Source organism: Callithrix jacchus, chromosome 15 (genome assembly GCF_049354715.1).
Source record: "Callithrix jacchus isolate 240 chromosome 15, calJac240_pri, whole genome shotgun sequence".
In the NCBI taxonomy this organism is placed as follows: domain Eukaryota; kingdom Metazoa; phylum Chordata; class Mammalia; order Primates; family Cebidae; genus Callithrix; species Callithrix jacchus.
The window spans coordinates 4571070-4715248 of record NC_133516.1 but is presented as its reverse complement, the minus strand read 5'-3'; the positions used below and the strand labels follow the sequence as shown (position 1 = coordinate 4715248).

Genomic DNA, 144179 nt, shown 5'->3' with positions numbered 1-144179 from the left:
CTTCCTGGGTCCACAAGGGGCATGGTTTCAAAGCCAAGAACTTCCCAGAACCATGCCTCTATCACCCCTGCACCCTATCCAGGAGCTAGAGTTATTTGTCTAACTTTCCCACCCACAGGAAGGTAGACCACCCAGGTAAACTTCCTTTGTTTAGAAAGCCCAGGAAAAGCTCTGGGAGAACTGTGGGCTGGGCAGCTAATCGAATATCAAAGTCAAGGATCAATCACTCCAGCAGAAGTCTGAAGGAACTCCTCTCATGGGACAAGAACCCGAATAGGGAGGGAGTAATTCCCAGATTAAAAGTTCCCCTGACCCTTACCTGTGCAGACTCCATCTCTGGATCCCCTCCCATGACAGCATGGGAGCTCGCACTCTCTTTTTCTCTTTTTCTTTCTCTCTCTCTCTGCCTAATAAATTGCTTTTCTGCAAAGCTCTTAGTTTTTGATATTTACTTGAATAATATCACTGTGCACCTGGGTCTCCTCCCCATTCTTGGATGAGTGAGAGCTCAAGAACCTGGAAAAACACATCTGATCAGGGAACACTGGGCATCATTGGAATGCCCCTGCGGCCCATCTCCTGTCCCCCGGTTACAATCCCTCTCAGGTGAGGATCCCACAGCCTCAGACAGGCTCCATTGTGTGCCTGGAGGGCCCACACCCCACCCTGCAGGGGCTGCCCCTGGACTTCCGTAGCTGGGTCTCAGGAGTGTGGAGTCACCTGCTTGCAGCCATCTGGCAAGAGTTCATATTGACGGTGGCAGGGGAAAAAGCCATCCACTTCAGCTATGGAAACTGAGGCACAAGAGACTAGCATTGTCAGGCTTCAGTGAGCATCTGTTGTACTTTGCAATAGCAGACCAGTGGGGTATCCATTGAGAAGAATTTTGGAACAGCCAGTGGCTTACTTTGTTAAGGGTATGGGTGAGCTGGATTGGGGACTGCTGCTTTATGTGACCTCAGCAACAGCTTAGCAGAACCTGGCTGGGCCACTTTACTCCAAGAAGCTGCTGCCACAGCACAGCCTGTGCCTTAGAGGGGGCATAGTGTAGCTTTAGCTCCCATTCAAGAAGGGAACCCTGCTCTGGGCCTGAGGAGCCTAGAGAACAAACCTACAGAATGTGCTCCAATTCCTGGGGTATGCCCTGCTTAGGGCCCCCCCACCCCTGGACTGGAGGCCTGGCTTGGCTTCTCCATCTTGGATGCAGTGTCTCTACACTCACCTTGCTGATGACAGAGTGAACATCCTAAAGCCCGGCACTACCCTTGCCACTGTGCCCAGGACCCTCTGTGTCCTCCACTGTCCAAGGGCACTCAGGCCTTCCCAGTCTGTTCTAACCTCATTCCTTCTTTCCCCACACCACAGCCAGAGCCCAAACCATATCTTCCCAATACCTGATGGGCATGCACACCCACTGCCAGGTTGAAGAGGGGCCATGTACTTTGGTCTACTATGTGTTGTCCCCACAATTTTATTTTGTATTTTCTCATCATCACTGCCAGACCCCCAAACTCTCCATTTCATATTCCTAGGTAACCATAAAGTGCAATCTTTCCTAGATGATTCTCCAATAATTATTCATAGCATCCCTGTCATTCACAAAAATGTCCAACTTAGATGACAAGATTCTATGGGTATTCTGCAGACATGCCCTGACTCATGGCCCCTCCAAGCCTGAGCAAAGGGAAGCCCTGCTCTTTGTCCCACCCTATTCCCAAGGCCCAGCCAGGTGCTTTTTCTGGCACCCCTCTCTGCTGCCCATAGCCATGATCTCACCATTGCTGACCCCAGGGCACTGTGCCACAGGGTGACAGGGGTGAGAGCACATGGTTGATCTTTCTTCTGAAGTGCATGTAAAAGGCTGTGTATGAGTATGGAGCATCTTTCTGGGTGTTCACCCAATTTTTCAAGAATTGATCACCAAAAAGTGTTCTCTGGCTACTCAGCCAGGCCAGGAGGCCAGGTTCTAACCAAGGCCTTGAGCTGAGGACAGGGATAGCTTCACTCATCAGGCCCTTCCTAGGCTGCAAGACTGGACAACGTTGCAGAGCCAGGGCAACGTCCACCCCAGCTCCTCATGGGCCACCAGGGCAAAGGTCTCCAAGCCTCCAAACCTTTCTGTCTGCTGTCCTGAAGGCAGGGAGGGCCAGGGCAGCCTTGCTAATGCACAGGGGGACAGCTGAGGCAGGAATTCGGGCTTGGTTAAGCCCCAGATCTTCTGAGTACCACCCAGTGCTCTATGATTCTCTAGGAGGATCCTGGAAGTGCCAAAAATGGTGTCAGAACTGCTGGAGTCCTTCAGCCCAAAATAAACTTTGGGAAGGCTTATAGGCTGCTTATTGTGCTGGTTTCAGATGAGGTGCTAGCATCTAAGGATGGGAAAAAAGAAGGAAAAGAAGATATTTTTCAGGACTGGTTCACCTGCCTTCTAAGGTCCCCTAGGACCCAGATTCACCTCCACAAATGTCACTCACTGCATTTCTGTCCAAGAGGCCTTCATCACAGGCTTTAGATTTTACTGAGAGCTTAGTCCCAAGAGAAGCATCTCAAGTGCCTGGGGAGGCAGCTGTGGGAGAGAAGCTCTTGAACTGCCCTTGAGCCTGAGAATAAAAACACAGGGCTGCTGCAAAAATCAGCCTTACCCCTTGCAGATGCCAGTGGCTCCTCTGTGCCCAGGAGGTTTGGGCAATAGGACAGGGGTCTCCCACCAGCTTCCAGCCCAGGCTTATGTCCCAGACAAGACAGGGGGTGATGAAGCTGCCTGGCTGTGCCTTATTCCAGCTTTTTCCTCAGGAAGAAGAATGTAGTGGGCTTGGATCTGGCAGAAAATGACTTCCCAGGCTCCTTGTACACCTTTCTCTACACACACAAAGTTCAAGAGGAGCCAGGAACAGAGGCAGAGACAGGGGTCTGGTGGGCCATGTTGGGACACATGGCCTTTATCCCCAGGGCTGCAGTGTGGAGCTCTAGGGCCTGGAGCAGGGAGGAGGTTGTGGCTCTGAGTACCCTTATAGAGGATCTGGTGCTCAGCTGAGATCCAGAAAATGCTTGCCTGTCTTTTAACCCAAACCCATCTGGTGTCCAGGGTCCCTTGCCATGTCTTTCCCTTGTGGAAGTGTCCAAAGCAGGCCAGGTAAATCTAAGGAAAGAAGAGTACCTAAGCCAGCATTTCCCCTTACCAGGTGTGTTGCCAAGCCCTGCTCTGCTTGCTTTTCTCATCAGCTGCTTCTGGTCCTGGCAGCTTGCACTGCAGGATCCAGATCTCCTGGACCGAAAGGGACTTAAGTATCATGATGAGGAAAGTTAGTTCGCTGCTGTGAGATTGGAAAAAAAAGAGAACCGAGCAGAAAGGGCGCTTGAATTAAGCATTTCATGAAAATGAGGTACTGCTTGTGGATCATTCAACCCGTGTCCTCATGGCCTATCTGAAAGCCCCAGAAGCTCACCTCATCTTAGCCAAGCCTGACCCAGGGCCTGTGGCTCTTCATGTCCCTGAGTCCAGCTCTGCAGAGACAGGGGCCCTCCAGGATGCTGCTGTGCACCAGAAGATCTCAAGACCACCAATCACTCTTTCTCCCATGACCCTGAGCACATCCACCAGACCCCCAGATCCCCAGCAAGGCCCCACTGTCCCAACCCCACAGTGACCCTGCAGCCTTACCAGTCTACTTACCAGTCCAGCTAACCTTAGCAGGGTATCTGAGTGGCAGGAGTGCAGGGTTTCCACAGAAAGAACAGGATGGCAGATTTGATTTTTTTTTGAGACAGTTTCGCTCTTGTTACCCAGGCTGGAGTGCAATGGCACGATCTCGGCTCACCACAGCCTCCACCTTCTGGGTTCAGGCAATTCTCCTGCCTCAGCCTCCTCAGTAGCTGGGATTACAGGCATGCGCCACCATGCCCAGCTAATTTTTTGTATTTTTAGTAGAGACGGGGTTTCACCATGTTGACCAGGATGGTCTCGATCTCTTGACCTCATGATCCACCCGCCTCGGCCTCCCAAAGTGCTGGGATTACAGGCTTGAGCCACTGTGCCCAGCCGAAGGATTTGATTTTTGAGTGTATGTCTCATGCAATGATTGAAACAATGTATACAAAAACTAATTCATTATCTAAAATTCAAATTGAATTTGGGGTCCTCTGTTTGTATTTGAGAAATCTGGCCGTGCTGCAGGTGCGGGAACTCCCTCCTGAGCTTGCACTGTGGCTCATTTGCCTCTGCCAGAAGTCTTTTACTATGTAACAGCCCTGAATTTCTCCCTCAACCCCATGCTCACCCCAGCCCTGGATGGCAGCAAGTAGAGAACAAGTGGCTTGCTTTGCAAGGGAGCACCTTCCTCTACTGGCATCTGAAATGGCTCTGCTGCTGCTGGGCCACGGAGAGGGTCAGTTGCCCTCAATCTCTTAAGTGGGACTAAACCAGACTGGCAGAGTCACCTGTGATTATGGACACAGAACAATCAGTGTTTTTCTGAAAAGAACCGGATTAAAAAACATTCTCAGTAGAATACACTGTTTTTATTACATGGGGTGTTTGAATAAATTTTGAAGACACCACAATAGCATTTAGTAGGTGGGTTAGCAGAAGCCTGGGTCACCTGGCTCCTGTGCTAAGCAGTCCACACTGAGTCCACACTGCCCCCTGAGTCTCCCTACTGGGCCTGTGCAGGTGGAAGGTGACCATCGCAGCCAGCAGAACTCTGCTGCAGAGCTCTATGGATGCTTCTAGATCCTAGGTCATCAGACTCTTCTCTCCCGAGATCCCTCAGGAAACTCGCCTGTCTTCTTTCCTCTGCCACCACTGCCAGTGGCTTCTGACTTAGTCTACCAAAATGTAATGACTCTGGCTTACAATCTCCCTCCTTGCTTCGATGAATGTTCATCTTCTCTGAGTCTGTTGTTTCCTGTTCAATATGCTCAGCAATGAGAAAAATCAGAGCATTCAAAGCAAGGAAAGCCACAAAGGCTCACAGCAAGCACTCTCTCTGTTGTTCACAGACCTGGAAGGGAGAGTCCACTCCCTGGTCTTTTCTGCCTCTGGGCATCATTTTTATTTTTCTGGAGAGCTGCCATTATCCCTCCCTCAGTACAGAATCCTCTCTTAATTCCCACACCTGGGCCAAGAAGACCTTCCCACTCCCAGGAGCTCAGTCCTTACCTGACCCTGTTACTTATGAGGAGTGGACATCCAGGTGGGCAGTGGTCCCCAGGTAGGTGCAGGGGCTGCAGCAGGGTCAGGAGGGGAGGACAAAGAATGTCTGGCTCCTTAGAAAGGGGAAGATGGGCTTGTAATAAGCAAGGGCCACTGGTTGCAGGAAGTTACATATGCAGGTTGTCGTTCAGGGTCCAGACTGTTAGTGCTACACACAGAATCCCAGGGAATGAACCTGAGAAGGATTCTGTCTGTAACAGAAAGGACCTGGCACTTTCCCAATGGCAGCAGCTGACTTTAAATCTTGTTCTCCCTGCCATTTAATTAGCATGCCTTTTTGAGTACAAAACAGAAGTCTAACAACTTGGGATTAAGAGAAATGTGGGTATAATATAAAATTAGAAAGTGGAAAAGACTTAGACATGAACTGGGCTTCCCATGACTTTTGTTCAAAATTAATCACAAACACTCATTGAAGGGAGTTAGGGCTGCAACCTTCAAAGGTAAACTCACTTTTTGGGATTTTCACATGCAAACCTGCAAATGAAGAAATAGCCTGAGCTGTGTAAAGGTCCCCTTTTGCTCTGTTCACTAGAAACACTCCTGTGCTGATGGAGCTCACCATCAGTCTGGACAGCAGAAGCCCACACTTGAAAGGGCTGATTACTCTGCCAGGAGTTCACATTCTCAGGGCTACTGTTTTGGCCAGAGGGCACTGTACCTGACTCACCACCTCCAAAGCTCTGGAGCCTGGTGGTATTTGGGAAAGCCTGAAGCATCTCTTTTCCAATTCCACTTAATCTCATCCTTTGAACTAATGGCTTTACAGTCCCATCAGTGCTCTGAAAAGTGGGGTCACAGATGAACTATTATCAAGAAGTAAGAAGCAGATGATTGATACTGTTCCTGGTCGACAATTGCAGACTGACTTAACTGGGCTTTTTTTTCTTTTTCTTAAAAAAGCTGCAGGTCCATTTGGACAAGATAAAAAAATCGATGCTTTCCCTGCACTCTGAATGGAGGCAGCTTTGTTCTCTCCCTTGGGCTAGCTCTGAGCACCTTCTGTTCACAGACGTCTCAAAAAGCACAAGCTAACGAGGCCCTAGGCACCTTGTTTCAATGAAGGGGCACCTGCCTTGCCTCTTTCTTTACAGGTTGATGGAGATGGGAAGATAGCATACTTACCCTTTTTCTCCACCCAGGCACAGGGGAGCTCTGTTCTGTTGTGGGTACCTATTTAAGTCTATCCATAAAAAGGTGACATGGTGACCAGCCTGGTGGCTTTGACCAACATTGACCCTCACCGACCCTCACCTTAGCTTCACTTTGATCTTCCAGGCCAGCCTCCAGCTGTGTCAGCTCCCCAAGTTCCAGGTCTCAGAGACAGTTGGTTTGCAACAGAGAGACGCTGACATCTGGTCTCTGCCTTCTGGTTCGAAAGGAGGGAGGGGAAGAAGATGGCAGGTAAAGTACAGCACAGCACAGCACAGAGATTGACATACTGGGTTTAAGAGTCAGTAAGGCCCTGGTTAGATTTACCAGCTGTGTGACACAGGGTAAATAACTCAACCTCTCTGAGTCTCCATTCCTTCCTCTATAAAGAACAGTGAATTGTTTCCACTTAGAGCATTGATTAGTGAGATACTCTATGCAAAGCCTGGATTGCAGTTTGTGGCATAGTGAGTGTTCACAGCATTGCTGTGATTTTTGTGCTGCTATCATTCTCCCAGAGTAGAGCCAGACACACCTGGAAACAAGCACAGATGGGGGCAGGGCCATGGCACAGAAGAGGTGAGTGATGTCTGGACTGTGGAAGGTGACCAAGGGACATGACAGCTTCTAGAGCTGTAGGGGTAGGGGGATGGGGACAATCTGCATTTCTGCCCCAGGAAGAGAGAACAAAATTCATCTCTGAGTACCGTGTCCTGTGTTGCTTCCTGAGGAGGTGACGATAAGCAGGCTTTGGGTTTGGACCTGGGAAGGTTACTGTAAAAAATTTTTTTTGAGCAACCATCTTTCTTTTTCTAACTCCTTATCTTCTCATGGTAAAATCTTTAGCCTTAATCTCCACTAAAAAGTATAAAACCTATGAGCATCTCGTGGGTTTCTAAACTATTCAGAGGTATCAGCCTGGAGGACAGAAAAAAGTGCAGTCCTTTTAATAATGGGCTGTGTGGCCTGATATGGAGCTGAGCCTTCAGGAACTGTGGGAAAGGAGCCTGCATCTCACCCTCATGGAGCCCCATCCAACAAATGCTTCCCCAGTGCCTGGAGGCTCCCCAGGAAGAAATGCCACTCAACTCAAGAAGACAGCCCCATGTGGAAGTTCTCTGAAGAGCTTTATTAGAAAGTCTTGTGATTACTAAGCCAGAAAACTCTTCAACACACACACACACCTCTAATCATGCTGCAATGAAACGCCAGAGGAGAAGATTTCAAAGGTTTGGATCTGAGAAGCCTGTAACTGTCTCCAGGTGAAAGGGCTTGCAAGATCAGATATATTTATCCTCCGCCCCTGCCCAGCTCCATCTGCAGAGAAGTCTCAAAGATGACTTTTTAAATTTCTGGCTCCCTCATTTTGAAATTCTTTCTACCACAGGGAGGCCATAACACAGAAGCAACTGATGTGCAAGATTAAATTACATGCCTGGCCACACATAAACAGTAGCAACATGGCACAGACCCAGTGAGAGACATGTACATGGGGTCAAGGCCACACAGAGCTGACCACAGGAACTCCCAGCATGGTGGCTCCTATTATCCCATGGGCCTGCACAGAAGCAGGTGAAACCCACAAAGGCCCTCCACCTAAGCCCACTGAGGCATAACCTGTGAACCAAGTCCCACATGGGGGCATGGGGCTCCCAGAGTACACTCAAAGCCACCCAAGAGCATCAATAAACACACACACTTGGGTGACCGGATCTAGGTTGAAGACCAAATCCAGCAGGGAGGCTGGATTTTCACCCAATCTTGAGGCTGCAAAGCCAACAGGTGTTCCACAGTGGCAACCTGCCTTCTTCTTTGGCCTGAAGCTACTCTCCATCTGGAAGCTGATGGACAGTGACAGTTAGCCTCATCCATGATGGGCAAAATGAGCCTAGAGTCCATCTATGGGTGTGTGTGGGGCTCAGGGAGGCCCTAGGGGAGGTGGATGAAGTCCAGATCTGGAATTTTGTACTCTAGCCTCCTGACCTGCCAAGACTCTCTGAACTGCTTACTTGCCCTCAGCAGGAGTTGAAGAAGCAGAACCACCCACTGTTTTGCCTGAGGTCACCCTTTGTTCTTTATGACCCTGGTTGTCTGAGTCCCAGGTACTGGACACATTATATTTATTTACTTATTTATGAGACAAACTCTTGCTCTGTTGCCCAGGCTGGAATACAGTGGCGGAATCTGAGCTCATTGCAACCTCTGCCACTAGGGTTCAAGCAATTCTCCTGCCTCAGCCTCCTGAGTAGCTGGAATTATAGGTGGCCACCACCATGCCCAGCTGATTTTTGTATTTTTAGTAGAGACAGGTTTTTGCCATGTTGGCCAGGCTGGTCTCAAACCCCTGACCTTAGGTGATTTGCCTGCCTCAGCCTCCCAGTGCTGGGATTACAGGGGTGAGCCATTGGGCCAGCTGCCTTTCTTCCATTCAGTCTGCCCCTCTTGTTTTATTGCTTGCCTGTTTAACTTGCATCTGCCTGGAAAGGTGTCAGAACCCTGGTATTGGGAAGTGGTCAACTCGTGTGTTGGTAAAGAGCATTTACTGACAACAGTACAGGTTTAAAAGAGGAAAGTTTATTACAAAGAAGTCAGGTTGCAAAAGGGTGCAGTGGGGTGCCTCATTGTGAGAGGACCGAGCGTGCCTCAGTGAATTTTTCTTAGGAGCATTTATGGACCTTAAAAGGGGAGCTTGAGGGTAATCTGGGTCACGTTAGCCACGTAGGTCATAATAAGTGATTACATTTCTAGACATTTTTGTGCCTTGATATGAGCAAGCATTGCAAAATGAGTTTCCACCTGGCAGTGCAGAGATGTATAGACATGTAAGTTACTTATAAAAGTTGAAAGAGGCCTGAAACCAGATGCCAACTTTAGATACTAGACAAGTTTAATTACTTCTATATTCCCAGATAAGGAGTTTTGCCTCCAGATGGCCTGTTTGATGGTCTCCAGGGGTGTTTGCTCCCATTTAAATTTCTCTAATAAGGAGTCTTTTACTCCATTCTCTGTTCAATGGACACCAGGGCACTTTACTCTCCTTAGTGTCTGCCACCTTTTCTAGTCTGTAAATATTCCTGAAAGCAGGGATCACATTTGTATGAGTTCATTCTCATGCTGCTGTAAAGAACTTCCCAAGACTGGGTAATTTATTGAGGAAAGAGGTTTAATTGACTCACAGTTTCACATGTGAGTCACTGGAAGGCCCTCTGGAAACTCACAGCCATGGTGGAAGTGGAAGTAAACATGTCCTTTTTCTCATGGCTGCAGGAGAAAGAAGAGCCAGCAGGGGAAATGCCAGACCTAACACCATCAGATCTCATGAGAACTCAATCACTGTCATGAGAACAGCACGGAGGAAACCATCCCCATGATTCAATTATCTCTGCCTGGTCCCACACTTGACATGTGGGGATTATTGCAATTCAAGGTGAGATTTGGGTGGGGACACAGAGCCAAACCATATCAATATCTGAGCCAACCTCTGTGTCATTTTCAGTGTCGAGCCCTGTGAGTTACACATAGAAAGTGGTCATTACAACTTAAACATGTTAAACATGTGATACAGCAATACTTACATTCCTTTGACTCTCAGATCAAACTGGGCACAAAAGTGGCCAGTGTTTTTGCCTTTTGTGGAAAGGAAGTGTGGAAAGTGGGCAAGGCACTGAGGTGTGAGATCCAGGCCCTGGAGTTGACATCTGCATTGGAATGCCCTTCCCAGAGTGGACTGAAAGCACCCCAGCTGTCAGACAGTCTCCAGGGCCTGAAGTGGATATTTTTTCCTGCATGAAGTCTCCTGCAGGAAAGTGTTTGAATCCTAGCACCTGGGGGAATGACAATATTTGAGGTGATAACATCAAGGCCCAGAAGGCTGACTCAGAAATGACATCTGGGAGGAAATCACTTAAACCCTCACCCCTTTGCTGCCTTGAACCTTCTGCAGCCTGGGCAGTGGGGTGGCACCCAGAGCACTGGCTTAGCCATGAAGACTTGAGTGTGCACTCCAGCCCTGCCTTCTCCTAATAACTGGGTTATCTTGGAGAGTTACTTTGGTTCTCTAAGCCTTCACACGCTCCTCTATAAAAACATGAAATTTGAGGTATTAAAATAAATACTTATTTAAAGTACCAGACACACTGAAGTGATCAACGGCATGAATTTTCTTCCCCTTTTTCTTTTCCCCTTAAAACTCAAAACTCCCCCCTCATAATTATGGATTCTCCATATCTTGAGTGCAGAGATTGAAACAGTGGTGGTCAAGGTGATAGGGAAGTTCAATCTAGGTTTTCTGTAGCTATAAAAGATGGGCACCATGGTCATGTTCCCCCCAAATTCATGTTGAAACCTAATCCCCCCCAAAGTGATGAGTTTAAGAGTTGCAGCTTTTTGGAATCAATTAGGTCATGGAGTGGGAAATTTCATGGATAAGATGAGTGTCTTCTTCAAAGAGGCTCAAGAGAAACACTTCATCCTTTCTAGTATGTGAGGACAGAATAAGAAGGCATCATCTGTGAACTAGGAAGTGAGTCCTCCCCAGACACCAAACTTGCTGGTGACTTGGTCATAGATTTGCAGCCTCTGTAACTGTGAGCAATAAATTTCTGTTGTTTATAAACCACTCAGCCTATGGCATTTTGTTATAGCATCCATAGCAGACTAAGACAATGGGTGACTCTTGTTTCAGAAGTATAAAGATCTTGTCAGTGCAGTGGAGGTGGAGGGTCTCTCCCAGCCATGGCCTTCATTGATTACTGGAGCAGGGACCCTTGTGCCCTCAACATCATTACAAGATGGCTTCAAGGCTGCACCTACCAGGACACATGGCCCCTGCTGGGAATGTAGAGAAAGCTGACATGTCCAAACATCAGTCAATCATCTTCATCCTTGTTCTCTCTTTTCTCATTGTATTGATCAATTCATGTTCTGGATCCTACCAGGGCCAAAATCATCTTTTCTGTTCTCCCTTCCCCATTTTAACTTCTTTTAAAAGAGACAGCTCCTCCCCACCATCAGACAATAATTGCTTAACCCGGAATTGAGGAGAAAGGCAGTATGAGCTTGCCTTGGAAGTGAAAGTAATGGAGCAACCTAAGCCCCGCTGGCTAGTCTTGCTGCTTGCAGCAGTGCACACTGGCCTTGAGGTGCCTCATACACAGGCCCAGAGTTTTCTCTTCTGGGATGTTATGGAGAAATGACCATCCTGGAGGAAGAAGAAGGTGTCTCCTAGGGACTTCCAGGCCGTAGCGGTCCAGGGAGGCTCATTTAGCCATCCTCCCTGGCTTAGTTAAGACATCCCATCCTCGAAGCCCTGGGGAGAGAGGCAGCTATCTCTCCCTAGAGTTGTGTCCCCAGGCCTCTGAATTCCGGGCAGAAGCAGGAAGAGTCCCAGCATTTTATAAGAAGAGAAGGGCAGGTTCATGGTTCAGCCACTGGATTTTAGACACTGTCCTGGACTTCTGACCCTGATGATACCTGAACTTACAGCTGAGCATCTTCTCCTGAAGTTCTCAGTAGCTTCTTGCTTTCTGGAGCTCCTTCCTGCCTGTGCCATCCACTCCATTTCCATTTCAAGGAGCCCCTTGTGGTTGACATTTGAATACTAACTCACAAGAGTCAGCCTTATTTCATACCTCAGCACTGTTCATCTCTTTCCTGCTTTAAATGGCTTCCTCTCCAGGATTCCAGAATCCCAGAATCCCAGAATCCCACACTCTCCACCTGTAGTTCTTTCAGTTTCTTGCAAACTTCCCCTTTTCTGCCCCTTCTCTCTGGGAAGTGTTCCTTTTGCACAATAATGGCCACATCTGTAGCTTCAGCCCTGACTTCACTCCTGTATTCTAGGTTTATTTATCTATCTGCCTCTACCACCTCTGCAAGCATCTCAAATTGAGAAGATCTAAAAAAAGGGTTGAATTTACACATCCAAAACTGTTTCACCCATCTTCCTTATTTTTGTAAATGGCATCATTACATGCTCATTCCTGAGACTAAAACACCCTAGGACTCATCCATGGTTCTTCTCTTTCCCTGGAAACACTGGTCTGGCCCATAGGAGATTCTCCTGAATTCTACCTTCTAAGTCTTTTTCTAATCCAGCCATCTTCCCTGTCTATCTCCATTGCAACCAGTGCCATTCAGCACACCATCATCTCTTGCCTGGACAAGGCAACAACCTCTTGTCTATCTTCCTTTCTTCCCTCTGAAATAAAAATTTATTATTCTCTCAGAAGGGAGAGCAGCTTTCCAAAGTGTGCATCAGATTGCACGACTCCTGTGCACACTGAACATGATTCTACAGGGCCCAAGAGAGCCAGTCTCCCGAATCATCTGGCTCTCCTGCACACCTCACCATGCCCCAGAACACACATCCTTTACCTCTTTCAACATCTCAGGGATGTTTCTCTGCCTGGAGTCACCACCCCAGGGCTGCACACATAGCCACTGCTTCCTATGACTCAGGCTGGAAAATCACCCACTCAGAAAGGCCTCCAACAACACTAGTCAGAACCTGAGGTTTCTTCCCACCCCAGTCTCTCTCTCTTTATGCTCTATTTAGATTTATATTATCTTTCTCTTTTCTTCTTTTTTTTTAAGTTGTGGTCTTGCTATAGGCTAGAGTGCATTGGCTATTCACAGGTGTGAATAGCTCACAAAAGCCTCGAAATTCTGTGCTCAAGGGATCCTCCCACTTTAACCCCCCAAGTAGGTGAACCTACGAACACATGCCATGGTGCCTTGCTCCTATTTAGATATTTTCACAGCACATATTACTATCTGAATGTGGCTCAACATTTTCATTATTTACCTATCTATTGTCTTTCTTGCTGGAAGTAAACCAGAAGAACATGTTCTCTGAAGTATGCCCACTAAAACGTTGTATGTATGCCTGCAATTGCAGCTACTCAGAATCCTAAGTTGGGAGAGTGACTTGAGCCCAGGAGTTTGAGATCAGCTTGACTAATACAGCAAGGCGCCATCTCAAAATATAGGTATTGGAAAATTATTATAACATTATCATTTTATTGCATACATTGCATGTATGTATTTTGTGTATATGTAACATATGCATAGCATAACATTTATTATTTTAACCATTTTTAAGTGCAATATTAAGTGACATTAAGTACATCCACACTGTTGTCCAAATATCACCATCTTCCATCCCCAAAACTTTTCCATTAACTGAAACCTTGCCCTCATTAAACACTCTTTATTCCCTTAATCCAGATCCTGGAAACTACCATTCTACTTTTGGTCTCTATAAACATGACCACTCTTGGTACCTCATATAGGTAAACTTATATGTTATTTGACTTTTTGTGATTGGTTTATCACAACATATATATGGAATTACAAACCAAAGTATGGTATATGCACATGTGTGTATATTTGCTCATGAATGCTATTGATCAGAAACCATTATTTTTATATGCCAGGGCTTCCAGTTACTCTTTGGAGCCCTTTTGTTTACATTTGAAGGACTCCCTTTAACATTCTCTGTAGGGTAGGTCTTGTGGTAATACACTTTCCAGAATTAGTGTTTTTGGAAATGTCTTTATTGTGCCTTCATTTTTGAAGGAGGTTATTTTTTTCAGATATACAATTCTTAGTTGAGAGTTTCCTTATTTGTTTTCTCAGCATTCTAAATATGGCCTTGAATGTCTTCTGGCCTGTAAATTTCCCACTGAGAAATTCACTGATCATCTTCTAGGGAGTCCCTTTTACAAGGCCAGTCACTTTCTTCTTGCTCCTCTAAAGACTGTCTATTTTACTTGATTTTAGGCAATTTAACTATAATATGACTCAGTGTGGGTCTCTTATGGTGATTCTATTTGAACTCATTGAGATTCATGAATTTGTAGATCCAAGTATTTCTTGGAAAATTTTTAAGCATTATTATTTTAAAAAATCTCTGTGTTTCTCAATATCTCTTCTGAGACTTCTGTAATGCATATATTTGTTCAGTTGTCAGTGCCTTTTAAGTCCCTGAGCTCCTTTTGCTTTATTTATCATTTCTGTTGTTCCTCAGACTCATAACTTAAATTACCTACCTTCAAGTTCACTGATTTCTTTTTTTGACTTTTTGAATCTGCTGTTGAACAGCTCTAGTATATTTTCCAATTTGATTACTGTATTTTTCAGCTCTAGAATTTGTTTGCTTTTTTAAAAATAGTTTTGGTTATTTTCTTACTATTTTATGTATTTTTTATATATTGCTTTTCTAATTTTCCTCAATTCTTCATTTGTGTTTTCCTTTAACTCTTTTAAGCCTATTTAAGTGTTATTTAAAATTTTTTTATCTAGTAAGTCTGATGTGTGTGATTCTTCCAAGAGAGTTTCTGAAAACTTATTTTGTTTTTGCAAATAGATGATGTTTTCCTGTTTCTTTGTATGCCCTGTAATCTTTTGTTAAAAACTGGACATTTAAAGAAACAGATGGCTCTCTCAGTCTTTAAAGACTGGTGTGGCAGACTTTTCCTAATTACCTAAACATGTCATAAGTCTGGATCAGCCTGGGAGAAAGCCTTAAGTTCTTTTCTGGGCATGTGTCCTACCTAGGCCTGTATGTGTGTGTATGCTTTTTCTCTTTTTCTTTCCTCAATTGCTCCCATATAAACAGCTGCTTTTACATGTCTTAATGACCCTCACTCAGCTTCTCTCAGGCTGAGGCCTGAGATGTTCTATTGTATTTTTCTGCTTATAAAGGGGAGTCTGCAACCTCACCTTTAGCTCTCCCATGCCTTGGTGTCTGCCGTTGCTTTACAAGGCTTCCAGCAGCCTGAGATCCAAGCCATGGCACCATTCTCCACCTGAGATCCCAGCCAGGCAAAACAGAAATGAGTCCTTTGGGCAGTCACATACAGAGTAGAATATTATAGATTAGTGGTACTCTCTTTCTTCCAGCCTGTGGGAGGAAACTGGGAATTGTGCTGCAAGATGCCAACAAGGGGTAGAGCGAGGGTGAATATAAATTTCACAGCATTACCTGCTGGCTTAAATGTAACTTTTTCTTGATTTTATGTTTTCTTAGTTGCTGTCAATGCTGGATTTGTTTCAGAGCTCCTATAAAATTTTTATCATCTCTAGTTGCTTTTCTAATTTTTCCACGGGGAACAAAGGTTTGAAGTTTCCAGTCCACTGTCTCACTGTCATCACTTCTGAAAAGCCCATTTTTAACATTATGGAACTAAGACTCAGAAAAGCTGGCAAGTGACAGCACTTTGACTAAAATCTGTGAATGCAAATTTTTTGACTAGTGTTTTCTCTTTTACACAGTTAACCTCAGCTCAGCTTCTAATAATCAGAGTAATAATAATGTGCATACAAATGGCACACTACAGTTTAAAAACTAGTTTTGTTTTCTTACAAGACATCTAGAGATGCTGTGTAGGGTAGTTGGGAGAGGGGGAAATGTCTCATTTGCTAGATAAAGAAACTGGGCTATTTGTCCCAAGTCACATACAAATTTAGTAGAAAACTTGTATTAGTCTTTTCGACTCCATATGGTCATTTTGGCATCTGCCCTACACATTCAGAGGCTTGGAAGGTGCAGGTGGGAGGATGAGGAAAAGTATATCTTCAGGCAGGCACCTCACCTTCCCCTACACCAGAAGGTGCCTGCCATGCAAAATCTGTAGTCCATGGCCTGTGAGAAGCCCCTGGAATGGAGCAATGGAGGGAAGAGTCACGGGGAGGGTCAGAGCATCAGCCTCGCTGGACCTTGGTTGTGCAGGGTCTGCACTGAGGCTTCCTCCTGTTCCCTTGTTCAGGTCTGCTGGCCTGCTCCTCTCCCTCCTTTTCACATCCCATACTCTGCAGGGACAGCCTGAAGGCTGCTCTGCACCTGAATCCAGTCCCATGGCCAGGAGGACTTCCCTGTGCCCACCTCTTTTGTGACAAAACCTGCCATGGCTGCTGTCCTGGGTGGGGACAGAGGGAGAAGAAGAGGCTGCCCAGGGCTGCAGTTTTTATTCTCTGAAGCTAGAGACACTGCCTAGGAGATTTCATCAGGACTTCTGCTCCCAGACCCCTTTTTCTCCAGACACTCTGATACCCAAGACCTAAAACCACCTCCTTGGAAGTCTCTTCTCAGTCAATGCCCTGTCTCCTGAGTAAGCTCTGGTCCTCCCTGCTTCCTGACAACCCCTGGGAGGTCCCAGACCCCCTGTACATGTCCCTAGCTGTGAGAGTTGTGCAGGAACCGCCCCAGGGACATGGCCTCATTGTGGTGTGCAGAAAGGGCCTGCAGTGAAAACCTGCTTGTACACTTCTACACCAGGACACTGGAGCCTGCTGTCCACCTTGGGCTGGGGATGGGAAAGCAGCACCTAAGGGCTTCATCGCAGGTGAAGTTAACTACAGGAGTAGTTAACAGTACAGTCTCTAAAGTTAAGTTATTGTTGGGTGTGGAAAACAGAGAATAGAAGCGTACAGTTGATGCTCTGCAGTGACCACTAATTTTCAAAAAATAATTGGACAGTTTTTCTCCAGTTACTAATTGTTTCAGACACTTAGGTCATGATAACAAACAAAATCTGAACTACAGTACAATGGTTTCTAACACTCTTGAACTTGGATCTGGTTTGCAGAGTAAGGGAACAAGGGAAAATAATGGAAAGTGCAACTTAACCTGGAAGGTTATTTGGGGAGTAACAACCTCTCAGGAGCATACATAGAGCTCAAGGGTCGAGGGATGTGAAGTGCTATTGATATGAAATTCTTTTCTAAGCAATTTTCCTCAGTGCCCTCAGAAGAGACCTTTAACTATATTCCTTTAGCGTGTCAGGGAAGACACATCTAGCTGCTTCCTCAGTGCCTCCAATTACCACTCCTCTCTATTTTATTTGACTTTTATTTGCATAAAGTGAAACTATCTTCCAACTCCATGAGGTTTCAGGCAGAAAGGCATTGAATTGTCAACATTCACATTTCACTCCACCTCTGCTTCGACAAAGACAGATGCAACAAATCCCAGAACAGTTCTTCAATCAATAGAGTTTCCTTTCTTAAAATTAAGAGTGTTTGGAGAGGAAAAATACATTGGTGAAGCAAGGAATTTATATGGTGGTAGAACTATGCTGTGGGACATGGTGGTGGATACGTGGCATTGTGAATTTCTCAGAACTCTTATTGTGCACAATGCAAAGACTGAACCCTAACAATGAAGATTATAGATTTTAGTTAACAATAATGTATTGTAAATGTTTGCTAATTTTAACAAATATACCACACTAACGCAAGACATTGACAATAGAGAAACTGGAGGAGAGGCATACATAGCAACTCTGTGTACTGTCTTTTCAATTTTTTGTAAGCTTAAAACTCCTCTAAAACTAGTCTATTAATTTTAAAAAGTAAGTGTTCACTTTTCCATTACTTATAAAAATTACTATGAAATAAAATGGTCTTTCTTTGACAATATTTGTAGTCAAAGTCAATTAAATTTTGCTTTAAGAGATGGTGGCCGGATGCCCCACAAGATGGCCCTTTAGAAGAAACTCAGCATTGCAGCTCCCAGTGAAAGCGAGAGGGTGAGTGGATGCCGCATTTCCAGACAGATCTTTGTTGCCCACAGACCAGGAGACTCCCAGGCGGAGAATGTGTAGGCTGGCATGTCTGATGGGGGCTCTTAGCCAACAAGAGGGTCCCAACCTGGAAAGGGGGTACACAGGAAAAAAAAAAGAATGAACAGACGGGGTCTGGAAGGTTGAGAAGTCAGATGCTTCATCAAGAGCTTTATTGAACTCAGGGTCTGATTATATACATTACAAGTAGAAGTGTTTACATCATGGGATCAGTGTTTCGTGGGAACAGAAAGTTTTACAATACAATCACAAGTCATCATATTTTGGATAAATATGCTGGGAACAGGGAGATACACAATCAGGTTAAAGTGGGGGGTGCAATTATCAGTCACAAGAGTCCGGGTGCAACATCTAAGTTCAAAAGTTTAAAAGAAACTATCTAGGCCAGGAGTTTCACAAGAAAATCACAGGCTACATTATAAATCATTAAGTCACAAGCAGTATTTTAAAACCATATCAAGGGTCCAGGTGCAGTGAAGATATAAACAAATCAATTTTTTACTATCAACTTGCTTTGAAGATTTAAGTCATAACTTTAAGAAGAAACTATAATGAATAGAGAAACAAAAGTGGACACTGTGAGAAACAAAAGTAGACACCATGAGAACCAAAAGTGGACACAATGCCTCCCATCATCTCAGCACAATAGAGTAATAACTCATGTTATTTTTGTATATCACATAAGCTTTCTTGCAGTCCTTCTACCCCATAGCTCAACTACCTCCAACAGGGGGGCCTGTGTCCGGGATCAAGCCCAACCATATAGTGTGACCCACTACCTGGGGGTCTCACATGGGAGTGTTCCCACAGGAGAAGCCTCACAGGTCGCCAGGGCACCTGTTTTGGCCAGCGTGGCTATTTCAGCTCTTGCGGTTGTTTTGCCAGCGCCCAGGAACGGTGACTCTCCATACAAAATACACTGGTCTGGTTGCCCTTTGAAGCGGGCAATTGAAGCTCCGGGAAGGCAGATTCACACATTTATCTGATTAAACGGGTCTGAAACGGATACAGGCTAGGAGATTCCCAGGCAGTACCGTTGTTTCAGCTGGTGCAGTGGGTCGCCACAAGGGAAACCACACAGATCCCAGCACCCTTTCAGCAGGCAACTGGAACACCTGGGAAAGAGTCAACCATTCAACTTAAAAAAAAAGGGCTCTGAGGCAGAGAGCAATGTGATCAGGCTCAGCGAGTCCCACCCCTACAAAAACAAACAAGCAAAAAAACCCCAGCAATTGGAAACGTTCAGGGTTGAGAGTTTCACAGCAAGCACAGCTGAACCCAGGGCGGTGCAGTTTGGTGGGGGAGGGGCATCAGCCATTACCAAAGCATTCCACCCCTATGGAGGTAGTCCCCTATTGCTGAGGCAGCCTGCTGTTGCCAAGGCAACATGCCATTGCCGAAGAAACTTGCCATAACAGAGAGAGTCCGCAATTACAGAAGTGGGCCATCATTGCCGAGGCAGTTCTAACCACACCCATATAAACAGAACTGCAGGGAAGCTCACATGGCAGAAGGGCAGAGCCGACAGCAGGGTGGAGCCGGCAACAGGGTGGAGCCAAAAGCAGCTCAGCAAAGCCTCTGCAGGCAGTCTGGAGGCTGCCTGTGCAGGGCAGTCCTGAAAAAAGAGAAGAAAAAAAGGCAGCAGCACAACAGATAATCATAAATAAAGCCCTAACTCCCTGGGACAGAACACCTAAGGAAACAAAGGTAGTTTATGAGTTTTGCTGCAGCAGACTTAAACCTACCTGCCTAGCAGCTCTGAATGAACAACAGAGCTCACAGCTCAGCACTGTCTCCTCAAGCAGCTCTCTGACCCCCATATATCCAAAGAGTCACCTCACAAAGGACTGATCAGACTGACATTTGGCGGGCATCATTCTGGGACAAAGATAGCAGAAGAAGAAATTGGTAGCAACCCTTACTGTTCTGCAGCTGCTGCAGGTGATCCCCAGGCAAGCAGGGCCTGAAGTGGACCTCAGCAGTCCTACAGCAGAGGGGTCAGACTGTTAGAAGAAAAACTAAGAACAGAAATAACTTCATCATCAACATTCTGGATGTCCACTCAGAGACCCAATCTGAAAATCAGCAACTACACAGATGGCAGGAGGATAAATCCACAAAGATGGAAAGAAACCAGTGCAAAAAGGAGGAAAACACCCAAAACCGGAACACCTGGCCTCCTACAAGAGATCACAACTCCTTACCAGCAAGGGAACAAAGCTGGATAAAGAATGACTGTGATGAAATGACAGAATCAGACTTCAGAAGGTGGGTAATGAGAAACTTCCGTGAGCTAAAAGAACATGTTCTAACTCAATGCAAAGAAACTAAGAACCTTGAAAAAAGATTTGATAAAATAATAACAAGAATGGACAACTTAGAGAGGAATATGAGTGAATTGATGGAGCTGAAAAACACAACACGAGAACTGACCAAGCAGAAGAACGGATATCAGAGGTCAAAGATCAACTCAATGAAATAAAACGAGAAGGCAAGATTAGAAAAAAAGGCACAAAAACGAATTAACAAAGTCTCCAAGAAATGTGGAACTATGTGAAAAGACCTAATCTATGTTTGATAGGTGTACCTGAATGTGATGAGGAGAATGAATCCAAGCTGGAAAATACTCTTCAGGATATTATCCAGGAAAACTACCCCAACCTAGCAAGGCAGGCCAATATTCAAGTCCAGGAAATACAGAGAACACCACAAAGATACTCCGCAAGAAGAGCAACCCCAAGGCACAGAATCATCAGATTCACCAGGGTTGAAATGAAGGAGAAAATGCTAAGGGCAGCCAGAAAGAAAGGTCGGGTCACCCACAAAGGGAAGCCCATCAGACTCACAGCAGAACTTTTGGCAGAAACCGTACAAGCCAGGAGAGAGTGGGGGCCAATATTCAACATCCTTAAAGAAAAGAACTTTCAACCCAGAATTTCATATCCAGCCAAACTGAGCTTCATAAGTGAAGGAAAAATAAAATCCTTAGTGAACAACAAGTACTCAGAGATTTTGTCACCACCAGGCCTGCTTTACAAGAGCTCCTGAAAGAGGCACTACACATAGAAAGGAACAACGACTACCAGCCACTCCAAAGACATACCAAATGCTAAAGAGCATCAACAAAATGAAGAATCTGCATCAACTAATGGGAAAAACAGCCAGCTAGCATCAAAATGGCAGTATCAAATTCACACATAACAATATTAACCCTAAAGGTAAATGGGCTAAATGCACCAATCAAAAAACACAGACTGGCAAATTGGATAAAAAGCCAAAACCCATCAGTGTGCTGCATCCCGGAAACCCATCTCACATGCAAGGATACAAAAAGGCTCAAAATAAAGGGACGGGGGAAGGTTTACCAAGCAAATGGGGAGCAAACAAACAGGACTTGCAATTCTCATCTCTGATAAAATAGACTTTAAAGCAACAAAGATCAAAAGAAACAAAGAAGGACATTACATAATAGTAAAAGGATCGATACAACAAGAAGAGCTAATGATCCTCAGTATATATGGACCCAAAACAGGAGCACCTAGATACATAAGGCAAGTTGTTAATGACTTACAAAGATACTTAGACTCCCACACAATAATAGTGGGAGACTTTAACACTTTACTGTCAATATTAGACATATCAACCAGACAGAAAATTAACAAGGATATCCAGGACTTGAACTCAGACCTAAAACAAGCAAACCTGGTAGACATTTACAGACCTCTGCAACCCAAATCCACAGAATATACATTCTTCTCAGCTCCACATCACACCTACTCTAAAGTTGACCACACACTTGGAAGTAAATCATTCCTTAGCAAATGCAATAGAACGGAAATTATAACAACCAGTCTCTCAGATCACAGTGCAATCAAGTTAAAACTCAGAATTCCGAAACTAACTCAGAACCGCACAGCTTCATGGAAACTGAACAACTGGCTCTTGAATGTTGATTGGATAAACAACGAAATGAAGGCAGAAATAAAGAAGTTATTTGAAACCAATGAGAACAAAGACACAACATACCAGAATCTCTGGGACATATTTAAAGCAGTCTCTAGAGGAAAATATATAGCAATAAGTGCCCATATGAGAAGAGTGAAGAGATCCGAAATTGACACCCTAGCATCAAAATTGAAAGAACTAGAGGAGCAAGATCAAAACAACTCAAAACCTAGCAGAAAACAAGAAATAACTAAGATCAGAGCAGAACTGAAGGAGAGAGAGACACGAAAAACCCTTAAGAAAATCAATACATCCAGGAGCTGTTTTTTCAAAAAGATCAACAAAATAGACAGACCATTAGCTACATTAATAAAAAAGAAAAGAAGGCCGGGCACAGTGGCTCACACCTGTAATCCCAGCACTTTGGAAGGCCAAGACAGGTGAATCACGAGGTCAAGAGATCAAGACCATCCGGATCAAAATGGTAAAACCCGTCTCTACTAAAAATACAAAAAATTAGCTGGGCATGGTGGCATGTGCCTGTAATCCCAGCTACTCAGGAGGCTGAGGCGGGAGAATTGCCTGACCCAGGAGACAGAGGTTATGGTGAGCCGAGATCATGCCATTGCACTCCAGCCTAGGTAACAAGAGGAAAACTCCGTCTCAAAATAAATAAATAAACAAACAAACAAACAAATAAATAAATAAAGAGAGAATAACCAAATAGATGCAATAAAAAACGATAAAAAGAAAATCGCCACAAATCCCACAGAAATTCATACCATCATCAGAGAATATTACAAACAACTCTATGCACATAAACTAGTAAACCTGGAAGAAATGAATAAATTCCTGGACACTTGTGTCCTCCCAAGCCTAAACCAGGAAGAAGTCAAAACCATGAATAGACCAATAAAAAGATCTGAAGTTGAGGCAGCAATTGAGAGCCTACTACACAAAAAAAGCCCAGGTCCAGATGGGTTCATAGCCGAATTCTACCAGATGCACAAAGAGAAACTGTTACCATTCCTTCTGAAACTATTCCAAATGATCCAGAGAGGGAATCCTTCCCAAATCATTTTGTGAGACCAACATCATCCTTATACCAAAACCTGGCAGAGACTCAAAAAGAAAAGAAAACTTCAGGCCAATATCCATGATGAACATAGATGCAAAAATCTTCAATAAAATACTGGCAAGTCAATTGCAGCAGCACATCAAAAAGCTTATCCACCATGATCAAGTAGGATTCATCCCAGGGATGCAAGGCTGGTTCAACATATGCAAGTCCATAAACATAATTCACCACATAAAGAACCAAAAACAAAAACTACATGATTATCTCAATTGATGCAGAGAAGGCCTTTGACAAAATTCAACAGGCCTTTATGCTAAAAACCCTCAATAAACTCGGTATTGATGGAATGTATCTCAAAATAATAAAAGCTATTTACGACAAACCAACAGCCAATATCATCCTGAATGGGCAAAAACTGGAAGCATTCCCTTTAAAATCCGGCACTAGACAAGGATGCCCTCTCTCACCACTCCTATTTAATATAATACTGGAAGTTCTAGCCAGAGCAATCAGGCAAGAAAAAAAAAGCAAAGGGTATTCAAATAGAAAAGGAGGAAGATAAATTGTTTCTATTTGCAGATGACATGATAGTATATCTAGAAGACTCCATTGTCTCAACCCAAAATCTTCTGAAACTGGTAAGCAACTTCAGCAAAGTCTCAGGATACAAAATCAATGTGCAAAAATCACAAGCATTCCTATACACCAATAACAGACTGAAAGAGCCAAATCAAGAACGAACTGCCGTTCACAATTGCTACAAAGAGAATAAAATACCTAGGAATACAACTAACAAGGAACATAAAGGACCTCTTCAAGGAGAACTACAAACCACTGCTCAATGAAATAATAGAGGACACAAACAGATGGAGAAACGTTCCATGTTCATGGTTAGGAGGAATCAATATTGTGAAAGTGGCCATACTGCCCAAAGTAATTTACAGACTCAACGCTATCCCCATCAAGCTACCATTGACTTTCTTTACAGAACTGGAAAAAACCATCAAGAACTTCATGTGGAACCAAAAGAGAGCCCGCATAGCCAAGTCAATTCAAAGCAAAAAAAAAGAAAAAAAAAAAACCACAGCAGGAGGCATCACACTACCAAACTTCAAACTATACTACAAGGCTACAGTAATCAAAACAGCATGGTACCAAAACAGAGATATGGACCAATGGAACAGAACAGAGGCATCAGGGGCAACACAACCTATCTACAACCATACAATCTTTGATAAACCTGACAAAAACAAGCAACAGGGAAAGGATTTCCTGTTTAATAAATGGTGTTTGGAAAACTGGCTAGCTATGTGCAGAAAGCAGAAACTGGACCCCTTCCTGACACCTTACAGTAAAATTAACTTCAGATGGATTAAAGGCTTAAACATAAGACCTAACACCATAAAAACCCTAGAAGGAAATCTAGGCAAAACCATTCAGGACATAGGAGTAGGCAAGAACTTCATGACCAAAATACTAAAAGCATTGGCAACAAAAGCCAAAATAGACAAATGGGACCTAATCAAAATCCACAGCTTCTGCACGGTAAAAGAAACAGTCATTAGAGTGAATCAGCAGCCAACAGAATGGAAAAAATTTTTTGCAGTTTACCCATCTGACAAAGGGCTAATATCCAGAATTTACAAAGAACTAAAATAGATTTACAAGAACAAAACAAACAAGCCCATTCAAAAGTGGGCAAAGGATATGAACAGACACTTTATAAAAGAAGACATACATTAGGCCAACAAACATATGAAAAAATGCTCATCATCACTGGTCATTAGAGAAATGCAAATCAAAACTGCATTGACATACAATCTCACACCAGTTAGAATGGCAATCATTAAAAAATCTGGAGACAACAGATGCTGGAGAGGATGTGGAGAAATAAGAACACTTTTACACTGCCGTGGGAGTGTAAATTAATTCAACCATTGTAGAAGACAGTGGTGATTCCTCAAGGCTTTAGAAATAGAAACTCCATTTGACCCAGCAATCCCATTACTGGGTATATATCCAAAGGACTATAAATCATTCTACTATAAGGACACATGCACGCGAATGTTCATTGCAGCACTGTTTCAATAGCAAAGACCTGGAATCAACCCAAATGCCCATCGATGATAGACTGGACAGGGAAAATGTGTCACATATACACCATGGAATATTATGCAGCCATCAAAAACGACGAGTTTGTGTCCTTTGTAGGGACATGGATGAATCTGGAGAACATCATTCTCAGCAAACTAACACAAGAACAGAAAATGAAATACCACATGTTCTCACTCATAGGCAGGTGTTGAACAATGAGAAGACATAGACACGGGGTGGGGGAGCACTACACACTGGGGTCTGTTGGAGGGAATAGTGGAGGGACAGAGGGTGGTAGAGAGTTGGGGAAAGATAGCATGGGGAGAAATGCCAGACATAGGTGAAGGGGAGAAGGGCAGCAAATCACACTGCTATGTGTGTACCTATGCAACTATCTTGCATGTTCTTCACTTGCACCCCAAAACCTAAAAGGCAATAAAAAAATAGAAAAAGAAAAAAACAAAACAAACAAACAACAAAAAATCATAGCTATTGGAAATGACAGGTATATTAATTGGTTTCACTATAGTAACCATTTTACTATCTGTATGTATTCTGTGACATCATGTTGTAAACCTGAATTATATGCAATGAAACATATTTAACAAAAAGATGGTTGCCTTAAAAATATATTAAATTAGTTAATATGCACACAGACACACAGTTGTTCATATGCACATGCAGAGACACACATACGCACATGCTTAGGCACACACAGGCATGTAAACACACATAGAGACTGATATTTCCATCATGCATACACATGTGTACATGAGTAGAGACCCACACACAAAAATACACAGGTGCACATTCACGCACACGTCTTCACACACAAGATTTTAAAATAGAACAATATCCTGCATGTGTCCACTCAGAGCTTCCTCACATGGTGCCTCCCTCATGCATGGCAGGGGCAGGGTCAGTTGGGAAGCACCTTTGTTTCTCCCTCTCAGTCCACCAAGGCACTGTCAGATGCAAGAGTCATGGCCATGTGTACAAGAACGCCACAGTTCAAGGCTGAACAGGCCAAGGAGGTGATAACATGAAGCCATCTGAAAGTCACAGAAGGTCAGTAGTGTTGACCTCATCTCTACTTTCACTACAGCAAAACAGAAGACATGTGTGCCTGGCCCCCACCATGGGCCAGTAGTCCCCAACCTTGTGTGTCTCAAGGTCTGCAGAGCTTGGAAACATATAGATCCTTGGTGAAAATTCTGATTCAGGAGATCCAATGAGGTATAGATCTCTGTAGTACAGAAAAATAAAAATTCCATAGATGGTTCTGTTGTTCAGCCAAGATTTATAAATCACAAAAATAGACCATTGAAAAACACTTGATTTTAAGGATATGGGTATGGAAAAGGATTTAGAAGATTCCCTGACATTTTTTCTCTTCCAGAACCTTGTTTGTTTCTTTATAGGCATGTGCCATGTTCGGTGATGTCACACTAACCTGTTTTGTGTCTGTGCCTCTCACGAGAATGTCAGCTTCCTAAGGGCAGTAAAGTGTCTGGTAAAGCATAGTTCTCAATAAGTATTCACTGAATGAATGATGAAGAGCTGACTTTATGTATTTTTTGTTGTCTTATAGTTTAGACAATGGCTTTTTTTTCCCTGTGGAATAGATATGAGAGTACAAACGTGGTGGAAAAATCTACAAACACTATTATTACAGGTAGTTTAGACAGGCATAAGTTGGGCAGAAGAGGGCTCTCTCCCCACCCACCAGAAATGTCAGGTGATCTTCAGGTGGTGCTTCAGCAATTATCACAATGCCTTTCTAAAACTGATAATTTGGCAGCTGGTGTCAGGGAGAGACAATCTCTTGATGGCCCACAGCTGTCACACTAAAGTGTTGATTGAATGCAAGCACCAGGGAGAAGCAACTTCCAAAACAGATAAAAACATCTGCATTTGGTAATAAAATCTCAGATATTGGGCAAGTGAGGCCAGGCATTAAGAGACAAAATGGGCCGGGTATGGTGGCTAAAGCCTGTAATCCCAGCACTTTGGGAGGCCGAGGCTGGTGGATCATGACATCAAGAGATCGAGACCATCCTAGTCAATATGGTGAAACCCCGTCTCTACTAAAAATACAAAAATTTAGCTGGGCATGGTGGCACATGCCTGTAATCCCAGCTACTCAGGAGGCTGAGGCAGGAGAATTGCCTGAACCCAGGAGACGGAAGTTGCAGTGAGCCGAGATCACGCCATTGCACTCCAGCCTGGGTAACAAGAGCAAAACTGCGCCTCAAAAAAAAAAAAAAAAAAAAAAGAGAGAGACAAAATGGTCGAGTACGACCTTCCAGGAGCACTCCACTGGAAAAGGGAAGAAAGTCCCGGATGTACCTGCACACAACTTCCTGAACATATTGCGCACATTCACTTCCCAAGTGTAAGGAGGGCACTTGCTGAGGGAGTAATCATGGGAAAGGGGCACAAGACACAAGATGGGCCAGCATACAAAGTCCGAGGATGAAGGCTAAATGCTTCACTTGACCTTCTCAGTGCCCACTTGGGTCTCTTCCAAGTGTACTCTCCTTTCTTTCCTGCTTTAAAGATTTTTAATGAACTTCCACTCCTGTTCTAAAACTTGCTTCAGTCTTTTCTGCCTTATGGTCCCGAGTTGAATTCTTTCTTCTGAGAAGGCAAGAATTGAAGTTGCTGCAAACTCGTATGGATTCACCACCACATACCTTCTGCCCCTCACACTATTGCATGTGCAAACAGCAGTGACCAATGAAAGGCTAGGAGAGCTCTTAGCTCTCAAGGCTATAGACTAAGGGAAAGGAGAGGAAGAAGGTTAGGGGTGTGTGTGTGACACTTTTACTGAGTTGAAGGTGAGTGTGTGTGACCCTTTCACTGAGTTGAAGATGAGGCCATCTTGAGACCAGCACTTCCAGCATGGAACAGTAATCCAGGACCCCTCCATGCCTGGGGCTCCAGGCCCTGCCCTGTCTTCTTCAGGACTGAACACATCTGTTTCCAGAGATTTCTAGCTGTCACACCCAGGAGGAAGGGAATCTCCCCCTCACCTTCTGAAGCTGACTTTTAAAGCATTGGATTTGTGGATCCCCAGGCTCATATGCCAGTTCTGAGATAACAGGAGAGTGGATGTGAAAGGGTGGGGAGGGGAAGGGGTTTTTGCCTACTACATTTCATGGTCACTCTCCCCATGAAATACAGGCCACTGCCTGGGGATGGGCAGAAGAGATGGAAAGACGAAGTGGTCCAGAATGAATTTGTGCACACAGGCACAGGCATGCACATACACACAGGCATGCTGTATGCACACACACACTTGCACACGTGTGCGCATGCACATTCACCCCACTGCAGGAAGAAAGACTGTGGCTTGCGGGCTGGTCTCTGGGCTGGGCAGGTCCTGGGAGGCCCTGAGGCTGAACCCACGGAGTCAGTGAGAAGGTGCTGCTGCTGCTCAGGCTCCCAGCTGGACACCCCTCCTACAGGATTGATGCTCCCCAGAGACTGGGAAAGAATCAGCAGCTGCCTTCTTCCCTGGCTGCCTGAGAATGCCTAGGGCTTCTGCTATATAGTTAAACTTGGTCCCCTCACCCAATGCAGTAAATACCTATACTGAGGTCTTTGCAGTGATAGAAAGAAACGCGTTTATTGCCAGGCACCAAGCAGGGAAAATCTGGGCAGCTCCTACTTAAGACCCAAACTTCCCAGTGGCTTGTAGGTAAGGGATTTTTAAACCAGAAGTACATTTCAGGAAAGCAGAAGCTACAGGCAAAATCACAAATCAATACACTGAAGTTACACATTGGTTTTCCCCTAAAAGGATAAAGTATTTTGAAGTGGGGCACACAGGTCATTGGTAGATTCAAGGATCTTCTGATTTGCAGTTGGTTAAGGTAGAGAAGCTTTGTTTAAACATTTGGGGTCAGTAGAAGGATGTTAACTGGTTATGGGGAGTGACTTTCTTTAAGTCCCTCAGGAAGAAACTTGGAACCAAGGGTGGTAATTAGTTTAGACTTCATTTCCCCTTTACCCGGGGTGTGCAGGTGGATCCATTCTGTGGGGGTCTTCCATGGGGGTCTTCCATGGGGATCTTCCATGGGGCTCCAGGCTGATGAATCACAATCAGGAACATATGGTAGGAGATTGCCTTTGGTTTCCATAGGGAAAGATAACATCTCTGGGACTCTAACTTCTTTAGCTATTGTTTTAGACGACTGTTACCTTCTTGTTTAACAGGTCACCTATTTACTTCTCGGGGCTAGTTGGTTGCCTGGAATTTCCCTTGAAAACACTCAGGAGTTTCCTTTATTTCCATGCTTGAGGTTCATAGGCCCCTTAAAAAGCATGTTCTTCTTTTGTCTCTCACCACTTGCCCCAGATTAACATAGTCAAAAATCCAGTAAAATTCAATGAAGATAAAACTTCTGTGTGTCTTATTTGGGAAGAAACAACTGTGTGCCTTCAAGAGCCACAGCTGCTCAGATGAGCCTCCTTCCTGAGCTCTGTCTCAAGGCTGCTGTAGGGCACACATCCCCATTCTGAGGACTAGAATCCCACCCCTTGAGACACACCAGGCCACTTGCTAATTCTTTGATAGGTCTTGCATTTCTCCTGAAGGACTGACCTCTGGGACCTCTCCCCTCATTCCACCCCTCTCCCAAAGTACCCCCCAACCACATGGCCATACCCCAATGTGTGACTGTGACTCTTCCAGACTAAGAGTTCAGTGGGGGTCCACTGGGGATTCTGCCCCTTTCCCCTCAGCCTGGCTCAGCACAGGCTGCATGGCAGACACCATCTGTCCACCCATCAGTTTGTTACTGGAAAGGAGTCCCAATCCAGACCCTAAGAGAGGAAAAATTCAGGGTGAGTCCACAGAGTAGTGGTTAAGTAAATTTACTAAGAAAGTAAGTGAATTAAAAAATGGCTACTCCATAGGCAGAGAAGGGTGTTCCCAAAGGCAAGAGGAGGAACACATCTGCCTCAGGTTCAATGCCTGTTTATATTTAAGAGAGTAAAGCAGAAATCATGAGTCAGCATTGAGAAAGCTCCACTATGAGAGCTTGTGTCAAAGCATTGTTTATCTTGTGTACACAAGAACTTCCAAAGGGAAATATATTATTATCTTTAAAGAGAAACTTATTTGTAAACTAAGAGTACTTCTGCTCTTAAGCACTCAGGAAATCAGGACATTTCCTGGGTCTGTGAAGCCCTGAATCTCTTTAGTAAACATTAACTTGTTCCCTTGGCTGCAATCATTTTGTAACTAAGAATGCCTAACCTCCTGGGAGTGTAGCCCAGCAGGTCTCAGCCTAATTTTTCCAACCCCTATTCAAGATGGAGTCTCTCTGGTTCCAATGCCTCTGTCAAATTTACACTTATCCTCACCTGTTTCCTCCCCAGCCCACCAAGCCCAAGGAGAAGCACAGGGGATTCTTCCCCAACACCATTGGGTTTACTGCCCACACAGACAAGGTAGTTCATTAAAGGACTCAGAGAGCCCCATCTTAGTTGGTTCTGGTTACAGCCCGAGGACTGTAAACCAAAAATAAACAAACAAAAATTATAAACCCCCAAATCAAGTAATGAATCATCGCTTCAGCTAAGGGTACTCCTAAGTTAACCTGAAAAATTAATTCAGGCCATGATGGGAATTGGGTTTCAGACATGGCTCATTATATTCTCCTCCCTTTTGGAATTTGGGCCCAACTGACCAGCATCAATATCAATGCAAGACATTAAGACTAATAGGACAGACTCTATGTCTGATAAGAAACATTTGCAGTCTATTCTCTCTGAAGCCTGCTATCTGGAGGTTTCATCTGCATGAGAAAACCTTGGTCTCTGAAACTTCTTATGGTAACCCAGACATTCCTTTCTATTGATTCTGGGTTTATAGTTAATAACCAGCTGCCAATTAGAAAGTCGTCAAATCAGCCTGTGACCTGGAAGCTGCTCCCTGCCTTTTTGGTTGCCCCAGTTTTTCAGACAGAACCCATGTACATCTTACATGTGTTGATTAATGTCTCATGTCTTTCTCAAGTGTATAGAAACTATGCTGCAGCCCAACATTCTAGGGCATACATTCTTAGAATCTCCTGGGGCTGTGTCACAGGCCATTGGTAACTCATATTTTGCTCAGAATAAATCTTTTAAAATATTTCAGATTTCAGTTCTTTTCAAATATTTCAGATTTCAGTTCTTTTCATGGACAGATCTAAACTCTAACTTTTTTTCCTTCTGGCTCAAATTTCTATCTAAGGGGTCTGGGGAGTCATGCCCTACAGACCATAAAATCTAGGTAGGCATATTTGTATTAATCTGGTAAAATGTGACTTATATCCAGTCTGACTCTGGTGTAGCATCACATGAGAGCAGACCATGAAGGACATACAAATATTTTACTCCAAAATATATTTTTGATATATTTTGAAATGGCCCTGCAAACAGTCTTTTGTGAATGAAATTTGTATCTGTAGAGAATTTCCATTCCTGTAGCCAGGCCTCCCTTTTCAGACATTTTTCGAATTGAGGAGAGAGCCTGATACATTTTAAGGTCTTAGCAGATCATTCACCATCTAGTCTCCCTGAGGAACAGCACCTATGTGGCTTTATCTATGTACCAAGAACCTTGGCACCACAACTCCCTTGTCTTAACTCAGATATTCTTTCCTACCTCCTTCAAATCTGTAAGACAAAGCTTAACTCTCTCAACCAATTGTCCACTGAAGAATCCCTAAAACCCACCTATGACATGTAAATGCAGTTGCTCCACCACACTATAAGATGTCCTGACTTTTTGGAATAAACCAATGTATATCTTCCATGTATTTATTTATGATTTTACATGCATTTCCTTGTCTGCTGAAATGTATAAAGCAAACTGTAACCTGACCACTTCAGGCACATTTTCTCAGGACCTCTTGAGATCAGGTAATCCCAGGCTGCATTCACTGATACTGGCTCAAAATAAACCACTTTAAATATATTTTGACAGAAATTGTCTTTTTCCATCATTACACCTAGGCATGTGCTTTTGCCTCCTCTTTCTTGCCAGAGAGACACAATCTTTTGGCAAAATTACCCAAACAAGACTGTTTTGACACTTTTTCCACCCCTATTCAAAATTCTTTCTTTCTTTTCCTTCTCTTTCTTTTTTTCTTTCTTTCTCTCTCTCTCTCTCTTTCTTTTTTTTTTGAGACAGTCTCACTCTGTCACCCAGGCTGGAGTGCAGTGGTGGGATCACAGCTCACTGCAGCCTCAACATTGTGGACTGAGGTGATTATCTCACTTCAGCCTCCCAAGTAGCTGGGACTACAAGCATGCACCAACACACTCACCTAATTTTTCTATTTTTTGCAGAGATGGGGTTTCACCCTGTTGTCTGGGCTGGCCTTGAACTGCTGAGCTTAAGAGACCTCCCCACCTCAGCCTCTTAAAGTTCTGGGATTACAGACATGAGCCATTATGCTTGGTGTGTGATACTTTTCAAGGAAGTTTATGTAAAATCTAGAGGCTATTTCTGCTCCTAATTGCTCTCCCAGGAGGTGCTACAGTTCTTTATGGGGTAGGCTGATGTCTCTCCACTGCTGGTGCCCAAACAGGAAAAGCAGTCAATACTTCTTCTTAGGCCAAGACAATATTTTAATCCCAGAGGGGCCTGTGGGTTTATTGGGAAGAACCTTTCTGCTGCTTTCTATATTAGGACTGGGGAGAGTCCCCCGGCTCTGCAGCTGGCACTCAGAGCCTGGGTGTGTGCAAGATGCTCTCAGCACCTGCCTGCTCTTCTAACTTCAAGTGAGGGCAAAGGCTGTTGTTGAGGTCTCTAGGACAAGATTGAAGTCTATGAACTAGGCAGGGTCCAAAACCATGACCAGGCCTGTGTGTGAATGCACACTTAGTATCTGATGGCCTAATTATATCACATGTTTGCAGGGATGTACTGGAAAACTGCCTTGAAGAGAGGACTAAAGGAGCTGTCAATTAAGAAAACCACCCACCTGCAAAGATCTGGAGAAAGAATTTAGCCCCTGCTCTGTATTTTGGGCATACTGAACTCTGTATTCCCAGGTTTCCCAAGTTTTGTAGGAGGCCTTTCCAGCAGAGACTTGGGTAGCTCATCTGGGAGAGAGGCAGGCACTGGGAGCCCTCATGAGGTATAGGCAGGAGGTTGGATTCACTGGGGTGTACAGCTTTGTTTGGCAGGTGAGGCTGGGAGGGCCCTGCATGGCTCCTGTGACAGCTGCCCCTGTCTCTAGGAGCCCCAACCTGGCTGACATCAGAATTCTAGCCTCACCATGGCAGCTTCCCTCCAGCCAGCGAAGAGAGGGACTATTCTGCTGAGACTAAAGCCGATTCTTCCATAAATAAACTTTATGAAGGCAGGAGCCCTGTCGGTCATCTATAACTCAAAGCAGCAGCAAGAATGAGTAGGGTTGTCACACAGAGATGATGACAGGGAGAGGCAAATGTGCTCACTTTGTTACATCCCAGAGAAACTAGCCCGGAGGTATTTAATAAAAATCCAGTAAGCCACAGCAGTAACCGCTTCTCTTTTCAAACCTCTGAAAGCCTTTGTCAGTTCTCCACATTGCTAGTCATCAGGGAAATGCAAATTGAAGCCACAGCATCAATTCACACCAGGTAGAATGGCTATAACAGCATGGAGGACAGCATGTAAAATGCATTAAGCCAGGCACAGAAAGAAAAATGCTGCATGATCTCACACAGATGTGAATCAAAGAAATAATCTCATGAAGGCAGGGAGTGGAATGGTGGTTGCCAGGGGATGGGTGAAGAAGAAATGTTGGTCAAAGGATATAAAGTTTCAGTAAGACAGGAGTTATAAATTTTAGAGATTTATTGCACAGCATGTTGACCATGGTTAATAATAATGTATTATACATTTAATAATTGCTAAAAAGAGTGTATTTTAAATGTTCTCACCACAAAAACATAAGTAGGTCAGGTGATGGATATGTTAATTAACTTAATTTACTCTTTCTACAATGTACACATATAGCAAAACAACACATTGTCTGTAAACCCTAAAAATCTGAGACAGGACTCGGTTAATTTAGAAAGTTTATTTTGTCAAGGTTGAGGATGCATGTCTGTGACACAGCCTCGGGTGGTCCTGATGACATGTGTCTATGGTGGTTGGAGGACAGGTTGATTTTACACATTTTAGTGAGATATAAGACATTAGTCTATATGTATAAGATGTACATCAAGTCAGCCTGAAAAGGGTGGGGAGAATCTCCCAGCTCTGCAGTTGTTGCTTAGAGCTTGGGTGTGTGCCAAATGCTCTCAGCACCTGCCTGCTCTTCCAACTTCAAGTGAGGGCAAGGGTTGTTGGTGAGGTTTTCAGGACCAGATTGATGTCTATGTGTAGTAGGATTGGCCACGAGAAACAGAGCTTCCAAACATTGAATGGGAAAGGAAAGGGTTTATTACAGCTGGGAGTGAGAAACTGTTCTGCCCAAATTCAGCTTATCTAAAAAAGGATTATACTTATATAGGCTTATACTTTAGATATTACACATGGAAGTATCTTAGGTTTATAGCTTTAGAAATCACATATGGAAAGGGTTTCAGTTTACAGTTTCAGGAATCACATATGAAAGGGTTCTGGTTTACAGTTTTGGGACTCACATGTGAAAAGGTTTCTGGTTTGATCTTGTTTTAAGTAAAAATAGTGCTTTCTGGAGAGTTTCCTCAAGACCAAGCTGGCCACCTACAGGAAGGTGAAACAAAAGGCGCCAGTCCATCAGCCTTTTCTATTGAAATGCAGTGTGATAGTCAAAGAGGAAGTTGATCTCAGATGCCTGGGTCTCCTTCTTCATATGAACTAGGCAGAATCCAAAACCACCATGACCAGAAGACCTGTGTGTGAATGCACACTTGATATCTGATGACCTAATTATATCACATCTTTGCAGGGAGGTACTTAAAAATTTCCTTGAAGAGAGAAATAAAGAGCAGCCAGTTAAGAAAACCACTTACCTGCAAGGATCTAGAGCAACGAATTTAACCCCTACTTCATATTCTGGGCATACTGAACCCTGTATTCCCAGGTTTCCACAAGTATTGTAGGAGCCTTTTCCAGCAGAGACATGGATAGCTCAAATGGGGAGAGCATTTTCCAGCATGAGTTTTTCCCTTTAGCTCAGTGATTTGGGCCCCAAGATCTATTTTTTTTACATTGCTCTTTACATTTCTTTTTTCAAAATTTTTAGAGAAACCATTTTCAAAGGAAATGATTCTCTGATTTCAGGTTTTGTCTGATCTCTCATGGCTTGGATGGTTTATTCTTAGATGGATAGTCTCAGGTTTTTAGGAAAGCTCTTTTTTTAAAATTATGTATTTATTCATTTATTTCTGAGATGGCATTTGGCTCTTGTTGCCCAGGCTGGAGTGCAATGGTGTGATCTCAGTTCACTGCAACCTCTGCCTCCAAGGTTCAAGTGATTCTCCTGCCTCAGCCTCCAGAGTATCTGGGATTACAGAGACCTGCCACCACGCCTGGCTAATTTTTGTATTTTTAGTTTAGACAGGGTTTGGCCATGTTGTCCAGGCTGGTCTCGAACTCTTGACCTAAGGTGATCTGCCTGCCTTGGCCTCCCAAATGTTGGGATTAGAGGCAAGAGCCACTGCACCCAGCTCAAAAGCTTGTTTTTAGCTGGTGGGAAGTCTCATGTTTTGTGGAGAGAAGATAGAAAGAAGAGAGAGAAACAACAACAAACAAAAAAAATCTAGAAAAATCAATATAGGCATGTTACTCTGAAGTCCATACATCAGTGAGCAGGTATGAAAGTGGCTTATGTATGTAAATAGGTTGCTGTTATTTTCTTCTGAAGTTTAAATTATCTAGTTTCAGTTTGCAGAGCTTTACAAAAGCACAGTTTCATTTTCAGTAACTCCAAATTAGAAAAGATGGGGAAACAAAGGAAAACAAACTTGAAAACTTTATCCTAAAGACTTGTAGACAAGAAAAATTAGAATTTGGTTCAAATTGTGGAAAATAGTTAAAATAAAAAAACATTAGGCAAGACTGGAATCTAAAAACAGGTGTACTATAATTTTGAAACGTAATTTTTCCTTCTCCAGTTTTCCATATTTACTAATGACAAGTCATGGTAGGACTGATTTGCTTTATTACATTTGGCTTGATTATTTGTACACAGTGCAGCAAGAAAAAATCTCAGGTAAGACTTTTAAAAAGCCAAGCCCCGCCATGGATTTGTACCATCAAATACCTAGGAGTAGGGTGGTCCTCTTTTCTTAAGGTCCAAAGATAGACTTGGGGCTCCTGGGCCTGTCAGAAGTGACATCTTTACTAACCACAGGTCACACATTTTGTACAGGGAAGTATAGACAAATTATGAAACCAGTTTTCCCAAGGAACCTTTGTTGTATCCATAAGTCAAGTTGGATTCCTTAGAGGAAAGCACACCATTCCAGTCAAAGTCTTGGTAAAATAACCAGTCTCTCTCACTGTGTCCTGTTACAGATGAAGACAGGTTCTGATTGCACTTTGCAAATAACTATATTGCCATAAGTTAAGAATACTCACGGTTACCAAATTCTGAAGAAATCAGGGAGAGAGAAACAAATATGCTACAAATTTTGTTCATAGGAGTAAACTAAACTGTCAAAAGATGTCAATAGCTTAAAAGGAAAGTTAATTAACTAAAAAAGAATGAGATAAAAGATTAGCAATGTTTTAAGTAAAAAGTCAAAAAGGTTACTTTAATCTTCTATTAGGTCAGTCCATGAAGTTAATTACTGTTCTGCCTGATCTTTATAACCATTTCAGCTCTCTATGAGTCTTGAAAGTTGTTCTTCTGTTCCTATGTCACAATCTCCACAGTTATCAGACACTTGTGTTCGAGAGCCCCTATTAGAGTTTTGTAGCTGATTATAAAAACAGCTCCTAAAGAGGACCAAAACAAGGCCACAATTGTCTGTGGATCACAAAAAGTTTGAGGAAACCACAGTCAAGAATATGATTGACAAGGAAATTTGTCACCTCTGTGGCACACAATAATTTAACATAATTATTGCAAGTATCACTGATAATGTACATTACATCACATAAGAATTATAGAAGTTTTTCATAATTTTTAACACATACCAATAACATGTTTATAAAAATCCAGCCCAAAGAAAACCAAACACCATTTCATATTTGACAATGCTTCTTGTCTAATTTTTATAACAGACAAACCAAATAATATTATTAACTTTAGGAAACATAATTTGATTTTGGAAAGTTTGTCAAATATCAAAGGTTTACAACACTTGATATCACAGGTCATTGTAAAATAAGTCCTTCATTTGACCGAAGTGATGACTCAAGGATTTTGCAAAATGACAAAGCATTTATTTTTTGAGAGAAGAGACTTAATTTTCCAAACAATAAGGCCTATTATAAACAGCATGAGGCCAATAAAATTTGCTTTTTAAAATTTTATAAACAATCTATAAAATTTAAATATTGATCACAAGATGTAACTTTCATAAGCTATTTATAAACTTTATAGCCTTTATTAAGGAGTTGGTTAATACTTCAAGAAAACCTTGTTACTCTGATGCAGGGGCTCATATGCTGGTCTTGCATCAGTGTGATTTTGACGATTAATTTATAGAGAAACAGAACTTATTTTCTCTCTCAAAATCAGCTGCTACAATCTCACACACCCACCTCTTCCACTCCTACTTTGTGGCTCTCATCCACCATTACTCATGCCAGTGCCAAATCCTCTCACGGTACAAGGCAATCTCCGGCACCCCCAAAGCTGAAGTGGTCAGGACATGCAATACAGGAAAAAAGAGCTTTACACCTAAGAATTTGCCTATGACTCCATGAAGAAAACAGAACACTCTGAAAGGGGTGAGTGGTGAGTTTGTTCTGGATTCTCTAAAGAAGCTCAAGTCATTAGGAGCCTTCTCCAGATTTCTTGGTACTGCAGATGGCAACGTGGGAAGGAGGTACAGGGTGGAAGAAAAGTAAATAAAAGAACGTTTGTTTCTTTCTTAAGACAGGAAGCAAACCCAGCAACCAAGTACATTTTTGTTTGTTTTCTGTTTTGTTTATCTCTTTTGCAGCTGCCAGGAATTTTGGCCAAATGAGAGAGGGTTTGTTCACCATAATTTGGAATTTTCACTCAGATTTGACCAAGGCAGGTAGCTCTGGCTAAATCTGATGAGAGATAGACTGGGACAAACAACAGCAGAAATGAAACCCAACAATATGATCACCAAGGGCTCTAATAGTAAAGAGAAATGAAGACCAGCTGGTAATCGAACTTTAATCAAGACAAAACCCCAATTCAGCTGCTTACCTAGGGATGGGTCTCAGGCTGAGCCTGCTTTCTACCATCCTAAAAGCTGGGGAAAAAACAGAAAACAAAAAACAAAACAGAAAAAAAACCTAGACCTCACCTTCCCTCCTGAGAATGAGCTCAAACTCCATGAAAGAGTTACCTGCCTTCCATTGTCATGGAAACCTTCCTTCAGGGGTGGGATTGAGGTCATATGCCCCCTACATACCTTCCACAGTCCTAACACCAGTCACTCCTGGGTTTGCTCAAGTAGCACATTCAAAACTGTTAGACAGAGCAGGACCAGACCTCTTCCAGAGTGAGGCAAGCCTGCTTGGCAGCACATCCCCTTTGCCTAGCCACATCATAAAATAAATTTAATTATTTAGCAGAAATAAAATAAAGACATACTTTTTAATAAGGTGATTTGCATGATTATTCTTTCCTTCAAAACTCTTCTGACTGAAAAACACATATAAAGATAATTCTGATAGCTCAAATCTATTTTTAAGAGTTAGTGAACTGATCCATTCCCTGAGGAGCTGGTGGAGGAGCTTGGATGCAGATGCATAGGAAAGAGTGGGCAGAGAATTTTGCTTCCCAGGCTTTTAATGGTTCCACGAAAGAAGAGCTTTGCTCTGGGTGGACTTGGGCACAGAGGCTACAGTCAAGTCATCCAATCAACTGCAGTCACAGAAGCACCCTCTGTGGTAACCAAACATCCCTCAAGGCAGTGACAACTGGCTGGACTGAGGTGGCTGGAGCAGGTTGCTCTCCACCTCCCAGAGGGCAGAGGCTATAGCTGCAGGGACTTGCATGAAACTTCAAGGAGGGATTCTACCCGGGCCTGGAGATGGGGACAAGCCAGCCCAGGAGGTCTGTGACTGGGGCTGGGTGTGTCAATGGGTCCTGTCCATAAGCGGCACAGGCACCAGCTGATCCCAGCAGCCCCAGCAAGGCTGTTTGAGGTTAAGATGAGGGCAAAGGAATTCACTTGAAGGCATGAAATTTAAAGTTATTCAATTATTGCTCCTCTCTCTGACCTAATAATTCAATTCCTGTGAGGAAATCAAGAACTCAGGAGAGTGAGAAGAGAGAAGCAGAGAGGGTATGAGAGTCAGGAACTAGGAGCTAGCCTAACAGAGGGGCTCAGCTCTCTGCAGCAGATACACATACTGGCCATGCTGGGGGTTACTCGGGGCTGGCTGCTGGCACCAGCTGGCTTTCTCCCAATGTCCAGGCACCCCCACTCCTTCCACATCCTCAGCCTCTTCCCAGTTGTTTTTGCATACATGTGTGTGGGGGGGGGAAGAGAGAGAGAGAGAGGAGAGAGAGAGTGATTATAGATAACATAGATTATCTATATAACATATATAGCATAGATTATAGATATCAACCAAGTATAGAATTAATCCCAGGAAAGAAAGACTGGTTTAACATTAAAAATCAGTTAATGTAATTATATAATCAGTCAATATAATTCATCTTGTTAACACATTAATTAAAAAAATTGAAAACTTGTATGGTTACCATATAGATACAGAATAGCATTCAACAGTATTAAATATCCAGTCATGGTAAATTCTTGCAAGCAAATTAAAAATGAAAAATTCCTGAATTTAGTTAAGGACAAGTGTAAGAAACTTATACCTAAAGGCTTTTGGTTTTTGGTCTGGCAGGTAAAGAGGCTGGAAATCATCACTCTCATCCTCACAACAAGAAAATAATTGAACAAATAAAACTGACAACTTAAAAACTTCTTCTCCACAAAAGAGAATTAAAAAAAAGCAACCGAGTGAAATACCGTATGTGCAAGACATGTCTGATAAAGGAATTGTGTCCAAAACATCCAGAGAACTCTTAAAATTTAACCACAGGAAAACCAACAACCCAAATAAAAATAAGCAACAGATCTGAAAAGATACCTCAACAAAGATATGCAAATGGCAGCAGATCAGCACATAAAAAATACTCAACATTATATGTCATTATTGAACTGTAAATTAAAACAACAATGATATACCACAGCACACCTGTCAGATTGGGTAAAATCCAGCAACTGATGGCATCCCAGTCTGGTGCGGCTGTGAAGCAACAGGAAGTCTGCTCATTGCTGTTGGGAGTGTAAAATTGTACAGCCACTTTGGAAGACAGTTGGACAGTTCTTTAAAAAAATGGAACCTCTTCTTACTATGTCAACTTACAGTCACACTTTTTGGTGTCTACCCAAATAAAATAAAAACGATTTTTTTTGAAAAACACCCTTCAAAATAAGGTTTATAAAAACTTCTTCATAATTGCCAAAACATGAGAGCAATCAAGATGCCTTTCAATATGTAAATGGATAAATGATGTCTGGTACCTTCAGACAATGGAATATTATTCAGTGATTTCTTTGAAAATGAGCTATCAAGTCATAAAACTAAACGGAGTGATCTTAAAACATATTGTTAAATTTCAAAATCCAAGCTGAGAAGAATGCACACTGTTTTTCAACTATATGACGTTTTACAATAGGAAAATATATAAATTTAGTATGGATTTTGGGGATTCCAAGAGGTTCAGGAGAAGGGAGAATGGGATGAATAGGCAGAACTCAGTGGACTTTTAGGGCAGTGAAACTATTTTGTAGGATCTGCTAATGGTGAGTGGCCATTATACATTTATATTAGTCAAAATCCATAGAATATACAACACAGTTTGAATCCTAATGTAATCTATAAATTTTAATTAATAATAATATGACAATATTGGCTTTTTGATTGTAACAAATATACCACATAATTCTAGATGTTCACAATGGAGGAAACAGCACAGGAGAAGCAACGTATTGGAAGTCTGTCTACTTGTCACTCAAATTTTCTCCAGAACTAAAACTGCTCTAAAAAATAAAATCTGTTAATAATAATAATTAAAAAATGAACTAACATTACTAACATCAGATTGAATGATGAGAGTCTGATTTTTTTCCCCCTATAATATCAGGAACAAGGCAGGAATGTCACCTCTCATTACTCCTTTCCACTTCCTTCTACTGGAAGTCCTAGTGAGGGTAAGAGGCAGTGGGGGTGGGGGGAACATAGCCATACAGAGTGTGAAGGAATCAGGTATCAGGGTCCATTTACAGGCAACACAATTTTCTATTTTGTAAACTTTAAAAGTCCTACAGAAAGCTTCAAATAATAAGTGAGCTTAGCAAAATTGTGTCATACAAGGCCAATATAAAAAAGTCAGTGGTATTCCTATGATAGCCTTTGAATCTCTGACATCATTGTTGCTTAAGTGAATCTTTTTCATCCGGGAGAAGAAACTACTCTGTTCCTTGGCCTCACCAGGTAGCTGGCATACAATAGATGCTTAATAATTTTTTTTTTGGTGAATGACTTAATTAAAATATGTTAAAGACAAGGGAAACTAAAAGGATTCCAGATCATTCATCTTCCTTATTTTAGAATGGGCAATATATGACAAGTACAGGAAGATACATTGACAATCTTCATTTTGTTTTGTTTTATTTGTGGAGAAAAGTCTTTCCTGTAAAAAGTGGGATTTCACTTTCTATACGTGCCATCAGTAATTAACCTAATGAAAGTGAGGAGTCTGGAATCTCCACCTTAATCCAGGTTCAGGTGGGCAGGAGCCTTTTTGAAACCAGGGAGGCATCATCACCTGACAGAGGGCTGCTCCTTGATGAGGGTCTACAAAGCAGGCCCGTTCAGTTTTAAGCCATGCCCCAGGATATTCACATGACAGGATGAGAACCATGGCACTGTGGCTTTGAAATCAGGCTTGGGTTTGCTCGCAGCTCAGGCTTTTGCTAGGTGGTTGGCATCAGGTAATTACTCAGCCTTTAGAGCCTCCTTTTAATCCTCTATTAAATCGGCTTAAGTGTAACACATGCTTTAGAGAATTGTTGTGTGACTGGTTAACTGGAAGAAGTAAACACTCAGAACAGCACCTATTAATATTATTAGCAGAATCTTCTGACCTGAGCTAGTCAAGATCCTGCTCAGCGTCTTTCTGGGCTCTGCTGGACTTAGGGGCAAGCAGGAAACTCACACAGGAAGGATTAGAAGACTTAGATAAAAGCAGACTGTGCCTTAATGAGAAGTCATTATTTCCCAAAAAATATCTGCCAGCTTTCTTCTTGTGCATGGAGGGAAAGCCAGATTTCATGCTGCTAAAGATAAAGACAGCAAGGGGAGGGGAGCTGAAAAAGCAGTCAGCTGCAGCCACTGCAGGGCTGCTGATCACAGTGCCTCTCTTCTTAGGACTTCAGCAGGTCTGAGCACTTTTCCAGGTCTGTGTCAGAAACTGGAGGCTGAAGTGCACCCCTGCCAGGGGTCCAGACAGGAAAACGCTGCTAGGTTTCCCAGGCTCCCTCGGAGGATCCAGCTCCTCTGCCTTGCACCCAGCTGGAGCCCTTCTTTTCTCACCCACACCCTGTTACACCTGCCACTAGGGACTCAGCCCTCAGTGGCCTGCAGCACTCGGAGCTGATCGGTTGTATCACTGCCTCCCTTTGCCTTGTTGCTGATTGAGTTTTAATAGGTAATTCTTATCTGTAATGGAAGCTAATTGCACAGATTCCCAAGAATTGTTTGTTGAGTAGAAAAAAAAAGTCACATTGGTCTGTTTCTGGAGAAGTTAATTAAAGAGTTGGCACCACGCAGCAGATGGCACTGCACTGGTCAGCCTGACAAAGGAAGAGCTGTTTGCAGAGGTGCTGCCATTGTTAGAAACACCATAGCTCCCACCACCCACCTCTGCTCTGGACACTTTTAGAGTGTGCTCCCCAGCTGAGGCCCACTCCTGGATCTCTGTCTGAGTATGTGGTGTGAGGTTGGGTGGGAGTGTGCTAAGGTGGCCCAGAACCAGACAGTTGATGGAAGGTTAGCATGGACAGCATTCTTGTGCTTATGTGAGCCAGGTCAGAGAAACAGCTGTGCTGGGAGCTTGGGATACCCAGGGCCTCCTCCTAGGGCTCCTCCCTAGGACATAGCACCTCATCCTGGCTGGCTTTGGACTCTGCACCTTACCTTCTGGCACCTGTGTCTCCAGCTGTGCAGTAAGGAAAGTGAACTAGACACAAGCACCCAGGATTCCCAGGGTGCCTGTGGTGCCATTGGGTTGAGGCTGATGAAAGTGATGGGCAGGGTCCTCGTGCAGTGCATCTGGGTGCCTGCTGTGTGCAGGGATTCAGGCCTCTGCCTGCATTCTCACAGCCCTCTCACCAACTCTATGTGTATTTATCATATTTCACAGTTATTAGGACACAGTAATTTACCTCAGAGAAGGTAAATTACTTTGCCAAGATCATGTGCTCAACAAATGTCAGGTCCAAGTATAAACCCAACTTACAGCCTTATCACTTCTGGGGCAGTGCCCTGAGAAAGGTGTAGGAGGGGCACACACCCACTGTCTCCCTGTTCTGGGTTTCTGTAACCTGCCTTCTGTTCCCCTGTCTGCAGGACTCCACTCTCTCCCCCAACCCAGATGAGGCACTTCCTGCACAGCCTTCATTTCTTCCAGCTTCTCAGGGATGGCTACCTCTCTGGTCGTTCTGCTTGGCACCTTCTCTTGGGACCCTGAGTCTCATGCATCCTTGAATGATAAGACTCAGATGTTAACTTTTCTCCACGAATTCTCGATCTCCCTTTGATGGAAAGGAGCAATTACAGGTTTTATGTAAAACAATTCCTTGTAGTTTGCTTTATGAAACAAAATGATTGATTGATTGACTGATTACTTTGTTTGTCATCTCAGTTCTCTAGGTAGGCGTTGTGTCTAAGTTCTGTACATGAAAATCTGAGGCTGAGACAAGTTTCTAACTTACTGTCATCCCAGATTATGCTGCCAGTGGGTGGCAGATTTGGGTTTTAAACAAGGTCTGTTTGTTTCCCAAACCTGCAGCATTCCTATTGGAACCTGGCACCTCCTGGAGACTCCTATAAGGGCTTGCTGAATAGTTTTGAGATAGAGCTCAGTCAGCCCTTCTTTGGGTCTTCAGCTCCAAAGGAGGCAGCACTCTGTCTTTGTGCTCAGAACAATTTTTCATGTGAAGGTGGGATAGAAGCACAAGGAAGGAGCCCCAGAGTAGGCCACCTAAACTGCAAGGGGGGTGAGACAAGAGTCCTGATGCACAGAGATTCCCCACCCAGGGAAGCCCTCCTGCCAGGGGCTTGGTGGCTTTGGCCTGTCCCTAGGCTTCTCTGGACCTCAGCTCCCAAAGTATAAAATGAGAGTTGATGAGATGAGACACCAGTGCTGCTCCTCTGTGATGCTGACTGCTGAGCATTCTGAGCTCCTGGAGATTCTAGGAGGTAAGAGTGACAGTCAGCAAGGTTATTTTGGCTTCCTCACAAATCATGTTCTGGGGCTTGGGCCTCTCAGCCAGCTGTGGGCCCTATGGATGCTCTTTGTGTTTCTCTGTCCCTGTGTCTGATGCTGGCTGTGTCTAGAACAGCCACCCTCACTGTGATGTGAAGACAGGAAACTGGTACCCAGGTGGGGCTTTGGCTATAACAAATATCTAAAATTTCCTAAGCATGTGGAAGCATTTGGGGGCTGAGTAATGCACAGAGGCCAGAAGGGTTTTGAGGTGTATGCCAAAAAATCTGAATTGTTGTGAACACACTCTTAAAGGTAATTTTGGTGGAGGTTCAGTTAGGAAAAAAAAAGAGCTACAGAAAAATCTTCTGTCTTCTTAGTGAGTACCAAAGTAATCAATAAGTGGATGCCGGTAGGGACATGGACAACAGCAGCCACACTAATGAGGTCTCCAGTGAAAATGAACATGACCTTGTACAGTGAAGAAAGATGATCCTATTACAAGTGGGGAAGCACTTGTCTTACTTGTGCCTGTGCTCTAGAGTTTTGTGCAAGGTAGAACTCATGAGTGATAAAATTAGATGTTTAGCTGAGGACATTTCTAAGCAAAGTGTTGAAGGAGTAGCTTAGCTCCTTCTGACTTCTTAGAGTGAAATGCAAGAAGAGACAAATGCATTGAAGATGCAATTTTTTAAAGTAAAAGAAACTGAAAGTTAAAGACTTGGAAAATTCTTAGCCTATTCATCATGCACTAAATGAAAAAATATGTTTAAAACAGAACACTAAAGGTGTTACCAAGTGACTATTTAATAACAAGACTAGTATAAATGTGAAACATAAGCTTAATCGACCATCTCAAAGAATAGCAAGGAATGCAGATAGGATTACACCAACAGAAGCACTGCCAACGGTGACCAGTAACATCACAGAAAACAAGACATAATGAAGGAAGACTGTCAGACTTCTGTGCCCTACAGGACCAGATCACACATGTATTCAGCTGCAAAAATGCACTATTCTTAGAACAAGGACAAAGGACCCGAAAGGCTCTTATCATCTGTCTTTTTTGGCAGTTTCTTCCACCATTACCAGCAGCCTCTTCTTTTTCTTTTTTCTTTTCCATCTATAAAAACATCCCTGATATCCCCATGCCCTTTTTGTTTAATAAAGGATTTATTCAGATATGAGCAGAGAGCAGTGTTTTCCCAGATTCTAATGAAATTTATGCCTGTTCATTTCCAGACGCATTTGGTAGACCAATAATTTCACTAATTTAGTGTGGATAAAAGAAAACAATATGCATGTAATAATGACATGAGGCAAAAGCTTTGTAATCAAGAGGAATAAAAATACCTTCCTTTATTAGCCAGGCAGGTGGTGACACCTTCCAAAGTCATTAATGGATTATTACATCTTCCTACAGGCCTGTGGCTGGTCATCTGGTCACATAAGTCCCATCCTCAGGGGTTTCAGCAAGATCACTTGTCTGGAGATATACCCAGTATTCAAGCCATGGGCTCTCCTGATAGGTGTGATGGGTGTGAGGTGGGCACATAATAAAAATTTAATAGCACTTACTATACTATTTACTCTTTATCTAGGACAGATAATTAAGTCACATTCTCCAGGGGTGTGGCTGTACTACTTACATATTTTAGAGCTCCCAGATGAGTCTCACGTGAAATTTAGACTGATTATTGCCTCAACAGTAAAACACGTGTAAGACATTATTTTGGAATCATTGCGGGTTATCACTTAGGATATGTGGGCAAGTAGCTCTGTTTTCTATGAAAATGGATGCATAATCCAATACGTTATAATTTGAAGGTTTAAAAAAAAGCTGACAATCTTTTAGATGTCTTCCTGGAGTAGGAGCAGCACACATCAAATCAGTTCTTGAACCTCTTGAGCCAGAGGTGCCTCTGAGGTGGCCCTGCAATCGCTGAGCACAGAAGCCTCCCCACTGAGGGCAGGGCCCAAGGTGTCAAAGGCTAGGTGTGGCACTGAAGGAGGGGGCCTTTTCTAGCATTTTCCTAGCATTGAGGATGAGCCTTGGCCCTCTCTGGAACTGAGATTCAAGGTCAGCCTGACCACTGAGAAGGGCAGGCAGAGGCCAGATGCTCTCAGAAGCTATCCTTGTGCTCCCAGGGCAAGCTCTGGGTCCCCAGAATGGTGCCCATCTGAAGGCGCCCCTGAGGAGCCTCTTTCCTGAAGGTCTTAACCTTAGGGCCGCTGGGGAGAGTGCTAGTGTCTGAGTCTGAGACGGGGCTCACTAGATGGCCACTTATCTCCCTTCTTGCTGTGAGGCCTGTGCAGACCTCCTCTGCTAGCTCATGTGTTACCATTTCCCAGCCACATTCACAGAGCAGGACATTTTCTGGGGCTAACTAGACTCCTCTTCTACTCTCCTTCACCCTATGTGGGCCATGCTCCATGGATTAGTGCATTTTCACATTGCTATAAAGAATTGCCCAAGACTGGGTAATTTATAAAGAAAAGAAGTTTAATTAGCTCACAGTTCTGCATGACTGGGGAGGCCTCAGGAAACTTACAATAGTAGTGGAAGGCTAAGGGAAAAAGGCATGTCTTACATTCTGGTATGGGAAAGAGTGAGAAAGAGAGAACCTGAGGAAGTGCTACACACTTTTTTTTGTTTTGTTTTGTTTTTTGTTTTGAGACAGAGTTTTGCTCTCGTTACCCAGGCTGGAGTGCAATGGCATGATCTCAGCTCACCGCAACCTCTGCCTTCTGGGTTCAAGCATTTCTCCTTCCTCAGCCTCCCCAGTAGCTGAGACTACAGGCGCATGCCACTATGCCTAGCTAATTTTTGTATTTTTAGTAGAGATGGTGTTTCACCTTGTTGACCAGGATGGTCTCGATCTCTTGACCTCATGATCCACCTGCCTCGGCCTCACAAAGTGCTAGGATTATAGGTGTGAGTCACCATGCCTGGCCTACACACTTTTTTTTTTTTGGCAGAGTTTCACTCTTGTTACCCAAGTTGGAATGCAGTGGCACAATCTTGGCTCACTGCAACCTCTGCCTCCCAGGTTCGAGCAATTCTCGTGTCTCAGCCTCCTGAGTAGCTGAGTGGTGTGTGCCACTAAGCCCAGCTAATTTTTTGTATTTTTAGTAGAGACGGGGTTTCACCATGTTGACCAGGGTGGTCTTGATCTCTTGACCTGGTGATCCACCCTCCTCCACCTCTGAAAGTTCTGGGATTACAGGTGTGAGCCACTGCACCCAGCCCACCATACACTTTTAAACAACCAGATCTCAGGTCCCTTCTCAGACACATGGATATTACAATTTGGGATGAGATTTGGGTGGGGACACTGACTTAAACCATATCACCCCAGTGGTGATAACTCAGTGACTCAGGTCAGGAGCCAGTGGATTCCAGGCTGGGCTGTTGCTGAGCAGACTAGTCCATCTGAGCTGTTGAGTCAGGAGCAGGCAGAAACATCAAACTGAAATCTTTTTATGCCTTCAGGAGCATGTTTATTGTGTTTGAGATGATACATCAGGTGTTCTCTGAGCTACAAAGGGTAAAAGGAAATCCTCTCATTACAAACTGACAAAGGTCAAAGGCAAAACATTTTTCACAAGAGCATGAACCACATACTCAGATATGGATTTAATACAAATGACATATTCCTAGTCATCTACAGCTACTTTTATAACTTCATACAGATAATGAATTAGGCTAAAATGCCCTGTAATATTTGGTAGACTTCAGGACCAGTATCCTTAGTACATCACAAAATACATTTTGATATCCCAAAGAAGCAAGACTTGCAAGTAGGCATTTTAAACATAATTAATCTACAGCTACAAAGTTCTACTCTTGATAGCATTTACATTTTGGGGGAGTCTCCCAGGCTCCAAAGGATAAAAGCAGAGTAGAATCAGTATAACACATACACAGAAGTCCGTGTTGTAAAGGCTATAAAGATTTGCATCACAGTGAGAAGATGCCTTCTTCTCCTTCACACTGCATACAAATTATGCAAATTATGTTGCTTATCTCTTGGTCCACTGTCTGGCTATCCTGTCGTGTTCTGCTCTGTTGGTCAAATACTCAGTGGCTATGCTTCCAACCAGAGGATCCGCAGGGTTGCATTCTGTCAGAAGGAAACAAATAGACAGCAAAACCTTTGAAATAGTCAAAGCGGGACTCCAGTTGTCTTTAAGGATGTCCAGACAGATGACTCCCTGACTGTTAGATTCTGGTGCGGAAAGTAACCTCTCGTGGCTTAAATGGATAATCTGATGAAAATGTGATATCCAGAAAAAACATACCACCTTCATATACAGAACCCGGTGGACCAAGTATACTTGATCTCCATTCATAAATGTTATCTCCTTTAGGCCCAGCACTGCAATTAGGAGAAGCAAGGGTTATTTCAGCTAGCTCCTTAGGAATTCTTTTAGCACTAGTGGATAATTTAGCAGTGGTTTTGCTAGAGAGTTTGGTGTTTTTCTCCTGCTGGGTAGCAGAAGGTTTTCTTTCTTCTTGTTCTTCAGGCTCCGGAGTGGCTGGGTCGGGCTGGTCCGCATCTGAACTGCCACTACTGGTGCTGGGGCTCTCATCATCAGACCTTTGCCTATCACTGGACATCTTGGTGAAGTTATCTCTTGGAAAACTTCTGCAAAGCTCCCAATGCCACCAAGGTTCCTCGCTCGGTTTTTACATCCCAGGCTGACATTTTGTCCAAAATAATAAAAAAAATTAAAAACCCAAGGGAAAAACAAACAAACAAACAAACAAAGCCCCAAGAAGTGCAACAAATTTCCACACCCACTGAGGTGAGTCACGGCCAGCGGCGGCGGCCATGCAGCTCCGCGGCCCTTTGTGGGAGGGTCGCGTGGGAGCCGCGGGCAGCTCTCGCCACACCAGGCGCCGAGTGATGTGAGCAGCCCAGCTGGCCTCACCTTGGCTCACGGACACTGGCGGCATGGGCGCCCTGCACGAACAAAGCTGCCTGCCCCCAAATGTCTGAAATTTTATTGTCACTTCCCATCATTAATTATTGACTCTGGCGTAACAATATGTGGCAGCTAAAAACAACACATCTTTCTTACTCCCCAGTTTCTGCAGGCCAGGATCCAGGCTCTGGCTCAGGGGTTCCTGACATGGTCAGGCTGGTGTCCAGGGTTGCAGTTGCCCTAGTATCTGAGGACGCACTTCCAGATCTCCCACGTGGCTGCAGGTGGGGGGCTTTGTGCCTTAGTCCTCAACATGGACACTTTCTTCAGGTCTCAGTGTCAGTGAGAATTATCTCCTGTGTGTGGAAATGAGGAAACATTTCATAGTCTAACCTCATGTGCATAAATTAACCTGACAGCTCCCTGAGCAGGAATTATGAGACCCTTTTATAGATTCAGAAAGCCAGCACCCAGAGAGGTACCTGACAAGTGTTGGGAGGTCTGGGAACAGGAACAGTTGCTCCCGACTCCACATCCTGGCCCCTAGCAATACCTCATTTCTACAAAAATTTTTTTCAAAAATTAGCCAGGTGTGGTGACACGTGACTGTGGTCCCAGCTACTCAGGAGAGAGACTGAGGTGGGAGGATCCCTTCAGCCTGAGAGGTCCAGGCTCCAGTGAGGTAAGAATGATGGCATCACTGCACTCCAGCCTTGGCGCCAGAATGAGGGTCTGTCTCTAAATTAAAAAATAAGTCCAGGGATGGTCAGCTGAGTCCTCTGTTTAAGATCTTGCAAGCCAAGATCGAGGTGCTGGCAGGGCTGTATTCCTGACTGGAGGCTCTGGGGAAGAGCCTGCTCCTACACTCATGCAGGCGGTGGGCTAATGTCAGCTCCTGAAGGTGGTGTGACTGGGATCCCTCTTTCCTTGCTGGCTCTCGGCTGGGGAATGTCTCTGCTCCTGGAGGGTGCTGCACTCCCTGTCATGCTTTCTGTAGGCTCTGAGTCCCTGCCACCCTTCAAATTGCTGGTTTCTTATGTTCAATCTCTCTGGATTCAGCCACAGACAGCTCTCTGCTTTTAAGGACTCATGGGATTAGATTGGGTCTACCTCCATAATTCCAGCTGATCTCCTCATTTAAAGGTCCACGACCTTAATTAGATCCACAAAGTTCTCTGTGCTGTGTATAATACAACATATTTTTAAGATTAGGGCACAGAGATCTTTAGGAAGCCATTCTGCCTAACACAAATAGACAACACAGTTAAAAAAAATCAATAACATCCAAGCGAAGACAGTGAAGTCTTAATCGAACTCCCTCACAGCTTGTCACTTGTATTAGCCTCTCATGTATCCTTCCAGAGTTTTTTTTTTTTTTTTTTTTTGAGACAGAGTCTTGCTCTGTCGCCAGGCATCAGGCTGGAGTGCAGTGGTACAATCTTGGCTCACTGCAACCACTGCCTCCTGGTTTCAAGCAATTCTTCTGCCTCAGCCTCCCGAGTAGCTGGGACCACAGATGCGCATCACCACACCCAGCTAATTTTTGTATTTTTTAGTAGAGATGGGGTTTGACCATGGTCTCAATCTCTTGACCTCATAATCTGCCCACCTCTGTCTGCCAAAGTGCTGGGAATACAGGCGTGAGCCACTGTGCCTGGCCCAGAGTTGTTTTTTTTTTTTTGGTTTTTAAAATTTTTTTTTGCTGAGAGGAAGTCTTGCTCTGTCACCCAGGCTGGAGTGCAGTGGCATGATCTCAGCTCACTGTGACCTTTTCCTCCTGGGTTCAAGCGATTCTCTTGCTTCAGCCTTCTGAGTAGCTGGGACTACAAGCATGTGCCACCATACCTGACTGATTTTTGTGTTTTTAGCAGAGATGGGGTTTCACCATCTTGGTCAGATTGGTCTTGAATTCCTGACCTCATGATCCACCTGGATGAGCCTGTCAAACTGCTGGGATTACAGATGTGAGCCACCATGCCCAGCCCGAGTTTCTTTTCTGCAAACATAGTCATGAATAGGCTAGGTGTGGTGGCTCATGCCTGTAATCCCAGCAGTTTGGATGTGAGAGGCAGACAGATCACTTTTAGCCCAAGAGTTGGAACTCTGGAGGCCAGCCAGGGAAACATGATAAAATCCGGGCTCTACAAAAAGCAACACATAAATAAATAAAAATAATTAAGGCCAGGCCTGGTGGCTCATGCCTGCAATCCCAACACTTTGAGAGGCCAAGGCAGGTGGATCACCTGAGGTCAAGAGTTCGAGACCAGCATGGCCAACGTGGTGAAACCCTGTCTCTACTAAAGATACACAAAATTGCCCAAATGTGGTGGCAGGCTCCTGTAATCTCAGCTATTCGGGAGGCTGAGGTAGGAGAATTGCTTAAATCCCGGAGACAGAAATTGCAGTAAGCCAAGTTCACACCATTGCATTTCAGCCTGTGTGACAGAGCAAGACTGTGTCTCAAAAAAGTGAATATAGATTATTCTTTTTTCCTTCTTTTTCAAATTGAATATTGAAGATGGTATATTACACACACTTCTGCACTTTGCTTTTTTTTTAACTTAAATGTAGTTTGGAGATTTTTTTCATGGTGCATAGAGAAAGTTCTTCATCTACTTTGGGAGGCCAAGGTGGGCAGATCATGAGATCAAGAGATTGAGACCATCCTGGCTAACATGGTGAAACCCCATCTTCACTAAAAAATACAAAAATTAGCTCGGTGTAGTGGCATGCACCTATAGTCTCAACTACTCGGGAGGCTGAGGCAGGAGAATTGCTTGAACCTGGGAGGCGGAGGTTGCAGTGAGCCAAGATTATGCCACTGCACTCCAGGCTTGTGCCTGGTGAAACAGCGAGACTCTGTCTCAAAGGAAAAAAAAGGAGAAAGTTCTTCATCTATCTTTATAAAACATGGGACTTGGTAAATAGAAACCGTAATTTACTTAGGCAGCCTCAAATTCACAGACTGGTGGTATTTTCCTGATATTCTTCCATACACTCCATAGCTACTCATGGCTAACCTCACACACACATCACTGCTTACATGTGACCACTGATTTTGTGTTTCACTCTAACATCTCTGAGGCTAGAGGCAAGTTGGGGTGGTAACAGTCTCTTGTCACCATGCAACTTGTCCATGGGCAGTTTGATGGCCCAGAAAATGGGGTCTTTTACTTAAATATGTGAATCTGAGCCACTGCCAGACCTAAATGTTGTTTCAATGCTGCCAAAGCATTCTCGGCTTTTCAGTAAAATACTGATCAGCCCAATGCACACCTCGGGGTGTCACCAACCCAGTCCATGTGAATGGCATCTCTTAGGTGCAGCCACCAGAATGGGCAAGCTGCCACTTGGCCCCAAGCCCCTGCACCCACCTGCCTTGACACTCTGACCAGAGGACATTTCTCTTGCTAGGCCTTAACTGTTGTCCTCTCTCATCTTCTGAGTGGTGTTTTTGCTCTTGCCCATGATGCCCCCTTCCCTGGCCAGCCCCTCCTTCTCTCCTGTTTTCTGTGTTGTCTTCAGGGGTCTGAAAATTCATAAGCTGATTCTTAAGGCTGATCTCCTCACCTGAAGTAGCATGCTCAGCTGATAGCAGGGCTTGGACTCTCAAGGCACACACAATCGGAGTCTAAACTGAAGTCAATTTCCTGCCCATGTCCCCGCCACCCAACCTCAGTCCCAGACCAGTTTTCTGCCCTTCCTATTTTATTCTGTAGAGGCCTCAACTTTCAGTTTTTATTATGAGACAAAAATAAGTGATGTCTCCTAAATGGCTGTCTGATGACTCACCAGGTATAAGTACCCACCCCACAAGCCTCCTGCCACTACTGCAAAAAACTCACAGTGGGCAGTGACTGCACATTCATCAGACAGACATCCATCCAGAGGACCAGAGCTGTCCCCAGGCCATGTTCAGGGGCCTGGGGAAGCAAACTGAGAAGACAAGGTGGGCCTGGAACCCTGGAAAGATCAGGAAAGCATAAACTGTGGCTTTAATAAACAGTAAAACACATTTAAGAGCTATTTCAATGTTTTGGGATGGATTTCTTTCTATTCTCTCTGCATCAGATGGAGCAGAGCTTCCAGATGGGGGTTAATATGAGCTGTCACTTCTTACCTGGCGTCACATATTCTTTTTTTTTTTTTTGAGACAGAGTCTTGTTCCATCACCAGGCACCAGGCTGGAGTGCAGTGGCATGATCTCGGCTCACTGCAACCTCTGTCTTCCAGGTTCAGGAAATTCTCCTGCCTCAGCCTCCTGAGTAGCTGGGACTACAGGTGCTTGCCACCATGCCAGGCTAATTTTTGTATTTTTAGTAGAGACAAGGTTTCACCATGTGGGCCAGGATAGTCTTGATCTCTTGACCTTGTGATCTGCCCACCTCAGCCTCCCAAAGAGCTGGGATTACAGGCATGAGCCACTGCACCCAGCCTCTTTGGTTTCTTTTTTTCTTCTTCTTATTTTTTTAATTGCATTTTAGGTTTTGGGGTACATGTGCAGAACATGTAAGATTGCTGCATAGGTACACACGTGGCAGTGTGATTTGCTGCCTTCCTCCTTTTCACCCACATCTGGCATTTCTCCCCGTGCCATCCCTCCCCAGCTCCCCCGTCCACTGTCCCTCCCCTATTCCCCCAATAGACCCCAGTGTGTAGTGCTCCCCTCCCTGTGTCCATGTGTTCTCATTGTTCAACACCCAACTATGAGTGAAAATATGCGGTATTTCATTTTCTCTTCTTGTGTCAGTTTGCTGAGAATGATGTTCTCCAGATTCATCCATGTCCCTACAAACGACACAAACTCATCGTTTTTGATGGCTGCATAATATTCCATGGTGTATATGTGCCACATTTTTCCAGTCCAGTCTATCATCGATGGGCATTTGGGTTAGTTCCAGGTCTTTGCTATTGTAAACAGTGCTGCAATGAACATTTGTGTGCACGTGTCCTTATAGTAGAACGATTTATACTCCTTTGGATATACACCCAGTAATGGGATTGCTGGGTCAAATGGAATTTCCATTTCTAGGTCCTTGAGGAATCACCACACTGTCTTCCATGATGGTTGAACTAATTTACACTCCCACCAGCAGTGTAAAATTGTTTCTATTTCTTCACATTCTCTCCAGCATCTGCTGTCTCCAGAATTTTTAATGATCACCATTCTAACTGGCATGAGATGGTATCTCAATGTGGTTTTGATTTGAATCTCTCTAATGACCAGTGATGATGAGCATTTTTTCATATGTTTGTTGGCCTCATGTATGTCTTCTTTTGTAAATTGTCTGTTCATATCCTTTGCCCATTTTTGAATGGGCTTGTTTGTTTTTTTCCTGTAAATCTGTTTGAGTTCTTTGTAAATTCTGGATATCAGCCCTTTGTCAGATGGGTAAACTGCAAAAATTTTTTCCCATTCTGTTGGTTACCGATTCACTCTAATGACTGTTTCTTTTGCTGTGCAGAAGCTGTGTTTCATTAGTTCCCATTTGCCTATTTTGGCTTTTGTTGCCAATGCTTTTGGTGTTTTGGTCATGAAGTTCTTGCCTACTCCTATGTCCTGAATGGTTTTGCCTAGATTTTCTTCTAGGGTTTTTATGGTGCCAGGTCTTATGTTTAAGTCTTTAATCCATCTGGAGTTAATTTTGGTGTAAGGTGTCAGGAAGGGGTCCAGTTTCTGGTTTCTGCACATGGCTAGCCAGTTTTCCCAACACCATTAATTAAACGGGAAATCCTTTCCCCATTGCTTGTTTTTGTCAGGTTTATCCAAGATTGTATGGTTGTAGATGTGTTGTGTTGCCTCCGCTGCCTCTATTTTGTTTCATTGGTCTATATCTCTGTTTTGGTACCAGTACCATGCTGTTTTGATTACTGTAGCTTTTTAGTATAGTTTGAAGTCCAGTAGTGTGATGCCTCCTGCTGTGTTTTTTTTTTTTTTTTTGCTTAGAATTGACTTGGCTATGCAGGCTCTCTTTTGGTTCCATATGAAGTTCATGGTGGTTTTTTCCAGTTCTGTGAAGAAAGTCAATGGTAGCTTGATGGGAATAGCATTGAGTCTGTAAATTACTTTGGGCAGTATGGCCATTTTCATGATATTGACTCTTCTAACCATGAACATGGAATGTTTCTCCATCTGTTTGTGTCCTCTCTTATTTCGCTGAGCAGTGGTTTGTAGTTTCCCTTAAAGAGGTCCTTTATGTTTCTTGTTAGTTGTATTCCTAGGTATTTTATCCTCTTTGTAGCAATTGTGAATGGTAGTTCGTTCTTGATTTGGCGCTCTTTAAGTCTGTTATTGATGTATAATAATGCTTGTGATTTTTGCACATTGATTTTGTATCCTGAGATTTTGCTGAAGTTGCTTATCAGTTTCAGGAGTTTTTGGGCTGAGACGATGGGGTCTTCTACATATACTAGCATGTCGTCTGCAAATAGAGACAATTTGACTTCCTCTTTTCTTATTTGCATACGCTTGATTTCTTTTTCTTGCCTGATTGCTCTGGCTAGAACTTCCAGTACTATATTGAATAGGAGTGGTGAGAGATGGCATTTTTGTCTAGTGTCAGATTTCAAAGTTAATGCTTCCAGTTTTTCTCCATTCAGTATGATATTGGCTGTTGGTTTGTCATAAATAGCTGTTATTATTTTGAGATATGTTCCATCAATACTGAGTTTACTGAGGTATTTTAGCATAAAGCGCTGTTGAATTTTGTCAAAGGCCTTCTCTGCATCAATTGAGATAATCGTGTGGTTTATCTTTGGTTCTGTTTATTTGGTGAATTACGTTTATAGACTTGCGTATGTTAAACCGGCCTTGCATCCCCGGGATGAATCCTACTTGATCATGATGAATAAGTTTTTTGATTTGCTGTTGCAATCGGCTTGCCAGTATTTTATTGAAGATTTTTGCATCTATGTTCATCCTGGATATTGGCCTGAAATTTTCTTTTCTTGTTGAGTCTGTGCCAGGTTTTGGTATAAGGATGATGTTAGTCTCATAAAATGATTTGGGAAGGATTCCCTCTTTGTGGATTATTTGGAATAGTTTCAGAAGGAATGGTACTAGCTCCTCTTGTGTGTCTGATAAAATTCGGCGGTGAACCCATCTGGACCTGGGCTTTTTTTGTGTGGTAGGCTCTTAATTGCTGCCTCAACTTCAGTCTTTGTTATTGGTCTATTCATAGTTTCAGCTTCCTCCTGGTTTAGGCTTGGGAGGACACAAATGTCCAGGAATTTATCCATTTCTTCCAGGTTTACTAGTTTACGTGCATAGAGTTGTTAGTCATATTCTCTGATGATGGTTTGAATTTCTGTGGAATCTGTGGTGATTTCCTTTTTATTGTTTTTTATTGCATCTATTTGGTTATTCTCTCTTTTCTTTTTGATCAGTCTGGCTAGTGGTCTGTCTATTTTGTTGATCTTTTCAAAAAAACAGCTCTTGGATTTATTGTTTTTTTTTTAAGGATTTTTCGTGTCTCTATCTCCTTCAGTTCTGCTCTGATCTTAGTTATTTGTCATCTTCTGCTAGGTTTTGAGTTTTTTTGATCTTGCTCCTCTAGCTATTTCAATTTTGACGATAGGGGTCAATTTTGGATCTCTCCAGTCTTCTCATGTGGGCACTTATTGCTATATATTTTCCTCTAGAAACTGCTTTAAATGTGTCCTAGAGATTATGGTATGTTGTGTCTTCATTCTCGTTGGTTTCAAAGAACTTCTTTATTTCTGCCTTCATTTCATTTTTTATCCAGTCAACACTCAAGAGCCAGTTGTTCAGTTTCCATGAAGCTGTGCAGTTCTGAGTTAGTTTCTGAATTCGGAGTTCTAACTTGATTGCATTATGGTCTGAGAGACTGTTTGTTATGATTTCAGTTGTTTTGCATTTGCTGAGCAGTGCTTTACTTCCAATTATGTGGTCAATTTTAGAGTAGGTGTGATGTGGTGCTGAGAAGAATGTATATTCTGTGGATTTGGGGTGGAAAGTTCTGTAAATGTCTATCAGGTTTGCTTGCTCCAGGTCTGAGTTCAAGCCCTGGATATTCTTGTTAATTTTCTGTCTGGTTGATCTGTCTAATATTGACAGTGGAGTGTTGAAGTCTCCCACTATTATTTTGTGGGAGTCTAACTCTCTTTGTAAGTCATTAAGAACTTGCCTTATATATCTGGGTGCTCCTGTATTGGGTCCATATATATTTAGGATCGTTAGCTCTTTTTGTTGTATCAATCCTTTTACCATTATGTAATGTCCTTCTTTGACTCTTTTGATCTTTGTTGCTTTAAAGTCTACTTTATCAGAGATGAGAATTGCAACTCCTGCTTTTATTTTGTTCTCCATTTGCTTGGTAAATCTTCCTGCATCTCTTTATTTTGAGCCTTTTTGTATCCTTGCATGTGAGATGGGTTTCCTGTATACAGCACACTGATGGGTTTTGGCTTTTTATTCAATTTGCCAGTCGTGTCTTTTGATTGGTGCATTTAGTCCGTTTACATTTAGGGTTAATATTGTTATTTGTGAATTTGATACTGCCATTTTGGTGCTAGCTGGCTGTTTAGCCAGTTAGTTGTGCAGATTTTTCATTTTGTTGATGCTATTTAGCACTTGGTATGTTTTTGAAATGGCTGGTACTGGTTGTTCATTTCCATGTGTAGTGCCTCTTGCAGGAGCTTTTGTAAAGCAGGCCTGGTGGTGACAATAATCTCTGAGTACTTGCTTGTTTGCAAAGGATTTTATTTTTTTTTATCTCTTATGAAGCTTAGTTTGGCAGGATATGTAATTCTGGGTTGAAAGTTCTTTTCTTTAAGGATGTTGAATATTTGTCCCCACTCTCTTGTAGGGTTTCTGCCAAGAGATCTGCTGTGAGTCTGATGGGCTTCCCTTTGTGGGTGACTCGATTTTTCTCTTTGGCTGCCCTTAGCATTTTCTCCTTCATTTCAACCCTGTTGAATCTGACGATTATGTGTCTGGGTGTTGCTCTTCTTGTGGAATATCTTTATGGTGTTCTCTGTATTCCCGGGACTTGAATACTGCTCTGTCTTGCTAGGTTGGGGAAATTTTCCTGGATAATATCCTGAAGAGTATTTTCCAGCTTGGATTCATTCTCTTCGTCATATTCAGGTACACCTATCAGACGTAGATTAGGTCTCTTCACATAGTTCCACATTTCTTGGAGACTGTTCATTCCTTTTTGTGCTTTTTTCTCTAGTCTTGGCTTCTCATTTTATTTCATTGAGCTGATCTTCGTCTTCTGATATCCTTTGTTCTGCTTGGTCAATTCGGCTATTGATACTTGTGCATGCTTCACGAAGTTCTCGTATTGTGTTTTTCAGCTCCTTCAATTCACTCATATTCCTCTCTAAGTTGTCCATTCTTGTTATCATTTCCTCAAATCTTTTTTCAAGGTTCTTAGTTTCTTTGCATTGATTTAGAACATGTTCTTTTAGCTCACATAAGTTTCTCATTTTTCACCTTCTGAAGTCTGATTCCATCATTTCATCACAGTCATTCTCCATCCAGCTTTGTTTCCTTGCTGGTGAGGAGTTTTGGTCCTTTGTAGGAGGCGAGGTGTTCTGGTTTTGGGTGTTTTTCTCCTTTCTGTGCTTGTTTCTTTCCATGTTTTTGGAGTTATCCACCTGTCATCTGAGTGGTTGCTGATTTTCTGATTGGGTCTCTAAATGGATGTCCAGATTGTTAAGGATGAAGTATTTCTGTTTCTTAGTTTTTTTTTTCTAACAGTCTGGCCCCACTGCTGTAGGACTGCTGAGGTCCACTCTAGGCCCTGCTTGCCTGGGGAGCTCCTGTAACAGCTGCAGAACCATGAGGGTAGCTACCAGATTCTTCTTCTGCTATCTTTGTCCCTGAAGGATGCCCACCATATGTCAGTCTGATCAGTCCTTTGTGAGATGACTCTTTGGATATACGGGGGTCAGGGAGCTGCTTGAGGAGACAGTCTGTACTTTATAGGAGCTCTGGTGCTGAGCTGTCAGCTCCATTGTTCATTCAGGGCTGCTAGGCAGGTACGTTTAAGTCTGCCACAGCAGAACTCATAAAGCCCCTATTTTTTCCTCAGGTGCTCTGTCCCGGGGAGTTAGGGTTATATTTATGAGTATCCATTGCATTGTCCTGCTCAGCAAGGTGGCAGTCTAATCACTGCTTGCCTGTAGTGGCTATGCCGAGCTGCCGTGGGCTCTGCCCTGTTTCTGTGGGCTCTGCCCTGCTGCCGTGGGCTCTGCCCTGTTGCTGTGGGTTCTACCCGGTTTCTGTGTGTAATTCCCTGTAGTCCTGTTTATATGGGTGTGGTTAGAGCTGCCATGGTAATCATGGCCTGCCTCCGTAGTGGCAGACTGTCTGCTATGCTGGGTTGCCTCAGCAATGGCAGGCTGTGTCAGCAATGGGAGTGTAACTTTGTAGGGGTTGAGTGCCTCGGTAATGGTGGATGCCCCTCACCCTCCGAGCTGCACTGTACTGAGTTCAGCTGTGCTTGCCATGAAACTGTCAACCTAGAGCGTTTCCAATTACTGTTTTGTTTGTTTCTTGTGGGGGTGGTATCTGCTGAGCCTGATCACCTGGTTCCCTGCCTCAGAGCCCCCTTTTTTGTTAAGTTGAATGGTTGACTCTCTCCCAGGTGTTCCAGTTGCCTGCTGAAAGGGCGCCAGGATCTGTGTGAATTCTTGTGCAGCGACCCACTGCACCAGCTGGAATCACATTGCTGCCCAGGAGTCTCTTGGCCTGGCTTTCTGTTTATGTCCCATTTAATCAGATGAATATGCTAATCTGCCTTCCAAAATCTCCAGTTGCCGGTTTAACAGGGCAATTAAACCAGTGTATTTTTTTTTTAACAGAGTGCTGCTCTGCTGTGGCCCCCGCCCAAACAGCCATCCTGGCAGCCCACGCAGCTCCTACACCTGGGAATCTCCTGGTCTGTGGGCAATAAAGATCCATCTGAAAATGCGGCACCCACTCATCATCTCTGGATTCACTGGGAGCTGCAATCATGATTTGGTCCTACAGCACCATCTTCTCTCTCCCTCCCCTGGTTTCTTTTTGAGATGGGGTCTCACTCTGTCACCCAGGTTGGAATGCAGGGTGTCATTATGGGTCCCACAGCCTCGAACTCCTGGGTTCAAGGGATCCTCCCACCTCAGCCTCCTGAGTAGCTGGGCCTACAGCTGTGTGCCATCATGCTTGGCAAATTTTTAAAATTTGTTTGTAGAGATGGGGGTCTCCCTGTGGTGCCCAGACTGGTCTTAAACTCCCATCCTCACATGATCCTTCTGCCTGGGGCTCTGAAAGTGCTGGGATTACAGGTGTGAGCTACCATGCCCAGCCTACTTACTTTTCTCTGCTACCCCCATTTCTTTTTTAGTTCCATAAGCCTTTTACTTCAGGACCTTTGCACACACTTTCCCCTGGCCCAGGAAGGCCACTTCTCCTGCTGCTGACTTCTATCCTTCCTGCTTCTCACTGTCAGAGTCATTTTCTGTGGGAAACAATTCTGCACCCCCTGCTCTGGGTTGGATTTCCTTCTTGTCTTATTCCTTTGTTTCTACACCCTAAATGTAATTCTTTTCATGTAACAATTACTCCATCAAATTATTCATGTTCTGTTTGTAAATGTCATGAAGACAGGGACCATACCCCCAGTACCTGCTTTGTTGCTACATTGTCTGGCAGACAACAGAATCCCCAACGTATTTGGTAAATAAGTAAGAGGGAAATAACCATTCCTTCATCAGCAAGTCTTCCATAAATATCTGGCTCGAGGGATTCAGCAAAGGTTCCATGTAGATCCTGCAATCAGGAAATCTGCAGTGGAGTACATTCTTGGAAATGAGAGTTAAAACACTGAGTGTGAGAAGTGCTGGGATGGGGAAGGCCTGGTGCTAAGGTGGTTTTCTTGAGCTCCTGCATCCAGTTTCTGGGATAGGGCATCCCAGATACTTTTGTCCCAGAGGGCCCCTTGGATCCTACTTTGTCATCCTTAGTTACTGACCTCTGGAATCTGGTTCCCTTTCTGCCCTTTGGCTTGCCCCTAGAATTTTTCAGTCCACTCTCCTGGGTAATTGTGTCCACTTTTGGTCTTTTTCTTCAGTGCTCTGGTTGTCTTTTTTTTCTTTCAATTCTATGCTGGAGCCCACCCAGGAGGCCTCCTTTCCTCCAGTCTTAGTCAGCTCATCATCCTGACAATAACTGCGTTTAAAGATCCATTATTTTTATTTGCATGTAAAAGGTCATCCTTTTGGCTCCCAGACAATCTGTTGCTTGTATTACAACTTGAAAAAATTTATAACCCCTGAATTAACATTTTAACACAGATCTCAGCAGGTTCTGTATTTGGGGAATGGAGTAACTCCAAGTCTGACCTTTTGCCCTGGGGATGAAGAACTGCCACTAGGAGCTTGCTCTGGCAAACCTATAGAACAGTTTCAGATGCAAATTGATGTTCTTGGTTGAATGGGGGTGGCAAGGGCCGTGCACATAGGCATGCACAGATTCCAGTCCCTGATTTTCAGCCCACAGGGACAGACCCTGACCTTGTTCCCTGCCTGGCCAAGAATCTGGGGAAATATCAGGGGTTCTTTAGTCGATCTTTTCCTTTTTTGAGACAGAGTCTCACTCTATGGCTGAGGCTGGAGTGCAGTAGGGGGATCTCAGCTCACTGCAACCTCTGCGTCCTGGGTTCAAATGGTTCACCATGTTGGCATCCATCCAGAGGACCAGAGCTGGATGGTCTCCAACTCCTGACCTCACGATCTGCCAGCCTTGGCCTCACAAAGTGCTGGGATTACAGGCATGAGCCACTGCACCTAGCCTGTGTTTGATCTTATTCCAAGCCCTGTTTGGGGGTTGTTTTGAAGGCAAAGATGGCCCTGTTTCCCATCTGGACCCACTTCCTCTATGGTGGCCATCACTTGAACTTTTACAGATCTCTAGTGTAATTTAGCCTCAGCCTAAGATGAGAACTTCCTGGTATATTCCTCCTTGTGTGTTCCTGTCCACAGATTGTTTTTTCTTGTGAGCCTCAGGTTCTCTCTATAAAATGGGGCTTACGGACAGATCACCTGAAGTGGGGAGTTCAAGACCAGCCTGACCAACATGGTGAAGCCCCATCTTTAAGAAAAATAAAAATAAAAAATAAAATAAAATGGGAACATAAAGTCCACCCCTTACCTGCTTTTCATGCTGGAGGAGGTGGAGGCACACTTTTAATTTTTTTTAGACATGGGGTCTTACTGTGTTGGCCAGACTGGTCTTGGACTCCTGGGCTCAAGTGATCATCTTGACTGTGCCTCTTAAACTGCTGGGATTACAGGTGTGAGCCACCGCTAGCCTGAAGGCACACTTCATCATCATGGAGAGGGAAGGAAAGAGGGTGTGGGCCTCCCAGGACAGAGGCTCACTGTGCATTAAGGCTGGCCTGGGAGCACATGCATAATGCACTCTGAAGTGTGGTTCCCGGTTAGATGTGCAAGATGGAGGGGATTCCTGTGGTGGTGGTGAAAGCTGGGGCTTCTTGGAGGTAGGCAGGAAACATCCATGCTGTTTGAGGAAGAGTGGTGAAGTCACCAGGAAGAGGGGTGGAGCCACTGGGAAGAGGCAGGAGAGGCTGCTCTCCATCCTTCCCATCCTCTCTTCCTCAGGAGTCTCCTTCTTCTTTCTCCTGGACTCCCTAAGGGTGGCCTTGAGGAGAGAGACACCAGTGCCCCTGTGTGACTCTCAGGGAATCTGAGTCTTAATGTGTGTAGATGATGCCAAATGTAGCTAATTAACTTTTTCATGTGAACTCATCTATTGAAATTTGGTGGCTTTTAGTCCTGTGTACAGAAGAATCACTAGGGAAAATTTTAAAAAATACTAGGCCACTCCCCTGCACCCCCAAATACACCAGAGCCCAAGTCCAAGGAATCTGACTTAATGGGTCTGAGGTGGGGCCTAGACACCTTTGGCTTTCAAGTTTTCCAGGTGAGGCTGGGCACAGTGGCTCACACCTGCAATCCCAGCACTCTGAGAGGCCAAGGTGGGTGGATCACGAGGTCAAGATATGGAGACCATCCTGGCCAACATGGTAAAACCCCATCTCTATGAAAAATACAAAAATTAGCTGGGTGTGGTGGCATAAGCCTCTGTTCCCAGCTACTCAGGAGGCTGAGGTGGAAGAATCACTTGAACCCAGGAGGCAGAGGTTGCAGTGAGCCAAGATTGCACCACTGCACTCCAGCATGGGGACAGAGCAAGACTGCATCTTAAAAAGAAAAACAAGAAGTTTTCCAGGTGATTCTAAGGCTCAGCCCCAGCTGCATCCAACCTGCACTCAGTTGGGCCTTCTGAAGTTTGTGTAAATGGAGGTACCACTCCAACAATCCTTCAGGAAGGGAGCAGCTGACACTAGCACCTGGGCAATAGTGGTGGAAGGGCAAATAGAAGTGTCTGGTGGGAAGGGGATGGGTGAGGTGTGGCTGGGGTTCCAGAATGTTCAGTGCAGAGAGCAGTGGGCAGAGCTGAAAAGGGTGTGGTATGCATGTGCAAATACAGCCACCAGGGGCCAGGAGGCTGAGGCCACCTTGCAGTCCTGCTACAAACCTCCCTTGTAACTGGCCTTTCCCTGCTTCTGTTTTCTCTCCCCTCCCCTAGGAGGCTGTGGACGAAGGACAGGTATAGGCAGTGGGCCTGGCTCTGCCACTTGCTGGAAGCTGGATCCAGGGTCTTAGCTTCTCTGAAGTCAGGCTCTCCATCTGTCGAATGGGGGAAAAGTGCTTGCCCACCTCCTAACGCTGAGTGTCTGCTGGCTATTGAACCTATGAAGCCCGTGTTTCCACATCTTCTACAATAGGGACAGTCACAGGTGATGGACAGAATGGGAAGGAGTTAGCAGGAAAAGGGCAGAGCTCAAAAGAGGCAGCCAAGAAGTTGGGTTCCTCTGCCCTTCCTCCCTCTATCTCAGCACTATCCCCCACTGCTCTTCCCCTCCACAGCGCTCTTCCCACTGTCCTGCTGAATACTCATCCATTTGGAGGCTCTGCATGGAGCTTTTGGTTTAAAGACAAGGCCCAGAGAGGTAGACCAGTGATAAGAAAATGCACTTTAAAGATAAAGGACCTGGTCAGGCATGGTGGCTCACACCTATAATCCTAACACTTTGGGAGGCCAAGGCTGGTAGATCATGAGGTGAAGAGATCGAGACCATCCTGGCCAACATGGTGAAACCCCATCTCTATATTTAAAAAAAGAAAAAAAAGATAAAGGACCTGCTTATATCAGTCACAAAGAACAGTTCTGAGTGCCTGTTCCTTTTTTTTTTTTTGAGACAGAGTCTTGCTCTGGTGCCAGGTGCCTGGCTGGAGTGCAGTAGCACAATCTCAGCTCATTGCAATCTCCACCTCCCAGGTTCAAACAATTCTGCCTCAGCCTTTCTAGTAGCTGGGACTACAGGTGTACACCACCACACCCAGCTAATTTTTGTTTTTTTTTTTAGTAGATACGGGGTTTCACCACGTTGGCCGGGATGATCTTGATCTCTTGACCTCGTGATCTGTGCACCTTGGCCTCCCAAAGTGCTAAGATTACAGGCATAAGCCACCGTGCCTGGCCTTAGCACCTGTTCCTAATGCTCCCTCAGTGGCAGGACTGAGCCCTAGAGAGAGAAGAAAACTAGGTGACTTCTCACATCCATTTATTCAACCACTGGGCAAACACTGATGTAACAGTTATGTAGTGAGTGGCAACTACAGTGCTTGGTGATGCTCCTGGTGGTAGAGGCATCTGGGCCTGGAGCATTTCAACACAGTGCACTGCAGGCCAAGACAGAGGGTCCTCCCAGGGAGGCCACCTGGTCTTTGTTGTCTTAGCATAGAGGGTAAAGCCTTCCAGGAGTAAAAGACCCAGCTGACACTGGAAAGTGGGAGCTGGCTACAGGAAGGGGGAAGGGAAATGTACAGCCCAGGATGTGTGTGCATCTGACCAAAGGCCTGAGGTCAGTACTAGGAGCTGGAGGTTGTGCGGGGTGAGGGATGGCGGTAGGGGTGATACAGAGAGGCCAGTGCTGTTGGAAAACTTTTGGAGAGTTTTCAGAAGGAAGTGACATGATCTGATTTGCTTTCCTAAGGTCTCTCATCCAGAGGACAGAAAACATGGGCAGGGATTGTGGCTGGAGAAATAAAACTGAATCCTGGGTGATGCAGGTTCTCAGGCAAATTTTTGTATTTTTAGTAGTTACGGGGATTCACTAAGTTGGCCAGGCTGCTCTTAAAGTACTGACCGTGTGATCTGCCCACCTCAGCCTACCATAGTGCTGGGATTACAGGCATGAGCCACCACACCAGGCTTAGTTTTTATTATTATGATTTTTTTTTGAGACAGAGTCTTGCTTTGCCACCACGTATTAGGCTAGTGCAGTGGTGCGATCTAGGCTCACTTCAACATCCGCCTCCTGGGTTCAAGCAATTCTCCTGCCTCAGCCTCCTGAGTAGCTGGGACCACAGGCACGTGCTCAGCTCATTATTGTATTTTTTTAGTAGAGATGGGGTTTCACCATGGTCTTGATCTCTTGACCTCATGATCCACCTGTCGTGGCCTCCCAAATTGCTAGGATTACAGGCACATGCCATGATACCTGGCCAATTATTATGATTTTTTTAGAGATATGTTCTTGCTCTGTCACCTGGCCTGGAGTGCAGTGGTGTGATTATGGCTCACTGCAGTCTCAAACTTCTGGGCTCAAGCAATTCTTCTGCTTTGGCTTCCCAAAGTGCTGGGATTACAGATGTGAGCCACCACACGTGGCCCAGAGGGCCATTTTTTGTCTTTGGATTTTCAGAACCCACTTTGAAGGTGGCAAGTCACAGGTGTTGGCATGATTGATGATGATTCCTGAGGCGGTCAAAGCAAAGGGCCAAAATACAGACAGGCTCACCAGGCATGACAGCAGTGATAAAGGAAAAGCCACTCCCCCTACCCTCCAGAAAATAAAATTAAAAATATAAATGAAATAAATAATATTATAGAGAGTTGTAGAGATAAATATTGGTGCTGGCAAGGTTGGGACGGCCAGGCACAGTGGCTCACACCTGTAATTCCAGCACTTTGGGAGGCCGAGGCAGGCCGATCAGTTGAGATCAAGAGTTTGAGGCCAACCTGGCCAACATGATGAAACACTGTCTCTACAAAAAATACAAAAATTATCCAGCAGGGTAATTTTTATATTTAATTTTTAAATTAGTGATGCCTGCCTGTTGTCCCAGGTACTTAGAAGGCTGAGACATCAGAATCACCTGAACCTGGGATATACAGGTTGTGGTGAGCACTTCAGCTTGAGTGACAGCAAGACTCCCATCTCAAGAAAACTGAAAGGAGAGTGTGTGGGAGATGGGACACAGAAAGATGGGAGGTAAGTGGTTTGGGCTTGATCTCTAGGGATATTTAAGTGATGCACTGAAAATGAAGAGCTAGGCTGGGTGCGGTGGCTCACACCTGTAATCCTAGCACTTTGGGAGGCCGAGGCAGGTGGATCACGAGGTCAAGAGATGGAGACCATCCTGGCCAACAAGGTGAAACCTCGTCTCTATGAAAAATACAAAAAATTAGCCGGGAGTGGTGGTGTGTGCCTGGGTCCCAGCTACTAGGGAGGCTAAGGCAGAAGAATCACTTGAACCGAGGAGGTGGAGGTTGCAGTGAGCCGAGCTTGTGCCACTGCACTCCAGCCTGGTGACAGAGCAAGATTCCATCTAAAAAAACACAACAAAAAGAAAGAAAGAAAGAAAGAAAGAAAGAAAGAAAGAAAGAAAGAAAGAAAGAAAGAAAGAAAGAAGGAAAGAAAGAAGGAAAGAAAGAAAGAAAGAAAGAAAGAAAGAAAGAAAGAAAGAAAGAAAGAAAGAAGGAAAGAAAGAAAGAGAAAATGAAGAGCTAAATGCAAACAAACAAGGAAACCTCACCCAGGCTCCTCCATGTGCTGTTGGCATTTATCATAATTGCCAAAGCTGTGTTGTGATTGCACAGGTGGAGGGCTGCCCGGTCCTGGAGGCACGGTGCTCACTTCCAGCATTGCAGACTCATCTGTTTATGATAATTGTTAGCCAATGGCACATGAAGAAGCCATACAGTGAATGGATGGGCTGACTGGCCACTTGTTGCAAGACACCTGGTGTCATCTGCTTCTTCCCTGTTACACCAGGTTGAGAAAACCCAAATGTCCAACAAACACCCACACACCCAAATACCTACTTTTTTCCTCCACACTTTCAATCATGTGTGCCTTCCCATGGCAGTTTGGTTCTTTGCTCTGAGTCTGGCACTATGAAGACCCCACGGTAAACAGCAGCTCTCCATCTGCTATGGGAATGTATATGGAATGAAAGGTCATAGAAATCTATGAATACAAAATTACAAACTGTGATGCAAGTTGTGGAATAAAATAAAATAGTATCATAGGAGTGGAACCAGGAGTGCAGCCAGGGCTGCCTTTCAAACGGGGCATTCCCTGAAGCCCTCCCTGAGAAAGGACCCTTTTCATCTGGATCTCAAGGATGGGTGGGAACTGCACTGGTAAAGAAGGGGAAGGGGATGGGTGTGGTGGCTCATGCCTGTAATCCCAGCACTTTGGGAGGCAGAGTCGGGTGGATCACGAGGTCAAGAGATTGAGACCATCCTGGCCAACATGGTGAAACCTCGTTTCTACTAAAAATACTAAAAAATTAGCTGGGCATAGTGGCATGCATTTGTAGTCCCAGCTACTCGGGATGCTGAGGCAGGAGAATTACGTGAATCCAGAAGGCAGAGGTTGCAGTGAGCTGAGGTTGCACCACTGCAATCCAGCCTGGTGCCTGGTGATGGAGTGAGACTCTGTCTCAAAAAAAAGGGGAGGGGGAAGGAGCTTCTGGCAAAGGGATTGCATGACAAAGCCTTGGGAGTGAAGGCCCCTCACTTGAGAGGCCACAGGAAGGCTGGCCAGCCGGTCAGGAACTGGAGGAGGTGGTGGAGACATGGTTCTCAGGCCAGATAAGGCTGGCCTAGCAGACCCAGAAAAAGAGCTTGCATTTTACTTGCTGTGTTGCTGGTAGACTTTGAAAGGTTTTCAGCAGAAAGAGCATGAGAGGCACACTGAGATTTGTGCTTTTAAATCGCAGAGTGGAAGATTATTGGAAAGGAGTCAAAAGTAGAAACTACTGAAATGAGTGGCTGGGGGACGATGGGGTCTTGTGCTGGGTTGCCATTGTGTAGTTGGAAGGAGTGGGCAGGCTGAAGGGTAAACATGGGAAACCACAGTTAGGGCCCACTGTGGGTGGGAGATGCAGTGTCAGCTAACTCCTCCTCGTTTTCTAGAATGGAAATCAGGTTTATGGCAGAAACAACTGGGTGGATGGAGGTGCCACTCACTGAGAAGTGGAGTTGGAAGAACAGCAGATTTTGTGGGGAGGGACGGTAGAAAAGTCAATGTGGCAAAGTTAAGTTGTTTGCCTGTTCACTGTCATGACATGAGGAGAGAGACATAAACTCACAGTTCCTCTGTCACCCAGCATATGTTTGAGCATTTGCATTCCGACAAAAAAGGACAATCAAAACAAATATTTTTTTGGCAGCTTCTGGGAATTTAGCAGGGGGAAGTGACAAGGAAGACAGCGGAACAGACATGGGCAGCACAGCCCCGAGACTGCCTGTCTCGTTCCAATACTTAGTGGAGAGTGAACTTCCACATCTATAAAATGGGCAGATTACCTCCCTCATAGGGTTGTCCTGAGGACCACATGAGATGGTGTGGACCATGCACTTTAGTCCAGTGTTGGTGCATAGTAAGTACTCACTCATTGAGAGCAACTTGTGAGCAAATGTTTAATGAGTGTTGCACTCTAATGGGGAAGATGAACAGGGAGCAAATGGCCTCAAGAGTCATGAGTTGCTGGAGTAGTCAGTCTTACTATTCAGTCTGCCCCTTAGAGTCATGAAGTCAGGTGTTCTCCCCTCCTGGGTTAGTGATGGTTTGCTGGGCTCTGCTCGGGTGTAGCATCTGCGATTTGCATGTGACACTGTTCATTTCTTTATTCTACTCCAAGCTTACCTTAGCAGCTCAACAGCCAAAAAACAGAAAGAAGGCTCCTCGCTTGGGCTGTGCACTCACACTCATGGTTTAGAGTCAGGTTCCCAAGAGTTGATCCCCATGCCAACCAGTCTTAGCTTTCTTTCTTTCTTTCTTTCTTTCTTTCTTTCTTTCTTTCTTTCTTTCTTTCTTTCTTTCTTTCTTTCTTTCCTTTCTTCTTTCTTTCTTTCCTTCTTTCTTCTTTCTCTTTCTTTTTTCTTTCCTTCTTTCTTCTTTCTTTCCTTCTTTCTTCTTTGTTTCTTTCCTTCCTTCGTTCTTCTTTCCTTCCTTCGTTCTTCTTTCTTTCCTTCTTTCTTCTTTCTTTCTTTCCTTCTTTCTTCTTTCTTTCTTTCTTCTTTCTTTCTTTCCTTCTTTCTTCATTTCTTTCTTTCTTCTTTCTTTCTTTCCTTCTTTCTTTCTTTCTTTCCTTCTTTTTTGTTTCTTTCTTTCTTTCCTTCTTTCTTTCTTCTTTCCTTCTTTCTTCTTTCTTTCTTCTTTCTTTCCTTCTTTCTTCTTTCTTTCTTTCCTTCTTTCTTTCTTCTTTCTTTCCTTCTTTCTTCTTTCTTTCCTTCTTTCTTCTTTCGTTCATTCTTCTTTCTTTCTTTCTTTCCTTCTTTCTTCTTTGTTTCTTTCTTTCTTCTTTCTTTTCTTCTTTCTTTCTTTCCTTCTTTTTTCTTTCTTTCCTTCTTTCTTTCTTCTTTCCTTCTTTCTTCTTTCTTTCCTTCTTTCTTCTTTCTTTCTTTCCTTCTTTCTTTCCTTCTTTCTTCTTTCTTTCTTTCTTTCCTTCTTTCTTTCTTTCTTTCCTTCTTTCTCCTTCCTTCCTTCCTTCCTTCCTTCCTTCCTTCCTTCCTTTCTTTCCTTCTTTCTTTCTTTCAGATGAAGTCTCACTCTGCTGCCCAACCTGGAGTGCAGTGGTGTAATCTCAGCTCACTGCAAACTCCACCTCCCAGATTCAAGAGATTCTCCTTCCTCAGCCTCCTGAGTAGCTGGGACTACAGGCACATACCACCATACCTGGCTAATTTTTTTTGTACTTATTGGTAGAGATGGGTTTCACTGTGTTGGCCAGGCTGGTCTGGATGTCCTGACCTTGTGATCTGCCCACCTTGGCCTCCCAAAGTGCTGGGATTACAGATGTGAGCCACCACCCACTGCCCCATTCTTAGCATTCTAGAGGCAGTAATTTTCAAGTTTTTGAGTTGAATCTTTCACTTTTTAATTTTTTAAAATTTTTCTTCTACCTGCAATCTGAAAGCAATTGCTCCTTTATTTGAGCTGAATCATTCAGTATCTCCGTGCATATCATCAGAAACTGTTTATATTGCTATTCTTGATTTTTTTTCCATTTTAGGCATTATCCAACTGCAGAGATAAAGATCGCCTTTCCACCCTGATCAGCACAAACATGCTTTCTAACTCTATCATCCTCTCTATCATCCACTCTTTGGCATAACTTTGTGACCTCTCTATTCATTGATTATTTTCACGTGCCTGTGTAGACACCACTGAGTTGCACAGTTAAGGATAACTTTTGGCTCCTTTTTCAGCTGGAACCATGGAGAGTGGAGAAGAGAAAAAGAAGAAGAAGGTTTCTGCTGTGCTGGAAACTTTTAAGAAAAAGCGAAGGAATTTTGCAGAGCTGAAGATCAAGTGCCTGAGAAAGAAGTTTTCCCAAAACATGCTTTGAAAGGCAAGGATGAAGCTTATCTATGAAAAAGCGAAGCATTATCACAAGGAATATAGGCAGGTGTACAGAACTGAAATTTGAATGGTGAGGATGGCAAGGAAAGCTGGCAACTTCCGTGTACCTGCAGAACCCAAACTGGCATTTGTCATCAGGATCAGAGGTATCAGTGGTGTGAGCCCAAAGGTCTGAAAGGTGTTGCAGCTTCTTCACCTTCATCAAATCTTCAATGGAACCTTTGTGAAACTCAACAAGGCTTCAATTAACATGCTGAGGATTGTAGAGCCACATATTTCATGGGGGTACCCAAACCTGAAGTCAGCAAATGAACTAATCTACAAACGTGGTTATGGCAAAATAAAAAAGAAGCAAATTGCTTTGACAGGTAATGCTCTGATTGCTCAATCTCTTGGAAAATATGGCATCATCTTCATGGAGGATCTGATTCATAAGATCTATACCATTGGAAAACACTTCAAAGAAGCAAATAACTTCCTGTGGCCCTTTTAATTATCTTCTCCATAGGATGGAAGGAATAAAAAGAACACCCATTTTGTGGAAGGTGGAGATGCAGGCAACAGGGAGGATCAGATAAACAGGCTTATTAGAAGAATGAACTAAGGTGTCTAACATGATTATTTTTCTAAGCTGGTCAGTTAATAAACAGTACCTGCTCTCACTTGAAAAAAAAAAAGGATAACTTTTGCTCTACTGCACAATTCTTTGTATTTCTTAGAGTTAATAATTGTCATACTTTTTCTTTGACTTTGTTTTTTATGTTGTCTTTATTCAGACTCTCCTTTGGGTATGTAAAACTCCTGTGAATAATGAATACAATCAAACACTTTAGGTATTATGCCAATTTCATCTTGAAAAACGTCTTTTCCTGAGGGCTTTTACCAGTTCCAGCTGGTCAAGGACCAATGATCCTTAGGTCTGGCAGACAGCTGTAGGCATCAGGTCTTTCTTTACCACCAATCTGAGAGTTTCCTCTGCCTTTTCTTTTGAGAAAGAGAGAAAGATACACACACACACACACACACGCACATCATATATACACACATATATATGATATATATACAATTATATATACACACATATATAATATATATACAAATATATATTATATATACATATATACACATACATTATTTATACACATTTATATCATTTATACACATATATTATATACACACATATATATCATATATACATATATACACTTATATATCATTTATACATATATACACATATATATCTCATATTCACACACATATATATTATATATACACACTATATCTCATATATACACACATGTATATCTCATATATATATATATATTTTTTTTTTTGAGATGAAGTTTCACTTTTGTTGCCCAGGCTGGCGTGCATGGTGCAATCTCGGCTCACTGAAACCTCCACCTCCTGGGTTCAAGCGATTCTCCTGCCTAAGCCTCCCAAGTAGCTGTGATTAAAGGCATGTGCCACAACACCTGGCTTATTTTGTTTTTTGTTTTATTTTTTAAAAAGGCGAGGTTTCACCATATTGGTCAGGCTGGTCTTGAACTCCTGACGTCAGGTGATCCACCTGCCTTGGCCTCCAAAGTGCTTGGATTACAGGTGTGAGCCACCGCACCCAGCCTAATTTTGTATTTTTCAGTAGAGACAGGCTTTCTCCTTGTTGGTCAGGCTGGTCTTGAATTCCTGACCTCAGGTGATCTGCCTGCCTGCGCTTCTCAAAGTGCTGGTATTACAGGCGTGAGCCACCGTGCCTGGCCTGATTTTTATTTATTTATTTATTATTTGTTTTATATATATATATAGATGGAGTTTCACTCTTGTCACCCAGTCTGGAGGGCAGTGGTGCGATTTTGGCTCACTGCAACTTCTGTCTCCCAGGTTCAAGCAATTCTCCTGTTTCAGCCCCCAAATAGCTGAGATTACAGGCACCTGCCATCACCCCCAGCTAATTTTTGTATTTTTAGTAGAGATAGGATTTCACCATGTTGGCCAGGCTGGTCCTGAATTCCTGAACTCAGGTGATCCACCTGCCTCAGCCTCCCAAAATGCTGGGATTTCAGGTGTGAGCCACCATGGCTGGCCTGCTGGTTTTGTTTCATAACCTCTTCTGCAAAGTACCAGTGGACTAAAGTTAGAATGGAAGCCCCTAGGAAGCTTCTTCCTGGGCCCTGGGCCTTATGCCCCCAGGGTGGATGGGTAAGGGGCTCTTCTAGGCTTGTTGGGGAGCTGTGCCCCTGCCCAGCTGGGCACACTGTGGGTGGAGGGCATGTGGATGGATCACCCTAGCTGGTATCTTAAGGGCCTACCTCATGCCCTGCAGCCCTCACCTGTGACTCTGCTTTTATTTTTCCTCCACAAAAGCACTTTTTATTTGAGGCAAAGAGAAGTCTTGCTGAAAGGGTTACAGATCCAAGCAGTCAAAACTCAGCTGTTAGTGGCACCATTTTGACCTGGCAGATTTTGCTTCTCTTTGGTCAGAAAAGGGTATTCAGGTTGTACTTTCCCGAGTGGGGCAAAAAGAAGGACAAAGCAAACTGGAAGAGACTTCTAGTCTACTGACAGGCCTTGTCAGATCCAACATCAAGCCAGACATGCTCTCACTGGCCACTCTATAAGTTGTTGTCCCACTGCTGAATGACACAGGCTATACTACATTTGCAAGGAAAAAAATGAGGCAGGAAACACAGGTATAGGTCACTTATGGACAAGCAGGCATCCACAGCTTCAAAACTCTTCATGGAAAATGTAATCCTTGTGGGAGGCACAGCTCACCAAGGCACAGACCCTCCAGTTCCAGACTCAGTTGTAGCTGAGTAAGGTGGTCATATCCTGGCTGCTCTGTTCAGAGTCAAAGACCTTAAAGTTCTCAGCAATGCATTCTGGTGTCACAGACTCGGGGATCACCACCAAGTTCTTCTGCCTGAGGACCCAGATCAGCACCTGGGCTGTAGTTTTATTGTGCTTGTCTGTGATTGCTTTGATCCTGGGATTCTCCAAGAGGGAAGCATGCTCAGGCTTGGCCCAGGGCCTGTCAGGAGAGCTGAGGGGGCTGTAGGTGGTCACCACAATGCCTTTGGACTGGCAGTACTGGATTAACTTCTGAGTGAGGTATGGGTGGCACTCAATCTGGTTAACTGCAGGCTTATACTTTAAGCCAGGTTTGTTTAAGATCCTCTCCACCTGGAGATGGTTGAAGTTGGAGATGCCATAGCTTTCACCAGCCCTTCATCCACCAGCTCTTCCATAGCCCCCCATGTGTCCAGAATGTTGGTGTCACTGGGAATCACATTGCCCAACTCATCCAATGGGAAATGTTCCTTCCCAGGCTTAAAGTCAGTTGGCTAGTGAATAAGGTCCAGGTAGTCCAGCTTGAGGTTGCTGAGCATCTTCAGGCAGGCTCATTTCAGCAGGCCCTTCTCATGGAACCTGCACCACAGCTTGCTGCTGATGAAGAGATCCTCATGCTTTACCACCTTTTCCCTGAGCTTCTCCTGAATGGTTCCCCCCACCTCATTTTCATTGTGGTACACATGGGCACAGTCAATGTGGTGGTACCCAACGTTGATGGCCACCTTCACAGTTCCAGTCACCTGGCCTGGAGGGGACTTCCAGGTGCCCAGCCCGAGGATGGGCATCTTAGCACCATTGTTGAGCACAAGGTGGCTTGCCATTGCTGCTGCACTCCCCAGACCCCTGCCCGGAACCATACCCCCTCTGTTCTTTAAAGGGGTGCTCCTCCTAGAGGAGCCGGTCCACTGGGAGACCAGCCTGAAGCTGATCATGGATGTCCTCCTCAGTAATGGGATCCCTGGGACTAGCCTGGAGACAGCCCCCTACCCCACCTCCCTGTCCTGGCTAGCAACATGGATCTCCTGTGGATGGCTGAAGCCAAGATGCTGAGGTGAGGACACAAAGCTCTGGCCTTGGCCTGGTGGCCCACTCCTGGCTGCTGCTTGGGCAGTCCTGTGGGCAGTTCCCACTGTCATTCTGACACCCAGGGTAGTTGGACCTTACTTAGGTAGGCCTCATTGCTGCAATAACCTGGCCTTTGGAAGGGCTTTCAAGGATCACTTTACATGTTGGTTACTAAACCTAAACTACAGATTACAAAGTCTGAGGAGAGGATGCTTCACACATGCCCCCTGCCCTGGTAATCTTAACTGAACACTCTCCTCGTGTCTAGTGGAACCTAAACCATGGACACCTTTTGTGCCGTATCAGTGCACATTATTCAGTTGCTCTTCCTTCCTTGGCTCCACCCTGCAGCATTGGTTCTTTCACTTTCTTGTTTCTTTGCACCCTTAAGACAGAGGGAAGGGGAAGCAAGAATTTATCTTTTTTGGCAGGCACAGTGATCTCACTGTCTCATCTAGGCTGGAGTGCAGTGATGCAATCAAAACTTACTACATCCTTGAACTCCTGGCCTCAAGTGATCCCCCTGCTTCAGCCTCCCAAAGGGCTGGGATTATAGATGTGTACCATCCCGCAGGCCAAGGATTGTTCTGATGGTTGTATAGACCAGAAAACTGAGACCCAGAGAATAAGTGGCTTTCTCAGGCCATTGCAAGTGCCTACACTCCCTGCTCAGCTGTGTTGATGTCATTGGTCCTGTTTTATTCTGCAGCTAGCAAGCGCAAGTACAGGCTGCCCTTTTTTGGCCCTCAAGGTGCTTACTCAAAGTCCAGCTGACAGTTGCTGTGTACTGTTTGGCTGCTGTTATCTGCATGGGCAGACTCTTGAGTTTCAGCCTGTGGCTGCCCTCCAGTCAACCTTGTGAGTGCTCATCAGCAGAGGGTGGGCACGGCCCAGTGTTGCCTCAGGGCACGTCTTAGTAGCCCCAGAGAGATGGGGGGTGCTCTTGTCAGTTTTAAAGTGTGTCTCTGTGGCTTGAAGCTTGGCATTGCCTCTGAAGTATTATTCCTAGAGGAGGGTATGCTAACACTATACCAGGAAACTTGATTGGTTATGTTTCTGTGAACTAAAAAGCAAGAAGTGGATTTCAGTTTATAAACCAGATCTGAGATAAACTTTTCTAATTAAAAACAATTTATTACATACATGACACTGAAACATGCGATGGCTCATGCTTGTAGTACCAACACTTTGGGAGGCCAAGGTGGGTGGATCACCTGAAGTCAGGAGTTTGAGACCAGCCTGGCCAACATGGCAAAACCCTATCTCTACTAAAAAAAAAAAACAAAAATTAGTCAGACATGGTGGCAGGCGCCTGTAATTTCAGCTACTTGGGAGGCTGAGGCAGGAGAATCGCTTGAACCCAGGAGGTGGAGGTTGCAGTGATCCAAGATTGCACCCAAGCACAAGCTATCATATTTTTTTTAAAATTTTTTATTGGATTTTAGGTTTTGGGGTACATGAGCAGAGCATATAAGACAGTTGCATAGGAACACACATGGCAGTGTGCTTTTCTTTCCTTCTCCCCTTCACCCACATTTGGCATCTCTCCCCAGGCTATCCCTCCCCACCTACCCCTCCCACTGGCCCTCCCCTTCTCCCCCAACAGACCCCAGTGTTTAGTACTCCCATTTCTGTGTCCATGTGTTCTCATTTTTCATCACCCACCTATGAGTGAGAATATGCCGTGCTTCATTTTCTGTTCTTGTGTCAGTTTGCTGAGGATGATGTTCTCCAGATTCATCCATGTCCCTACAAACGACACAAACTCATCATTTCTGATTGCTGCATAATATTCCATGGTGTATATGTGCCACATTTTTCCAATCCAGTCTATTATCAATGGGCATTTTGGTTGATTCCAGGTCTTTGCTATTGTAAACAGTGCTGCAATGAACATTCGTGTACATGTGTCCTTATAGTAGAACGATTTATAGTCTTTTGGATATATACCCAGTAATGGGATTGCTGGGTCAAATGGAATTTCTATTTCTAAGGCCTTGAGGAATCGCCACACTGTCTTCCACAATGGTTGAACTAATTTACACTCCCACCAACAGTGTAAAAGTGTTCCTTTTTCTCCACATCCTCTCCAGCATCTGTTGTCTCCAGATTTTTTAATGATCGCCATTCTAACTGGCGTGAGATGGTATCTCAATGTGGTTTTGATTTGCATCTCTCTGATGACCAGTGACGATGAGCATTTTTTCATATGATTGTTGGCCTCATATATGTCTTCTTTCGTAAAGTGTCTGTTCATATCCTTTGCCCACTTTTGAATGGGCTTGTTTGTTTTTTTCCTGTAAATCTGTTTGAGTTCTTTGTAAATTATGGATATCAGCCCTTTGTCAGATGGGTAAACTGCAAAAATGTTTTCCCATTCTGTTGGTTGCTGATCCACTCTAGTGACTGTTTCTTTTGCCATGCAGAAGCTGTGAAGTTTGATTAGGTCCCATTTGTCTATTTTGGCTTTTGTTGCCAATGCTTTTGGTGTTTTGTTCATGAAGTCCTTGCCTACTCCTATGTCCTGGATAGTTTTGCCTAGATTTCCTTCTAGGGTTTTTATCGTGCCAGGTCGTATGTTTAAGTCTTTAATCCATCTGGAGTTAATTTTAGTGTAAGGTGTCGGGAAGGGGTCAAGTTTCTGGTTTCTGCACATGGCTAGCCAGTTTTCCCAACATCATTTGCTAAACAGGGAGTCCTTTCCCCCTTGCGTGTTTTTGTCAGGTTTATCAAAGATTGTATAGTTATAGATATGTTGTGTTGCCTCTGGTGTCTCTGTTTTGTTCCATTGGTCTATATCTCTGTTTTGGTACCAGTACCATGCTGTTTTGATTACTGTAGCCTTGTAGTATAGTTTAAAATCCAGTAGTGTGATGCCCCTGGCTGTGTCCTTTTTGCTTAGAATTGACTTGGCTATGCGGGCTCTCTTTTGGTTCCATATGAAGTTCATGGTGGTTTTTTCCAGTTCTGTGAAGAAAGTCAATGGTAGCTTGATGGGGATAGCGTTGATTCTGTAAATTACTTTGGGCAGTATAGCCATTTTCACGATATTAATTCTTCCTAACCATGAACATGGAATGTTTCTTCATCTGTTTGTGTCCTCTCTGATTTCGTTGAGCAGTGGTTTGTAGTTCTCCTTGAAGAGGTCCCTTACGTTCCTTGTGAGTTGTATTCCAAGGTATTTTATTCTTTTTGTAGCAATTGTGAATGGCAGTTCGTTCTTGATTTGGCTTTCTTTAAGTCTGTTATTGGTGTAGATGAATGCTTGTGATTTTTGCACATTGATTTTATATTCTGAGACTTTGCTGAAGTTGTTTATCAGTTTCAGGAGTTTTTGGGCTGAGGCGATGGGGTCTTCTAGGTATACTATCATGTCGTCTGCAAATAGAGACAATTTGGCTTCCACCTTTCCTATTTGAATACCCTTTATTTCTTTTTCTTGCCTGATTGCTCTGGCTAGAACTTCCAGAACTATATTGAATAGGAGTGGTGAAAGAGGGCATCCTTGTCTAGTGCCAGATTTCAAAAGGAATGCTTCCAGTTTTTTCCCATTCAGTATATTGGCTGTTGGTTTGTCATAAATAGCTTTTATTACTTTGAGATACCTTTCCATCGATACCGGGTTTATTGAGTGTTTTTAGCATAAAGGGCTGTTGAATTTTGTCAAATGCCTTCTCTGCGTCAATTGAGATAATCATGTGTTTTGTTTTTGGTTCTGTTTATGTGGTGAATTACATTTATAGACTTGCGTATGTTGAACCAGCCTTGCATCCCCGGGATGAATCCTACTTGATCATGGTGAATAAGTTTTTTGATTTGCTGTTGCAATCGGCTTGCCAATATTTTATTGAAGATTTTTGCATCTATGTTCATCATGGATATTAGCCTGAAGTTTTCTTTTCTTTTTGGGTCTCTGCCGGGTTTTGGTATCAGGATGATGTTGGTCTCGTAAAATGATTTGGGAAGTATTCCCTCTTTTTGGATTGTTTGAAATAGTTTTAGAAGGAATGGTACCAGCTCCTCTTTGTGTGTCTGGTAGAATTCGGCTGTGAACCCGTCTGGACCTGGGCTTTTTTTGTGTGGTAGGCTCTTAATTGCTGCCTTGACTTCTGACCTTGTTATTGGTCTATTCATAGTTTCAGCTTCCTCCTGTTTTAGGCTTCAAGGACACAGGTGTCCAGGAATTTATCCATTTCTTCCAGGTTTAGTAGTTTATGTGCATAGAGTTGTCTGTAATATTCTCTGATGATGGTTTGAATTTCTGTGGAATCTGTGGTGATTTCCCCTTTATCAGTTTTTATTGCATCTATTTGGTTGTTCTCTCTTTTCTTTTTAATCAATCTGGCTAGTGGTCTGTCTATTTTGTTGATCTTTTCAAAAAACCACCTCTTGGATTTATTGATTTTTTGAAGGGTTTTTCGTGTCTCAGTCTCCTTCAGTTCAGCTCTGATCTTAGTTATTTCTTGTCTTCTGCTGGGTTTTGAGTTTTTTTGATCTTGTTCCTCTAGCTCTTTCAATTTTGACGATAGGGTGTCAATTTTGGATCTCTCCATTCTCCTCATATGGGCACTTATTGCTATATACTTTCCTCTAGAGACTGCTTTAAATGTGTCCCAGAGGTTCTGGCATGTTGTATCTTCGTTCTCATTGGTTTCGAAGAACTTCTTTGTCTCTGTCTTCATTTCATTGTTTACCCAGTCAACATTCAAGAGCCAGTTGTTCAGTTTCCATGAAGCTGTGCGGTTCTGGGTTGGTTTCTGAATTCTGAGTTCTAACTTGATTGCACTATGGTCTGAGAGGCTGTTTGTTATGATTTCAGTTGTTTTGCATTTGTTGAGCAGTGCCTTACTTCCAATTATGTGGTCAATTTTAGAGTAGGTGTGATGTGGTGCTGATAAGAATGTATATTATGTGGATTTGGTGTGGAGAGTTCTGTAGATGTCTATCAGGTTTGCTTGCTCCAGGTCTGAGTTCAAGCCCTGGATATCCTTGTTGATTTTCTGTCTGGTTGATCTGTCTAATATTGACAGTGGAGTGTTAGAGTCTCCCACTATTAGTGTGTGGGAGTCTAAGTCTCTTTGTAAGTCATTAAGAACTTGCCTTATGTATCTGGGTGCTCCTGCATTGGGTCCATATATGTTTACGATCGTTAGCTCTTCTTGTTTTATCAATCCTTTTACCATTATGTAATGGCCTTCTTTGTCTCTTTTGATCTTTGTTGCTTTCACGTCTATTTTATCAGAGATGAGAATTGCAACTCCTGCTTTTTTTTGCTCTCCATTTGCTTGGTAAATCTTCCTCCATCCCTTTATTTTGAGCCTTTGTGTATCCTTGCATGTGAGATGGGTTTCCTGGATACAGCACATTGATGGGTTTTGGCTTTTTGTCCAATTTGCCAGTCTGTGTCTTTTGATTGGTGCATTTAGTCCATTTACATTTAGGGTTAATATTGTTATGTGTGAATTTGATACTGCCATTTTGATGCTAATTGGCTGTTTTGCCTGTTAGTTGTTGTAGGTTCTTCATTATGTTGATGCTCTTTAGCATTTAGTGTGATTTTTGAATGGCTGGTACTGGTTGTTCCTTTCTATGTGTAGTGCCTCTTTTAGGAGCTCTTGTAAAGCAAGCCTGGTGGTGACAAAATCTCTGAGTACTTGCTTGTTCGCAAAGGATTTTATTTTTCCTTCACTTCTGAAGCTCAGTTTGGCTGGATATGAAATTCTGGGTTGAAAGTTCTTTTCTTTAAGAATGTTGAATATTGGCCCCCACTCTCTTCTGGCTTGTAGTGTTTCTGCCGAGAGATCTGCTGTGAGTCTGATGGGCTTCCCTTTGTGGGTAACTCGACCTTTCTCTCTGGCTGCCCTTTGTATTTTCTCCTTTATTTCAACCCTGTTGAATCTGACGATTATGTGCCTTGGGGTTGCTCTTCTTGCGGAATATCTTTGTGGTGTTCTCTGTATTTCCTGCATTTGAGTGTTGGCCTGTCTTGCTAGGTGGGGGAAGTTTTCCTGGATGATGTCCTGAAGAGTATTTTCCAGCTTGGATTCATTCTCTTCATCCCCTTCTGGTACACCTATCAAATGTAGGTTAGGTCTTTTCACATAGTCCCACATTTCTTGGAGACTTTGTTCATTCCATTTTGTGCTTTTTTCTCTAACCTTGGTTTCTCGTTTAATTTCATTGAGTTGGTCTTCGACTTCAGATATTCTTTCTTCTGCTTGGTCAATTCGGCTATTGAAACTTGTTCATGCTTCGGGAAGTTCTCATATTGTGTTTTTCAGCTCCTTTAATTCATTCATATTCCTCTCTAAGTTATCCATTCTTGTTATCCTTTCGTCATATCTTTTTTTAAGTTCCTTAATTTCTTTGCATTGGTTTAATACATGTTCTTTTAGCTCACAAAAGTTTCTCATTATCCACCTTCTGAAGTCTAATTCCGTCATTTCATCACAGTCATTCTCCGTCCAGCTTTGCTCCCTTGCTGGTGAGCAGTTTTGGTCCTTTGTAGGAGGCGAGGTGTTCTGGTTTCGGGTGTTTTCCTCCTTTTTGCGCTGGTTTCTTCCCATCTTTGTGGGTTTATCCACTTGTCGTCTGCATAGTTGTTGACTTTTCGATTGGGTCTCTGAGTGGACACCCAGATTGTTGATGATGAAGTATTTCTGTTACTTGGTTTTCCTTCTACCAGCCTAGCCCCTTCGCTGTACGACTGCTGAGGTCCACTCCAGGCCCTGCTTGTCTGGGGTGCACCTCTAGCAGCTGTGGCACAGTGAGGGATGCTACCCGTTTCTTTTTCTGCTATCTTTGTCCCAGGATGATGCCTGCCAAATGTCAGTCTTTTGGATATAGAGGGGTCTGGGAGCTGCTTGAGGAGACAGTCTGTACTTTTTTGGAGCTCAATTGCTGAGCTGTGAGCTCTGTTGTTCATTCAGGGCTGTTAGGCTGCTATGTTTGATTCTACTGCAACAGAGCTCATTAAAGAAAACCTTTTTTTTCTCAAATGCTCTGTGTTGGGGGGTTCGGGCTTTATTTTTTGATGTCCGATGAGGTGTCCTGCCCAGCTAGAAGGCAGACTAGCCACTGTTTGGCTGCCGAGGCTCCGCCCTGCTGTTGTGTGATTCGCCCTGTTCCTTCAGGCTCTGCTGTGGTCTCTGCCACGCCCTGCAGCGGAGTCTCTTCGTTGTAGTGTGTTTCCTCAGCAACGGCAGGCTGCGTCAGCAGTGGGCGTGTATCTCAGTAGGGATGGGTTGCCTCGGCAATGGCAGGCTGCGTCAGCAGTGGGCATGTATCTCAGTTGGGGCGGGTTGCCTCGGTAGTGGTGGACTCCCCTCCCCCACAGAGCGTCTCGGACAGTCTGCTCAGGATAGTTTGAAATCGCGGTTTTTTTCGTCCCACTGGGTATCCCAAACGATCTGTCCCTGCAATCCCCTGGGCTGGCCTACTGTCCAAGTCTCGTTCAGTCTCAAGTCCAGCCCTCTCAAGTCTCAGGTTGCCGGTTCAACAGGGCACCCGGACAAGCGCGCCCTGTGGGGATTGCTGGAGGGCCGGCCGCCACCACCCCAGCTGCCGGCTTTGCCAGGCAGAACTACTGCCTGGCGTCCCATGTCTTTTTTATACTTGGGAGTTTCCCCGTTCTGTGGGCAACAAAGATCAGTCTGGAAATGCAGCTCCAACTCACCTGTTTGCGGATTCAACGAGAGCTCCAATCCTGGGTTGTTCTCACAGCGCCATCTTGAGTCCTCCCCCACCAGCTATCATATTACTATTCCAGGTGGCAGGAAGGAGTTGGGGAGGCCAGAGAGGAATACCCTGTCACCAGTTTATCTTGTTTTATTTTTTTAGATGAAGTCCTGCTCTTTCACCCAGTCTGGAGTGCAGTGACAGAATCATGGCCCACTGCAACTTCCACCTATCAGGTTCAAGTGATTCTCCTGCCTCAGCCTCCCAAGTAGCTGGGACTACAGGTGTGTGCCATAACACCTGGCTCACTTTTACATTTTTAGTAGAGACAGGGTTTCACCATGTTGGCAAGACTTGTCCTGAATTCCTGATCTCAGTTGATCCACCTGCCTCAGCCTCCCAGAGTGCTAAGATTACAGGCATGAGCCACCATTCCTGTCCTCTGTCCCCAATTTTAAGGCTGCTTATTAAAAGTTTAGCCCAGGCCAGGCACAGTGGCTCACCCCTGTAACTTTGGGAGGCTGAGGCAGGCAGATCACAAGGTCAAAAGATCAAGACCATCCTGGCCAATCTGGTGAGACCCTGTCTCTACTAAATACAAAAAGTTAACCAGACATGGTGGTTCATGCCTGTAATCGCAGCTACTCAGGAGGCTGAGACATGGGAATCACTTGGATCTGGGAGGCAGAGGTTGCAGTGAGCCAAGATTGTACCACTGCACTACAGCCTGGTGACAGAGTGAGACTCCACCTCAAAATTAGGAAAAAATTTAGCCCAGCATTTGTGCGTTTCTTGACTGTAGCTTAATCACACAGCCATGCCTTATTGCGAGGGTGGCAAGGGAAGGTCTTTTTCACACTTAGTAGTAGTATGGTCAGCTGAAGCAGACACCAGCAAAGATGGGGAGAAGGGCAATGGTCATCTGCCCAGCTCTACAGCAGGATTTAAGATCTAGAATCAAACTGAGTTGCAATACTGGCTCTGTTATCTTGAACACATTACTGAATCTTGTGGTGCCTCAGTTTTTTTGTTCGTATAATGAGGATATTAGTGTCCTCTCCTAGGAGTTTTCTGAGAGGGAAATGTGAAACACCACTTCCAGTGCCAGCACAGTGTCTGCTACATGCCAGCTCTTACTCTGGGGAAGAGGCTGGTCTGCATGGGTGCTGCTTAGAAAATGGCAGTTGTGTTCTCTAGAGGGGCCCAGAGATCAGGAAGACTGAACTGCTTCATGGTCGTTTCTGGCAGGTTTGGCCATGGCACCTTTCTGCTTTTCCTGGAAACCATTTACCAGAAAGTGACTGGCAAGGAGCTGAGATATGAGGGCCTGATGGTCAAACCCAGCATCCTCACTTACCAGTATGCAGAGGAGCTGCTCAGGTAACAGGCAGAGAGGCGAAGCTGGGCTGACCGCATCCAGAAGCTCTATGCTGTGGGGTAGGCTCTACTTCCCCTCCTCCATCTCTTTCATGATGTCTCCTTCCCTCCATCTCTTCTCTTACCCCGTTTCCCTGTATCTGATTCACTCTTCTGCCCTGAAACTCTCCTCTGCTCCCTTTGCTTTGCAACACTGAGTTAGAGCTTTCTTCTTTTTCCTTTTCCAGTGTGGCTGCCCCTGCTGGGACAACCCTATGTCTGATGTGTATGATGCCAATCTGTTCCACCAGTACCTGCAGAAGGCAACATGTGATGGGGTGCCAGAACTTGGGGCTGGGGGCCCACGGCAGTAACCACCCTCAGCAAGTCAGAGCTGCATTTCCATCCTGGTGTGCGCAGGCATGTACAATCCCAGGGACCTGCAGTCCATGGAGCCTGTGCTTGGAGGAGAGAAGTCTCCATTCTATGGGCATTGAGACTTCTGCTTCATTTCAGGGCTCATGGAGGCCTCCCACATGGTGAAGGACATGAATGAGGCTGTGCAGCTGGTCTTCTGCAAGGAGGGCTGGGCTTGGGAGTGAGGACAGTTTGGTGGAGGTGAGTGGGTGAGGCCCATTGGCTGGGCTCTGGCCCATCACTGGGCTCAGGTCAGGGCTTGGTTCCCTTGCCACCCTTTCTGCTGCTTCATGAGTGTGGTGTTACTGGTTACTTGGAAGAAGACATGGCTTTTTTTCCTGCTGGGTAGCATTCTCTATGGAACTGTTGGAATTTTCTGGGCCCAGTTTCCATGTGCCTCTCCTGGCAGTCTAACCCCAGGCCAGTCTCTTTACTGGTGTGCCTCAGTGTCCTTCTCATTTCAGTAGGGACTTCTGGAAAGGGGGAGCAGTGTGGAATACTGTGGATGACTCTGCAGAGCCTTTGCTGGCACTGAAGGAGTGTGTCTGGTCGGCAGAGTATCTAACACCAGATGCTACTTTTTACTGTAGTTTATTACCCAGAGATTTGGGGCTAATTTTTTTACAATTAAAATAATAAATAGTCACAATGCCCTCTCTTGTGAAGCTCTGTCTGGAGTGTACTCAAAGTTTTGTGGGCAGAGGAGAGAGAGGTAGTGGTGCTGGGTGGCTCTGGGGCTTGGTGATGGGTGGCATTTCAACTCCACGAGGTACCCACGTCTCCTTTCCTACCTCCCGCCCACAAGCCCACACCCATTCTGGGCTGTAAAGCCTGAGGCTGTACAGGAATGAGTTATGCCTGGCTTTGGCATACACTTAGCAACTTCCCTAGTGTGGAAAAGAAGAGAGATCTTGTAACTGCTTTGTTCTAAAGAAAGCAGCTCTTCCTGCAGTGACTAGAAAACATGCTGCTTCTTGCCTCCCTTCCTTTAGGAGTAACCAACTTTATTTCTTCATTCGTCTGTGTCACTGGTAGCCTCAGCATCTGCAAATTCTCCAGACAGTTCTCGACCTCATTTTACTCCAGTGGCCGTTTGCATTTGACACAAATGATGTCTCCTTTCCTCGTTCTTTTTTTGTTTTAGATGAGCTGTCTGACTTGAGAGCTCGTCTGGGCTGCACCTGGAGCTGTTGCTCCAAGACATGATGCAACACTCTGAGAAGTGGGGCAGGCTCTGAACTCTGAAGCACCTTGGTGACAGCCATCTGAGCCATTGGCCAGGACAGTCCTGCTGGCTCATAATTGCATTGTGGCCAGCATTTTCCAAAGCATTTTGAAACTGGCATCATCTGTTCGTACTCTGTTAGAGCCTCGCAGAGCCCCTCAAGGAGAGAGAATTCTTACCTGTGCCATTTTCAGAAATGAAGGCACAAAGTCAGAAACCATTCACTCTTTTTTTTTTAGTTTAACAGAGTCTTGCTTTGTCACCCAGGCTGGAGTACAGTGGTGCCATCTTGGCTCACTGCAATCTCTGCCATCTGGGTTCAAGCAATTCTACTGCCTCAGCCTCCTGAGTAGCTGGGACTACAGACGAGTGCCATTATGCCCAGCTAGTTTTTGTAACCATTCCTTTATATATTTAGAATATTTTGAGGTGATTCCCCGCTATGTTGACTCAGCTGGTCTTAAACTTCTGGACTCAGGCAGGCAATCTTTCTGCCACAGCTTCCCAAAGTGGTGGGATTACAGGTGTGTGTCACCACACACTACACACTCAAGCTGGAGTGCAATGACATGATCTTACTCACTGCAACCTCTGCCTCCTGAGTTTAAGTGATTGTCCTGCCTCAGCCTCCTGAGTAGCTGGAAGTACAGGTGCCTGACACCATGCTCAGCTAATTTTTTCTATTTTCAGTGGAGACAGGGTTTCATGATGTTGGGCAGGCTGGTCTCGAACTTCTGACCTTAGGTGATCCACCCACTTTGGCCTTTCAAAGTGTTGAAATTACAGGTGTGAGCCACTGTGCCCAGCCTGTAATTTTTTGTTGAAACAGGAACTTAGTTATGTTATCCAGGCTGGTCTGGAACTCCTGGGCTCAAGTGATACCCCTGCCACAGCCTCCCAGACTGTTAGAATAACAGGCATGAGCCATGGTGCCCAGACCCTATTTCTTACTTGTTTGGATTTCCTAAAGATATCATAAGCTATTTCAAGCTGGGTGCAAAAGTGCAAGTGTCCTACCACATTACTTATGCAAATCTAGAGATCAGGCCCAGCCACTCAGCTCTGATTACAATTATGTCCCTTGGGGGCTTTGTCTAAACGCTGGAACCAAAACTCACATCCAGCTGCCATCATTTGTTCAATCCCAAAATGAATGAAAATGTTCTCTTTTTGTGTTTTGATGAAGCCAAGTGAATGGAAAAAAAAAGACTGAGTACATCAGATAGGATGTAAGGCCATATTTTTAATGAAATTATTAACATGGGACAAAACTTTATCAGGTGTTCACATTGAACATATAAAATCACCTTGGGTCTGAACCATTACCTTGGAATCAGAGCATGGGCACTTCCTTGGTGTTCCCCTTGGTGGCAGCCATCTGCTCTTGGCCTGGGGCAGGTGCAGGGAGTCTGCTGGTAATTGGGACACCCTGCAGAGCTGGGGTTGCTGTGGTAACCAGATGCTGCCTGGGGGGCGGAATTTTAAAATATCTCAGCTATAATAGTTTTTTTTTTTTTGTTACATTCTGTCACTTCCCCAGTGCTGCGTCGTGCTGCTGAGATGAGCCATGTGGATACACTGGGGGCCCTTGGCAGGCAGCTTCTGTGGGTGTTGGAAGTGGGAAGATGCTCTCAGTGTGAACTGCTGGGCAGCTGACAGCCTCAGATTTTGCCTCCATGTTCCTCCAGCTCTTGGTTTTAAAGCCTTGTGTCATTTTCTCTCTTTTTGAGGAAAGGGAGGGGGTGGAGAGAGTATAGGAGTTTAGCTTGAAAGTTTTTCCCTACCTCCTCCCACTCTGACTTGAGCTTTCTGGTTCTGCATTTCTAGGTGAGCAGCTGTGGCGTTGCTGGAGCCGTCTCATTGGGGAGGGAAGGGGTGTTCCTTTTTCCCTTTTTGTCTGCTTTTTTTCTATGGTCTTTCTAATTTCCTCTTTTGGCTTCATTTGTTCACATTTAAATGACTGTTGCACTCCTACTGAGCACAATGTTAAGAAATGAGGGCCGGAAGCAGTGGCTTATGCCTGTAATCCCAGCATTTTGGGAAGCCAAGGCAGGCAAATCACTTGAGGTCAGGAGTTTGAGACCAGCCTGGCCAGCATAGTGAAACCTCATCTCTACTAAGAAAAAAAATACAAAAATTAGCCAGGCCTGGTGGTGGGTGCCTGTGGTTCAGGTACTCAGGAGGCTGAGACAGTAGAATCACTTGAACCCAGGAGGCAGAGGTTGCAGTGAGCCAAGATCATGCCACTGCACTCCAGCCTGAACAGAGTGAGACTGTGTATCAAAAAAAGAGAGAAACTGCCCTTGCTTTAGAGGAGTCCATCCTGTCTTGACCCTGGACTTGCCTATCAGATATCAAGCATTTTTATAAAGTTACAGTAATCAAGACACTATTCTACTGGCAGAGGGAGAGATACAAATCAATGGGACAAAATGAAGTGCCCAGAAATAGACCTACACAGGTTTGAAAAGGCGGCTTCACAAAGTATTTCTTCCTCCTCCTCCACTTCTTCTTCTAATTCTTCTTCTTCTTCTTCTTCTTCTTCTTCTTCTTCTTCTTCTTCTTCTTCTTCTTCTTCTTCTTCTTCTTTCTTATTCTTATTCTTATTCTTCTTGTTTTCTTCTTTCTTCTTCTTCTTTCTTCTTCTTCTTCTTATTCTTCTTGTTTTCTTCTTTCTTCTTCTTCTTTCTTCTTCTTCTTATTCTTCTTGTTTTCTTCTTTCTTCTTCTTCTTTCTTCTTTCTTCTTCTTCTCTTTCTTCTTTCTTCTTCTTCTTATTCTTCTTGTTTTCTTCTTTCTTCTTCTTTCTTCTTTCTTCTTCTTCTCTTTCTTCTTTCTTCTTCTTATTCTTCTTGTTTTCTTCTTTCTTCTTCTTGTTTTCTTCTTTCTTCTTTCTTCTTCTTCTCTTTCTTCTTTCTTCTTCTTCTTCTTCTTGTTTTCTTTCTTCTTCTTCTTGTTTTCTTCTTTCTTCTTTCTTCTTGTTTTCTTCCTTCTTCTTCTTCTTCTTGTTTTCTTCTTTCTTCTTTCTTCTTCTTCTTGTTTTCTTCTTTCTTCTTCTTCTTTCTTCTTCTTGTTTTCTTCTTTCTTCTTCTTTCTCCTTTCTTCTTTTTCTTCCTTTCTTCTTTCTTCTTCTTCTTGTTTTCTTCTTTCTTCTCTTTCTTCTTTCTTCTTCTTCTTGTTTTCTTCTTTCTTCTTCTTCTTTCTTCTTTCTTCTTGTTTTCTTCTTTCTTCTTCTTGTTTTCTTCTTCTTTTTCTTCTTTCTTGTTTCTTCTTCTTTCTTCTTCTTCTTGTTTTCTTCTTTCTTCTTCTTTCTTCCTTCTTCTTCTTCCTTTCTTCTTTCTTCTTCTTCTTCTTGTTTTCTTTCTTCTTCTTCTTCTTCTTCTTCTTCTCCTCCTCCTCCTTCTTTCTCCTCCTCCTCCTCCTTCTTTTTCTTCTTCTTCTTCTCCTCCTCCTCCTTCTTTCTCCTCCTCCTCCTCCTCCTCCTCCTCCTCCTCCTCCTTCTTCTTCTTCTTTGCTTCTTCTTTTAAAATAGAGATGGGGTTTCACCATGTTGGTCAGATTGTTCTCGAACTCCTGACCTCGTGATACTCCCATCTTGACCTCCCAAAGTGTTGGGATTAAAGGCATGAGCCACTGCGCCCAGCTTCCTTCTGATTTCATAATCTCATATGGGTCAGGTGGCTACTCTTGACCTTTCCCCTTCAAGTGCCAGGTACCCAGGCACCCTCCAGTTGGTGGTGCTGTCATCTCCTACACATGGCTTGCAAGGTCTGTGGGAGAGAGCATGAATGTAAGACTGTGACAGGATTTATGGCCGAACCAGGCTGTGGTGGGTACCACTTGTGTATGTGTTCATTGGCTAGCCATATGGTTCTAATGTGACTAGAGAGAGGATGGAAAATGTGGTTTCTCAGCCTAGGAAGAGGAAATGGGATAGGACAGCATCTAGTCTGTCTCTGTTGCCATATTACTATTTACTAGGAATAAAGAAATTCTGGTCCAGGAGTGGTGGCTCATGCTGGTAATCCTAGCACGTTGGGAGGCTGAGGCAGGCAGATCATCAGGTTAGGAGTTTGAGACCAGCCTGACCAACATGGTGAAACCCCATCTCTACTAAAAATGCAAAAATTAGCTGGGCATGGTGGTGCATGCCTGTAATCCCTGCTACTCAGTAGGCTGAGGCAGGAAAATGGCTTGAACCTGGGAGGCGGAGGTTGCAGTGAGTGGAGATTGCGCCATTGCACTCCATCCTGGGTGACAGGGCAGGACTCCATCTCAAAAAAAAAAAAAAGACTAAAGGAAATTCCAGCCAGGTTTGGTGGCTTATGCCTGTAATCCCAGCACTCTGGGAGGCTGAGGCAGGAGGATTGCTTGAGCCTAGGAGTTTGAGACCAGCCAGGGCAACATAGGGAGGCCCTATCTCTACAAACAAACAAAAATAGCTGGGCATGGTGGCACATGCTGTAGTCACAGCTACTTGGAAAGCTTAGGCAGAAGGGTTGCTTGAGCTCAGGATTCATGGTTACAGTGAACTATGGTTGTGCCACTGCCCTCTGGTCTAGACAAGAGAGCAAGAGCAGTAAAGCCAAAAATTCTGTTTTGCTCAATTTTTGTTGAAATTCATAAATAGATATTAAGTGTTCATTGTTTTTCTGTATTTGATATGTTGATCTTAAGTGTTTCTCTTCTTTAACCTGTTAATATGGTAAGCTATATTAATAGATTTTTTTCTTTTCTTTTTCCTTTTTTTTTTTAAGAGATGGGGTTTCATGTTGGCCAGGATGGTCTCCATCTCTTGACCTCATAATGCACACGCCTTGGCCTCCCAAAGTGCTGAGATTATATATTATATATATATAATATACATATAAATATATATGTATGTATATATATTTTAAAGATGGGGTTTCACCATATTGGTCAGGCTGGTCTTGAACTCCTGACCTCAGGTGATCTGCCTGCCTCAGCCTGCCAAAGAGCTGGGATTACAGGCATGAGCCACTGCACCTGGCTTATTAATAGATTTTGTTTTCATCTTTTTTTTTTTTGGAGACAGGGTCTTGCTCTGTCACCCTGGCTGCAGTACAGTTGTGCAATCCTGCTCACTGCAGCCTCCACCTCCTGGGATTAAGCAGTTCTCCCACCTCAGCCTCTCAAGTAGTGGGACTACAGGCATGAGCCACCACACCCAGCTAATTCAATTTTTTATTTTTTGTAGAGGCATGGCCTCACCATGTTGCCTTGGCTGGCCTCAAACTCCTGGGCTTTAAGTGCTCCTCTCATCTTGGCCTCCAGAATGTTGATATTACAGGTGTGAGTCCCTATGCCCAGTCTGTTTTCAACTTTAACTCTTTTTGTCGTTCCTGGGATAAAACCAAATTGGTTATGTTACATGTTGCTGGCAGCTACTACAGCAACAGTTCAGGGGCTCTTCGTCAATGTTCACAAGTGTGATCAAGCTATGTGCAAGTTGATTCGGGCTGTTAAAATACCATAGTCTGTGTGTCCTCTGAAAACAAATTTATTTCTCATACTTTTGGAGACTTGGGACAATCCAAGAGCTTGGTAGCACCTTTAGTATTTTCTCTAAACTGGGTTCTTGTTCTTTTCTATATGGATGGGCTGATCATTTTTCAGAACTTTAAGTTCTTACTCCTTTTTGCTTAACAGTTCTGCCTTTATGTCACTTATGTCTCTCTTGAATCGTACTAGAAGCAGTCATAAGGAGCTAGGTTACTCCTTCAATACTTGGTTTAGAGATTTCCTAATCCCATTGTAAGTTTCATTGCTTGCAATTTTTACCTCCACAAAATGATAGAACATGAACACAGTTTAGCCAATTCTTTGCTGCTTCCTAACAAGGATGGCCTTTTGTCCAGCTTCTAGTAAATGTTCTTCATTTCCATCTGTGACTCCATCAGAATGGCCTGACTGCCTATAATCCAAGCACTTTGGGAGGTCAAGGTGGGTGAATCACTTGAGGCCAGGAGTTCTAGACCAGCCTGGTCAACATGGTGAAACCCCGTCTTTACTAAAATTGCAAAAATTAGCCAATTGTGATGGCATGTACCTGTACTCCCAACTACTTGGGAGGCTGAGGAAGGAGATTCACTTGAACCTGGGAAGTGGAGGTTGCAGAAGGCTCACACCACTGCACTCCAGCCTGGGCAACACAGTAAGACTCTGACTCAAAAAAGAAAAAAAAGAGAATGGCGGTACTGTCCATATTCCTACCAACATTCTGTTCAGCATTACTTAGGTATTCTCTAAGAAGATTGGGGTTTCTCTACAGCTCTCCTCTTTTCTTTCTGAGACCTCATCAGAATAACCCTTAATGTCCACATTTATAGCATACACCTCAAAACTCTTCCAGCCTCTACCCATTACCCAGTTCCAAAGTGCTAGAATTACAAACGTGAGCCGCCATGCCTGGCCATAGTTCCTACTTTGAGTTTTCATTGTACTGGCTTTTCTCTCTTCCACTTTTATTTATTAATTTTGAGACAAGATCCCACTCTGTTGCCCAGGCTGGAAGTGATGTGATCATGGCTCACTATAGCCTTGAACTCCTGGGCTCAAGAGGTTCTTCCACCTCAGCCTTCCAAGTAGCTGGGGCTACAGGCATGGCCATTATGTCTGACAAATTTATTATTTTTTGTAGAGACAGGGCCTTGCTATGTTGCCTAGGCTGATCTCAAACTACTAGCCTTAAGTGACCTTCCTACCTTAGCCTCCCAAAATGCTAGGATTACAAGTCACTGTGCCCAGCTAGTTTATTAAGTTGGATGCTTACCTTATTAAATGTTCAATTTTCTCCTTTAGTAACACAAACATTTAAGGCTATACATTTTCCTTTTCTGCTTTGGTTATATCCCATCCATTTTGACAGGCAGTAATTTTATGTTCATTTAGTTGTAAATATTTTATTTTCTTTTTTTCATAAGATAGGGTTTCACCTAGTCTCAACCTCCTGACCTCAGGTGATCCACCCTCCTTGGCCTCCCAAACTGCTGGGATTACAGGAATGAACCCCTGAGCCTGGCTAGTTCTAAATATTTTCTAATTTTTGGATGAGTTATTCAGAAGTATGTCTTTAAACTTCCAAATATGTGGAGATGAGGTGATTGGTCATCGTTTTGTTACTGTATTCAAATCTAATTGTTGTGAGGTCAAATAATTGGTCTGACCAGGCTGGGTGGCACGTGCCTATAGTCCCAGCTATTTGGGAGGCTGAGGCTGGAGGATCTCTTGAGCCCAGGAGTTCTGGGCTGCAGTGTGCTATGCCAATCAAGTGTCTGCACTAAGTTCAGCATTAATATGGTGACCTCCCGGGAGTGGGGGACCATCAGGTTGCCTAAGGAGGGGTAAACCGGCCCAGGTCAGTAATAGAGCAGGTCAAAACTCCCATGCTGATCATTAGTGGGATCACACCTATGAATAGCCATGGCCGCTTATTTTAAAAAAAAAGAAAAAAGAAAAGAATTGGTCTGTACATAGTCATGCTTTGTAAATGTTGCATGTAAAATTGCAAACAATGTGTAGTATCTAAATTTGGAGGTACAGAGCTCTAAATTCAGCCATTAGATCAAGCTTGTTAATGACGTGGTTGAACTTGTATATGTCTGTACCAATGTTTTATCTGTTTGGTCTATCACTAACTGAGAGATATGTTTATTTTTTAATTTTTTATTGCATTTTAGGTTTTGGGGTACATATGAAGAACATGCAAGATAGTTACATAGGTACGCACGTGGCAGTGTGATTTGCTGCCTTCCTCCCCTTCACCTATATCTGGCATTTCTCCCCATGCTATCTCTCCCCAACTCCCCACCATCCCTCCCCTATTCCCCCCAACAGACCCCAGTGTGTAGTGCTCCACTCCCTCTGTCCATGTGTTCTCATTGTTCAACACCCGCCTATGAGTGAGAACATGCGGTATTTTATTTTCTGTTCTTGTGTCAGTTTGCTGAGAATGATGTTCTCCAGATTCATCCATGTCCCTACAAAGGACATGAACTCATCGTTTTTGATTGCTGCATAATATTCCATGGTGTATATGTACCGCATTTTCCCTGTCCAGTCTATCATCGATGGGCCTTTGGGTTGATTCCAAGTCTTTGCTATTGCAAACAGTGCTGCAATGAACATTCGTGTGTCCTTATAGTAGAACGATTTATAATCCTTTGGATATATACCCAGTAATGGGATTGCTGGGTCAAATGGAATTTCTATTTCTAGGTCCTTGAGGAATTGCCGCACTGTCTTCCACAATGGTTGAACTAATTTACACTCCCACCAGCAGTGTAAAAGTGTTCCTATTTCTCCACATCCTCTCCAGCATCTGTTGTCTCCAGATTTTTTAATGATCACCATTCTAACTGGCGTGAGATGGTATCTCAACGTAGTTTTGATTTGAATTTCTCTAATGACAGTGATGATGAGCATTTTCTTATATATGTTTGTTGGCCTCATGTATGTCTTCTTTTGTAAAGTGTCTGTTCACATCCTTTGCCCACTTATGAATGGGCTTGTTGAGAGATATGTTTATATTCCCCACTATAATGAGGTTATTTGCCAATGTCTCATAAATACTATCCATTTTTATTTTTATATTTTAGGGCTATGTTATTGAGCACATACACATTCAGAATTACAGTTTTCTGTAACTTTGTCCTTTTACAGCTGCAAATATTTATATAACATTTTGTTCTGAGTACTTTCTATATGTTTATTTACTTCATGTAATAACTCTGTGAAGTGGCTATTAATATTTTCTCCATTTGCTAGTGGGAAAATCCAGGAAAGAGAGATTAAGTAACTTGCCCAAGGTCACTCAGCTTCTAAATGGTGGAGTCAGCCTGGGATGGTGGCCCATGCCTGTAATCCCAGCCCTTTGGGAGGCCGAGGCAGGCAGATCACTTGGGGTCAGGAGTTCAAGAGCAGCCTGGCTAACATGGTGAAACCCTGTCTTTACTAAAAATACAAAACAATTATCTGGGTTTGATGGTGGGTGCCTGTAGTCCCAGCTGCTTGGGAGGCTGAGACCAGACAATTTCTTAAATCTGGGAGGCAGAGGTTGCAGTGAGCCAAGACTGCATCCCTGCACTCCAGCCTGGGTGACACAGTGAGATTCTGTGTCAAAATAAAATAGAATAAAATGAAATGAAATAGTTTGAATACAGGTAGTCTGGCTCTAGTGTGTGTACCCTTCACTACTATGCTGTATTGTCTTTTATGATTACATAGTGAACTTCTTTATCTCTAAGAATATTCTTTGTCATATAGTTTATTTTTTCCAGCATTAGTATTGCTAACCCCACTTTTTAAAGTTGGTGTTTGCCTAGTTTAATTATATACATGCATTAAATCATATTTGTGTATTTTTTCTTCAACCTTTTTAAACTTTGTCTTTATATTTTAGGAATATTTCTCTTTTTATTTTATTTTTTATTTATTTTTTGAGACAGGGTCTTGCTCTGTCAACCAGGCTGGGGTACACTGCAACCTCCAACTTCTGGGCTCAAGGGATCCTCCCACTTCAGCCTCCCAACTAGCAGGAACTATAGGCATGTATCACTACACCTGGCTAATTAAAAAGAATTTTTTTTCTAAAGGCATCTCACTTTGTTGCCCAGTCTGGGCTCAAGGATTCCTCCTGCCTCAGCCTCCTAAAGAGCTGGGATTACAGGCATGAGCCACCATGCCAGGCCGTGGGTTATTTCTTGTAAAAGCCTATAACTGGAAATTAAAAAAATAAATCCAAGCTGATCATCTGTTGTTTAATATGACATCTTTTGTGATTACTGATTATGTAGCTTCATTTCTATAGTCCATTGCATTCTGACTTCTGTTATCTCTGATGAGAAGTCTGCCATTAATCTAATTGTTGTTTGTTGTAAGTCGTTTGTTTTTCACCGTTTGATTTTCTTAAGCTCCTTTTCCTGCCTAGAGTTCTACAATTTTACTTGAAAACATCTAGGAGCATGTTTATTTTTATTCATCCTGTTTAGGAGAATGAATTCCTAAATCTGTGGATTGGAGAAGTTCTTTCACCAATTTTTGAAAATTCTCAGTTCAAGTTTCTTTGCTGTCTTTCCCTTATTCCTTCTATTTTCTCCTTCTGGAGCTTCTGTCAGACATATTTTAGATCTTCCAATCTATCTCTCATGTCTCCTGTCTCATATATTTTCAGTCTCCTCTCTGTGCTACAGTCTAGAGACTGTCCTCATATATATTATTACATTCACTCACTTCAGTTGTGTCTAACTGGCTGTTGAGCTCATCCATTAATTTTTTTCAGTGGCTATCCAGTAATGTCTGCTATTTGCAGTTTTACTGTTTATGGTTTCAGTTCCATGGTAAAGCACTGTCTGAAATATTAAGACATTTTGAGAGAGAGAGGTACCACATTCACTTTCATTATAATATATTGTTATAATTGTTCTATTATGTGTTATTGTTAATCTCCTACTGTATCTAATTTATGAATTAAACTTTATCATAGCTATGTATAAAAAAAACTGTGTGTGTGTGTGTGTGTGTGTGTGTGTGTGTGTGTGTATCTCCTCAGTTTCAGGCATCCACTGGAGGTCTTGAAATGAATCCCTCAAGGACTACTATATACTTGAAATCTGAAGGTTTCTTTTATTTTCTTTTTTGAGACAGGGTCTTGCTCTGTCACCCAGGCTGAAGTACAGCGGCATGATCATAGCTCACTGTAACCTCCTCTTGGCCTCAAATGATCCTCCCACATTAGCCTCCTGGGGGGCTAGGACTACAGACTTATGCCACCATGTTCAGCTACTTAAACTATATATATATACTTTAGGCTGGGTGTGATGGCTCACACCTATGATCCCAGCAGTTTGGGAGGCCAAGGCAGGCAGATCACCTGAGGTCAGGAGGTCAAGACTAGCCTGGCCAACATGGCAAAACCCCGTCTCTACTAAAAACATAAAAATGAGCGAGTTGTGGTGTCAGGTGCTTGTAATCCCAGCTACATTGGAGACTGAGGCATGAGAATCTCTTGAACCCAGGAGGCAGAGGTTGCAGTGAGCTGAGATCATGCCACTGCACTCCAGCCTGGGGTACAGTGAGACTCTGTCTCAAAAAAAAAACGTTATTTTTAGAGATGAGGTCTTGCTATGCTTCCCAGGCTGATCTCGAATGCATCTGACCAGGTTTTTTGTTTGTTTATTTTTTAGCAAGTCTGGTAGGACTGAAGTGTGTGTTTGTTTATTTTCTCCCAAGGTAGAGTATTGCTTTGTCTCCCAGGCTGCAGTGCAGTGGCACAATCTAAGCTCACTGCAACCTCTGCTTCCCAGGTTCAGGCAATTCTCCTGCCTCTACCTCCTGAGTAGCTGGGATTACAGGAGTGAGCCACCATGCCCAGCTAATTTTTTCTGTTTTTAGTAGAGACAGGGTTTCACCATGTTGGCTGGGCTGGTCTCAAACTCCTGACCTTGTCATCCACCCACCTTCACCTCCCAAAGTGCTGGGATTACAGGTGGGAGCCACCATGCCTGGCTAGTGTTTTTTTTTAAATTGTTTCCTTTTTTGTATTGAGTTTTTATAGTGTAACGTTTTAATTTCTTTAATGACTTCTAAACTAATGTTTTGGATTATTGTCTTAGTGTCACTCTAGAGCTTATACATATTAGCTTATCAAAATTCACTTCAGATTTATATCACCTTAATTCCAGTGAGTTAAAAAAACTTCATTTCTATTCCTTCTTTGTTTTCTGGTGCTATTACTATTATACACTATACATATATAACTTTTTTTGAGACAGGGTCTTGCTATGTTGCTCAGGCTGGAGTGCAGTGGTGCAGTTGGGGCTCACTGTAGCCTCAGTCTCCTGGGCTCAAGTGATCCTCCCACCTCAGTCTCCTAAGTGGCATAGGCATGTGCCACTATGCCTGGCTAATTTTTGTTTGTTTCTTTGAGGCAGAGTCTTGCTCTGTCTCCCAGGCTGGAGTGCAGTGGTGAGATCTCAGCTCATTGCAACATCTGTTTCCTCGGTTCAAGCAATTCTCCTCCCTCAGCTTCCCTAGTAGAGTAGCTGGGACTATACCATGCTAATTTTTTTTAATGGCTGGTTAATTTAAAAAATACTTTTTGTAGAGACAGGGTTTTGCCATGTTGTCTAGGCTGGTCTCAAACTCCTTAGCTCAGGCAGTCCACATGCCTTGGCCTCCCAAAGGCTAGGACTACAGGCGTGAGCCACCATGCCTGGCCTATATATAAGATATTAAAAAATATCTAACTGTATCTGTATTTTACTATTTCTGGTGGTTTTTTTATTTTTTAATGAATTTGCATTACCATCTGATGTCATTTCCTTGCATTAATACAGTTTGCTCTTAACTACCTTCTTTGTGCTGTTATTGTCAAATGTATTACATGTCTATATGTTAAAGGCCCAACAATACAGCTATAGTATTTTTTTTCTTTTTAAAGACGGGGTTTCACCCTGTTGGTCAGGCTGGTCTTGAACTATTGACCTCAGGTGATCTGCCTGCCTTGGCCTCCAAAGTGTTTGGATTACAGGCATGAGCCACCATGCCTGGCCAACAGTTATAGTTTTATGCAATTGCTTATTTAATAGATTAAGAGAAGAAATATGCAAAACACCTATTTTTGAAAAATTTTTTGGGGAAATGGAGTTTCACTCTATCACCCAGGCTAAAGTACAGTTCCCGGGTTCAAACGATGCTTTTCAGCCTCCTGAGTGGCTGGGACTATAGGCCTGTGCCACCAAGCCCCACTAATTTTTGTATTTTTAGTAAAGATGGGGTTTTGCCACATTGACCAGGCTGGTCTTGAACTCCTGACCTCAGCTGATCCACCTACCTCAGTCTCCCAAAGTGCTGGAATTACAGGCGTGAGCCATCATGCCTGGCCTAAATTTAAATTTAGATAGCCACATGCTAGATAGCATGGCTAAGTGAGACTGACTACATATCTGAAGGCATTCACACCCTCGTGTATTTCACTTTCCAGTCTGGTTACCTATTCATTTATGGTTCCAAGAGTTTTCCTTACTCTTTGAGATTAACTGCATTTAAAGAATGTTCTATTTCATTGAGTGTTTTTTTTTTGTAAGCTAGGGAGTTTTTGATATGCTTTAATTCACTGTATTGCCAGAATTAGAACATAGTCTGTGTATCTCCATTTTCCATTCCCTCTAATCCATTGTCTGCACGATCAAGCAACTCTTTTTTGTTCTTTTTCTTTTTTTTATTTATTCTTTTTCTTTAAAAAAGACAGGGTTTCCCCATGTTTGTCAGTCTGGTCTTGAACTCCCGACCTCAGGTAATCCACCCACCTTGGTCTCCAAAGTGCTTGGAATACAGGCGTGAGCCACCGCACCCGGCTGATCAAGCAGCTTTTCTAACATGCACATCTGTGCTTGGTGTACTCCTGATTTCAAGAGTTCCTTCCTGCCTTAGAATGCAGCCCAGGTTTGGCCTGGGCTTGGTGGCCCACGGGAACTCAGCTCTGCCTGTGTCCTCAGCTGTGCCTTTCATCAAATGGTCTCCTGTACTTAAATTCAAGCATAGCCAATATTTGTCACTCTGTACAGGGCCTGCTACTTTATGCCTTAGGCCCTTTGTCCATCTTGGTCCTGACTGCTCTTCTGATCCAGCTCTACCTCCAATCTGCTCCCCAGCACCTGCTGAGTTTTCAAAACAGCACTCTTGTCTTGCCCTCTGTGAAGGCTTTGCTGCCCCACTCCTGTTTTGTATCTCTTCTGGACCTTGAATTTGGTCATAATATTCATAATACTTTATTGTGCTTAATTGCTTATATGTCTATGTCCCTCCTAATAAAGAACTTGGTTTATCTTTTGTTGTTTTGTTTTGTTTTGTTTTGAGACAGGGCAGGGTGTGGGCTGAGGAGTGGGAGGGCGCTCTTCCCTGGCTCTCAGAAGTCCAGCTCTTCCTTCATCAGCTACTTCCTTTTTTTTTGAGATACAGTTTCACTGTGTCACTCAGGCTGGAGTGCAATGGCGTGACCTCGGCTCACTGCCACCTCCACCTCCAAGGTTCAAGTGATTCTCTTGCCTCTGCCTTCCCGAGTAGCTGGGATTACAGGTGCATGCCACCATGCCTGGCTAATTTTTGTGTTGTTAGTAGAGATGGGGTCTCACCGTGTTGGCCAGGCTGGTCTCAAAGTCCTGACCTCAAGTGATCTTCCTGCCTCTGCTTCCCAAATTGCTGGGATAACAGGCATGAGCCACTTCACCCCACCAGCTGCTTCCTTCTTCCACCACTTTGCTTACTTGTACAGGAGGCCTGAGCCTGATTCTGTGTGAGCTGCCAGCTGGTGTTTTCCCTGAAGGGACCGGGAAACTGCCATAATCACCCCCATTAGCAGTTGGCAGACCCCCAACAAGACCACTTTTTGACCTGGACTGGCTTAGCTCTGATAACTCTGGGCCTGCTGTGTTGCTTGCCATGAGTGGTGGCTGCACCCGCTAGACCATTCAATCCCCACCCAGCTCCATGTGGGTGGACCCTGGCCCCAACTGGCACCCTGGATGTCTCACACCATAAGCCTGTGAAGACCAGCTCCAAGAATCAGTGCTCCTAATCATGGCAGCTTTGCTCCCCAGCACTTACCAAAGTGCAATGCTGTGGGAGAGTAGAACTCAGAGTCCAGCCAGAAAACAGCCATTGGTGGCCCCTGCTATGAGTGGACGTTCCCTGGGAAGCTAAGGCTAAGTGGAATGATGATGACATGGAGACCTTTAACTGAGCATGGACTCCTAGCCAGGGACTGGCTCTGTCATCAAAGAGAGATTACACACAGGATCTCTCTTCATACAGCAACCCGTTAAGGTAGGGGTGGGGTCTTTTTTATAGATCAGCTTTGTGAGGTGAAATATCCAGGATAAGACCACAAAGATGTTAAGTGGCACAGCTGGGACAGCGGCCCCAGAGCTCCTCCTGCCTTCACCACCATGCCTGCTTTCCAAAGGTTGTGTGTTCAGGAGAGGTAGAAATGGTGCAGGTTCTAAATTGTATATCTACCAGGGATTGGCTGTGCAGACTCTGGGGAACTGGAAAAGGCAGATTTGCCTGAAACTGACCCTCATTCAAGAGGTGGATTTAGAAGCGGCTCTGACTAAGCCCTGCAGCTCCACTGCATGTGCTCCCTCACACTGCATAGTGTTGTCATGCTGCAAGCTGTTACCTAGGGAAGATGAGCCCACAGCAACACTTCAAAGGTCATGAAATTAGGGAGGACACAGGCCACCCAAAGGGTGTGGAGGCCAACAGGCCAGGCAGGCTTCCTGGTCTCCTTTCATGCAGCTGGGAATGGAATGTCTCCATTATTGGTGAGCCTCAGATTGTTTTTCAGCCCGAACTGCTCTAGTCATTTCCTTCTCCCTTAAATCCCCAAAGGCAGCACTCTACCTTCTGCCTTCCAGAGCTGCTGCATGGACATTCAGACCCAGCCATGGATGAGTCCTTGGGTGAGCTGCTGTGCCCTTTCTCCTGAAGCTTTCTACGGAGGGTTACCACCTACATTTCTTCCTTGGTGTCTCTGTCTACCGTGACTGGCTGTAACCCTCACCATCATCCCTTTGGAGTGCCCACACTTCTAAATGTCCCTTTATTTTCCTCTCTGCTAGACACATCTTCCTATTATGTCCCATTCTGCTTTTAAAACATTTGAGAAGCCCGCTGGGTGGATACCACTAGCCTCTCCTCCTAGGCAGGGTGTTTCTCCATCCTCTGGGTCATCCCTGAGATGGCTCGTGACCCCAGTGCTGGGCATACAGATGTTTAGGACTGTAGGTGTGGGACTGCTGCCTGGCCCTTTTTGCCAACATGGCCTTTCTCCTCCACCGGGCTTTAGTGCCTTAGGGAGAGGTGGATAGGCCCCGGGGAGGGCAGTGGATGGAGGGTGGAGGGAAGCTGCCTTTTGCCTATGTCAGAGCTGAGAAGGCCAGGGGCAAAGCCCGCCCAGTTGCCTGAGTCCATAGCTTGGGGGCACCGAAGCCATCTAGGCACTGGGGCCCTGGGGTGCAGTTGGTGGGATTCCCAGCCACTTCCTTAGGAGTCCGCGCTCCCTCAGAGTCCAAGGTGGGTCGTCTAGCTCTGGCGGCCGCCCACACCTCCTCCACTTCCTCCAGGCCACAGGGCTCCCCACCGGACTCTAAAGCTCAGCACCTCTGCCCCTTTTCCTGCTGATACAGCGTGCAGCGCTTTCCCCTCCTCTGGTCTCGCCGCCTCCTCTCCCCCTCGAATCCAGTCCTGGTTTCCCCGCCGCCAGCCTCCCTCCCTCCTGGCAGGCTCGCTTCCCACCCTGCCCACCATCACCGCGGTCTGCTCCGCTCCGCGCCTGTCCCAGCTCCCACCCCGCTCGGTCCAGCTCGCCCAGTCCAGTGTCTCCAGTCCGGATCTCGCCGCCGCCCGGCCCAGGTGCGAGTCCCCACCACGGGGGAGGGGGCGGGCCCTGCTTCCCTCGGCTGCCTCGCCCACCCGGAGTTGTCGGGGAGGGAGCAGCTGGGGGACCTCCGGAGCCGCTCGGAGGACAATGCGACCAGCGCTCAGCCACCCTCGCTCGGTCTCCTCCGCGCCGGGCCCCTTCCCGCCACCCCCTGCCACCGCCCGGCTGCAGCCGCTCTTCCTCCGCGGGGGCTCCTTTCGTGGCCAGAGAGGCTCCGGCGACAGTAACACCAGCACCAGCGCCAGCCACGGGGAAGGCAGCAGCAGACGCAGCCAGGGCGGCGGCTCCCCGAGCAGCAGCACTGGAGCTGAGCGTGAGGAGGAACACGGGAGCCTGAGCGTCAGCAAGCCACTGGTGCCCAACGCAGCGCTCCCGGGGCTGCCAGCTCAGGGGGGCGCCCCTGTTGTCCCCGCACCGGCCGCCTTCTCCTCCTCCTCCGACACCTCCTCCTCCAGCTCCACGCCCATCTCCTACTGCAGCATGACAGCCGCGGACTTCCGCGGGGACACCGCGGCCAGGGCCGTCGAGGACCCAAGGAGCCGCTCGGCGGGGGGCGCGGGCGGCGACGGGTCGGGCAGCGGAGCCTCCTGCTGTTCTTGTTGCTGCTGCTGCGGCCGTCCGGCCTGGCCCGGCCGCAGGAATCGGCGCCGAGGCTGCGCCCGAGTCCCGGGTGCCGCTGGGGCTACCAGGCGCTGTCCGTAGTGCTGCTGCTGGCGCAGGGCAGCCTGCTGGACCTGTATCTCATCGCCGTCACCGACCTGTACTGGTGCTCCTGGATCGTAACGGACCTGCTGGTGGTGGTGGGCTGGGCCAACTTCTTCGCCAAGAACAGCCAGGGCTGTCAGGTCAGTGCGGCCAGCAGCGCGCATCACCCGCACCACCACCATGCCGCACCGCCCCTGCGCTTGCCTGCCCCCTTGGCCGCCTCCTCCAGGGCCAAGGTGTGTGGACCGGGGGGGGGGGGCGCGGCGGCGCGGGGGGCGGCCTGGGGGTGGCCGCGACAGTGAGCGAGTTCGCCTTCACCTACCCGGCCCGGCTTATCTATTTCATAGCCTTCAAGCCCAAGGTGGTGCTGATCCTGGGCACGTCCATCCTAGAGCTGCACCCTTCCTTCGGCACCATGGGCTTCTGCCTCACCATGGTGCTGTTGGTGCCCCTGCTCTACAGCTTTGTGTGGGCCATCAGCGAGGCGGGCGCACTGCCCGGCTTGGCCGGACCCCTGCTGCTGCAGCCCCAGTGGCACCTTGCAGCCTGATGCTTCCTGGGCACGTGCCTGGAGCTGCTCAGCAGCTTCACGTTGGTGGAGCTGATGCTGGTAGGTCTGCGTGCAGTTGCCCGCTCACCTGCGCTACCTGCTCATCGCCGTCTACTTCCTTACCCTCGCCTTGCCAGTGCTCTGGCTCTATGAGCTCAACGCTGCTGCCGCAGCAGCGGCATCCGGGGGCCAGGCCTCTGGTCCGGCAGCTGCTGCCTCCTTCTGCGCCTGCTGGGCGGCTGCCTGGTGGACGTGCCCTTGCTGGCGCTGTGCTGCCTCCTGGTGGTCAGCTACCAGCAGCCCCTCTCCATCTTCATGCTCAAGAACCTTTTTGTTCTCAGCTGCCAAGGCCTGGAGGCACTGGGGGGGCTGCTGGGACTGGGGCAGTTGGGTCTCTCCGAGTCAGGCCAGAGGGGGCTATGGTGCTCTGCCCTCCGCCCCTCCACCGCCTCCACCACCACCTCAGGGAGGCTCCCAGCTGGCCATTGCATTTCGGAGAATGACGGGGGTGCCCATGGCTATGTCAACACCCTGGCTGTGACCTCCTAGAATTGAGGGTGAAGGCATGGGTCCCTGGTTTTGGGTTGAGAGTCCCCAACTCCCTTATCTTTTACCTTCTGTCACCCAGATTTGATCAGGCTCTGTTTGGAAGAGGTAACCCTTTTTAAGGCTGAAGTCCAGGGTGTCCTTCTGCACCCCTGGGGTGAGGACCGCTTGGAGGGAGACCAGCAGTTAATGGTGAGGGAGCTAGGCGCACTTACTGTCTTTCTTCTATCCTACTCCTATCCTGACCTAGGAGCTGGTAGCTCTGCTTCTTTCTTTGCCCACCTTCACTCTAATTGCCATCCATCAGGAGGAGAGAAGTGCTCAGCCTTGGGTCTTCTTCCTGACTTAGAAGTGCCGGCCTCTTTCAGGCTGTGGTTGGTGGCCATTGTCCCATGCCTTGACCCAGAACCCACTTTCCACTGATGTGTCTATTTGATTTCTTCTGGGTGATAGATGCAAAGTGTATGTATCTCTGTGTGTGTAGTGTTGTTTTCTTGCACCCACCCTGTGACTCTTTGCAATGGGTAGGACATCTGGGGAGGCCCTGCCCCTTATACCTTACTTACCACCACCCTCCTCTTTTCTGCCTGGATTTGTGACCATAAATTCCCAGGAAGAGCTGGGCCCCTGGGAGCTGCCCAGGTACTCCCTTTGAAGGAAGAAGCTCTCCCAGGATCTTCCTCAATCCTGCTCCTCTCTTCTTAGCTCAGAGGGAGGAGGGGATCCATTCTCTAAGGACCAAACTGTGCCCTTTCTTGGGTGAGTGAGCATTTCTACCTCCATGCTTTCAACTTTTGTTGCATCATGCACTGATGCTGCTTGCAAAAAATGAGACAAAATACTCAGAAGTTGCATTCTCCATGGCCACTGGCTCCAGCTGGGGTTGGGTGCCAGTGTTATTACAGGGTCTGTGAGTATCAGCCATTGGCTTGGCCTCCCACTCTTCTTCCCTCTGCACCTAGAACTCTTATCCTTCCTGTGGTTTGGTGCCGACTAGGTCAGATCTGGGTTTAGAGCAATAGCTTTGGTGGGGTTCCTAGATGGACATGAAGTTGACCCTCCCATAGGCCCAGGAGAGCAGGAAGCCCCATTCCACACTTGTCCTTCCTCTAGGAAGTGTAGATCAGAAAGTGAGGTGGTGACCTCCTGCCTCTGGTCTGACCGAGTCTCACTAGGGCCAAGGCAGCCTGCAGCACTTTCCCTCCTAGATTCCTCTCATTGAGGGTGATGACAAGAGACATCTGGGGGCTCAGAGTCTTGGTGTGGAATTTCACTCCTGCAATCTTTGAGGCAGGATAAGTATTTTTACATATTTTAAGGGTGCAGGAGCACAGCAGGGAACAAGGCCAGAAAATACTTCCATCCTCAACAGGACACAATGGGGGTGAAGCTTGCAGAATATTTTTTTTATAAGATGGGGGCTTCATTATGTTGGTCAGGCTGGTCTTGAACTCCCAACCTCAGGTGATCCACCCACCTTGGCCTCCAAAGTCCTTGGTTTATAGGCATGAGCCACCATGCTTGACCGCTTGCGGAATTTTTATTTCCCCTTCTCCCTTCTTATGTTTGGGAAGTTTTATGTGGTGTAATAAACCCTAGGTGAATTAATGGAAGATGTTATTCTAATTCTGATTGTGTCACTCACTGGCTTTGAGTGACATATTGTTTTTATTTTCTAGGCCTGTTTTCTATTATAAAAGTAGAAGTTAGATGAGTGATCTCTAAGTTTGAAGGTAATTCCAACTCTCAGTTTTTGAGTTTGTGGCTCTTGAAAACCCTAGTCCTGATGCTCCCTGTACAGGTGGCCAGGAGAGAAGCCAGCCAGGCTGCAGCAGCAGAACATTCCCTGCTCTGCATTGGGTGGACAAAGCTCCAGCAGAGGCCAGAGGGAGAGCTTGGGCTTCTGGGCTGGGTGTGAGGCAAGACTGGCACAGCTGAAGTGTCCACAGCACCACCCACAGAGAGGGCCAGAAGTGCCAAATCACTGGACATGAACTCAGCACTCATCAAGCCCCCACCTCCTGCTTGAAGCGCACCTCCCAACCACTTGGGGGCTTGAAACAGAGACACCCTGTAGACAGATGTAAGAGGGGCTGAGGGCTTGACCAGAGTTCTCTTGAGCCTCCTCATGCTCCCAGAGCAGGGAAGGGTGGGAGAAAATGTTTACACTTGATCCACGATCTGTGCTTCCAGTTCCTCACCCTATGTGACCCAAAAGCTGCCCGGATTTCACATTTAGTTTGTTTCTGCCTTCTTCCTCCACCCCCACTGATGTCTCTTCCCTTCCTTTCATTGGACTTGAGCTTCTGGGGCCTGGGCCCTGGGTTGCTACCAACAGCTGCTCCCTGTTCCCATGTCCTCTCTCCAGCTTTTCTGTTTCTCTTATACCTAATCTCAGTAACTGTGAAAGGACATTGTGTCTGAGACATGGCTGGCCACTGGCCAGCCCCCTGACCTCCACCTTTCTGTTGTTTAGATGGCCATCTCCTGTCTGGTCTCCCTGGTTGTAAAATCTCTGTACTGTTAGATTTTGGTGGGAGGCTGTGATAAGTTCCAACGAGTTGCCACTTCCCTGGATATGCCAAGAGGTTGATGGCAACTAGCCCAATTCTGGCAGAGACCAGGCATGCAACTCAGCCCCAGTCACCCTGTTTTACACATGTGGGTCAAGCACTATGCGCTCAGAGGGTCAGGCCCTTGCACTCACCTCCCTTGCCCCATTCATTCTGACCCTTGAAGCTTCCTTTCCCTTGCTTTCTAGCACATCACTGGTGCAGGGGCAAACCTGAGATTTCCCCATGGGCTTGACAGCCAAGGAGGTTCCCTGTCTCCCGAGGCCAATGCCAGCACATACATCATTCATAGCGGGACCCTGGGCTCAGAATCATGAGAATTGCCTGCTCCTAATGTTTCTGCCAGTCAGAGTATTCCTCTCTAAGTTCCCAAATCCTTACTTATTTAAAAAAGACTAGACCTTCTCTAAAGACTGTTCCATTTTAACATGCCCTGATTCTGCATCTGTGGGTTTGTGAGAGAGATAGCTGGCGGTGAGAGCCTGGAGGAAGGAGGGAAGTGGCACCTCACTAGCATTTATCACTTTTTCCCTTTTCTTTTTAAAGTAAACCCAGACTCTCTTCTGAAAATAAAAAAACTTGAGACTTGTGACAAGCTTCCTGTGTGGTTTAACATCTTTTCTGTCTTGATTTCCTTATGAAGTTTTTAAATGTCACGGTGACATTCTCCATTATTTTATAGGTTTGTGTTAACATTATGGGAACATCTTGGTCCTTTCCTTCTAGGCATTGGCATATGGCTCAGGGGACCAGTGAGGCTGTGGCCTGGGGCAGGTGAGTATCTGACAGGGTTTGTTGGCACAGCCAGCTCAGCTTTAATGGAGTCAGTCTGAGAGTGATTTTTCTTATCACCCTGGGCTCTCTCTCCCACTTTTCTTTCTTTCCTTCCTTCTTTCTTTTTCTTTCTTTCTGAGCTAGGGTCTTACTCTGTCACCCAGGCTGGAGTGCAGTGGTGCCATCATAGTTCACTGCAGCCTCGAATTCTTGTGCTCAAGCAATCCTCCTGTCTCAACTTCCCAAGTAGATGGGACTACCGGTGTGTGCCACCATGCTCAGCTTCTCATTTCTTTCTAAGATTAGCTTTCCAAAGAGGAACATCTTGAGAAACTAATTTTTAAATACTGTGCCTTCCTCTATCACTCTTGTCCCATCCAGAAGCACATATTCTTACATATGAATAAGAGAAACAAGGCCATGTGTTTTTGTTTGGCTTTATTTTAACACAAAGGATAGTATTAAGTCTAAAGGTTGGGTCTGCATCTAAATAAACACACTGAGGTTTTCTTAGTACACAGGCAGCCTGTATTATACAGATCCTAGCTTGCTGCTTCTGGCTGTGCCAAAGGCGATGCAGGACTTTGACTCAGGAGATCCTGGGAGGTAAGAGTAGATGCTCCTGGGAGCCTGAGCTCTCTCTGCCTCTCGTGAGTTGTGGCTTTGCCTGTCATCTGGCCTCCTGGAACTTCATTATTTATAAAGCAAGAGCAACCACAGAAGACACATGGGAAATGGTCTTTTCCCCTGTGACACGTATAATTGCAACAAGGAACAGAATGTACATACAAAATCATTACAGAACAACGTAGAAACATATCTTCATTTCTCCCGGAAGTAAATGTAAAATAATATGATTGCTTTGACCAAGTATGTTATGAATATTTAGAAATGTCTTCTAGGGAAGCAAGCTGGCCCTGACCGATTTTGGTTTGCCAGGCATATCAGAAGTCAGTTTGTGACAAGTGGAGAAGGGCACAGAGTGACTTGTTCATGCTTAGGGAAGGCCCACCCCACCCCACACCTGGGCCTTGAGGCGTATGCCTGAGCAGTGGCCCTAAGAAAGAACAAAATAACGCAGCCTGTGGTTGACTGTGGGGCCCTCTGCACATCAGCCCTGTCCCTCCTCACAGCCACCTTCAGGGCTGCTTTCTATTTTCCTGAGGCCCCAAGAGGGGAGGTAGCTTGCACAATGTGGCACTGCAGTCAGGAGGAGCCAGTGCACACTCCCACATCTGTGCTCCAGGCAGCATGCAGTGATCGGCAGCTGCTTGGGTCCAGCTTTTTTTCCATGAAAGCTCAGCCATTCTAGTAAAAAAGCAGGGGCTGATGTCACCTTCTGTGAAGATCTTATGGAACTTGTGGGCAGAGGAGGCCACTGGGACACCCATGCCAGGGAGCAGGCAAGCACAAGGGCCAGTCACATGCACTCTCCTTTCCACTTCCTCTCCTCCTGCTACCTGTCACCATGTTCCTTTTTCCTGTCTCATCAGAGAGGAAGGATCTGGTGAGCAAACTCATCCTACAGCCAATGACCTAAGAGGCTATTCCTCCTGGGAAGGACTCCAGGGTGAGGTGGGCTGGGCCAGGCTCCCTGGCACCCTTGAAATCAGGAGACAGGGAATGGGTGTTCCTCTCACAGGCAAGGCTGGCTCACCTGGGCGTGTACCCGCCTTCATCAACCTAAATGCACCGGACGAGAGTGTGCACCCAGTGCTAGGATCTGGGAGAGGCAATGGGGCATGGAAAGCCATGCAGAGGCAGAGGGCAAGATGGACTGGGAGGCCATTTCACAGTGAAGGACGCTCGGCGGGGAACACATCGGGGCACAGAATTAATCTTAACAGCTCGCACCACGGGTTGAAGGATAGTTGCTTTTCTTCATAGTCTTCTGCAAAATATAACCCATGGAATCCATATTGTGGCCGTTTTTCCACAATGTACATTGCTTACTCAGCCAGACACTTCCTGAGCTCCTTGGAGATGCCCAGTATGGGAATGCTTATTACTTTTAGAGTCTGAAAAAGCAAACACAGGAGGGAGAGAGCAATACCTAACAGCAGGGAAAGAGGCTCAATGGTGCATTAGGGGCACAGACTGCTCTGCCCCAGAAGCAGGCTGGTGCCACTCAAGGACACTGCAGGCCTCCCAAGACCCCATGAAGCAAGAACTCCTGTCCTGCACACTTAGGGCAGATGAGCAGTTGGCCAATTTCCAACCCTGCTGCCTCTTCTCTGTGAGGGCTTTGTATCTGACACACCTGACTGGTGGGATGAGGGCCTGGATGCTGAGCGGCAGCCTCCATCTCACTCCGCCCTCAAGTGCCCCTGGCCTTTCTGGAGTCCAGGCTGTGGCAGGGCACTAAGGCAGAAGAGGGCCCTGCACATCCCTTGTGTATTCAGAAAGGAGAGCACCAACTGCAGAGCCCAAAGGCTATAGAATTAAAACTACCCACTGTATTGTAAGCACTTCTTCTCTCTTATGCCCTATTTAATTTTCAAAGATAAACAGTAAAGACCAGGCTTGGTGGGCTCATGCCTGTAATCCCAGAACTTTGGGAGGCAGAGAAGGGCAGATGGCTTGAGCCCAGGAGTTCGTGACTTGTCTGGAAAACATGGCGTAACCCCATTTCTACAAAAAATACACACACACAAACTAGCCAGGCATGGTGGTACGTGACTGTAGTTCCAACTACTGGGCAGGCTGAGGAGGATGGATTGCTTGAGGCTGGGACAGAGAGAGATCTTGACTTAAAAAGAAAAAACCGAGACACAATAAAAGCAAGAAGGAAGTAACTCCATTGAACCCTTGCATTCAGAGACCCAGCTCAGATGTTTCAGGGACTAAATACACCCATCTTTAGATCCTTAACACCTTCAAGAACCTTCCTACACAGAAAAGAGAAACTGGTTTTGAATCCAGGTAATTATTTATTTAAAGAAAAAACAAAAAGGATCAAGATAGTAGGCAGGCAAAGTCACGAAACTCTGTGCAGGAGCTGGGAGCATGCTAGGTGGTTGTGTGCGCAATCACCCTGCACAGTCATGGTTAGACGCTCTGCTGCAGGTTCTGGGCACACGCATACTGCTGCTTCTTTCCCAGCCAACCACCTATGTACACTCTGCTTTGGAGAGGCGTTGAAGAGGTGGGAGGGCACAGAGTGGAGGGCATCTGTTCTTAGACATTTCCAGGTGAAGCATAATTTATTAGCCATGGTTCAGAATAATACAAAAATAAAGGTGTGGCTTTATACACACTCTTGAAGCTCTTGCCATTTGGCTGACAGCAGACACCATATTTAGAGTTATGGAATTTCTAGCATTTAGGATAAGCAAGGATCAGTGTGAGACTGGGCACAGGAAATGGGGAGGGACTGTGAGGAGAACTGACACTAAAGAAGAAATGGAGGTGGCTGAGTGTGGTGGCTCACGCCTGTAATCCAAGCACTTTGGAGGCCAAGGTGGGCGGATCGCCTGAGGTCAGGAGTTCAAGACCAGCCTGACCAACATGGTGAAACCCCGTCTTAAAAAAAAAAAAAACAAATGGAGGTTCCCTGGAGAATTTATGACTTCTTTCCATACCAAGTCCAGTAGAGGCAAGTCTACAGAAATCAAAGTAGCCAAGGGATGCCTAGGGATGAGGAAGGTGGGGTGGGGACTAAGGGTGCTGGATTTCTTTTGGAGGTAATAACTGTTCTAAGATTGTGCTGATAGTTGCTGGACTGTAACTACACTAAACACATTGAATTGTGCACAGTCAATTGTGGGTTGTATGGTACGTGAACTGTATTCCAATAAATTTGTTAAGAGAACAAGGGAAGTTCCCCCAGAGATAGTGGGCAATGCCCATCAGGGACATTTATTGGCATGGGCTCAAAGGCCAGAAGAGCTAGAATTCAAGGTTTGTGAAGAACAGGAGATGGGAACGTGCGTTCTAGCCAGGGAAGAGTGCACCATGGTAGCCTGTACTCTGGAGTTTGAACAGGTATTTACTGGAAACCAGGGAAAGGTCACAGAAAGCCTGGTAGCTTTCCAAGCCCAATGAATCCCCTCTCCAGGACTACTGGAGGAGAGTTGGATCCCAAAAGGCCAGTGGCTGGGAGGCCTCAGCTGCTGTTCTCTCTTGCCTTGTCCTTTGCTGCTGTTGGGTGGAGTATGAGCCATGCACTGTTTGGGACACAGACCTTGGTGGCCCTGCTGCCACTAAGCCAACTCCAACTGCAAGAAAAACTCTGCAACTAGGAACTTCCTGACCTACAATATGTGACTCAAAACAACTGCTAGAAACTCTTACCAGATTAACAATTTATGCACTCTTTTATTGGTAATCTTTCAGTTACATGTATGTGTGTACACACAATCAAACATACAAACTGTCCTATTTGCTCTTCTGTCACATTTCCAAATACTCTCCTCCTCACTGGAGCTTGAAAATATAGTTAAGCACTCAGGTGTAGGAATAAAGGGAACCCTATTCCAGTGTCTGACAGGACCTCAATGTGTTCTTCAGGACCCCAAAGCCAGAACCTTCTAGCCTACCCCTAGGAGGTAGTTCAGGGACAGATTCTTCAAACACTGGCTTCAGAGCATTTCTTCAAATGCTGCTTTTGGACCTCAGACCTTGAAGTCACAGCAGCACCCCTTGCTCTCCTCACACAATGTCTGCCAAGATCTTCACTGCTCCCCCCAACCCCTCATTTCCTTGCCCTTGCACCCCATGGCTTCCTGAACTCAGGGGAGCTCCCACCCAGCTGCTCTAAAGAATCCTGCACACTAACAGCTCCCCACTGATGGCCAATGGCTCCCCACTGATGGCCAATGGCTCCCCACTGATGGCCAACAGCTCCCCGCTGACAGGATGCGTCCAGGTGCAGGGCTTCAAACTCACCTTCCTACAGGATGATTTTTGTTTCACCTCCACATTTCTCTCTGCCTATAAATGAGCACAGGTGACATCCAGACATGCTCACTCCACTCCCTCCCAGCACTTACCCACAGGCTGCTTCCTTCCCCACCCACAATCCTTTGGCTTAGGTGTCTCCTCCAAGACCCTCCCCCCCGGCCTTGTGTCTTTCCTGTGCATGCTCATGTCCCTAGGCAGGCGTCCACTCAACCTTTCTATTTTTTTTTATTATTTTTTGATACACGGTTTCACTCTGTTGCCCAGGCTGGAGGGCGATGGTACCATTATAGCTTACTACAGCCTCCACCTCAGGGGCTCAAGTAAGTGATCATCTTGCATCAGCCTCCCGAGTAGTTAGGACTACAGGCATATGTACTATGTGCCACCATTATTGGCTAATTTAAAAAAATTAGGTAGAGATGAGGTCTCACCATGTTGTCCAGGCTGTCTTGAACTCCTGAGCTCAAGCAATCCACCTGCCTTGGCCTCCCAAAGTGCTGAGATTATAAGCATGAGCCACCACACCTAGTCATTTAGCTTTTAAATCTCATGTGACCATCCAGTTTTTTTTTTTTTTTGATATGGAGTACCCCTCTGTCACCCAGGCTAGAGTGCAGTGGCACACAATCTTGGCTCACTGCAACCTCCACCTCCCAGGTTCAAGCAATTCTCCTTCCTCAGACTCCTAAGTAGCTGGGACTACAGGCATGTGTAACCAAGCCCAATTAATTTTTGTATTTTTAGCAGAGATGGGGTTTCACCATTTTGGCCAGGCTGGTCTTGAATTCCTGACCTCAAGTGATCAGCCTACCTTGGCCTCCCGAAGTGCTGGGATTACTGGCTTGAGTCACTGTGCTGGCCCGTTCTGTTTGTTAATGTGTCCTTAGCACTAGAGGTTAAGCTTCTTGGTGGCTTGGGCCATGTCACATGTTATCTCAAATGCCTGGAACATATTAGGTGCACAATAAATGCTTGATGAATGAATAAATCAATGAATGATGGTGCCTCAAGGATACTCTGCCATTAGCTCATTGGAATAGGCTGTGTGGATTCCCCTGGGAATAGAAAATAACCAGACGGCTGCATAAAAAAAGTTCAGGGGGATGCCTGGGATGAAAATCCAGACACCTACATTTTAAAGCCTACACTTCACACACAAATACAAATGCAGACATGTACCCACAGATGAACACATGTGTACCCACAAGCACACACACTCCTTTAAGGCTGCAATCTGGGCGGTTCCTGGGGAGCCACCCTCAGGCACAGAGCCTCTCTGACTCTGACCCCACCATGTCCCAGCCCAAGTTCTCCTGCAGCTGGCAGAAGAGCAGCTGCCATTGGAGGCTCCTCAGGCTCTAGGTGGATGTGGTCCTAAAATTCGCCCAGTTCCTGCTTACTGACTGTGGCATGGAAGTGGCCCTGTACCTGCTGGAGGAGCAGGCCATCTCAGAATGGGCCGCCAGAAGCAAAAGATGGTGGAGAACAACTCCAAGATGATCATTCTGTGCTTCCACCGCTCGCACACCAACTGGCAGGTGCTCCTGGGCTGGGAGGTGCCTGTGCAGCTGCGCTGTGATCATGGGAAGCCCACGGGGGAACTGTTCACTGCAGCCATGAACACGATTCTCCCGGACTTCAAGAGGCCAGCCTGCTTTGGCATCTACGTGGTCTGCTACTTTCGCGAGGTCAGTGGTGAGGGCGACGTCCCATCCTGTTCAGTGCGGCACTGTGGTACGTGCTCATGGACAGGATCAAAGAGGTGTACTTCCACATCCAGGACCTGGAGATGTTCCAGCTAGGCCGCATGCACCACTTTGGGGAGCTGTCAGGGGATGACTCCCTGTGCAGCCCAGGCGGCAGGCAGCTCTGTGCCTTAGCACAAAACCTCCCTCCTGGGCCAGGGGGCACCTGTGCACCTCTCTGTCTCTCAGGGGAGAGTGGCAAGGCAGACATCTGTCGGGGGTCTGTGGGGAGCTCCTGGAAATGTAGCCCTGGTCAGACTGTACCGACTGCCACTGCTCCTACTCGCAGGGTGTGTGTGGGTCTTTGAGGGCCATAGTGGGTCTTCCGAAGCCACGCTGGGCCTGGCAGCTCAGACTCTGCTGGAAGAGCATGAGCATCAAGCCTTCCAGCTGCTCCCTCAAATCCTCTGGAAGGAGGTTGGCAGATGCCATGGGGTTGCTGCCAAGGGATGAGTCCTCAGGGTCCACAGGGAGGAAGAGGATACTATTTCATCCAGCACCCAGGCCACCCAGCAGCAGGCCTCATCCTCCCCAGCCAGCGCCAGCCAGCCAGCAGCACTGTCAGCCAGGGGCCCGGGCTCCACTGTGGCTGCTGGGGTGCCCTCCTCTGCAGGGAACACCACAGAACTGCAGGTGAGGCTCCAGCTTCGCCACTGCTGCTCCTCCTTACCCCCCAACCAGGAGGTCTACTGCCAGGCAGGCCTGGGACCCAGGTTCATGGACCAGGGGCACCTGCTTCATGATGCCGGTTCCTGAAGGCAGCAGTGGCTTCTCAAACAGGTCTTCATCCAGGGATGGGGCATCCTGGTCATCCGCCGGGAAGAGGTTCTCATGCTTGAACCAGTTGGGGCAGTTGGCCTGCCAGTCCCAGAACCTGTCCAGGGCAGCACGGAGTTGCCTGCTGCCTGGGCTGCACAAGTAGTTGTCCCCCAACAGCTCCCCAACACAGTGCATGCGGCCCAGCTGGAACATCTCCAGATCCTGGATGTGGAAGTACACCTCCTCGAACCTGTCCATGAGTGTGTACCATGGTGCTGCACTGAACAGGTCAGGACATCACCCTCACTGATGGCCTCGCAGAAGTAGCAGACCACATAGGTGCTGAAGCAGTCTGGCCTCTTGAAATCCGGGAGGATCATGTTCATGGCTGTCGTGAACAGGTCCACCATGGGCTTCCCATGGTCACAGCACAGCTGCATAGGCGTCCCCCGGCCCAGGAGCACCTGCCACTTGGCACACGTGCCAAAGAATCACAGGATGATTATCTTGGAGTTGCTCTCCACCATCTCCTGCTTCTGGCGGCCCACCCAGGCCATGACTCCCACCTCCAAGATGGCCTGCTTTTCCAGCAGGTCCGGGGCCAATTCCGTGTCACAGTCAGTGAGCAGGAACTGGGCAAATTTTAGGACCATGACCATGTAGAGGGGGTGGTCAGCTGAATAGATGATCCAGACCTTCCTGGGCTTCAGTGGTGGGGGCGTCAGGTCAGCATTAGGCAGGCCATATAAGGAAACAAGACCACACGTGCTGACCCTACCTCAGGGCCCAGGGTAGCTCTGTGCCTGCCAGCCCCAGAGGGGCCAGGACCAGGACACAGCCTGGCTCTCTCCCTAGCTTGAGAAAGTGACTGAGGCCTGCTGGAAAAATCCAGATTTAGTATTCTACCTTTGGCTGCCTGATGAAAATCAGTCTGCTGCCTTGTGGGGAAAAGAATCTCTCACGTTCCTATTTGGTCTTTAGCCTGCGCTTTAATTAATAAAAGAAAAAAAGCAGCCAGCCCTGTTGGTCTGCTTCCTCCAGGGAGGACCTCTTTTCACAAAATACGGTGCACTTGCCTTTCCTTGTCTGATTCAATAAATGGCACCCAGGCCTTGTTATTAGGGGCCCTTCTGAGTGGGGTCCTGGAAGTGGGGGGCCTAAGGTAGAGTCTCCTGAAGGGGCTTGAAAGTTAGAAGACAGGAGGCAACCCATTCACTTATCCCAGGAGACCCCTCCACTGCTTTAAACATAAGCAAACACACAAACCAGGAAATACTGACCGGTGTGTTTGGTGTCATTACTGGTTTTTTTTTTTTTTTTTTTTTGCTTGCAGGCTCTGGAAAGGAAAAGAAAGATACTGGAGTGGCTCTTTGGAAGAGAAACAGAAACCAGCTCACAGGGCATGTGCCTCACCCTGACAAAGGGTCAAGTGTAGGGGGCAGACCTGAGCCGGGAGGCCATGCTAGGTGTCCGCACAGCCATGAATCCTGGGTCGGCCGCTACAAGCACATGGCCAGAGCAGTCACTGGTGCCTCTGAAATGCAGCTTCTTCCTCTGTGCAGTGAGTCTGTGTTTACTCTTGTGTAATGACTATTAAATGAGTGTGTGTATGTAATGTCCTGGCATGTTGCACGTGGTCAGCTGGGGTCACAGTTGTTATTTTGTAGCACTGACACAGCTGGGATCCCTAGAACAGTGCTGGAGGGGCCACCCTGGCTCCTCACTATGGTCTTGTTCTGCCTCATGTCCCTGAAATTTGGCCACCCTAAACTAAGTCCACCTGAGGGAAAGCTCTTCCCCAGAAGCCCTTGCAGAAGGCATGCATCTTACCACACTTCTTTCCAGAAGCCTCCCCACTGGGCCACTTGTGACATTTCCTCCTGGTATTTTTGGGGTGAGGAAGGGGAACCCACATACTTAAGCAATCGTTCCCCTCAGAGATGTGATGAAAAAAACTGCTCTGTGGGAGTTAACTCCTTGGTGACTGCTGGGTTAATCAAGACCCACAGACTACTGAACAAGTGACTTAGAATTTTAATCTCAATCCTCGCCCTTTCAGCTCTTCCCTAGACCCATCAGACAGCCAAATAACCAGTGAGGCTCCTCCTTGCCTTCACCCTGGGATGTGGTACACTTTGGGAAACAGAAGCAACAGCAGAAACGAAATGAAAAGCACCCTGCACACCATTAGAGAGCTCCACAGCCTATAGAGCACCAGCCATTATCAGAACCCCCCAAAGGCCCTCTCATGCCAGCAGAGGGCTGCAGGTAGGAGAAGAGACTCGTATGTACTAATCTCCCCCAGCAAGCACCTTCCTCAGCTACTCATTTAACCTTCATCACAGCTTTGAGAGGGAAGCATTATCAGCACATTTTACAGAAAAGTGACTCCATGGTATGTTAAGTAACTGACCTGTGACTACAAGGCTAACGAGGTGGGGCTGGGGTCTACCCTGATGGCTCAGGGCAGCTGGGACCTTCTCTATCACCTGACACTGGCCCTTGCTATTCTCTCTGACCTCAGATGTACACATCTGGGGGCTGTAAGACAGGGTTGTTCAGGCTGCTCCACCTGCCTGGCTGGTAATTCCTGACACAAAAACACTTCAACCTGGCTCCTTCCAACCTGTTGATTTTAATATTTCATTTAATAACAACAAATATAATGGTAGCTAACTGACACTGTGCGAACAGCACATGCCAGGTTCTAGGTTCTGCGCTAAGAATTCATATGCCTTATCTCACTCAGCAGCACACTGACATGGGTATCACTGTGATTTCCATTTTACAAGTGAGAACCTGAGGCTCAGAGAATAAAGCAATTTGTCCTGCTAGTGAGTGGCAGTGCTAGGGACGGCCAGAGCCCCAGCCCTTACTGGGTAGCCTCCAGGTCATACAGATGATGAGCAGGATGACAGAGCCCACCAGCAGGATGGAGATGCCCATGATGAATCAGTACACACACAGGGGCATGTAGTCTGTGGTGCGCAGAACAGTGTGAGTGCTGCCCAGGCCTGCCCTGCCAGCCCTGAGGGCCCCAGCCCCTATCCTTAGCCTCAGGCTCTGTCCTCTCTGGCTACTAACATACCATGGTCTACCACCCTGCACCCTCATGGCCAACCCCCCCCTGGGCTGACAAACCATGGTCTCACTCACCCCCGGGCTGACAAACCGTGGTCTCACCATGCCCCCCTCCCAGGGGCTGACAAACTGTGGTCTCACCCCCTGCTCTGGGCTGACAAACCATGGTCTCAACCCACCCCCAGGCTGACAAACCATGTTCTCAACCCAACTCCAGGCTGACAAACCATGTTCTCAACCCAACCCCAGGCTGACAAACCATGGTCTCAAACCCCTACCTTCTGGCTGACAAACCACGGTCTCACTTATGCACACATCCCCACCACCCCAGATGGCCTCCTTCAGGCTAGTCTGCCTGGGTTAGGCACGAACTTCTCACTCTCACGTGGTCCCTGGGGAATAGTCCCTGAGGGCTGCTGCCCTACAGAGATCAGAGCTTACCCCTCAATTGGTTCTACAATAAAAAGGGGGAAAGAGTATTCTTAACTCTTCCCAGTCATCACAAAACCCCCACTGACATCCCTTAATGGCCTTCATGACCTTGACCCTGCACCAGGTACTTTAGATGCAGCCTCAACTTAATAAAGCCACCTACAAGAGACAAGGACTTGAGCTGCTGGTCTAAGGAGAGATGCCTTGTTTCCTCCTTGGGAGTCTGGGTCTCCTTCCAGCCTGGCCCCATGTCTCAGCCTTCTTGGGAGCCTCTGGCAGCAGCCTCCCATGTGTTAGGGCATGCGACTTCTGAACAGTGTCCCTGGGGTGTGATCTTAGACAAGTTATTCAATATCACTGTGCCTCAGTTTCCTCATCCATGAACCTGGGGTTTAGGGTGGGGAAATCCTCTACTTCACAGTAGATGACTCACTCACAATGAGGGAGGATCAAACATGGACAGCATGTTGGAGCCGTGTGCTCAGTGCATGGCAAAGCACTAGCCTATAGGCTAAAAACCACCCCATTTTCCAGTCAAGTAAGTGGAGGGTAAGAAAGGTTAAGAATTTTGCCTGAGGATGCATTGCTAATGAAAGGCAGCCAGGACTCCAACTCCTGGGAGTGATACTCTAAACCCCACTCCACACTTCAGACCTAAAGACCTACAAGTTAAACTAAACTCTCCTCCCAAACCACCTCCCAGACTCAGATCAGGCCTCAGCCCAGGCTGGTGGCCCTCAGCCACCTGCACTCCCAGCATGGCCCTGGACACCTGCATGTCTCCTACCTGGAGTGTCTGGTGTTTCTGGGCAGGAAACAGTCACAAAGTGTCTGAAGCAGTCATTAAGGCAGCTGCTGAAGAAGGGCTGGATCTGCAGGCAGAGAGGGCATGTTAAGGGCCATTGTCTCCCTCCAGCAAGGGGCGAACAGTCAGAGGACCCCTGCCAAGATGATGCTGGGAGAATCAGAAAAGAGAAAGACAGGGGCAGTGTCTCAACAGGCAAGGAATTCTCACTGCCAGCATTGGAAGGTGCCAGAGAGAGCACAAGCCCTCCCTGTACACCAGCATAAAAAACAGACTGTGCATGCTCCCCTCTTCGTCCACACCTCACTCTCCACCTGTGAACACTCCTCACTCCCATCCACATTATACTCTTCACCTGTGCACACTCCTCACTCCCCTACACCACTCTATCTGTGCAAACTCCTCTCTCTGTCCATACCACACTCTCCACCTCTGAACACTTCTCTCTCCCATCCTCCCACTCTCCATCTTTGCACACTCCTCACTCCCATCCACACCACACTCACCACCTGTGCACACTCCTCACTCCCATCCACACCACACTCTCCATGCGTGCACACTCCTCACTCCCCCACACCACCGTCTCTGCCTGTACACACTCCCCTCTCCATCCATACCACACTGTCCACCTGTGCACACTCCACACTCCCATTCACACCACTCCACACCTGTGCACACTCCTCATTCCCATCCACACCACTCTTCACCTGTGCACACTCCTCATTCCCATCCACAACACTCTCCACCTGTGCATACTCTTCACTCCCATCCACACCACACTCTCCACCTGTGTACACTCCTCACTCCCATCCACACCACTCTCCACCTGTGCACACTCCTCACTCCTCCACACCACACTGTTCACCCATTTTGCTCTCTGCATCTGTCCACACCACACTCACTCACCTGCACTCGATGGCAACAGCACCCTCTAAGTCTGCATAGAGTGAACGTGATGTTGGATCGCTGGTGGAATTCCGGTGGTCTGTGCTGAGGAGGGAGGCAAGGATGAGTAAGACTACTTGGGTGAGAACCTGCTCTGGCTCTGCCAAGGAGGAGCTTTCCAGGGCACCTCTTAGGAACGCCAGCGGACAAATGCTTTTCAGGTTTCTGTTCCAGAAAAAACTCAATTTTTGCATGGAAGCTGGTTTGTTGTAAATTTGTAAGTACATTTATTAACTGGTAAGGCCCTCTTTGCTTTCACTGCTGGAAATTGGGGCTACAAATCTGTGTTCACTTACAACAGTTGTACAGACCCACACAGCACACTTTTCCTGCTCAGCCTCCTAGGTAGCTGGGATTACAGGTGTGTGCCAGCACACCTGGTTTACTTTTGTACTTTTAGTACAGATGGGGTTTCAGCATATTAGCGAGGCTGATGTTGAGCTCCTGACCTCAAGTGATCTACCTGCCTTGGCCTCCCAAAGTTCTGGGATTATAGGCATGAACCACCATGCCCAGCCTATTTTATTTCATTAATTTACTTTTTTTTGACTCTGTTACCTGGGCTGGAGTACAAAAGAATGATCCGAGCTCACTGAAATTTCTGCCTCCCAGGTTCTAGGAACTCTCCTGCTTCAGCCTCCTGAATAGCTGGGATTACAGGCATGTATCACCACACCCAGCTAAGTTTTTGTATTTTTAGTAGAGATGGGGTTTCACCAACTTGGCCAGGCTGGTCTTGAACTCCTGACGTTGTGATCCACACACCTTGGCCTCCCAAAGTGCTGGGATTACAGGCATGCACCACTGTGCCCAGCCTTTTTGTTTCTAGGAGGCAGCACCTTACTCTGTCCCCCTAGTTGGGTTTAGTGGTTCCATCACTGCTCACTGCAGCTCCAACTCCAACTTCAAGCCTGCTGTGGTCTCCCAAAGTATCGGGATTACAGGTGTGAGGCACTTATTTCCTTTAGTTTCCCTTTATCTCTATTTCCACATTTTTTTAAAAATCATCAAATCCTTTTTGAAATAAACACAGCAAAACGAAAAGAGAACAAGGGAGCCTGTGGAGGAGAGAAGAAGGAAAATGATTGAATCATGGGCAGGATGGAGTCAACTGCCTTTCTATCAACCATCAGATCACCAGGGAAGAAAAAGGGCACCATGACCACTACGGAGTAAGCACAGCATGAGCTCCAAGCTCTGGCAACACAATTCTGTCAGACTAGCAGAGAAGAGACTTGGGGCTAGGAGGGTGGTTCTGAGCTTAGAAGGGTCAAAAATAGCAGTTACTGCAGGCATTTGGTACATGTGCTCAAAACAGCTATGGTTCTCTGTATGTAAAAAGCTGAGCAGCAGAATCTGGTAACAGGTAGATTCGTTCCACAGGTTGAAGCTCACGTGCAGCTGGTGGGCCTCCAGGGTCTCCACAATGATGTCAGGGTCCCACAGACTGCCTGCCAAGGTTACACACGCAGGCTGGGAGTGAGAAAGGGCATGGGAGTGGGAGTGTGTGCGTGTGTGTGCAGCTCTCCTGGGCAGCCCGTTACCTGCCCTCATGCACGGTGCAGTTCCTTTCATCCTGGTGTCCTTGCAGCCTGCTGACGCAGAGAAAAGGGAACTCATGAAGCCTCTGCTTTCAGAAATCTGTTCTTCCAGACTCCTGACGCCAGAACAGCTATCTTTTCTCCCCTGGGAGCCTATCCACGGATGGCCCCTTCAGTGTGAGCTCTGGGGCTGGACCCACCATGGCATGGGCACTAGCCTGCTTGCCTGATCATCATCTTTCAGGGAGCCCTCCCAATTCAAGTGCATTCCTCCTGAGCTTGCTGTGGGTGACCAAGCAAACCTGGTCCCCTTTGGTTTCCTCTCTGTCCAGCACAGCTTATTGTCCCTGGCTGCCCATATTTGCCCAGGCTGAGAAGACACACGACAGGCATGAATCAGCATGGAGGGACAGGGACTCAGCCAGTCGCTTTAGGAAGGAAGAAAGAACTGAGAAGAATGACTCCTTCAACAAATACTGATGGGCCCCAGCCATGCACCAGGCCCTGTTCTCAGCACTGTAAGTAAGTGGTAAACAGGACAAAGCCCTGCTCCCTGGAGACTTCAAGCCCATAGGAAAGACCAATGAAAGCAAACACACAGCATGCAGTGCCTTGCCAGGGAGTGATGAGCCACACACGGGGACACAGAGCAGGGTAAGCTGAGAGTGTGTGCACACGCATGTGTGCAGGGTGTCCCCAGGATGAAGAAGGTCAACACCATCCTTAATAAGCATTTCCGGACCACCTGCTATATGCAAAGCAGTTTGTGAGGCTCTGGAGCTGCTACAAGTGGGAAGAAGACCCAGACTTTGTTATCAAGCAGACTTTCTGACACATCTGGCTATGAACACTGAGAATTATAGGGAGGCTGAGGCAAAAGAATCGCCTGAGCCTAGGAGTTCCAGGCTGCAGTGAGGTAGGATAGCAACACTGCACTATAGCCTGGGTGACAAAGTGAGACTGCCTCTATTAAAATAAAAAAGAGAAATGCAGGTAAGAGCTGAGCCTCTGGGGAGGACGAGGAAGTAGAAGGTGCCTGTATATATCACAGGATGCCTGAGAAGAAAAGCCTAGCAGTAACCGTAGGCAGGGTGGATGGTGTGGGAAGGAGAGCACCATGCCTTGGGCGAGTGTTGCATGATGCAGGGAAAATGCAAGGTGGGAGGAGGAGAGCAAGCCATGGGGGCTGCACCAGGCTTCAGGCAGAGGCTGCAACTTCTCCACAAGGGGTCTGCGGCTTTGCTGTTATCTATTTTCTGGGCAGGACGGGTGCTTCTCTAGGTAGAGGGAGAGACTCCAGTTCTCATGAAACTTGTGGGCTCTTGGGCCAATGTCCACTGCTGTGCCAGCAGAGAATGGCTCTGCCTCAGGGAGTGGAGGCTGAAGCACATGCCAAAGATCTCCCAGTTCTGGCCTCTATTCTGTGGGTCCCAGGCGCTGGCAATGCCAGCCACTACCTTTCTGAGTTAGGGGGCTGGCATCTGTGCCACCTGCTTCTTCTTTCTCATAGAGTTCAGTGGTGAGGGAATGCCTTGGGAGGATGCTCTTACCAGGAATGAGGAAATTCTTGGACTGGTGGTTTGGGTCCTGTCAGAGATGGGCTTGGGCAGGTGGTGAATGGTCACCTCATACTCCTGGTTGGGGTCAATCACGAAGTGGCTGCAGGTAAAATGCCACTGAAGAGAAGGCAGGAAGGGAAGGTGGACGGGTTACATGTACCTCTCTCACCCATCTATGTGCAAAGAGCCTCATTCCCACCCACTCTTAAACATTCAACCAAAAATAAGAATAAAGCAACTACCACAGCAAAACCCAGTCAGGGAAATCAGTATCCTTGTCCTGTTTCCTCTGGTATTCTCTTCCTGTTAAGAAACACAGTAGCAACCTGGATCTGGCCTCCTGAGCAGACAATGAATAAGGGAAAGCAGTCCTGCCCCCCCCCACCAGGCTTCTCAAATTCTAGAACCATGGGTGTGAGATGGCTGAGCCAGAGGACTTGAGGCTGTGGAGATCTTGCACACAGGCAGGTAAAGACTGTCAAATGATTCTTCCTCATTAAATGGGAAAGCCAGGGATCTCTTGAGAATGTTCTGGGGTAAAAAAGTGTGGAGGACAAACTCACTTGCCCTGGGCAAGCAGACACCTTAGTTGCAGAGATATTTGAATTTGTGCTGAGTTATTTTCTGGGTGGTAGAGATTACAGGTATCAACTCCAACCCCCATTCTAGTTACCCTGGAGTAAAGGCCAGGGATCCTTCACTTCTGAGTGGATGGAGAAACCTGGTTCTCATCATCACACAGCAGCCAAGTTTGGGGGTCTTAATCTAACATCAGAGAGGGGTTCTGTCTTTGCTGCTTGTGTCTATGAGAGACCTAACTTGTTTTCAAGTGGCTGTTTGCTGAGTTAAACCAGCAGTCTTCAGACTAAGGCTTGTATCATAAATACTTGAGGGGCAGTTAGGCAGCAGTTGCTGGACCGCACCTTAAGAATTTCTGGCCTGGGAAGTCTGGGGTGGGGCCACCGAACACACATATTTTTTCTTCTTTTGTTTGATACGGAGTCTCACTCTGTCACCAGGCTGAAGTTTAGTGGTGCAATCTTGGCTCACTGCAACCTCTCCTATCTGGATTCAAGCAATTCTCCTGTCTCAGCCTCCTGAGTAGCTGAGACTACAGGCACACGCCAGCATACTCAACTAATTTTAGTATTTTTAGGAGAGGCAGGGTTTCACCATGTTGGCCAGAATTGTCTCCATCGCTTGACCTCATGATCTGCCCAACTCCGCATCCCTAAGTGCTGGGATTACAGGTTTGAGCCACCATGCCCAGCCAGAACACACAGTTCTAACAAGTTTCCAGGTGAGGTTGAGGCTGCTGATCTAGGCAGCACACTTTGGGACCCACTGTTTTAAACAAACTCACAAAATAATCAACATTTCACCATGTAGCCATGTGCAGCCACATGAGACTGAGCTGCAGAGTGCTCATTTGCCCACCTGGGGCAGCTCTTTGGTCTGGGAAGTTTTTTCCTGAGGGTAAACCCCAGCTTAATCCAAGTTACACAGAAAAGATGTCATACAAAGTTACACAAAGATGCCAGGAGGCAGGGCTGTGGAAGTTGTCTTCCAATTCACCTTTCTTTCAGAATAAACAGCTCAGTAAAGGGGAAAGAAAAGGCAGGGGTATGTCAGGAAAGCTTTTAAAATACACTCTGTCCCTTACTATTGCTCACGACAGCCACACCACTTCTCTGTTGACTTCTGCCCATCTGAAGCTGCTGTATGGAATTTGTCAGACTCTCTCAGCACCTCTGGGTCTTCACCACTCTAAATCAGGGTATGAATTTGGGGACAAGTCTGTACTGGTGTCATCAGCGGACCATGATCCACTCAGGAGTCTTCTTACCCGGTTGTGGTGATGCCTCAGTTTGGACAGAAACTTGAACCTGATGCACAAACGTTCATTGGTGTTTAGCTGTAGGACAGATAACTCTGTGCCCTCAAGATACAGGATGCTGACTGGAGGACAGAGGAGAAGAGGAGGCAAACAGATACAGCTCAGCCATGACAAGTGCTGGGTGTGTCACCACCTGCCTGCTATGGTTGTTCACTCTTGAAAGAAAATCTGCCTGTCTAACCCAGCTCCCCACTTCCTGTCCCTTTCAGCTTGCTCTCTGCGTACTTAATTGCAGACAGTTATTTACCAGTTGGGCAAGGAAAAATGACACTTTACACACATCTAGAAGAAAAGGCTTTGTAAATTTGTGGTGAGGGCTATGACAGCCTGGCATGGGTGTCAAACACAGCCGTGCCATCATCCTCACCAGGCTGTGGCAGTCAGCAGGAACACTGAGGTTGGGGACTTCCAGAGGGAACTCCCCCAGGCACTGGTCACAAACATGGGGCTGGTGCTCATTTGCCCCAGTTGCCCCAATTCTGTAACATTAACTCTCTATTCCTGAATAGGCTGCCAGGATGTTTTAAAAGTGTCCCCTAAAGTAAAAGAACAAACAGGCTGGCAAACATGTTGCCATTTTCGACCTCATTTTTGTTATTGCAGTCACAAAATTAACCACTTGCTTTTTTTCCCCAGGGTGCTAAAAATGTTAGGCTGAAGACATTTTTTCATGAGGACTGGGGTGATAGGAAGGCATCACTGCAGGTTAATATCCAAAACACTGGACAAGCATTAACGCTTGAAATGATGGATTCTTACAATACTAAGTTTGAGCCCTCCTGTCTGAGCATAGGACTGGGAGCCCAATACTAAGCCTGACTGGGAGAGCCAACAGGTGGGTCTGTGGACTCACTCAGAGGCAGGGAGACTCCCCAAGGGTCCTGCTGGCAGGCCCACTCGCCGTCTGTCTGCAGCATCAATTCAATGTGAGCCATGAGGAACAGGTCTCCTTGCTGGGTGCGGGCAAAGCAGAGCTCAATCTGCAGCTCTTTTGGGGAGGAGGAGGTCAGGCTTTGAGGGTGGATCCAGCTGTCATCCAGGCAGGTACCTGGCAGCCAGGGAAGAGCAGCACTCAGAGACTTAGAGTGAAGATGTATGCCCCAGCAGCGGGTACAGACAGCTAAATAGCAAACAGCTCAGGGGACTGTGACCCTTTGCTGCATCCTCAGCTTCATTGCCCTGTTCTCTCTGTTCTAATGTGTACTGGGGTCACTACAAACCTCTCAAGTCTAAAGGGTATTTTAGGAGAGAAGACAAAGTACACAACTTGATTTTGAGATGAAACTGTGATTGGGCATGAGGGCACAGGCGGGATGGGGTTGTAGTAAGAGCTGTTTTATTTTTATATGTCAGAGGTCTCTAATTGGCTCAGACACTTGAATATGTGCCTCCTCTTTGAATTAAAGTGAAACAAAATCTACACCACAGCTGTCTCTCACTTTACAGTGACAAGCTGTGGCAAATCAAATTACATTATAGATCCAGTAGGGCAGCACCCCAGGGAATACTTTCACAATCCCATGACCGTTTTGTTTCTCCCTTCCTGACTTTTGCATAATGAATGCTTTTGATAGAAAGTGCAGATGCATGTATCCATGATTTTCCAGGATCCCTCCTGCTGATGGCTGTAGCTCACAACCTGAACCTGGAGTGACATGGCAGGGCTTCTTCCAGAAGTTGTCACCAGGCCGTCACTTGATTAACAAGGCAATGAGAAGAACAGAAAAAGATGACTTACTATTCTTGACCATGTAGTTTAGTCCCTGTGAAAAGAAGAGGGTGGTTATTACAGCTTGGAAAGGGCTTAAATTCACGTGCTGGGGCCAGATGCCCTCCCCTGGCTAGAAATGCTGTGACACAGCCCGCCCTTCTCACTTTTGGGGAATAGAATGAGGAGTGAGTCCAGTGGATGGCAAAGGGAACTAGCATTTTATGAGGAACTGCTATGAACTGGGACCTTGACAACTTTAAAAGACACTGAGAGAGTTTTCTTGGGATATGCTGAGAATAGGGCCCCTGTATATCCTGTGGTTTCCAACCTTCCTGGATGACACTGCTGCAAGAGGTATGAAAAGGACAAGGGGCAGTATTTACAGTTTCTGTGACAGATCTGTTGGGGAACATTCACTAAGTTTCCACAAAGTCTCTAGGAAACATGTGCAAGGCCTTGTTCTGGGTGATTGTGATGAGGTATTATCCTCAGCCCATTTTGTAGATGAGGAAGCTGAGGCACTCATATCACATTACGTTGCCTCCCTCCTGGGCAATATGTGTTAACTTTCTAACCCTAAAAAGATCCTGATTGCCAAATTTAGAAGCCCCAGTGACAAATGCTACCAGAGAAATGTAACCATTAGGCCTATGTGTTGCTGGCTGACCTACTTTGCAACACACACACACACACACACACACTCAGATACACATACACAGACACACAACTGGAACCGGGGGTTGAGTCCCCTCCACAAGCCTCAATTTCTTCAACTATAAAATCAGAATAATCATAATACCAACTCTGTAGCATTGTTGAGCACTATGTGACAGAAACAGAAATGCACACCTTGGGAGTGGGGGTGGGCTGGGGATCAGGGTGTGCCTGTGGGAGTCTCTCACTTCTCTGTCCAAGTAGGCCTGCATGATAAACCTTTGAAACAATGGGAACACAGTCATGGACTACACAATGAAATGAGTACTACCAGACAGGCAGCTCCCTAGAAGCACCAAAGAATCACTATGCCTAGAACCATCTCACTTCCTGTGAAACAAGGCAAACTGTGCCCCGTGTCTGGCACAAAAGGGCTGCTCTGTGACTAATGGCCTCCTCCTACAGAGTCTGGCATAGAGTAAGAGCTTAATAAATGGAAGCTACTCTTAGGGCCAGCAGAGGCCCCCACTCATTCAGTCCTGGCAGCGCAGCCATGGCAGGCCCCATAAGGTGCTTAGGCTCAGGTGTCTCCAGTTCTCTAACTGGCAAAACAGACCAAATGCATCCCAGGGAGGAAAGTCAGATGCTGAGGCAGACCGGAAATCTCAAGGACAACACTGACTGGTGTGAGTAGGGTGCCGGAGCTGGTACCCTCCTCTCTCTTGAGAGGGAGCAGAGAAAAGCCCATGCCACCAGGATTCATTCACAGGGTGGATGCAAGATGACATCCACACATGCCCAGGATTGGCTCTTAATGAGCTACTGCACCTGGATCCTCCCTCTCTGGGACCCCAGTTTATAAGTGCTCCCAACCCTGTTCAGCTCCTGTGATTAATTCTCCCCAGAGGTCCCAGGATAGCACTACGGTTCCACCAGGCACTCCTCACATGTTCCCAGCAAAATGCATCTGACTGCCTAGGCCTGCACTAATAAATGCCACTCTTTCCTGAATGACGAGGAGATTAACTCCCCTTAAGCCTCTCGTTTCTCCTCTCTCTTACAATTCCTAGAATGTGGAGGATAAGAAAGAAGTTCTTTCATTTTGAGATGGGGAGCTTTTCCAGAGAAGGCAAACAGATACACCATTTAGAGTAACTTTCTACCAGCCACTAAGAATTACTTCAAAAACACTGCAGGGGCTGGGTGCAGTGGCTTACTCCTGTAATCCCAGAACTATGGGAGGCCAAGGTGGGCAGATCACGAGGTCAAGAGATCGACCATCCTGGCCAACATGGTGAAGCCCCGTGTCTACTAAAAATAGAAAAATTAGCTGGGCATGGTGGCATGCACCTGTGGTTCCAGCTACCTGGGAGGCTGAGGCAGGAGAATCGCTTGAACCCAGGAGGCAGATGTTGCAGTGAGCCAAAGTTGCACCACTGCACTCCAGCCTGGAAACTGGGAGAGACTTTGTATCAAAACAAAACAAAACAAACAAACAGAAACTTCAAAAACCTTCACGATGCACCCATGATGAAAAGCTCTTGGCTTCATAAAGACCAAGAGGATAGTGAAAGGGTTTGAGAACACAGTCAGCTGATTCCCAGTGCCACAGGTGGTTGCCCTCCTCTCATTCCTGAGATAGAGGGAAATAGATTGGCATGCCCCATGGAATAGTGGTTTTGGTCTTTGTTTCTGATAGTTGTGGTAGCATGTAAGTCTTTTTCTTAGATTATTATTATGTTTATAGTGTTTATTCAAAACAGCCCTGAACCTTATCATAGATCTCATCTCTCCAGCATGGATTAACAAACTAGGTTTATTAATGTACCATGAGGTCATTCTTTTGATATTCTGGTAGATTACATTTGCTGATATTTTATTTAGAATTGCACGAATTTATATTCATAAATGAGATTGGGCCATAGTTTTTCTTTCTGTGTAAGATTTATCAAGTTTTAGAATTAAGTTTGTGCAAGCTTTAAAAAAATGGATAGCTTTCCCTCTTTTTCTGGGGTTCTGAATGTTCATCAAGAGAGAATGGCTAAATAAGGTGAGATCTAGTTTAAATCTAAACGTCTATCAAACTAGAAATGGTTGAATAGATGATTGCTGTCTACTATGGAATGTTATGCAAATATTAAAAAGAATGAGAATTAGTTTCATAGACCCATCTTTCTGTTGGCCTGCAGATGGCCAGAATGTGTTGATGAGTGAGGAAAAGAAATTGCACACAACTTTTTATAGTATGAATCCATTTTTTTTCTTTGTTTTGAGACGGAGTCTTGCTGTGTCACCAGGCACCAGGCTAGAGTGCAGTGGCATGACCTCTGTTCACTGCAACATCTGCCTCCCAGGTTCAAGTAATTCTCCTGCCTCAGCCTCCCAAGTAGCTGAAACCACAGGCATGCACCACCATGCCAAGCTAATTTTTGTATTTTAGTAGAGACGGGGTTTCACCATGTTGGCAAAGATGGTCTCGATTTTTTGACCTTGTCATCCGCCCACCTTGGCCTCCCAAAGTGCTGGGATTACAGGTGTGAGCCACTGCGCCCAGCGAGTATGATTCCATTTACTATGGAAAGAAGGTATGAAAAAGACCTCCCTGAATATATATATATATATGAGTGTGACTGAATGAGAAGAGAAACGTGAACAGGTGTGTATCAGGTGTTAACACAGTTTGCTCGGGGCAAAGGGAACAGAAGCAAAGGGGATGGCATGAGAGATGACAAAGAAGAAGCTTTAAGTAAAACTGAAAAATATGCATGTAAGTGAAATACAGAATTAAGATTCTATTAGAGCTAATAGCGCATTGACCATGTACACACATTTTCTCCAACTCTCCAAACAATATAACAATTCTGAAAATATTTTTTTTGGTAAATTCTCAAGGATCAAAGAGTCAAACTCAGTGGAGAAGAGATATGAACAAATTTTTAAAAGCCCTTTTCAACTTGGGCCCAGCAGCACAGTTCCTGTAAAGAAGGGTGTTGTGGCTGAGCACGGTGGCTCACGCTTGTAATCTCAGTACTTTGAGAGGCTGAGGGGGTGCAGATCATGAGGTCAGGAGATCGAAACCATCCTGGCTTACATAGTGAAACTCAGTCTCTACTAAAAATACAGAAAATTATTAGCCAGGGATAGTGGCATGAATCTGTAGTCCCAGCTGCCTGGGAGGCTGAGGAAGGAGAATCACTTGAACCCCGAAAGTGAAGGTTGCAGTGAGCCGAGATTGCACCACTGCACTCCAGCCTGGGTGACAGAGTGAGACTCCATCTCAAAAAAAAAATGTGTTGATCTGGTGCAGTGGCTCATGCCTGTAATCTCAGCACTTTGGGAGGCTGAGGTGGGTGAATCATCTGAGGTCAGGAGTTTGAGACCAGCCTGACTAACATGGTGAAACCCCGTCTTTATTAAAAAATTATTAAAAATGAAAAAAACAAATCAAAACAATTAAAAAATGGTCCTAGAAAAAAGGGAAATAGCAATGCTGTTAACATGATTAAAACACGTAGTCCTTCTTCATGAGAACCCCCTAGTTGGTTGCTGTCCAAGTGGTGCCTCCTCATCACCGCCACTGCCATGCTCAGAGGTCTGTTTCTTGGGGACGTGGCTCCCAACTTTGAGGCCAATAACACCGTTGGCTGATCCATTTCTAGGAACTTTCTCGGACACTCATGGGACATTCTCTTTCCCACCCTTGGGACTTTATCCCAGTGTGCAGCACAGAGCTTGGCAGAGCTGAAAAGCTGGCACCAGAATTTGCCAAGGGGAATGTCAAGCTGATTCCCCTTTCAATAGACAGTGTTGAGGAAGGCCTTGCCTGGAGCAAGGTCACCAATTCTTCCAATGGTGAAGAGCCCAGAGAAGTCACCTTTTCCCATCATTGATGATAAGAATCAGGACCTTGCCATCCTGTTGGGCATGCTGGATCCAGCAGAGAAGGATGAAAAGGGCATGCCTGTGACAACTTGTGTGGTGGTGTTTGTTTTCAGTCCTGATAAGAAGCTGAAATTCTCTATTCTCTACCCAGCTACCACTGGCAGGAACTTTGATGACATTCTCAGGGTATTCATCTCTCTCCAGTTGACAGCAGAAAAGAGCATTGCCACCCCAGTTTACCGGAAGGATGGGGATAGTGTGATGGTCCTTCCAACCATCCCTGAAGAGAAAGCCAAAAGACTTCTCACAAAAGGAGTCTTCACCAAAGAGCTCCCATCTAGCAAGAAATACCTCCACTACACTCTCCAGTCCTAAGTCTCTTGGAAGAGTTGGTGGTGAGAGCCAGAGGATGTCAGTTGCCAATCATGTTTGCCTGCAGCAGTTCCATAAAAAAATTTCTGGTGTCATCACAGCCAAGGTTTTTAGGTTGCTATACTACTTGTTATTAAATGAAAATGTCACTAAAAGTTTCTTGGAATTCTTTACTCTCCACTTTCACCAGCACTCAATTCTGTTCATAAACCAGCACTCTTTACTCGTTCTCTTTGAAATATGTTCTGTATTTAAAACTCAACTCTTGTTGGACCTCCACACGGCCTGTGACCAATGAGGTCATTTTGGTTGATGATTGAAAATGTTTTCTTAACTCCATCAGAAAATGACTATCAATTTTTTTAAATTGTCCTATCACATCCTCCTTTCTGTTACCCATTTTGAAGAGCTGCAGAAGTCGAGGTTCAACTTCTATGTAAATATTGAAGTATGAAACCCAGGAACTTAGATTAACCCAGATGCTCTTTAATATTCTGTGTTTTGATCACAGCTGGGAAAAAAGCTTTTTAATTCTGTACGTTTCTAGTAGATAACTGAAATGAATAGCAGGGGAAGAGACCTTTACATATTTTGCTATAAAAAATTATGAAAAGTTTCTATCAAAATGGAGAGACTGCAGAAAAGGCTTCCCTTGCCTTGCAAGGAGGTGTAGCAGGTGTGAGCAATACTAGTGCCATGTGCCTTTCACACAGGGTTTGCATGCATCAGTCTGCTTTCTGATTATGTGTACATGAAAGTGTACACCATGTGAAGAGAAGAGAGAATGACTGAAAATGTTATATTAGAGAACCCTTCCTGCAGTGGGTTGCTATTTTCTGGATTCTACTTTTTAGCAACAAATAAAATCCTTTGTTAAAACTATAAAACAAACAAACAAAAAACCCCGAACAAGTAAAAGGATTATAGCCCCAAAGATATACGACACTGCATCTATAACATGGGGCAGGACACCGTGGACAAACAAGCAGGCAGAGAATGAATACTGAACCTTGAAACTCAATAGATGAAGTTCTATTGAATAAAAATTCAATAGAAGGATTTGTCTATGAAAGGAAGGACATTTCTCTGAAAGTAGAGCAAAGAGAAAAAGGAGAAAATGTATGACTATTAGAAACTCAATTTGGGAAACAAAATATGATTGACTAGATTTATAGGAGACTGATGAAAAAATAGAAGGAATAAATTGTTTTTTAAAAAAGGAAATAAAGAAAGAAAGTATTCTGGAAATGAAGGACACATATTCCCTGAGATTGTAGAGAAACTCTTCTGCCCTCACAACACCACAACAATCAACACAGAAGACTTCTGTGACTACATGTTGTGGGGGTGGTTTCTTCCCACCACCAAGCTAGCAATCAATTCTGCAGCAGGCAACAGCTGGGTGTTCTCCAATTTAATTCTGACACTATTTAGAGATAGCATCAGATCCCACAGGTTCAGTGCTCAGTCCACAAGACTGCCCACCCTCTAGACACCAGTCGTAAGTCCAGGCCTATAGCACGTCTAAGACCAACTGGTTTCAATTTGAGGTTCTCATGCTTCTCTCTTTCAGTTCAATTAACTTGCTAGAGCTGCTCAGAGAACTCAGGGAAACACAATTACCAGTTTATTTTAAGGATATCACAAATAATACTGAAGAAAAAATGCAGAGGGTGAGGTACAGAGGAAGGAGTACACAGCTTCCAGGCCTTTCTCAGGTGCACCCAGGTGTGTCCTCCTTCCCAGGTGCTTCCTCCTCCAGGAACCTCCACATGTTCCACTACCTGGAAGCTCTCTGAACCAGGTTCTTTTGAGTTTTTAATGGAGGCTGCACATGAGCATAACTAATTAAATCACTGGCTGTTGATGATCAACTTAATCTTCAGTCCCCTCTCCCCTTCACAGATGTGAGGGGGAGAGGAGTGGGGCTGAACATCCCAGCCCTCTAATCCTACCTTGGTCTTTTCTGTGACCAGCCCCCATCCTGAAGCTGCCTAGAGGCTGCCAGCCATCAATGAATCATTAGTATATAAAACATACCATTTTGGAGGTTCTAAGGATTTTAGGAGTTTCTATGCCAGAAAAAGGGGTTGAAAATCAAATACATATTTCACAGTATCACATTGCTGAATTAAAAAGGGTACTAAATGGTCTGCACAAAAACAGTAACGAAGATCCCAAATTCTGAAACTCTTGTAATATCAGCAATAAAAGGAAGATACAAACCCTGTGTGAAAGGCACAGGGCACTAGTATTGCTCACACCTGCTACACCTCCTTGGAAGCCAAGAGAAGCCTTTTCTGCAGTCTCCCCATCTGATAGAAACTTTTCACAATTTTTTTTAATAGCAAAATATTTAAAAGTCTCTTGCTCTCCTCTTTACTTCAGTTGTCTACTAAAAGGTACAGAATTAAAAATGAGCAAGGAGAGCAGACCAAGGCCCAAAATTTTAAAACTGTTATAACACCAGGAATAAAAAGAAGTTCCTAAAAGTTTCCAGAGAGAAAAAAAATAAGTGTCATATAAACAGATAAGAAATGTAATAACATTGATTTACTTAGCATATGTACCATTTGCTAGAATGCAACGCTTTCAAAATTCTGAGGGAAAATTATCTTTAACACGGACTTTTCATATGCAGCCAAATTATCAAAAAAAGTTATGAGGGTAGAATAAAGATATTTGACACGAAAAGACTTAACATGTATATTCCTGATATATATGTAGATGTACATATGTATGTCAATCAGGAACATACATGATGTGTGTGTGTGTATGTGTGTGTCTATATCAATTTTCATACATATTCTTAGGAAATTACAGGAGGATGTGCTGCAGCAAAATGAGGGAGTAAACCTTGAGGAAGAAGACACAGCATCCAGAACCTGAGAGATTTGACCGACAGGATATCTGTTCTTGTCTAGACACAGGTCTAGACAGCACAAACCTGGTTGGGGCTGGAGAACAGAGGGCTCTAGGAGGAAGTTCTCTGGGGAAAGGGGGGATGAAATTGTTGGAATATCTGACGCTTTGGCAGGGGAAATGATACAACAAGTGCGATAGAAAACAACTAAGACTAACTATGGGCCAGGCGCGGTGGCTCACACCTGTAATCCCAGCACTTTGGGAGGCCGAGGCAGGTGGATCACGAGGTCAAGAGATAGAGACCTTCCTGGTCAACATGGTGAAACCCCGTCTCTACTAAAAACACAAAAAAAATTTAGCTGGGCATGGTGGCACGTGCCTGTAATCCCAGCTACTCAGGAGGCTGAGGCAGAAGAATTGCCTGAACCCAGGAGGTGGAGGTTGCAGTGAGCCGAGATCATGCCATTGAACTCCAGCCTGGGTAACAAAAACAAAACTCTGTCTCAAAAAAAAGACGAACTACATGAAAAATTATACAAGTAGGCCAGGTGTGGTGGCTCATGTCTGTAATCCAAGCACTTTGGAGGTCAAGGTGGGCAGATCACCTGGGAGTTCAAGACCAGCCTGACTAACATGGTAAAACCCCATCTTAAAAAAAAAGAAAAAATATACAAGTGAAAAATTAAAACAATTATTATCTCTAGGGCAGGAGGGGAGGGGTTTGTATCAGAAAAAAATACGTAAAATACATTGCTGACCTGGTGCGGTTGCTCATGCCTTTAATTCTAGCATTTTGGGAGGCCAAGATGGGTGGATCACGAGGTCAGGAGTTCGAGAACAGTCTGGTCAACATAGTGAAACCCCGTCTCTACCTAAAATACAAAAAATTAGTCAGGGGTGGTGGTGGGCACTTGTAATCCCACTCAGGAGACTGAGGCAGGAGAACTACATGAACTCAGGAGGCAGAGGTTGCAGTGAGTCAAGATCGTGTCACTACAATCCAGCCTGGGCGACAGAGAGAGTCTGTATCAAAAAAAATAGAGCCAGGGTGTGGTTCACCATGTTCTCTTTCCCCTCTTCCAGGAGCAGAGAGAGCATGGAGTGAAGTGCACAAGGAGCAGTCTTGGATGACTCAGGTGGGATGCATAACATGGCAGAGAAATCCACCCTGTGCTGCTGAAAGACACTGCAGTGTGGGGTCAGTGTCACCTAACTGACAGCGTGGCCTGACTGATCCCTGTGTGTGACTGGAGGTAGAGGTTGCAGTGAGCTGAGATCATGCCATTACACTCCACCTGGGCAACAGTTAGAGACCCTGTCTCAAAAAAAGTACACTTACTTGCCTCAGCAGTGAAGATGCTTACTTGTTATAATAATATAAATGCTGCCTATCATTTAACTAATATCATGATTTAACTATAATAAAAGAGAGAAGTGGTGGCAGAAATATAATGTAATTTTCATCTATTGGAAGTCAATACATAATATCTGAAATTAACAAATCATGAATTAACAATATCACAGAATGTTTAGAAATATGGAAGTAAATGTCAGAAAAAGTAAAGGAATCATATTTGGGGAGCAGGTTTGGGGTGGCGCAGGCATCTGCTGTTTTTTGTTTTAAACATCTCAGTACAATTTTTAAAGGAGTTAAAGGAGAATCACAATACATAACTTGATAAAAATTAATTTGAAAATAGAAGTTTGCCAAACAAATGAAAGGATTGAAAAGTAAGACGAATGAAAACGTTAATTTGTTTAGGGGAAGAAAGAGTAGACATTTTTTCCCTTATAATTTAGTTTCAATATAAAAATGTATAACATTTGAAATAAAGCAAAAAAAAGTGTTTGGGGTCTTCCTTAGCTATTACTAAGACATACCTTGGCTAACAAATTCCTTTCCAACAGTCATCCCTAATTTCAAATCCTCCATTTTTTTTTTTGAGACAGGGTCTCACTCTGTTGTGCAGTGGCATGCTTAGGGCTCAGTGCAGTGTTCATCTCTTGGCTCAAGAGATTCTCTCACCTCATCCTCCCCAGTAGCTGGGACTAGAGGCATGCGCCACCACACCTTGCTGTTTTGTATTTTTTGTAGAGACAGGGTTTTGCTGTGTTGCCCAGTCTAGTCTTGAACTCCTGGGCCTAACTGATTCGCCTCCCTCAGCCTCCCAAAGTGCTAGGATTACAGGCATGGTGCCACTGCCCATTCTTTTAAAACAGCAGGATCAGAACATTATCTGTGAGCTACCTGCCTGTGAATGGCATTACATGAGGCATACTGCAGAAAGCAGAGGGGGATTGTCATGACAATGAAGGTGACAACAGTTGATGTTTATTGAGCTCCTCTTTTGTGCAGGCATCATGGTAAGCACTTTGTACACATATCTCATTTGATCTTGACAACAATCCTATGAGCCAAGCACCCTCATCCCAACCGTACTGCTGAAAAAACTAAGATTCAGGGAGGTTGGGGAAGTGGCCCAAGGTCTCTCAGAGCTGGCACTTGCATGATGAAGTTTTGCTCCAGAATATAAGATCTTAATCACTGCGGTCTTGTCTCTTTAAATAAAAAAAGACAAGTGTGCAGTGGTTCATGCCTGTAATTCCAGCACTTTTGGAAGCCGAGGTGGGCAGAGCAGGAGTTCAAGACCAGCCTGGCCAACATGGTGAAACCCTGTTTCTCCAAAAATAAAAAATAAAAAAATTGGCCTGGCATAGTGGCTCATGCTTGTAATGCCAGCACTTTGGAAAACTGAGGTAGGTAGATCATTTGAGGTCAGTAATTTGCAATCAGCCTGGCCAACATGATGAAACCCTGTCTCTACTAAAAATACAAAAATTAGCTGGGCATGGTGGTGCATGTCTGTAATCCCAGCTACTTGGGAAGCTGAGACAGGAGAATTCCTTGAGCCTGGGAAGTGGAGGTTGCAGTGAGCTAAGGTCATGCCACTGCAATCCAATGTGGGCAAAGGAGTGAGACCCTGTCTCAAAAAAATGAATAAAATAAATAAATTGGCTGGGCATCTTGGCTCACACCTGTAATTTCAGCACTTTGGGAGGCTGAGGCAGGCATATCACCTGAGGTCAGGAGTTCCAGATCAGCCCAGTAAACATTGTGAAAACCCATCTCTACTAAAAATAACAAAAATCAGCTCAGTGTCATGGTGCAGACCTGTAGTCCCAGCTCCTTGGGAGGCTAAGGTAGGAGAATCACTCGAACCGGGGAGGTTGCCTTGAGCTGAGATCACACCACTGCTCTCCAGCCTCAGCAACAGTGACTCTCCATCTCAAAACAAAACAAAACAAAACATAAATTAGCTGGGTGTGGTGGTGGGTACCTGTAGTCCCAGTGACTCTGGTGGCTGAGGCACAAGAACTGCTGGAACTTGGAAGGTGGTGGTTGCAGTGAGCCAAGATCATGCCATGGCACTCCAGCCTGGGAGACAGAATGAAGCTCTTTCTCAAACAATCAATAAGAGACACCTCCAATAGGTCACTATTCTCTACCCAGAAGGTGAAGGTTAAGAGGAAGAAATGAAAGATTCAAGTCAGTGCACTCAGTGAACACTACTGAGTGCCTGAGAGAGAAAATGGTCTTTAAACTTATAAGCACAGCCTGCTCTCATTGTCAGCTTGGCACTCACTATCTGTGAGGCATTGGGCCAATGACCCAGCCTCTCAAAAGCAGGTTCATCCTGCCAACCTTGTGAGCTGTTGTGAGCATGGGATGAGGGGATACTTGTGAACCACTGGCACAGTGCCTGGCACAAAGAACACAACTTTGTGGACTTTGGGAGATTGGCATGATGAAAGTGGCTTCTGGCAAGCAGAAGATAAAGGGGGTTAACTGAGCACTTATTCTACAACCACAAGTCAAAACCGCGAACACTCAGGAAAAAAGACTAATGAAACACACATCCTGTCTGTAAACTTATGTGTTAACATTCACCCTGGCCAACTCTTATGTTGCTGCTGTCTTTCCTATGGGTGTTCCTCCAGGCTGGCAGTCATGGGAAACCTACATACAGCCTAGCTAGGGTGCAAGGCTAGCCACAAGGAAATACATAGGGAAATGCAATTATTGATGGTTTCTCTTGTATTGATTTCTGTGGGGAAATAAGCCTTCCGGGTTTTGAGATGCTAATCCCAGGCAGCTGGCACCAGTGCTAAGGTGGGTCTGAGACTGCCACTACTTTCCAAGCATAACTGACCATTTTTTCCTTCATTTATACATTCTTTTGTTCAATCAACACATATTTATCGAGCCCCTGCATCCTGTACTTCACCACTGAGTTAGGTACAGAACAGGTGGGTAGAAGCCTCCTCCCTGTCTGAGTATAGTCATGGAGGGATAAGTCTAAATGGGCTTTGGACAGACACTTATGTTATGGAAAGTGACATGGGCATACTTTGAGAAGCCTCATCCAGTCCTGCCTTGGGGAAATAAGGGAACTCAGGCCCAAGCAGCCTCAAAACTCAAGACTGCAGAAGACAGTAAGTGCAATGATGCATGCAAATCCAGGTCCACCACGGACCACCTCTGTGACCTTCCCTCCCATCATTATATGGCTTTTCATCCAGTAAAACACCAGTGAGGGAGAAAAATTGGAGAAGTGCTTTTCCTTGCCTTGCCTGGCCTGGTCTGCAATTGATTTGCCTTGCCTTGCCTTGCCTTGCCTAGCCTGATCTGGAATTCTCTTGCCTTGCCTGGCCTAAAATTGCCTTGCCTTGCCTGGCCTGGTCTGGAAATGAATTGCCATGCCTTGCCATGCCATGCCTTGCCTTGCCTTGCTTTGCCTTGCCTTGCATTGAACTGCCAGGCCTGGAATATCCTTGCCTTGCCTTGCCATGAATTGTCTTGCCTTTCCTTGCCTTGTTGGAATTGCCTTGCCTTGCCTCGCCTGAAATTGACTTGCATTGCTTAGCCTGGACTTGCCTAGCCTGAAATTGCCTGAAATTCCCTTGCCTTGCCTTGACTTGCCTGGCATGGAATTGCCTTGCCTTGCTTTGCATTGCCTGGCCTGGAATTACCTTGCATTGCCTTGCCTTGCTTTTTCTGGCCTGGTATTGCCTTACCTTGCCTTGACTTGTTATGCCTTGGCTTGCCTTGCCTGGTCTGGGATTGTCTGGGATTGCCTTGCCATGGCTTGTTTTTTCCAGCCTGGAATTTCCATGCCTTCCCTTGCCTTGACTTGCCTAACCTGGAATTGCCTGGGATTTCCTTGCCTTGCCTTTTCTTGCCCAGCCTGGAATTGTCTTGCCTTGCCTTGCCTTGCTGTCCTGGAATTGCCTTGCCTAGCCTTGCCATGTGCTCTCCGGAATTACCTGGCCTGGAATTGCCTTGCTTACCTAGAATTGCTTTGCATTGCCTTGCTTTGCCTTGCCTGGAATTGCCTTACCTAGAATTGCCATGCATTGCCTTGCCTTGGCTTGCCTGGAATTGCCTTGTCTGATATTGCCTGACCTTGCCTTGACTTCACTTATTTTTCCTGGAATTCTTTTCCCCTGCCTTGCCTTGCATTGCCTAAAATTTCCTCGCCTGGAATTGCCCTGCCATGCCTGGAATTGACCTTCCTTGCCTTGCCTTGGTAGCCTTGCTTGGAATTGCCTTTTCTTGCCTTGCTTTGCCTTTCTTGAAATTGCCTTCCCTTGCCTGAAATTTCCTTGCCTGAAATTGCCTTGCGTTGCCTTACCTGGAATTGCCTTCCACGGATTTGCATTGTCTTGCCTTGCCTGGAATTGCATTTCCTGGAATTGCCTTGCCCTGCATTGCCTTGACTTGGCTGGAATTCCCTTGCCTAGAATTGCCTTCCTTGGAATTGCCTTGCCTAAAATTGCCTTGCCTTGCCTTATCTGGAATTGCCTTGCATGGAATTGCATTGACTTGGCTGGAATTGCCTTGCCTAGAATTGCCTTGCATTGCCTGGAATTGTTTTGCCTGGAATAGCCTTGCCTTGCCTAGAATTGCCTTGCCTTGCCTAGAATTGACGTGCCTGGAATTACCCTGCCTTGCCTTGTTTTGCCTAAAATTGCCCTGTCTTGCCTTGCCTGGTCGATCCTTGCTTGCAATTGCCTTGCCTTCTCTCGCCTGGAATTGCCCTACCATGCCTTGCCTTGCCTGGAATTGCCCTGTGTTGCTTTGCCTTGCATTGCCTCAAATTGCCTTGCATGGAATTGCCCTGCCTTCCTTTGCCTTGCCTTGCCTGGAATTGCCTTGTCTTGCCTGGAATTTTCGAGCCTGAAATTGCCTTGTCTTGCCTGGTCTTACCTTTCCTTGCCTAGAATTGCCTTTTCTGGAATTGCCTGAAATTGCCTTGCCTGTAATTGCCTTGCCTTGTTTTACCTGGAATTGCCTTCCCTGGAATTGCCTTTCCCTGCCTTGTCTTGCCTTGTCTTCCCTGGAATTGCCATTCCTGGAATTGCCTTGCCTTGCTTTGCCTTCCTTGCCTGGAATTGCAATTTCTGGAATTGCCTTGCCTTGCCTTGTTTTGCCTGGAATTGTCTGACCTGGATTTGCCTTTCCATGCCTTTCCTTGTCTTGCCTTGTGTGGAATTTCCTTGCTGTGACTTGCCTGGAATTGCCTTGCCCGGCCTTGCCTTGCCTTGCCTTGCCTGGAATTGCCTTACCTTGACTTGTCTTGTCTTTTTCCTTTTCTGGAATTGCTTTGCCTGAAATTGCCTTCCCTTGCCTTGCCTAGAATTGCCGTGCCTTCACTTTCCTTGCCTTGCATTTCCTGTCCTGGTTTGTCCTAGAATTACCTGGCCTTGCCTGGCCTGGACTGTTATTTCCTGTCCTGGGCTGTCATGGCCTAGAATGATTTGGCCTGGACTGGCCTGGCCTGGCCTAGAATGTCCTGGTCTGGCCTGGCCTGGAATTGTTTGGCCTGGACTGGCCTGGCATGGCCTGAAATGGTTTGGTATGGCCTGGCTGGCCTGACCTAAGATGGTCTTGCCTGGCCTGGTCTTGCCTGGCCTGGTCTTGCCTGTAATTGCCTTGCCTTCCCTTGCCTTGCCTGAAACTCCCTTTACTGAAATTGTCCTGCCTTGCCTTGCATATCCTTTCCTATTATAGCCTTGCCTGGAAATGCCCTACCTTGCCTTGGCGTGCCTGAAATTTTCCTGCCTTGCCCTGCCTTGCATTTACTTGAATTGAGTGGCCTGAAATTGCCCTGCCTTGCCTTGCCTTGCTTGGAATTGCACTTCCTTGCCTTGCATGTAATTTCCTTGCCTTGTCTAGAATTGCCTTGTCTTGTTTTGCCTTGCCCAGAATTGCCTTGTCTTGCCTGGAATTGCCCTGCTTTGCCTTGCCTTGACTTATCTGGAATTGCCTTGTCTTCCTTGTCTTGCCTTGCCTGAAATCGCCTTGCATGGAATTGCCTTGCCCTGCCTTTCCTGGAATTGCCTTGCTTTGCCTTGCCCTGCCTTACCTTACCTGGAATTGCCTTGCCTGGAATTGCCTTTCCTGGAATTGCCTTGCCTAGAGTGGTCTTGCCTTGCATTGCCTCTTCTTCCCTTGCCTTGCCTTGCCTGGAATTGCCCTGCCTGGAATTGCCTTGCTTTGCATTGCCTTGTCCTGCCTGAAATTTTCTTGTGTGGAATTGCTTTGCCTTTCTTGTCTTGCCTTTTTTGTAATTGTCTTCCTAGAATTGCCTTGCCTTGCATTGCCTCATCTTGCCTCGCCTCGCCTCGCCTCGCCTCGCCTCGCCTCGCCTCGCCTCGCCTCGCCTCGCCTCGCCTCGCCTCGCCTCGCCTCGCCTCGCCTCGCCTCGCCTCGCCTCGCCTTGCCTTGCCTGAAATTGCCTTGCTTGGAATTGGCCTGCCGTGCCTTGCCTTGCCTGGAATTCCCTTGCCTTGCCTTACCTGGAATTGTTTTCTCTGGAATTGCCTTTACCTGCCTTGTCTTGCATTGCCTTTCCTGGAATCGCCATTCCTGGAATTGCCTTGACTGCAATTACCTTGTCTTGCCTCGCCTTGCCTTTCCCTGCCTGGCCTGCAATTGCTTTACCTTCCCTTCCCTTGTCTTGCCTGAAATGGCCTTGACTGGAACTGCCCTGCCTTGCCTTGTGTGGAATTGCCTTGCCTAGAATTGGCTTGTCTGGCCTTGCCTGGAATTGCTTTGCCTTGCCTTACCTTGCCTTTCCTTGCCTTGCCTTGCCTTGCCTTGCCTTTCCTGTCCTGTTCTGTGCTAGAATTGCCTGGCCTTGCCTGGCCTGGATTGGAATTTCATGGCCTGGCATGACCTGGCCTAGAATGGTCTGGACTTGCCTGGTCTGGAATAGTTTAACCTGGCCTGGACTGCAAGGACCTGGCCTAGCCTAGCCTTGCCTGCAAGAGCCTAGCCTTGCCTGGTCTTGCCTGAAATGGTCTTGCCTGGCCTGGCATCACCTGCAATTGCCTAGTCTTGCCTTGCATTGCCTTGCTGGGAGTTGCCTTGCCCGGCTTTGTTTTGCCTTGCCTAGAATTGTCTTGCTTAGAATTTCCCTTGCCTTGCCTTGCCTAAAACTGCCTTGACTGAAATTGCCCTGCCTTGCCTTTCGTAGCCTTTCCTGTAATTGCCTTGCCTGGAATTGCCCTATCTTGCCTTGTCTTGCCTTTCCTGAAATTGCCTCTTCTTCTCTTGCCATGCCTTGCCTGGAATTGCCTTGCCTAGAATTGCCCTGCCTTGCCTTGTTTTGCCTGGAATTGTCTTGCCTTGCCTTGCCTTGCCCTGACTGGAATTACATTCCAGGAAAGGCAAGGCAATTCAACGGAAGGCAATTTTGGTCAACGCAATTCCAGGCAAGGCAAGGCAATTCAACGAAAGGCCATTTTGGGCAAGGCAATTCCAGGCAAGGCAAGGCAAGGCAATCCCAGACAAGGCAATTTCCTTTCCTGGAATTGCCTTTTCTTGCCTTGCCTTGCACTGTCTGGAATTGCCTTGGCTGAAATTGCCTTGCCTTCCCAGTCTTGCCTTGCCTGAAATTGTCCTGCCTTTCGATGCCTTACCTTGAATTGCCTTGCCTTGCCTTTATTGTATTGCCTTGCCTAGAATTGCCTTGCATGAAATTGCCTTGCCTGGATTTACCTTGCCTGGAATTGCCTTGCCTTGCCTTGCCTGAAATTGCCTTGTCCAAAATTGCCTTCTGTTGAATTGCCTTACCTTGCCTGGAATTGCCTTTCCTTGCCTTTTCTGGAATTACTTTTTCTGGAATTGCTCCGCCTTGCCTTGCCTTGCGTTACCTTGAATTGCCTTGACTGGAATTGCCCTATTTTGCCTTGCATTGCCTGGAATTTCCTGCCTTGCCTTGCCTGTAATTGCCTTGCTGGAATTGCCTTACCTTGCCTTACCTTGCATTGCCTGGAATTGCCTTGCCTTGCCTGGAATTGCCTTTCCTTGCCTTGCGTGGAATTGCCTTGTCTGGAATTTACTTGACTTGACTTGACTTGACTTCCGT

General features: G+C 45.5%; 7 pseudogenes; 4 read left to right on the top strand and 3 right to left on the bottom strand.

The window, feature by feature from the left end:
* Positions 1-48223: 48223 nt before the first annotated feature.
* LOC100404778 (ubiquitin-conjugating enzyme E2E 3 pseudogene) lies at positions 48224-49354 on the bottom strand (annotated as a pseudogene).
* A 21893-nt stretch (positions 49355-71247) lies between these two features.
* On the top strand, positions 71248-72035 carry LOC144579637 (large ribosomal subunit protein uL30 pseudogene; annotated as a pseudogene).
* Positions 72036-73588: 1553 nt separating this feature from the next.
* Positions 73589-84946, top strand: LOC100412147 (haloacid dehalogenase-like hydrolase domain-containing 5; annotated as a pseudogene).
* On the bottom strand, positions 74121-75067 carry LOC118150959 (aldo-keto reductase family 1 member B1 pseudogene; annotated as a pseudogene).
* A 17540-nt stretch (positions 84947-102486) lies between the features above and the next one.
* LOC144579636 (transmembrane protein 121B-like) lies at positions 102487-104616 on the top strand (annotated as a pseudogene).
* Positions 104617-114325: 9709 nt separating this feature from the next.
* LOC118142852 (interleukin-17 receptor A-like) lies at positions 114326-126301 on the bottom strand (annotated as a pseudogene).
* Positions 126302-131208: 4907 nt separating this feature from the next.
* Positions 131209-131883, top strand: LOC100406232 (peroxiredoxin-6 pseudogene; annotated as a pseudogene).
* Positions 131884-144179: the final 12296 nt, after the last annotated feature.